At 47.5% G+C, this 144,179-nt stretch overlaps 1 protein-coding gene across 1 annotated transcript; it reads right to left on the bottom strand.

The window, feature by feature from the left end:
- Window positions 1-31,913: 31,913 nt before the first annotated feature.
- On the bottom strand, window positions 31,914-102,728 carry LOC135054968 (oocyte zinc finger protein XlCOF7.1-like). The gene is made up of 7 exons (XM_063958477.1): window positions 102,354-102,728; window positions 63,656-63,795; window positions 52,029-52,220; window positions 50,930-51,053; window positions 50,743-50,837; window positions 40,883-40,976; window positions 31,914-40,237 (listed from the first exon to the last, which is right to left on the bottom strand). The coding sequence occupies exons 2-7, from the start codon at window positions 63,731-63,733 to the stop codon at window positions 39,492-39,494; spliced, it is 1,329 nt and encodes a 442-aa protein (XP_063814547.1). The 5' UTR covers window positions 63,734-63,795; window positions 102,354-102,728; the 3' UTR covers window positions 31,914-39,491.
- Between the last annotated feature and the right edge of the window lie 41,451 nt (window positions 102,729-144,179).

Here is a 144,179-nt window from a genome sequence, read left to right as displayed (position 1 = left end):
GGCTTTAAAATTTTGCCGAGCAGCTACGTGGTCAGGGGGGAACACGTTTGTAAAATTCTACAAATTTGATACCCTGGCTGAGGAGGACCTGGAGTTCTCTCATTCGGTGCTGCAGAGTCACCCGCACTCTCCCGCCCGTTTGGGAGCTTTGGTATAATCCCCATGGTCCTGACGGAGTCCCCAGCATCCACTAGGACGTTAGAGAAAATAAGATTTTACTTACCGATAAATCTATTTCTCGTAGTCCGTAGTGGATGCTGGGCGCCCATCCCAAGTGCGGATTGTCTGCATTACTTGTACATAGTTATTGTTACAAAAATCGGGTTATTATTGTTGTGAGCCATCTTTTTTAGAGGCTACTTCATTGTTATCATACTGTTAACTGGGTTCAGATCACAAGTTGTACGGTGTGATTGGTGTGGCTGGTTTGGGTCTTACCCGGGATTCAAGATCCTTCCTTATTGTGTACGCTCGTCCGGGCACAGTACCTAACTGAGGCTTGGAGGAGGGTCATAGGGGGAGGAGCCAGTACACACCATGTGATCCTAAAAGCTTGCTTTTGTGCCCTGTCTCCTGCGGAGCCGCTATTCCCCATGGTCCTGACGGAGTCCCCAGCATCCACTACGGACTACGAGAAATAGATTTATCGGTAAGTAAAATCTTATTTTCCGGGCCCTCGTCAATTCCACAGAGTAGTCCTGGAAAATAAAAAGCCTATGGCCCTCCCATTGCAGGTCCTTGATACGTCGTGATGCCGACCAGAAAGCAGTCTTATGTAGGAAGTTCAGGCATCGGAATAGCGTTACCGTCGGGCGAGGCTTATTCGGGGTGGGGACCGGGCCCACACGATGCACTCTCGCAATCACCAGATCCCGACAGTCGTGTTCAATTCCTAGGAGGGTGGGAAGCGTGGTCCGGACAAAGTGGGCAAGTGCTGGGCCTTTTACAGATTCAGGTAGGCCCTCAAGCCTTATATTATTTCTCCTCGATCTGTTTTCGATAGCATCGAGCTTGTTCCATATGTGGTAGTTGTCAGAAGTCAGAGATTTCACAGCCTGCTGTAATTCATCCACATTATGCATGGCAGCTCCCAATTGATTTTCAGTGCGGGACACTCGATTTTGCAGCTGCTGCAGTTGCTGTGTAATATCAGCCACAGCCTGAGTAAGGAGGGGGGTCATGGTGGACCGAATGGCGTCCACCACGTCGGCATAAGATACCGGCGCATCAGCAGCGCGGTCCGGCAGAGGCACCATCACAGCTGCCACCTTCTTTGGTGCTGGGGAGACAGGGTCAGGGCCGACCTCAGGAGTCATTGTCCCGGCCGCGCAGCGTTTTTCTTGGCGCTGCAGCTGCGCACCGGACGCGGCTACTGGGGTCACAAAGCGGTCTATCAGGGCTGCGGGTGCGAGGGGGGTGCCGAGCAGGGCAAATAGAGGCCGTCAGAGGCCTTTAGAAGGTGTTTGTTGGCGGATCGTGGTGGAGCTCCAGGGACTGCTGCCTCACGCCATTAACCCGGAACCGGAAGTCCCTTTTACGTTGTTAATATACAAGGAGGAGCGCTGAGCTTTAAGTGCTTGGGCTAGGAGGCGGCCAGGTTTATTACCCCACTGCTAGTATTTGGAGTTGCATTTACGGACTGAAAGCTGAATACTATCACGTGTTTCAAGTAGTTCTAGATAGTCAGCCTCTGAAAGGGATGTTTTATGCGAGGACTCGAGGTGGTGGAGTCGTTCTAACAGTTTGGTGATTAGTGCTGACCACTGTTTCTTCATAAATGTCCCCAACTGTATGAGCTTTCCCCTTATGATGCATTTATGTGCTTCCCACAGGTTAATCTTGGAAACATCGTCGGTATCCTTTATGGAGAAGAATTCAGTCAGAGCCTTTTCTATTTCACCTTTGCAATATTGGTCTTGGAGTAATGACTCGTTAAGGCGCCAGGTCCATTGGCCTGGGGTAGCCTGGGGGGTTGAAAGGGTCATATATACCGGGGCATGATCAGACCAGGTTATTGAGCCTATGGAGGAATCTATTAGTAAAGGGAGATGTCTATATAGTCGAGACGAGAGTAAGCATTATGTGGGGGCGAGTAGAAGGAGTAGTCACGGTCAGAGGGAAGGAGAACCCTCCAGGAATCAGCCAGCTGAAGGTCATGAAATAGTCGTCTAACTTGTCGGTATTGACGTTGGGAGGTTCGGGGGGCTCCAGAAGATGAATCCAGTGATGGATCCATTATCCAGTTCAGATCTCCCCCCAGAATCACAACCCCCGAAAGGTATGGTTCCATTTGGGCAATGGCAGAGCGGAAAAATGGGATCTGGTCCTTGTTTGGGGCATAAAGTGCAACAAATGTGTATGGGCACATACATACTTTACAGCTTACTATCAAAAGGCGACCCGGGATCGGCCTATGAACTGATACATCTGACAGTTGGAGAGTCCTAGAGAATATTATCGCCACACCCTTTGATTTAGTGTCTGGGTTGTTATTATAAAAGGCCTGAGGATAACGGTGGTTAGTCAAGGGGGGGTTCTTGGCAGAGATTTTAAAGTGCGACTCCTGGACTAGCGCAACGTCTACTCTATCAGCCCAGAGGGATCGCAAAAGGGATGCTCTTTTCTCCGGCACATTAAGGCCTTTCGCGTTGATCGATGTTACTTTGATTCTACCAGGGGGTGCCATGAGAAATATAGATCGTGATTGAAGGCTGTGGGTCCAGAACGGTCAATGAGAGAAAAGAAGGAGGAATAGGAGAGAGTGAAAAAGAGACAGAGTATGGAAAGAAAACAACAATAACATTCAAGAAACCCGCAGTGAGGTTACCGATCCATCTAAGGACTGGGAACCTAAGAGGCATTACAGCCAGAGGCAGATGTGGGGCGGGTAAGGGAGCCACCGCCGGGGGCAACTTAACAATGAGAAAAAGGAGAGCAATAATCATTAAACATGCATGATTTGAGCTACTTGTAAACTGTAAACTATAAACCTCGTTAACATGAAAAGATCTTCAGGTGATTAGATGTAGGAAATCTCGTGAACAGAAAGCTGGGGTTAACACAGCGAGATGTCGGATGATGGTTCATCAGTGGCGAGAAATAGTGTCACGCCATAACCCAAAGAATCATGTCCCGCTGCGTCAAATCGATCAGGTAACACGTGCGTCCTTGTCGGGGGGAGGTCCGCCGGAGCCCCTTCTCCCTGCCCTCCGCACCTCCTTCCAGGGTGTTCCGGTACGCAAGGGTTGGAAAGATGGTAACTCTGGGGTGGGGAAATCCCAGTTGCGTATATCAAGTTTCGGTATGCCCAGTCCTGTGCAGAATTCCGGGAAGTCCGAGTATGAGTTGAGGGTGTGGGTTTTCCCCGATAAGGAGACTTGGAGATTAAAGGGAAAGCCCCAGCGGTATTTCAATTGGCGCTTACGGAGTTCATCCGTTAGGGGCTTGAGGGCCTTCCGCTGTTGGAGTGTGTGCTATGACAAGTCTTGGTAAATCTGGATCGTTGAACCGTTGAAGTCAACTCCGTCAAATTGGCGGACTTTACATTATTTCTCCCAAAAGGATGATATCATGCGTAATCTGCAGATTACGTCTCGTGGTCTATCTGCAGAGAGACCTCTTGGTTTCAAGGCTCGGTGGGCCCTATCGAAAGTGATGGCATCGTTGGGGTCGTTGCCCAAGATCTCGTTGAAGATTCTCGTGAGGGCATCGATCAGGCCTGTCTGTGGGGCATCCTCTGGCAGACCCCGTACACGGATATTATTTCTCCTCCCTCTGTTGTCCAAATCTGTTAACCGTGATTGGAGGGAGCGGATCTCCGCAGACTGAGCATCTAAGATGGTTGTCAACGACTGTAGGTGTTATGATTCCCGTACTCCAGACCAGAAGAGATCTTATGGCAGAGGTCTGAGTACTGGGAAGATATGCTGGTTGTGGGAGCAGGAGAGCCTAGTAACCCCTGGCGCCCTAACTCCGTTGTCTCGCCCGTGTTATCAGAAATCCCTTGCGAGACTATGGTTGCTTGAGCCCATGGCAGCCGCGTTCGAAGGGCGGATTATGTCTGCCCAACCCCGATGCCCCCGCAGGTCTTAATGGGAGACAAAGGGAAATCCGAGACAGGGTGATAACAAGGGGCCCTCTGACTAAGCAACCAGGCCAGGGGTTACAAGCTAACTAACTTTAACCAAAGGTATGTGCGGACTAGCCGCCAGGGAAAAGGACAACCAAAGAACCACTGATCCGTTACTCCTATCCAGCACCGCTGGATACCAGAGTGGATCTGTGGGAGCGGAATCCTCCGCAAAAGCTCCAGAACACAAATTAACTAAATAATAAACAGTAAGCGGACAAGCCGCAACACACGGCTGAGCCGCGACTCACGAACACCACAGGATGTTAAAGGTGCTCGGTCAGACTCCAGGAATAGATGGCAAACTTCCGAGTACAGGATCTCTGAGGACAGGAACAACCGGATTGAGCAGGACTGGAAACTCTCTGTAGCAGACACAGGCAAACAGGAAGCTATCACCGGCGTCTGTAAGAAGTCCTGAGGGTGCCTTTATTCAGGAACCCTCCAATCAAGATCCAGACAGGGTAATCAATGGAAATGCCGTGCAGCTTGCATGCTGCACGGCCAGCACAAAATCAGGTAATTTAGGACAGACCCAGCAACGGGGAACGCGGCTGAACGTGGCGTCCCCGTTGCTAAGGTCAGAGCGGCTCTGTGCGCCCGGCGTCTAGCGTTGCCAGGGAGCCGGCGGCTGAACGCGCACGGCGTCCCTGGTTGCTAGGCGCCGGGCCGCACCGACGAGCGGACCCCGGCGCCTAACAGTAGGAGTGTGTCGGAGGAGTCCTGGTGATCTTCCAGACTCGTCACCCGGTCAGAGATGTGAGAGATATCTTGTCTCATAGCTGCCAGCTCCCGTCTCACTGTATCTTGTAGATCTTGCTTAGTGGGTAGGTTTTTCATATAGGCTAGGATATCTTGTAGATCCCTGCTTCCTGGGGGGCAGGTGCGTGATGCCTCCGCACCTGGAGGGGATGGGTGAGGGATCTGTGGCGTAGTGGCGGGATCTGCAGCAGAAGGGCTGTCAGCTGTGGCGGGTGGGGTGGGTTGTAGAAAGGATCTCATAGCGGACTGTGACATGTTTCCCCGCGGAGTTGATGTGTCGGTCTTTTTAGAAGGTCTCTTGTTCCTGGTCATCACTCAATCAGCAGCGGGAGGTTTAGATTCCTTGAAATCAAATCAATGAGGTGGAATTTGGTTGCATAGCTCGCATATGAATGCCTTCAGCGGAGTGGCTCCCTGTGGGTTGGCATCAACAGTGCATTACGGTATCAGTAGCAACGACAGCCAGGTGCAGCACATGTCTGGCTGCACTTTATACTTAGAGAGGTAAGGAGACATTCATTCAGTTTCCCTGAGATGGGATTAAATGTATTTCTTTGATGGATTATCCTGAGGCGGCCACCAGGGTGAGTTTTCAGTGTGAGTGATGTCTCAGGATCTGTGGCAGGATCCTTGCCAGAGCCTGCCGGGTGTAGCGGATAATTGAGTCCCCGGCTTCAGGAAAGGGGTTAGGCCGCAACCCGCAGGGAGGATTTAAGGCCCCCTCCGGCTCCGCAATCCCGACCCCTGTGGCCCAGATGATATCCCTGTGTCGATAGGGTGTGAGTGGGCTTTGGGATGGAGGTATTGACCTCCGTGCAGGTGTTAATAGGCCCGTCGATTCAGTCACCCCTTGTAACACAGGGGTCTCCCGGGCAGTGTGTCTGGGGGCAAGGAAGAGCTCCGGAGTCTGCCGGGCGAGGGGAGCGTGTGGTGTGTGCTCCGAGCAGCAAGGTACACAGCGCTGCGTTGCGGAGCTGTGGGAGGGAGGTGGCCGGTTCGCGGGTGGTACGTGGAGGGAGACAGGCCGATCTGCCGCTGTTTAAGCTCCGGTTATGGAGCGGACTCACCCCTGGAAGCGGGTCCGGCCTCTCAGTCCCCGGCCGGGGTACGAGGGATCAGGGTGAGGCAGCCTAGTTCACCAGTCGCTGGCTCGTAGCGGGAGTCCACCTCCGGAGGGAGTGATCCGGGTCTCTTCCGACTCCAGGTCCCGGCTTCCGTCTGGGGAGAAGGCCGCAATCTGCAGGAGCGCTGAAGAGCGCTCCCCGACTCCGCGGGTCCCTCCAGGTTCCAGTAGTTGGGTAGAGGAGGTTACCGGGGTACTCTCTGGCTGTTTGGGGAGTAGGATGAGGGGTAAAAGGGCTCTAATTGTGCCGTCACTGAAGGAGCTGAGGTGAGACACAACCACCTTCCTTGCTTGCCAAGCTACGCCCCTCCCCTTTATTTTTTTGAGCAGTGTGTATATATATATAACAGCCTGGTCCTAGACCAGAGGTATATTGCAGAATACTCGTACAATGGAGGTCATTCCGAGTTGTTCGCTCGCAAGGCGATTTTAGCAGAGTTGCTCACGCTAAGCCGCCGCCTACTGGGAGTGAATCTTAGCATCTTAAAATTGCGAACGAAGTATTCGCAATATTGCGATTACACACCTCGTAGCAGTTTCTGAGTAGCTTCAGACTTACTCGGCATCTGCGATCAGTTCAGTGCTTGTCGTTCCTGGTTTGACGTCACAAACACTCCCAGCGTTCGCCCAGACACTCCTCCGTTTCTCCGGCCACTCCTGCGTTTTTTCCGGAAACGGTAGCGTTTTTTCCCACACGCCCATAAAACGGCCTGTTTCCGCCCAGTAACACCCATTTCCTGTCAATCACATTACGATCGCCAGGACGATGAAAAAGCCGTGAGTAAAATTACTATGTGCATAGCAAATTTACTTGGCGCAGTCGCAGTGCGGACATTGCGCATGCGCATTAAGCGGAAAATCGCTGCGATGCGAAGATTTTTACCGAGCGAACAACTCGGAATGAGGGCCAATATATTCTGTAAATAGGTACACTCTTTCTTAATGAATGCTGTCTGTAGCAAGATAAGTAGAATACTCAAGTGTCTGTAAAGTCTCAGCGCTGTGTACAGGCGGCTTTACATGGGAGACCTTGCCCTGCAATCCCAGAGACTAGCAGCAGCTATGCTCAGAATATGGCGCCTAGCGTCTCTGTCAGGAACGGAGGTAACTCCAGGGTGGGAAAACTGCGAGATGGTGCCCTGGGCTGGGGGAGGGTTTACAGGTCAAGCGCAGACTCCCCTATGCTGGACCTCGCTGCAGGTACTATGGAACCTTACCAGTAGGGGCGCTAGTACACCGGACCTGTACTCCTATACCCTGGCGGATATAGTAGGGTCCCTGCTCTGTGACAGTGTCCACGCCAGCGTCGCTGTCCGTCTTCCTAGACTGCGACTTTTCTTCGTAGCAGCAATGCGAACTAGGAGAGCGTCTGCAACCATGTGCCTAAGCCGGAGCGTCTCCGCCACAAGTACCCGGGATCTGAGCGGCCACTTGGGAGGTGACGGAGACGCAGCACTGACTGTCACCCTGACATAACAGTGCTCCGGTCCTTACAGTCTTCTAAGCTTTTTCAGGGCTGCCCAGTGCATTACATGCGGTACATTTGGAGAGGGATTTCCTGTAACTAGTGTTTCAGGAAAATTGGTGGACTCCGAAAAACAGATAGCCTTCTACACATAAAGAATTTTAACCCCTAACCAAAGTCATTTAGGATCAAACCCTGAATTTGGTATTCACATGGGTCATCTAAAAAGTGAACAGAAAAATGTACTCATACAGTTGAAAATATCTGGTTTGTTTTGGGGAAAAAAATATTATTAATACATACCTCCCAACATGACCCTCTCCAGGAGGGACACAATGCTCTGCTTCTGGACTTTTTTCTTAATTTGTGATTGCCAGCACCTGTTTTGAACAGGTAAATGAATTAAGAAAGGCGTTTCAGCACAGGTGATGGTAATCATAAATTAAGAGGGAAGTCCAGGAGCAGAGCATTCTGTCCCTCCTGGAGAGGTTCATGTTGGGAGGTATGTTAATATGTATAAATGTATTTAAGTTCAGTGCAAAGATTTGTCCAATTTACTTTTTGTACTAAGTACCACACAGGGGACAAGGGGCCATCACTCACAAGTGGAAGACAGTTTCACCATTAGCCTAGGAAAAGTTTCTTTACTGTAAGGGTAGAAATTAGCTGTGGAATTCATTGCCAATGAAATGGTGATGACATATTCACCATTTTAAAAATTGATCAGATACTAAAAAAAAGAAAAGAATAAAGAAAACACTTATGTGTAGCTATCATTATTAGATTACATTATGGCATTGATTGTACTACCTAAGGGGATAAATTGGAAAATATGACACTGGGGGGGATTGGTATGTGGATTAAAGTATTAGAATTTATAACACTGCTTTGTAGGTGGGATTGGTGCCCATCTCCACTTGATGTTTCCGAATGTCTTTAAACTCGGCTGGCATTTTAATCATCTGCCAGCCACGTTGCTTCATATTTGGTTGCAATGTTCCCATTTATCTGAGTTCCAGGAAGCTGTCCAGCGACTACTGGAAACTATCACCGGGATTCTGCTACCTTCGGCACCTGGGTTTTGACTCCTTAACCTTATGGACATTGGCCCTCATTCCGAGTTGATCGCTCACTAGCTACTTTTAGCAGCCGTGCAAATGCATAGTCACCGCCCACGGGGGAGTGTATTTTAGCATAGAAAGAGTGCGAACGCCTGTGCAGCCGAGCGGCAGCAAACACATTTTGTGCAAAACAAGACCAGCCCTGTAGTTGTTACTTATACTGTGCGATGATTGCTGCGACGATTGACACGGTAATGACGTCAGATACCCGTCCAGCAAACGCCCGGCCACGCCTGCGTTTTTCCAAACACTCCCAGAAAATGGTCAGTTGACACCCATAAACGCCCTCTTCCTGTCAATCTCCTTGCAATCGGCTGTGCGAATGGAATTTTCGCTAGATCCAGTGCACAGCAGCGATGCTTTGTGCCTGTACGATGTGCGTGCGCATTGCGGCGCATACGCATGCGCAGTTTTGACCTCTTTTTAACCCGATCGCTGTGCTGCAAAAATCGGCAGCGAGCGATCAACTCGGAATGACCCCCATTACCCTTTCCCAATTTAAGAAGTCCCTCCTTCGACACCTCATGGATGCAGCAAGGCCTGTCCATACCTTGTTTATGAAGATCTTCCTCTGCCCCTTCTGTCTCTCAGTGGTTCCGAAGGATCGATTTCTATTATGCTATGGATGATCTTACATCCTCCCTTTTGGTGAGTAACTCAGAATTTCCTGCTATTTGAATAATTTGGATGAAATTTAAAGAGACACTGGACTATAGGGATTGCCTCCAGCGCTCCTCCACTACTAAAACCTCTCCTGGTCCTTCTGTACCTTGACTGTCTTCTTCTAGTTCATTTTCTTTTTGCTCCAAAAGGCAATTTTCTACTAGGTGCAAGATTTTACCCTTGGATTTCACTTAGTTTTTTTTATTTATTTTCCCTACTTCTTCTCCCTACTTAAACCCTGAACCCTTGACCTGCCTTTTTATCTTGCTTATGTTAAGGTTGTCTTAAGCCAGTGATTCCTAACCGCGGTGGTCAAGTATCCCCAACAGTTCATATTTTCCAGTTCTCCTCACAGGATTGCAAGTGAAATAATTAGCTCCACCTGTGGGTCTTTTAAAATGTGTCAGTGAGTAATGAATATACCTGTTCAACTGCTTGGTGACCTGGAAAACATGAACTGTTGGGGGTACTTGAGGACCGAGGTTGGGAATCACTGTCTTAGGCAATTATGTTACCTTTATGCTAATGACTATGCCTTAACCATGGATAGTCTGTTGATGCCGAATAACCAGTAATTTAATTATCATTTATACAATTTTGCTCTGGAAATTAATGTACCTTTACATTGTTTGTTCTAATATAAATAGATTGGCAGATATATTACCAACAAAACCAAAGGTCATCTAATCTCCAACCATGAGTATACAACCAACACTGTCAGGAATAAGTTGACCTACAGAACTATTGTGGATCCTGCCATAAATGCAAAATCCTCGAACACAGCACCAAGAAAATCTAATTCTTTGTAGCCAAATGAACTCAACAAAAATATTATAGTAAAGAATTCCTTACATGCAACAGCACTGGCATCATAAAAATACATACGGTGGACCATCAGAGCCCAGACAGCAGAACATGTGAGAAGCATTGAAAACAATCACACAGTTTATCCAACAAATACAGGACACACAACTATAACACTAAGGGACTTACCACCTTTGGAATCCAAAGGGTCAAAATGACTATAGGGGAGGGGGCTACATCATACACATAAAGAGGAACTATAATAGAGGTTTATCTGAAATACAATGTACTGCGTGGCCTGAATATCAGTAATGCAATTTAAAAAAAATCACCTGTTCATTTGACCACACGCATTGGGTATGTGTGACCGGCGGTCTCTTAATACCGACGGGACCTGTGGGATTTTCAGATGCCGGGATCCCAGACGTTGGTATTGTGGAGACTGCCGGTTACATAACTGTATCCCGACCACACTTCACACTGCAATGCAAATAAATAAATGGATTTTAATTACCTACCGGTAAATCCTTTTCTCATAGTCTGTAGAGGATACTGGGGTTCCATTTACCATGGGGTAAAGACGGGTCCACTAGGAGCCATGGTCACTTTAAGAATTTGATAGTGTGGGCTGGTTCCTCCCTCTATGCCCCTCCTACCAGACTCAGTCTAGGAAACTGTGCCCGAGGAGACAGTCATACTGACAGAAGGATAAAGATAGTGGTGATATTCCGAACCAGCACACACAAACAGAGGAAAGCTATGCTAACCCAACTTTAGACAGGAACAGCAACAGCTGAACCAACAATACTTAACCAAGTAACAGTGCAGGAAGAACGAAGCACCGGGAGGGCGCCCAGTATCCTCTACGGACTACAAGAAAAGGATTTACCGGTAGGTAATTAAAATCTTATTTTCTCCTACGTCCTAGAGAATACTGGGGTTCGATCTAGTACCATGGGGATGTACCAAAGCTCCCAAACCAGGTGGGAGAGTGCTCAGGTTCCTGCAGACCTGATTGACCAAACTTAAGGTCCTCAAAGGCCAAAGTATCGAACTTGTAGAACTTAGCAAACGTGTTCAAACCAGACCATGTAGACGCTCGGCAGAGCTGTAAAGCAGAGACACCCTGGGCAGCTGCCCAGGAAGAACCCACCGACCTAGTAGAGTGGGCCTGTACAGATTTTGGAACCGGCAAACCTGCCGTGGAATAAGCATGCCGGATAGTGACCCTGATCAAGCGTGCAATTGTCTGCTTTGAAGCAGGACACCCAATTTTATTGGGATCATATAGAAAGAACAGCGAGTCGGATTTCATGTGGCGAGCTGTCCTCTTTACGTATACCTTCAAAGCTCTCACAACATCCAAAGACTTTGAAGTAGCGGAAGTGTCTGTGATAACCGGAACTACAATAGGTTGGTTGATGTGAAACGCAGACACCATTTTCGGAAGAAATTGCTGACGAGTTCTGAGTTCAGCTCTGTCCTCATGGAAAATTAAATAGGGGCTCTTGTGAGACAAAGCCCCCAGTTTTGACACACGTCTTGCTGAGGACAAGGCCAACAGTGTGACGGTCTTCCATGTAAGATATTTTACGTCCACCTCCTGTAATGGTTCAAACCAGTCCGATTGGAGGAACTGCAGCACCAAAATAAGATCCCAAGGTGCCGTGGGAAGCACAAAGGGAGGTTGGATGCGCAGAACCCCTTTCAAAAACGTCTGGAGCTCAGGGAGAGAAGCCAATTGTTTGTGAAAGAAAATGGACAAGCCCGAAATGTGGACTTTTATGGAGCCGAGACGTAGGCCCACATCCACATCTGTATACAGAAAAAGCAGGAAACATCCCAGGTGAAATTCCATTGCAGAATAAGTTCTGCTCTCACACCAAGAGACGTGTTTCTTCCAAATACGGTGGTAATGTTTAGACGTTAACCCCTTCCTGGCTTGGATCATAGTCAGGATAACTTTGTTATGGATCCCTCTTCTGGCTAGAATCAGCCGTTCAACTTCCATGCCGTCAAACGTAGCCATGGTAAGTCCTGATAGACAAACGGGCCCTATTGTAGAAGAGCCTCGCGAAGAGGTAGAGGCCACGGATCTTCGAGGAGCATCTCCAGAAGGTCCGCGTACCAGGCTCTTCTTGGCCAGCCCGGAGCAATGAGGATTGCTTGAACCTTTTCTCTTTTTATTCTTTTGAGAACTCTTGTTATCAGAGGAAGTGGAGAAACACGTAAACCATCTAATAGACCAGGCATTCCCAACCACGGTCCTCAAGGCACACTAACAGTGCAGGTTTTAGTGATATCCAGGCTTCAGCACAAATGGTTAAACCAAAATAACTAAGGTACTAATTAAGTCACATGTGTTCAAGCCTGGCTATCACTAAAACCTGCACTGTTGGTGTGCCTTGAGGACCGCGGTTGGGAATGCTTGTGATAGACCCATGGAGTCGTAAGGGCGTCTACCGCCACTGCCTGTGGGTCTCTCGACCTGGAACAATACCGCTTAAACTTCTTTGTTGAGACGAGAGGCCATCATGTCGATCTGTGGATATCCCCATCGACTTGTCAAGCACCTGAACACTTCCGGGTGAAGGCCTCACTCCCCCGGGTGCAGGTCGTGTCTGCTGAGGAAGTCTGCTTCCCAGTTGTCTACTCGCGGAATGAAGACCGCTGACAACGCACAGTGTTTTTTTTCTGCCCAGAGGAGAATTCTTGAAACCTCTGACATTGCTGCTCTGCTTTTCGTTCCGCCCTGTCGGTTTATGTACGTCACTGCAGTTACATTATCCGACTGGACTTGAATGGCCCGATCCTGAAGAAGATAAGAGTCCTGCAAAAGGGCGTTGTGTATGGCCCTGAGTTCCAGAATGTTGATTGAAGGGTGACTTCCTGACTTGAACATCTTCTTGAAACTGCACCCCCTGGGTGACTGCTCCCTAACCTCGGAGGCTTGTGTCCGTTTCTTAACGGAATCCAGTCCTGAATTTCGAACCTCCGAACCTCGACAAGGTGTGAGGTCTGTAGCCACCACAGAAGGGAGATCCTGGCTTTTGGTGACAGACGAATCCTCTGGTGCATGTGAAGATGCGATCCAGACCATCTGTCCAACAGATTGAGCTGGAAGGGTCTTGCGTGAAACCTTCCATATTGAAGCGCCTCAAAAGAGGCCACCATTTTCCCCAGAAGCAGAATGCATAGATTCACCGATATCTGGATTGGCTTCAGGACATCCCGAACCATCAACTGGATTACCAATGCCTTTTCCAACGGAAGGAACACTTTCTGCGACTCCGTGGCCAGTGTCATTCCCAGGAATGGGAGCCTCCGTGTTGGCTCTAGGTGAGATTTCGGAAGGTTCAGAATCCACCCGTGATCCTGGAGAAGTTTGGTTGAGAGAGCAATGCTGTCCAGCAACCTCTCCCTGGATGGCGTCTTTATCAGAAGATCGTTCAGGTACGGAATTATGTTCACTCCCTGCTTGCGGAGTATAAACATCATCTCTGCCATCACATCGGTGGTGTGGAGAGACCAAATGGCAGGGCCTGGAACTGGTAGTGACAGTCCAGTAGTGCAAACTGTAGATAAGTCTGGTGAGGCGGCCAGATCAGAATGTGAAGGTACACATCCTTAATATCCAGAGACACAAGAAATTCCCCTTCCTTCAGACCTGAGATCACCGCTCTCGGAGACTCCTTCTTGAACTTGAACCCTCTTAAGAACGGGTTCAAGGATTTGAGGTTCAGAATTGGACGTACAGAACCATCCGGTTTTGGTACTACAAACAGGTTGGAATAGTACTCCTTGTTGTGTAGATGAGGAGGAACTGGAACAATGACTTAAGTCTGTACCAGTTTTTGGATGGCCTGCTGTATTATTATTATCATCATCATCCTTTATTTATATGGCGCCACAAGGGTTCCGCAGCGCCCAATTACAGAGTACATATGCACATAATCAAAACAGGAAAACAGTGACTTACAGTTGAAGACAATATAGGACAAGTACAGGGTAACTAAGCATAACTACACTAGTAAACGACAGAGATAAGTTCCAAGGTGGCCACAAAACTGCGGGATTTGGGCAGTGGAGGATTATTAAAGTAAGAAAAGGATAAGCACACGAGGGAAGAGGGCCCTACTCGTGAGAACTTACATTCTAAGTTATACTTGCCTCTTATGAAGCTGGTAAGCCTGATTTGATGAATCTGTGAGATGGGAGCTCTTGGAACTCCAGTCTGTAGCCCTGGGAAAATAGGATTTTAATACCTACTGGTAAATCCTTTTCTCTTAGTCCGTAGAGGATGCTGGGTCTCCAAAAGGACCATGGGGTATAGACGGGATCTACAGGAGACATGGGCACACTATAAGACTTTGAATGGGTGTGAACTGGCTCCTCCCTCTATGCCCATCCTCCAGACCTCAGTTATAGAACTGTGCCCAGGGAGACGGAAATTTCGAGGAATTTATTGTTTAAACACGGTGAGTGTCATACCAGCTCACACCTCAAACATGTCGCAGAACGTGGCATTCAATAGAACACCAGCAGACGGCATGAAAAAATATACAGCAATATGCTGACCGAAATTGTAACACAACCTGTGTGTAAACACGACCAATAATAGCAAACCGCATGCCATTGCATGAATAACGTCAGCAACAGACTGACTGAAAGGAAACCCAACATATGTAACCATAACCAATAACTGCAGATACAGTACGCACTGAGACGGGCGCCCAGCATCCTCTACGGACTAAGAGAAAATAATTTACCGGTAGGTATTAAAATCCTATTTTCTCATACGTCCTAGAGGATGCTGGGGACTCCAAAAGGACCATGGGGTCTATACCAAAGCTCTAGAACGGGCGGGAGAGTGCGGATGACTCTGAAGCACCGATTGCCCAAACAAGGGGGCGTCAACAGCCAGTGTATCAAACTTGTAGAATATTTGCAAAATTGTTTGAACCCGACGAAGCAGCTGCTCTGCAACGCTATAAACTGAGACCCCTCGGGTAGCCGCCCAGGATGAGAATGGTAGAATGGGCCTTCACCGATATCGGCAAACCGTCCATAAAACAAGCAAGCTTAATTGTAATTCAAATCCAGCGTGCAATAGTCTGCTTGGAAGCAGGAACCCCAATCTTGTTGGGAGCATATAGGATAACAGATCCTCCATTTTTCTGATCTGAGCCAATCTGGCAACACAAATCTTCAAAATTCCGACCACATCGAGATACTCCGATGCCACCCAGGCATCAGTAGCCACCGGCACCACAACAGGTTGGTTCAAGTGAAAGCAATGAAACCACTTTTGGCCGAACTGTTGCCGAGTTCTCAACTCCGCTCTATCTTCATGGAAGATTAAACAGGGCTCTTTTGAGACCAAACCGCCAACTCAGACACCCGCCTTGCAGATGCCAAGGTCAACCGCATGACCACTTTCCAATTGAGGAATTTCAACTTAACCATACTGAAAAGTTCAACCAAAGAAATTGCAGGAACTGCAACACCACGTAAAGATCCCATGGTGTCACAGAGGCACAAAGGGAGGATGGAAGTGTTAGACTCCTTTTACGAAAATATTAAACTCTGGAAAGGAGGGCAAATGTTTCTTGGAAGACAACCGATAAGGTTGAAATCTGAACCTTAATCAAGCCCAACCAAAGATCGCCTCCACACGATCTTGCAAGACAAGAAGGAAGAAAACGATCCAACTGGAATTGTTCCATATTAACCTTCTTGGATGCACACCAAGACATAAATTATTATAATTTTTTTTTTTAAATATGGTGGTAATGTCTTGACATTACTTCTTTTCTGACTGAAAAAGAATAGCGAAGACCTCACTGGAAATACCCTTCTGGGCTGGAATCCGACGTCAATGAAAACCTCGGTAAGACTTGGAACACACACGGCCCCTGCCAGAACAGATCCTCTCACAGAGGAAGAGTACAGTGATCTCCTATGAGTAATTTGCTGAAGATCCAGATACCAGCCCTCCTTGAACAGTCTGGAACAAGGAGGATCATCTGAACTCTTGTTCCTCTTATAATCTTTTAACATTTTTGGAAAGAGTGGAAGTGGAGGGAACACAGATTGACTGAAACACTCACGGTGTCACTAGATTGTCCACCGCTAATGCTTGAGGGGACCCCCGACCCGTAACAAAATTTCTTGTCGAGGCGAGATGCCATCTTGTTTATTTTCGGAATTCTCCAGACTTATCACTTCTGTGAAAAACCGCTTGATGAAGACTCAACCCTCCTGAACGGAGAACGTGTCCGCCGAGGACGTTTGCTTCCCAGTTGTCCACTCTTGGAACGAACATTGCTGATAGAGTGCGTAAATATTTTTTTTTTTTTTTTTGTCGCCCAGCGGAAAATCTTTCTGGCTTCTGCCATTTCTTCTCCGGATCTTGTCTATAGAAAACAGTTATAAACGGCCCTTAACTCTAGACCGTTAACGGGACGACAAGTATCCTAACATGACACTTGTCCCCAGTGAGAATTGCGCCGCTACCACAGGTGCAACATACTGGTCCTGAAACCATGATTATCCCAGGTGGAAACCGGACCACTTGTCCAACAGGTCCCGCTAAACACTCAGGCCTGGAACCTGCCCACTGAATGGCCTCGTAGGCCCCAACCATCTTTTTTCAGCAACTGACTGTATCGACGGATTGACACCGTTGCAGGTCTGCCAGACTCTGAATTCTCAGAGCTTCGCCTTTTCTTTTTTTTGGAAGCAAATAATCTCTTCTCAATACTGCCTCTAATAATATTGCCCAAGCCGATCACCGCGTCGTTGGGACCAACAGGGATTCTGGCAAGTGCTGTTGTTGAAGAACTGTCAAGGAGAAAAACAAAGTTTTACACCATTTGGCACCTTGATCTCTCCATAATTCGGAGAGCGATACAGTACAGAATAAATGTGACTCCTTACTAACGAAGGAAACCCATCATACCGTCATCACCCTGGTGAAATGGTAACAACAATCCTGAATCGCAAACCTCAGGTAAGCCTAAAGCGGAAGAAACCGTAATTAGACCTCCTTACTCCACTTTAAGAGTGGAGAACCCTGCCATGAGAGATTCCCTCATGAAGTTTAAGTAGGAAAAATCGGGATTTATCTGACCGAGTCGTCCGGCCTCGGGAGCACGAAAAAGTCTGAACAGCTTCTTCTATTCTGACCGGAACAACAGGACAATGATCTGATCCAAACACAACTCTTGTATAGCGTCACATACTACCTCCCTGTCATGAGGAGGATCGGTAAGGTTGATTCGAAAAAATCAGTGAGGGGGAACGTCTGGAACACCCGTATGTCCCCCTAGGGACTCTATCTTTAACTCACTGGTCCATGTCCTTCCAGGACTGACTGAAGAGTTTTAAACGAGGTCCCACCTGTGTGGGCCCCCGCAAGATAGACCCAACGTCCCATGATGGACGTGGCAGAAATAATAAGATTTTACTCACCGGTAAATCTATTTCTCGTAGTCCGTAGTGGATGCTGGGAACTCCGTAAGGACCATGGGGAATAGACGGCTCCGCAGGAGACTGGGCACATTTAAAGAAAGATTTAGGACTATCTGGTGTGCACTGGCTCCTCCCCCTATGACCCTCCTCCAAGCCTCAGTTAGGACACTGTGCCCGGAAGAGCTGACACAATAAGGAAGGATTTTGAATCCCGGGTAAGACTCATACCAGCCACACCAATCACACCATATAACTCGTGATAGGAACCCCGGTTAACAGTATGATAACAAATGGAGCCTCTGAACAGATGGCTCGCCATAACAACCCGATTTTTGTAACAATAACTTTGTACAAGTATTGCAGACAATCCGCACTAGGGATGGGCGCCCAGCATCCACTACGGACTACGAGAAATAGATTTACCGGTGAGTAAAATCTTATTTTCTCTGACGTCCTAGTGGATGCTGGGAACTCCGTAAGGACCATGGGGATTATACCAAAGCTCCCAAACGGGCGGGAGAGTGCGGATGACTCTGCAGCACCGAATGAGAGAACTCAAGGTCCTCCACAACCAGGGTATCAATTTTGTAGAATTTTGCAAACGTGTTTGCCCCTGACCAAGTAGCAGCTCGGCCAAGTTGTAAAGCCGAAACCCCTCGGGCAGCCGCCCAAGATGAGCCCCCTTCCTTGTGGAATGGGCTTTTACAGATTTAGACTGCGGTAGTCCACCGCAGAATGCGCAAGCTGAATAGTGCTACAAATCCAGCGCGCTATAGTCTGCTTAGAAGCAGGAGCACCCAGCTTGTTGGGTGCATCCAGGATAAACAGCGAGTCAGTTTTCCTGACTCCAGCCGTCCTGGAAATATAAATTTTCAGGGCCCTGACTACGTCCAGTAACTTGGAATCCTCCAAGTCCCTAGTAGCCGCAGGCACCACAATAGGTTGGTTCAAGTGAAAGACTGATACCACCGTCGGGAGAAAGTGAGGACGAGTCCTCAACTCTGCCCTATCTATATGGAAAGTCAGGTAAGGGTTTTTTCATGACAAAGCCGCCAATTCTGACACATGCCTTGCCGAAGCCAGAGCCAACACATGACCACTTTTCATGTGAGATATTTCAAATCCACGGTTTTAAGTGGCTCAAACCAATGTGATTCCAGGAACTCCAAAACCACATCGAGATCCCAAGGTGCCACTGGGGCACAAAAAGGGGCTGAATATGCAGCACTCCCTTACAACGTCTGAACTTCAGGCTGACATCCTTCCTGGCTTTGATCAGGATAAGAATGACTTCCTCCGGAATGCCTTTTTCACTCAGAATCCGGCGTTCAACCGCCATGCCGTCAACGCAGCCGCGGTAAGTCTTTTAACAGACAGGGCCCCTGCTGCAGCAGATCCTGTCTGAGTGGCAGAGGCCATGGGTCCTCTCAGATCATCTCTTGAAGTTCCTGGTACCAAGCCCTTCTTGGCCAATCCGGAACAATTAGTATAGTGCTTACTCCTCTTTTTCTTATTATCCTCAGTACCTTGGGTATGAGAGGGAGAGGAGGGAACACATAAACCGACTGGTACACCCGTGGTGTCACTAGAGCGTCCACAGCGATCGCCTGAGGTTCTCTTGACCTGGCGCAATATCTTTTTTATTGAGGCGGGACGCCATCATGTCCACCTGTGGTCTTTCCCAACGGTTTACCAGCATTTGGAAGACTTCTGGATGAAGTCCCTATTCTCCCGGGTGGAGTCTGCTGCGGAAGTCTGCTTCCCAGTTGTCCACTCCCGGAATGAACACTGCTGCCAGTGCTACCCCATGATTTTCCGCCCAACGGGGAATCCTTGTGGCTTCTGCCATTGCCCTCCTGCTTCTTGTGCCGCCCTGCCTGTTTACATGGGCGAGCACCGTGATGTTGTCTGATTGGATCAGTACGGCTGGTTTTGAAGCAGGGGCCTTGTTTGGGTTAGGGCCTTGTAAATGGCTCTTAGCTCCAGAAAATTTATGTGAAGTGAAATCTCCTGTTTTGACCACAGTCCTCGGAAATTCACTCCGTGTGTGACTGCACCCCAGCCCCGAAGGCTGGCATCCGTGGTCACCAGGACCCAGTCCTGTATTCCGAATCTGCGGCTCTCTAGTAGATGAGCCCTCTGCAGCCACCACCGCAGCGACACCCTGGTTCTTGCCGACCGGGTTATCCGCTGCTGTATCTGGAGATGGGACCCGGACCATTTGTCCAACAGGTCCCACTGGAAATTCCTTGCGTGGAACTTTCCTAATGGAATTGCTTCGTACGAAGCTACCATTTTTCCCAGGACTCGTGTGCATTGATGTACCGACACCTGTCCCGGTCTTAGGAGGTTTCTGATTAGAGATGACAACTCCTCGGCTTTTTCCATTGGAAGAAACACTTTTTTCTGGTCTGTTTCCAGAATCATTCCCAGGAACAGAAGACGTGTCGTCGGGACCAGCTGTGACTTTGGAATTGAGAATCCAGCCCTGCTGTTGCAGCACTTCCCGAGAAAGTGCTACCCCCTTACCAACTGTTCCTTGGAGCTCGCCTTTATCAGGAGATCGTCCAAGTACGGGATAATTAAACTCCCTTCTTGCGAAGGAGTATCATCATTTTGGTCATTACCCTGGTAAAGACCATCGGTGCCGTGGATAATCCAAACGGCAGCGTCTGGAACTGATAGTGACAGTCCTGTACCACAACCTTGAGGTACTCCTGGTGAGGAGGGCAAATGGGGACATGCAGGTAAGTATCCTTGATGTCCAGAGAGACCCTGTAATCCCCCTCGTCCAGGTTCGCAATAATCGCCCTGAGCGATTCCATCTTGAACTCAAATCTTTTGTTATATGTGTTCAAGGATTTCAAATTTAAGATGGGTCTCACCGAACCGTCCGGTTTCGGTACCACAAACATGGTGGAAAAGTAACCCTTTTCCTGTTGAAGAAGGGGTACCTTGATAATCACTTGCTGTGAATACCGTTTTTGGATAGCCACCAACACTGCCTCCCTGGCAGAGGGAGTTGCCGGTAAGGCAGATTTTAGGAAAGGGCGGGGGGGAGACGTCTCGAATTTCAGCCTGTACCCCTGAGACACTTTTTGAAGAACCCAGGGATCCACCTGTGAGAGAGCCCACTGTGCGCTGAATCTCTGAGAGGGGCCCCCACCGTACCCGGGTCCGCCTGAGCAGCCCCAGCGTCATGCTGTGGACTTACCGGACGCAGGGGAGGACGTCTGCTCTTGGGAACTAGCTGTGTGCTGCAGCTTTTTCCCTCTACCTTTTCCTCTTGGCAGAAAAGATGAGCCTCTAGTCCTCTACTTTTCTGGGGCCGAAGGGACTGTACCTGATACTACAGTGCTTACTTTTGCTGTGGGGTAGCTTGTGGCAAAAGTTTCGACTTCCCAGCCGTAGCTGTGGAAACAAGGTCTGAAAGACCATCCCCAAACAGTTCCACCCCCTTATAGGGCAAACTGCCATGTGCCGTTTTGAATCGGCATCGCCCCACCATTGCCGAGTCCATAACCCCCGTCTGGCGGCAATGGTTTTACATATCGCTTATTAGTGATGCCAGTCGGCAAATATCCCTCTGTGCATCACGCATGTATAAGACAGCGTCTTTTATATGCTCTATTTTCAGTAAAATATTGTCCCTATCTATAGTATAAATATTATCCGACAGGGAATCTGACCACGCAGCTGCCGCACTGTACATCCATGCCGAGGTAATAGCAGGTCTCAATATAATGTCCGTGTGTGTGTATATAGCTTTAAGGGTAGTTTTCTGCTTTCTATCAGCAGGTACTTCAGGGCGGCCGTATCCGGAGACGGTAGTGCCACCTTTTTTAATAAGCGTGTAACCGCTTTATCTACCCTAGGGGGTATTTTCCAACGTGACCTATCCTCTGGCGGAAAAGGGTACGCTGCTTAGAAATTATCAATTTCTTATCGGGGGAAGTCCGCGCTTCCTCACACACCTCATAACAATTCCTCAGATGCAGGAAAACTACTGGTAGTTTTCTGTCACCAAACATAATACCCTTTTTTGTGGTACCTGGGGTATTATCAGAAATGTGTAATACATTTTTCATTGCCTCAATTATGTAACGGGTGGCCCTATTGGAAGGTACACTAGTCTCATCGTCGTCGACACTGGAGTCGGTATCCGTGTCAACATCTGTGTCTGCCATCTGAGGTAGCGGGCGTTTTAGAGCCCCTGATGACATTTGAGACGCTTGGACAGGCACAAGCTGAGCAGCCGGCTGTCCTATGTCGTCAAACCTTTTATGTAAGGAGTAGACACTGTCACGTAATTCCTTCCATAAGTCCATCCACACCGGTGTCGACCCCGCAAGGGGGTGACATCCCATTCACAGGCATTTGCTCCGCCTCCACATCATTATCCTCATCATACATGTCGACACCGCAGTACCGACACACAGCACACACACAGGGAATGCTCTGACAGAGGACAGGACCCCACAAAGCCCTTTGGGGAGACAGAGGGAGAGTATGCCAGCACACACCAGAGCGCTATATACCACAGGGATATCACTATACAGAGTGTTTTTCCCTTATAGCTGCATAATATATTTATACTGCGCCTAATTTGTGCCCCCCCCTCTCTTTTTAACCCTTTTCTGTAGTGCAGGACTGCAGGGGAGAGCCAGGGAGCGATCCCTCCAGCGGGGCTGTGAGGGAAAATGGCGCCAGTGTGCTGAGGGAGATGGCTCCGCCCCTTTTTCGGCGGGCTTTCTCCCGCTATTGTAAAAGTTCTGGCAGGGGTTAATAAACACCTATATAGCCCCTGGGGCTACATATGGTGTCAGTTCGCCAGCCAAGGTGTTAATATTGCTGCTCAGGGCGCCCCACCCCCCCCAGCGCCCTGCACCCATCAGTGACCGCAGTGTGTGGTGTGCATGAGGAGCAATGGCGCACAGCTGCAGTGCTGTGCGCTACCTTGGAGAAGACAGAAGTCTTCAGCCGACGATTTTTTCCGGACCACCTTCTTGCTTCTGGCTCTGTAAGGGGGACGGCGGCGCGGCTCCGGGAACGGACGACGAGGTCGGGTCCTGTGTTCGATCCCTCTGGAGCTAATGGTGTCCAGTAGCCTAAGAAGCCCAAGCTACCACCACTTAGGTAGGTTCGCTTCTTCTCCCCTTAGTCCCTCGGTGCAGTGAGCCTGTTGCCAGCAGGTCTCACTGAAAATAAAAAACCTAACATATACTTTCTTCCTAGGAGCTCAGGAGAGCCCCTAGTGTGCATCCAGCTCAGCCGGGCACAGAAATCTAACTGAGGCTTGGAGGAGGGTCATAGGGGGAGGAGCCAGTGCACACCAGATAGTCCTAAATCTTTCTTTAGATGTGCCCAGTCTCCTGCGGAGCCGTCTATTCCCCATGGTCCTTACGGAGTTCCCAGCATCCACTAGGACGTCAGAGAAAATGGATAATTTCTGCACCTGTGAACCTGAAAAGGCAGCTGATCTCTTACCTTTTTTACCTTCCTTTACCTGCAAAGAAAGGGGAATCCTTATCCATTTGGTCGAACTGACTGCATCCTGCAACAATGCGTCACCAGCCGTTGTGAGGGAACATAGGGCAAGAAAGATAAACTTACCCGTGGCACCTGCCGAGAGTATATTAACAAGGACATCACCAACCAGGCTTCCTTTCATGGAGAAGACACCCCACTTCTTTTCAGATTCAGCATTTTCATCTCTTTGGTGAATCCACAACGCCCTCCTAGCCGAGACCGCCGTGGAAGTGGCCCGTGCACCCAAGAGTCCCATCCCTTGTAGTCGCACGGTAGTATGTTGCCATGTTCTAGACATGACCCAACTCAAGGAGTAACACATCTCTCCTCAGGGTAATTATATCGGATTACCAAGTAACCGACCATTCCTGAATACAAGCACTCCCCCCTGCGCATGCAATGCAAGTATAATCAAAACATATAATTAAAATATCAATTATCTTCCTGTAAACGATCCTTTGTGACAGGGCCCCGTGCAGAACAGGGGTTGACTCTCACTTTGTTCTAAATAAATAAATAAATAAAATAATCCATGGCGGGAAAAGAATAAACACTCGGAATCCTCATGATGATTTGAAACCATCTTGTCATGGCCGACCTAGAGCTATCGAACAAAGCGACCAGCACATGAGAAGGAAAAGTTTACTTCAGCATTCAATATAATGTTTTTGTATAAATATACACATTTAAATACACATATACACACGTATAGCCATATTATATATATATATATATATATATATGTATGTGTGTCAGGAACAGCAGGGTCCCTAGTGATATTAATGCGTTCTTAATGTGTATGAACATGTACTGAATGCCAATGTTGCGGATCTAATCAGGAAACATTATGGTCGACATAAGACATAGTAGTCGTGTCGACAACAGGAGTAGTAACTGGGAAAAATACATCTTTTGCGACCCCGAGGGGTCTGAGGGAAAAATATACAGAATTTTTATATTACGCCCCCACTTACCATGTCTGTGCTCGAGCTACAGAACATTGCAACCGTACCATACATATATACAGTGTATATCGAACTAGATTTCACCACATGGGATATCTGTAAAATTATAACATGTGTTACATATATATTGCGGCAGGATAAAATATACGAGGAGGAGGAATGGAGGAAATGAAAAAACTGAATAAGGGACAATGGGGTTTTCTTTGATGGATCAAAGCTGACCTATTTGTTATGTACTGCCATTGACATTATTTTTAACACATAATCACATTATTACAAAACTTAAATGGTCATGACATATCATCTAGATGGTATATAGAACATAATGTTGCTCATTTAAAGTAATAAAATAAGAATTTACTTACCGATAATTCTATTTCTCGTAGTCCGTAGTGGATGCTGGGAACTCCGTAAGGACCATGGGGGAATAGCGGCTCCGCAGGAGACTGGGCACAAAAGTAAAGCTTTAGGACTACCTGGTGTGCACTGGCTCCTCCCCCTATGACCCTCTTCCAAGCCTCAGTTAGGATACTGTGCCCGGACGAGCGTACACAATAAGGAAGGATTTTGAATCCCGGGTAAGACTCATACCAGCCACACCAATCACACCGTACAACCTGTGATCTGAACCCAGTTAACAGCATGATAACAGAGGAGCCTCTGAAAAGATGGCTCACAACAATAATAACCCGATTTTTGTAACAATAACTATGTACAAGTATTGCAGACAATCCGCACTTGGGATGGGCGCCCAGCATCCACTACGGACTACGAGAAATAGAATTATCGGTAAGTAAATTCTTATTTTCTCTGACGTCCTAGTGGATGCTGGGAACTCCGTAAGGACCATGGGGATTATACCAAAGCTCCCAAACGGGCGGGAGAGTGCGGATGACTCTGCAGCACCGAATGAGAGAACTCCAGGTCCTCCTCAGCCAGGGTATCAAATTTGTAGAATTTAGCAAACGTGTTTGCCCCTGACCAAGTAGCTGCTCGGCAAAGTTGTAAAGCCGAGACCCCTCGGGCAGCCGCCCAAGATGAGCCCACCTTCCTTGTGGAATGGGCTTTTACAGATTTTGGCTGTGGCAGGCCTGCCACAGAATGTGCAAGCTGAATTGTACTACAAATCCAACGAGCAATAGTCTGCTTAGAAGCAGGAGCACCCAGCTTGTTGGGTGCATACAGGATAAACAGCGAGTCAGATTTTCTGACTCCAGCCGTCCTGGAAACATATATTTTCAGGGCCCTGACTACGTCCAGCAACTTGGAGTCCTCCAAGTCCCTAGTAGCCGCAGGTACCACAATAGGCTGGTTCAAGTGAAACGCTGAAACCACCTTAGGGAGAAATTGAGGACGAGTCCTCAATTCTGCCCTGTCCGTATGAAAAATTAGGTAAGGGCTTTTATAGGATAAAGCCGCCAATTCTGAGACACGCCTGGCTGAAGCCGGGGCCAACAGCATTACCACTTTCCATGTGAGATATTTTAAGTCCACAGTGGTGAGTGGTTCAAACCAATGTGATTTTAGGAACCCCAAAACTACATTGAGATCCCAAGGTGCCACTGGAGGCACAAAAGGAGGCTGTATATGCAGTACCCCCTTGACAAACGTCTGAACTTCAGGAACAGAAGCCAGTTTCTGGAAGAAAATCGACAGGGACGAAATTTGAACCTTAATGGACCCTAATTTTAGGCCCATAGACAGTCCTGTTTGCAGGAAATGCAGGAAACGACCCAGTTGAAATTCCTCTGTAGGGGCCTTCCTGGCCTCGCACCACGCAACATATTTACGCCAAATACGGTGATAATGCTGTACGGTTACATCCTTCCTGGCTTTGATCAGGGTAGGGATGACTTCATCCGGAATGCCTTTTTCCTTCAGGATCCGGCGTTCAACCGCCATGCCGTCAAACGCAGCCGCGGTAAGTCTTGGAACAGACAGGGTCCCTGCTGGAGCAGGTCCTTTCTTAGAGGTAGAGGCCACGGGTCCTCTGTGAGCATCTCTTGAAGTTCCGGGTACCAAGTCCTTCTTGGCCAATCCGGAGCCACGAGTATAGTCCTTACTCCTCTCCTTCTTATGATTCTCAGTACCTTGGGTATGAGAGGCAGAGGAGGGAACACATACACTGACTGGTACACCCACGGTGTTACCAGAGCGTCCACAGCTATTGCCTGAGGGTCCCTTGACCTGGCGCAATACCTGTCTAGTTTTTTGTTGAGGCGGGACGCCATCATGTCCACCTTTGGTTTTTCCCAACGGTTCACAATCATGTGGAAGACTTCTGGGTGAAGTCCCCACTCTCCCGGGTGGAGGTCGTGTCTGCTGAGGAAGTCTGCTTCCCAGTTGTCCACTCCCGGAATGAACACTGCTGACAGTGCTATCACATGATTTTCCGCCCAGCGAAGAATCCTTGCAACTTCTGCCATTGCCCTCCTGCTTCTTGTGCCGCCCTGTCTGTTTACGTGGGCGACTGCCGTGATGTTGTCTGACTGGATCAGCACCGGCTGACCTTGAAGCAGAGGTCTTGCTAGGCTTAGAGCATTGTAGATGGCCCTTAGCTCCAGGATATTTATGTGAAGTGATGTCTCCAGGCTTGACCACAAGCCCTGGAAATTTCTTCCCTGTGTGACTGCTCCCCAGCCTCTCAGGCTGGCATCCGTGGTCACCAGGACCCAGTCCTGAATGCCGAATCTGCGGCCCTCTAGAAGATGAGCACTCTGCAACCACCACAGGAGAGACACCCTTGTCCTTGGTGACAAGATTATCCGCTGATGCATCTGAAGATGCGACCCGGACCATTTGTCTAGCAGATCCCACTGGAAGGTTCTTGCGTGGAATCTGCCGAATGGGATTGCTTCGTAAGAAGCCACCATCTTTCCCAGGACCCTTGTGCATTGATGCACTGAGACTTGGCCTGGTTTTAGGAGATTTCTGACTAGTTCGGATAACTCCCTGGCTTTCTCCTCCGGGAGAAACACCTTTTTCTGGACTGTGTCCAGGATCATCCCTAGGAATAGAAGTCGTGTCGTCGGGATCAGCTGCGATTTTGGAATATTGAGAATCCAACCGTGCTGGCGCAGCACTATCTGAGATAGTGCTACCCCGACTTCCAACTGTTCCCTGGATCTTGCCCTTATCAGGAGATCGTCCAAGTAAGGGATAACTAAAACTCCCTTCCTTCGAAGGAGTATCATCATTTCGGCCATTACCTTGGTAAAGACCCGGGGTGCCGTGGACAATCCAAACGGCAGCGTCTGAAACTGATAGTGACAGTTCTGTACCACAAACCTGAGGTACCCTTGGTGAGAAGGGTAAATTGGGACATGTAGGTAAGCATCTTTGATGTCCAGAGACACCATATAGTCCCCTTCTTCCAGGTTTGCAATCACTGCTCTGAGTGACTCCATCTTGAATTTGAACCTTTGTATGTAAGTGTTCAAGGATTTTAGGTTTAAAATTGGTCTCACCGAGCCGTCCGGCTTCGGTACCACAAATAGTGTGGAATAGTACCCCTTTCCCTGTTGTAGGAGGGGTACCTTGATTATCACCTGCTGGGAATACAGCTTGTGAATGGCTTCCAATACTGCCTCCCTGTCTGAGGGAGACGTCGGTAAAGCAGACTTTAGAAAACGGCGAGGGGGAGACGTCTCGAATTCCAATTTGTACCCCTGAGATATCACCTGAAGGATCCAGGAGTCCACTTGCGAGTGGGCCCACTGCGCACTGAACTTCTTGAGACGGGCCCCCACCGTGCCTGAGTCCGCTTGTAAAGCCCCAGCGTCATGCTGAGGACTTTGCGGAGGCGGGAGAGGGCTTTTGTTCCTGGGAACTGGCTGTTTGTTGCAGCCTTTTTCCTCTCCCTCTGCCACGGGGCAGAAATGAGGCGCCTTTTGCCCGCTTGCCCTTATGGGGCCGAAAGGACTGCGCCTGATAATACGGCGTCTTCTTAGGTTGAGAAGCTACCTGGTGTAAAAATGTGGATTTTCCAGCAGTTGCCGTGGCTACCAGGTCTGATAGACCTACCCCAAATAACTCCTCCCCCTTATAAGGCAATACTTCCATGTGCCTTTTAGAATCCGCATCACCTGACCACTGCCGCGTCCATAAACCTCTTCTTGCAGAAATGGACAGCGCGCTAACTCTTGATGCCAGTCGGCAAATATCCCTCTGTGCATCACGCATATATAGAAATGCATCCTTCAAATGCTCTATAGTCCGTAATATACTGTCCCTATCTAGGGTATCAATATTTTCAGTCAGGGAATCCGACCACGCCAGGCCCGCACTGCACATCCAGGCTGAGGCGATTGCTGGTCGCAGTATAACACCCGTGTGAGTGTATATACATTTTAGGATATTCTCCAGCTTTCTATCGGCAGGTTCCTTTAGGGCGGCCGTATCAGGAGAGGGTAGTGCTACCTGTTTAGACAAGCGTGTGAGCGCTTTATCCACCCTAGGGGGTGTTTCCCAACGTGCCCTATCCTCTGGCGGGAAAGGGTACGATGCCAATAACCTTTTAGGAATTATCAGTTTTTTATCGGGAGAAACCCACGCCTCATCACACACTTCATTTAATTCCTCGGATACAGGAAAAACTACAGGCAGTTTTTTCTCACCAAACATAATACCCTTTTTAGTGGTACTTGTATTATCAGAGATATGCAATACATTTTTCATTGCCTCAATCATGTAACGTGTGGCCCTAGTGGAAGTCACGTTTGTCTCCTCATCATCGACACTGGAGTCAGTATCCGTGTCTGTGTCTGCCATTTGAGGTAACGGGCGTTTTAAAGCCCCTGATGGCGTTTGAGACCCCTGGACAGGCACAAGCTGAGTAGCCGGCTGTCTCATGTCGTCAACTGTCTGTCGTAAAGAGCTGACACTGTCACGCAATTCCTTCCATAAGCTCATCCACTCAGGTGTCGACTCCCTAGGGGGTGACAACTGTATAATAGGCAATTGCTCCGCCTCCATCTCATTTTCCTCCTCAAACATGTCGACACAATCGTACCGACACACCGCACCCACAGGGAATGCTCTGATAGAGGACAGGACCCCACTAGCCCTTTGGGGAGACAGAGGGAGAGTATGCCAGCACACACCAGAGCGCTATATATAGACAGGAATACCACTATAAAATGTGCTTTTCCCTTTATAGCTGCTGTTAGTATCAAAACTGCGCCAAATTAGTGCCCCCCTCTCTTTTTTACCCTTTTCTGTAGTGCAGGACTGCAGGGGAGAGTCAGGGAGACGTCCTTCCAGCGGAGCTGTGATGGAAAATGGCGCCCGTGTGCTGAGGAGATAGGCTCCGCCCCCTTCTCGGCGGCCTTTTCTCCCGCTTTTTGGTGAGTTCTGGCAGGGGTTAAAATACATCCATATAGCCCTGGGGGTTATATGTGGTGTATTTATGCCAGCCAAGGTGTTTACATTGCTGCTCAGGGCGCCCCCCCCTAGCGCCCTGCACCCTCAGTGACCGAAGTGTGAAGTGTGCCTGAGTAACAATGGCGCACAGCTGCAGTGCTGTGTGCTACCTTGTTGAAGACTGATGTCTTCTGCCGCCGATTTTTCCGGACCTCTTCTTGCTTCTGGCTCTGTAAGGGGGCCGGCGGCGCGGCTCTGGGACCGAGCTCCGAGGCTGGGCCTGTGTTCGGTCCCTCTGGAGCTAATGGTGTCCAGTAGCCTAAGAAGCCCAATCCACTCTGCACGCAGGTGAGTTCGCTTCTTCTCCCCTTAGTCCCTCGATGCAGTGAGCCTGTTGCCAGCAGGTCTCACTGAAAATAAAAAACCTAAAACTAAACTTTCACTAAGAAGCTCAGGAGAGCCCCTAGTGTGCACCCTTCTCGGCCGGGCACAAAAATCTAACTGAGGCTTGGAGGAGGGTCATAGGGGGAGGAGCCAGTGCACACCAGGTAGTCCTAAAGCTTTACTTTTGTGCCCAGTCTCCTGCGGAGCCGCTATTCCCCCATGGTCCTTACGGAGTTCCCAGTATCCACTAGGACGTCAGAGAAATATGGATATTAGTATGATGTAGCTATACATACCAATTAGACAGATAATTAGATGTAACCCATTCAATGTATTATCCACTGAAACGGACTTGGTTTGACGATTTTAAAATGCAATTGTATTCGAACCTACGATGGAAAACATCTTTGGCTTGTTAACCAAATAGTAATCTCATTTGCCTTATTTAAAAAGTTAGGGGTCTGTATGCAACAATAACAGTAATAGTTATATCTGGTCCGCGAGCGTTGGAACGCACGTGGCGACGGATGCAGGAAGCCCTACAGCAGTGAAGCGCATGACGCGCCGGAAGGCGGAAACGCGTCATGACAACATTCGGTTGCCTAGACACGCGGCGCTATGGAGCGGCGCTGCCCGGCGGGGTTTCCTAGGAGATGCTGTAACAACAGGAACCCCAATGTGACGGTGAAACGCACGCTAACCATGTGAATATGGAACGCAATTTCTCAATTAATCCCCACACCTCCCCAAACGCTTAGTGATCCTTTAGTCTAGTCCTGCAAAAACGAGTGCCTAATTGTGCTGAATTGAGCTCAAGACACATATACATCATTTATAGATAATATAAGGTTAAAAGATTAGGTAATATCTAAAATTGAGTCAATTCAATTACAGGAAGTGATGTCACCCACAGTGGGGTTTAAAAACCCAGTGTTCTCAGTCTTAATTTCATACAGCAGCTAGGAGCATTGCAGAAGGTGGAGAGGTAAGCATAGTTATCTTATGGTCTTTTATGTTCTCTTGGTGTGTGATTATGGATATTGTTAACAATATAACTTGATTACTGATGGTAAAAATGTTTGGGGAATAATGCCAACTCCCAAAGAATTTTGCTTATAGGAATTATGTATATATACAAAAAAAATAATCTAAGTCACAACACTCTCTCATATAGCAAACAGCTTTTAAGCATCAATATAATAAATCCAGCCTGAAAATGGTCTATGATGCTTAGATTGTTAATGTCCATCAGGAGTGTCAGTTTTCTATATCCTGTGATAGTATTATTTATGATAAAAGGGTTTGGTGCACTATTCCAGCCACATAGATTTATATTAATAAATTCTGGCAAACCCTCAGTTAATTTTGGCTACGGATACTTTCTTAAAATAGATAGTTCTTTATATCAGATTATAATTCTGATACAGCCAATGCTGACCAGAATTATCTACGTATCTGTATTACAGTTTCTCTATATATTTTTACATTCTACTCCATCATAGGTACGATTACAGTTATCTGCCTTATGTTGAATCCACGCTTGGATGTGATTTAATGAATAGCTGCCTTACGAGCTAGTTTCCATATAATTGGTATGTATGAAAAATAAAATATGGGCCAAATTTTTTCTAGTATGTACTGTACCCATATAGCATTAGGAATTTGTTTTCCATCGTAGGTTCGAATACAATTGCATTTTAAAATCGTCAAACCAAGTCCGTTTCAGTGGATAATACATTGAATGGGTTACATCTAATAATCTGTCTAATTGGTATGTATAGCTACATCATACTAATATCCATATTTATTACTTTAAATGAGCAACATTATGTTCTATATACCATCTAGATGATATGTCATGACCATTTAAGTTTTGTAATAATGTGATTATGTGTTAAAAATAATGTCAATGGCAGTACATAACAAATAGGTCAGCTTTGACCCATCAAAGAAAACCCCATTGTCCCTTATTCAGTTTTTTCATTTCCTCCATTCCTCCTCGTATATTTTATCCTGCCGCAATATATATGTAACACATGTTATAATTTTACAGATATCCCATGAGGTGAAATCTAGTTCGATACCACTTTTTAAGTGTTTTAATTATCTTTTGAAGACACGCTAAAGTTGCTTGTCCATATTGTGATCCTTTGGTATGTATATATCATAATTACTATTGACATGAGCTCATTGTGGATAAATGAAACGATATATTTATGAAATGTTTTCTACATTGTTTAGATTATAATAAACCCCTGATGAAGTCTGTAAGACGAAACGCGTTGGGTTGAGACAGCGATTTTGTCATTCCTTCAAGGAGGAATAATCATCATGTCGATTTGTGACTGAAATTAATTGTTATCAACACAAATATTTGTACAAAACATTGTTTATTGTCACTTTGGATACATTGTGATACAGCTTATTTTACTGTATTTTATAAAATAAATAAGTCTAATTCTTATGACTGTTTTATTGTATAAGTAAAAACGTTAGATATACCAAAGAATATCACTAGCTCCCTGGGAAATCTTTTCTTTGCTGTTCATAACCATTATACCCTGTCTAACAGGGGGTATTTTCCTTAACGTGTAGCTTTCTATATCATTAGCGCGAGAAAGGTCTTATATTTCTTCCAATACACATATATATATATATATATATATATATATATATATATATATATAGAGAGAGAGAGAGAGAGAGCTTTATTTTTGCACTAAACAACTGTGCCCTCCCCCCCCCATTCATTTTACAGTGAGCTGTGCAACAATGTTTTGGCGGGGCCAGCATCTCTGAGGAGAGAATGGCGCTGGATAGAGTGGTGAGGGCTAAGCCACGCCCCCTTATCGGCGTGCTTCAGTCCCGCTAGTTATTTACATTATTATACTGGCGGGGGTCTGTATACAGTGCCTATGCACTGTATACCACTTTGCCAGGCTGTAAACATGAGGTATATTGATGCCCAGGGCGCCCCCTCTGCGCCCTTGTAGTGCCACTCGTGTGTGGGAGCAATGGCGCGCAGCGCGACCGCTGCACGGTACCTCAGACTCTGAAGTCTTCTGCCGTCACTGAAGTCTTCTTTTCTTCCTTTACTCACCCGGCTTCTTCCTTCTGGCTCTGTGAGGGGGTTGACGGCTCGGCTCCGGGAGCAAGCAGCTAGGTGCACCAAGTGATCGAACCCTCTGGAGCTAATGGTGTCCAGTAGCCTAAGAAGCAGAGCCCTTGAACTCAGAAGTAGTAGGTCTGCTTCTCTCCCCTCAGTCCCACGAAGCAAAGAGCCTGTAGCCAGCAGGTCTCCCTGAAAATAATAAACCTAACATAAAGTATTTTCAGAGAAACTCAGGAGAGCTCCCCTAGTGTGTGTCCAGTCTCTCTGGGCGCAGAATCTAACTGAGGTCTGGAGAAGGGGCATAGAGTGAGGAGCCTGTTCACACCCATTCAAAGTCTTCTAGTGTGCCCATGTCTCCTGCGGATCCAGTCAATACCCCGTGGTCCTTTTGGAGTCCCCAGCATCCTCTAGGACGTATGAGAAATAAGATCTATTACCCAGGGATCCCGGGTGTGACTGAAGAATTGTAGTCAGGCTCCCACCTGACTGACCTCCAGGCCTCGCGGTCCACCTCGCGGTCCGTCATGCTGAAGGCTTTGAGGTAGCAGAGCCTGAGCTCTGTTCCTGAACACCTGCAGTTACTGGTTTGCGCGGTTTATCTCTTGCGCCTCTGGAAGCCATAGAAGCACCTTTGGATTTTCCCTTAAACTTGGCTGTCCGAAAGGACTGTAAATGTGAAGCTGAATAAGCTTTCCTGGCTGAGGGAGCTGCGGAAGGAAGGTACGTAGACTTTCCCGCAGTAGCTTTGGAGATAAATTTGTCTAGTTCATCTCCAAACAAGGCCTCTCCTGTGAATGTTAGGCCTTCCACGCCTTTCCTGGAGTCCGCATCAACAGTCCCCTGCGTGCGGACACTGCCATAGCGGTGGTGCGTGCATTAAGCAAACAAATCTATTTTATGGCTTTCACCATAAAGTTCGCAGAGTCCTGTATATGCTGCAGGAGTAAAACAACATCCCTCCTAGACAAGGAATCTAACTCCTCAATTAGGTTACCTGACCATTTAGCAATGGCTTTTGTGATCCATGCACATGCAATAATGGGTCATTGGGCCACCCCAGGAGCTGTGTAAAATGACTGAGTGTAGTCTCAATTTTACGATCAGCTGTATCCTTTAGGAAAGCTGCACCAGGGGCAGGCAATACAATTTTACGTGACAGCCTACAGACTGATGTGTCCACTATCGGTGGATTTTCCCACTTTTTCCTATCGTCCAGAGGAAAAGGAAAATATAAGAGCAACCTTTTAGGGATTTGAAATTTCTTATCAGGATTAACCCATGGTTCTTCAAACAGGGTATTCAATTCCTTTGACACAGGAAGTGTGACTGAGGACTTCTTTTTTACATTAAAATAAGATTCCTCACACTCTTCTGACACCTTATCAGGAATTTGCAGAACATTTCTGATAGTCTCTATATGAGCTTCTATACCGTGACAGAGTAGCATCCTCCCCCTCCTCCATGTCTGACCCGTCCTTGACAGAGTCAGACTGCAGGATATGGGCCAAAGATCATTTTTGCAGACTAATGGGAGGGGATTGAGACGACAGTTTGGGGACTGAGTCTCTATTCATCAACTCATCCACAGTCTGTCTTAAGTATTGTGTCTCTCTCATTGCGAGATAGCTTTGTAGAAATATTTGAGATCATTTCCTTAATGGAATTAACCCATTCCGGTTCAGCCCCACTATTCTGGGAAGGTGCACTGCCCTGAGTACCCAGTAGTGAGCCCCCTGGTGAAGAGAAACACTCTGCTGTACAAGAAACACACTCTTTGCCTGACATAATGTAAATGTGACCGCAAACACACACACACACACACACACACACACACACACACACACACACACACACACACAGGAAAAGGTTAAACACAATTAACCCACAAAGAGCCCCCACCGTGCCCTTATCGCTAATGCCAAGCTTAGCCGGGTCGCAGACCAAGTACCCTGATAGGGTACTTAATACACTAATAGTAGCTCTCCCCCCTGCTAGGAACCCCTGGTACCTCTGAGGTAATCTGGAGTCACACTGGGGGAGCTGCGCATCCGTCAGTCAGCATCTGTATCCACTGCAGAGGGAAAATGGCGCTGGTGAGCTGCTGGATCCTCTCATAGTGAAACCCCGCCCCTTCAATGGCGCACGGTCTTCCCTCTTTTCTTATACTGGCTGAGGAATCTGTTGCTTAAAATGGAGAGAAAACCATTTTAAGGCTGCTTTTGCCAGTGTGGGTACTGTGTACAGTGTACTGAGGTGCGGCTGTGTACTGTGTCTGGAGACGCAATTCACCCCGGTTAGAAGTTGTGCGTCTCCATACCCTCATGGCGCCGTAATGGCCGTCGACCCGCTAGTTAGGACACCGGCTTAGTACTCACCACTCTTCTTTCTTCTGGCTCTGTTAGGAGTGGCGGCGTGCTGCGGGAATGTACCCTCGCCATGGTGGGGCTTGCAAATAGTTCCCTCAGGAGCTCAGTGTCCTGTCAGCAGGGAACGGGACCATTAACCCTTCAAGAAGTTGGGCCGTCCTCCCCCCTAAGTCCCACGAAGCAGGCAGGCTGGTGCCAACCAACTCTGCCTGAAAATAACAAACATATAAAATAAATGCAGAAAACTCTTCAGGAGCTTCCATAAGCGTGACCGGCTCCTCCGGGCACATTTTCTAAACGGAGTCTGGTAGGAGGGGCATAGAGGGAGGAGCCAGCCCACACTATCAAATTCTTAAAGTGCCCATGGCTCCTAGTGGACCAGTCTATACCCCATGGTACTAAATGGAACTCCAGTATCCACTAGGACGTAAGAGAAATAGAGTTAATAGCAAGGTTAGCCACATTCAATACATTTAAGTGAGCACAACATCACCTTTGATACAGCATATGGTTTAATTACATTGTCTATACACTGTAGTTTTCATAGCTCTACATTCCATCTCTTTTTTCTGGTTTTCCATATTTACAAAAATGTATATCTTTCCATTTGTACTCCAATAATTGTTTGATTTATACAGTTTCACAATTAAAAATGTACTATACTTTAGAACTTATTTACATTGGCTTGTTTTTTTGGACTCTACATCCATCTGATACATTACAGGTTGAGTATCCCATATCCAAATTTTCCAAAATACGGAATTTTTTGAGCGAGACTGAGATAGCGAAACCTTTGTTTTCTGATGGCTCAATGTACACAAACTTTGTTTAATACTAGAGATGAGCGGGTTCGGTTCTCCGAGATCCGAACCCCCCCGAACTTCACCTATTTTACACGGTTCCGAGGCAGCCTCAGATCTTCCCGCCTTGCTCGGTTAACCCGAACGCGCCCGAACGTCATCATCCCGCTGTTGGATTCTCGTGAGATTCGTATTCTGTATAAAGAGCCACGCGTCGCCATTTTCACTCGTGCATTGGAGATTGAACGGAGAGGACATGGCTGCGTTCTCTCCCTGAAAACCTACGTATCTGTGCTCAGTGTGCTGCAAATATTTGTGCTCAGTGTGCTGAAAATATCTACGTTCTCTGCCTGAAAATGCTCCATATCTGTGCTCAGTGTGCTGCATTGTGGAGACCACCAGTATATAATTATAGTAGTACAGTACAGTAGGCCATTGCTGTATCTTGCAGCTCTGTGTCAAGTATACTATCCATATCTGTGCTGCATTATTGTGAGCAGTATATAGGACAGTGCAGCATTTTGGTGACGCACTCTTGGGTCGCTTAGCTTAGTCATCCAGCGACCTCTGTGCAAATTTTAGGACTAAAAATAGTACTGTGAGGTGTGAGGTGTTCAGAATAGACTGGAAATGAGTGGAAATTCTGGTTATGGAGGTTAATAATACTATAGGATCAAAATTACCCCCAAATTCTACGATTTAAACTGTTTGTGAGGGTTTTTTTTTTTAAAAACACCCGAATCCAAAACACACCCGAATCAGACAATAAATTTTCAGGGAGGTTTTGCCAAAATGCGTCCGTATCCAAAACACGGCCGCGGAACCGAATCCAAAACACAAAAAAAATTCCGGTGCACATCTCTATTTAATACACAAAGTTATTAAAAATATTGTATTAAATTACCTTCAGGTTGTGTGTATGAAACCTAAATGAATTGTGTCACTATACACACACACACACACACACACACACACACACACACACACACTTTGTTTAATGCACAAAGTTATTAAAAATATTGGCTAAAATTACCTTCAGGCTGTGTGTATAAGGTGTATATGAAATATAAATGCATTCTGTGCTTAAACTTAGGTCGCATCACCATGATAATTCATTATGGTATGCAATTATTCCAAAATACGGAAAAATCCGATACCCAAAATACTTCTGGTCACAAGCATTTTGGACAAGGGATACTCAACCTGTAGTACTAAATACTGGCAATTCTCAAGGAAATTATGCATTCACAGGTGACATCTTCCATTTTTACATGGTTTCAGCTTCACGTATTCTCCACAGTTACAAAAGAGGCGTCCCCAAGAGACATTAATGCACAAGAGATCCACCCTATTTAAGAAGGATATCATCAGACATCAATCAACATTACCAGAGGAAAGCCCACAGGGCTGATAGGCGCTGGACTACAGGTTGTCTAGCGCCACTGCGCGTCTGGGATGTCTCAACGGGACGTTCAGCTGGCGGCACGCCAATACAGACCGCCCAGTATCCACAGCCGTGATCTTCCTACAAGGGAAGCCATGGGATGGCCCCTCCCCAAGGAGCTCTCTTACATCTATCATCTATCTTTGTATCAGTCCTCAGTTTCTTCTGTTCCATCGACCAACAGTGGGTAAACCAACTGACATATGGGCCACCACACGTGATGACTGTGGTTACCAATATTTAGTGACTTTTCAAGCCCTGGCTGAAATTTTCTCTCAACTTAGCTGCACCATATTCATTGGTACCAAAGTTAGTAACAGGAAGCCTACATGTGACTTAGCATCTTCAGTAAGCATACTATTTAAGGTTGCTCATCATTTCTGGCCAATCATGAAGTGGAAGGTAAGTAAGTCTCATAGGCGGCATTATGTGCCAGGTGGGGGGTTTAGTATGTGGCTGCGTGTAAACCAGAAAGGGTGTGTAGGGGGAGAAGTGGTGAGTGGTTGCATGCAAACCGGGAAGGGAGGGGGGTTTGAAATTACAGACCAAAGCAGGTAAGCAGCAGTCCATCATGCACTTTTCCCATCTCCCACCAGGCATCTCACTGTTTGGTGGTAAAGGGGGAGGCTACTGTGCTTGCCTCTGGTGGTTGAATGAATCAGGGTTGAGGTGGAGGGGATGGCCGGCATCCTCCTTCCGGAAGGGACGGCTCCAACAGGGTGAGCCAAGGTCGAGGTGGATGCCAGTGTCCTCCTTCTGGCAGGGGCAGCGACAGTGAGCTGCACTGTGACACAGTCAATTTGCGGCACTGCGCTGACATTTACGTCAGTGGTGTGCTACTTTTGCTCACATCACTGGAAGCCCGAGAAATACTCCATGGCATGGAAAGAACACTGCTATTATATACAGAAAGGGTCAACTCTAAAGCATTACACCTGACTTGATAAGAGCATTGTGACTCTAATTAGGAGTTGTTTGTCCCACTACATACAGATTCCTTATAATTTATATATTCCTACACACCATTTATACATTTGTTTCAACATTATAAATTAATCTTACCATCTAACACATTATAATCACATATATCTGTACAATTCTTCCTGTGAGCTGTACTACCACCCACCCAGTCTCCTGTTCACCATTAGCCCAGAAAATGGTTTGTTACTGTAATGGTGGGCATTAGATACGGAATTCCTCATGGAATGGATTGTTCCACGAGGGGATAAATTGACCAATATAACACCGGGTGTATGGTGTATTTCTGTAGATTAAGATTACCATAAATTTTCAACTCCAATCCTCAAGTACCCACAACAGGTCGTGTTTTCAGGATTTCTTCAATCATGTGGGTGAGATTTAACGTATTGTGATAGGTCAGTAATTATCCTGCTTGTTCTAAAGACAATCCCAAAAACATGACCTGTTGGGCGTACTGGAGGACTGGAGTTGAAGCCATATGCAATAGACCTGTGTTATTTACAACAGTATGAACACTTGAATGACATGTAAACATTCCCCACTTTCAAAACAACAGAAACAGCTTCTTGATAGAGTGGGTTTTCTTATGAATAAAAAGTGTTGACTTCTGGGTAAAACACTTCCCGCACTCAGGGCATGGATATAATCTCTCCCCCGTGTGAATTGTGATGTTCAACAAGAATAGATTTCTTTATGAAACATTTGCCACACCCTGAACTTGAAAATGGTTTCTCGCCTATGAGAACAAAGGGATTTAGTCTGTAAAACATTTCCTGCACTCAGAACACTGAAACGGCTTCCCACATGTGACTTCTCTCATGTTTACCAGGATGTTATTTCTGTGTAAAACATTTTCCACATTGGAACACGGAATGAGCCGCTCACCGATGTGATATCGCTGGTGTTGTGCAAGAAAGGATTTTTTTCTAAACCTTTTCCCAAATTCAGGACAGGAAAATGGTTTCTCAGTCTTGCGGATTCTCTGTGCAAAACATTCTGTCCAATCCCATCACAGAAAAGCTTTATCCACAGAGTGGACTCTATGGTGTTTAAGGAGGACGGACTTCTTTGTAAAAGATTTCCCACAATCGGAACAAGAAAATGGCTTCTCGCCAGTGTGGCTTCTGTTATGCTCAAGCAGAGTTGATTTCTGGGTAAAACATTTCCCACACTGAGGACACAGAAACGGCTTCTCCCCGGTGTGAGTTCTCTGGTGCTCCACAAGAACAGATTTCTTTGCGAAACATTTCCCACATACAGTACACGGAAATGGTTTCTCCCCTGTGTGAATTCTCTGGTGCTCCACAAGAATTGACTTTTTTGTGAAACATTTCCCACATACAGAACACTGATACGGCTTCTCTCCGGTGTGAGTTCTCCGATGTTCCACAAGAATTGATTTTTTTGCAAAACGTTTCCCACATTCCAAACATAAAAATGGCCTTTCATCTGGGTGCTTTTTCCGATGGACGATAGGTTGTGCATTATGGTTAAAACATTCATCATCCTCTAAACGTGCAAAAACCCCACCGCCTCTGAAAGCTTTATTATGAGTAGCAATATCGGAGATACCGGGAAAACATTCGCCATGCATAGAGTTATTAGTTAATATCAGCGAATTGTCAGTTGCTGGATATATATTTAAGGTAACCGGAATGTCTCCTGGAGAATTGCTAGTGATGTAGTCATCTTCCAATTCACAATATGGAGAAAAAAGGAGCTGTCCGTCCAGCCTAGTGCCAATGTTCTGACTATCTGTGAACAATATAATAAATATATTTTTACTGGTTTATAAATCCTTTCCAGCAAAGCTAATAGGCCACACTGACTCATTCAACTTCCACCGCCAAGAGGTAGGCACTATAAGAATAACAATTAAGAGTCAGCACAAAAAGAGTCTTTAGAACAAACAGTACAAACAATTCAGAAGGGAAGGTCCATGTCCTCTAATACATTTATGGGAATAAAAAGAATGTATTTGTAAATCTAGGGGATACATGGTCTGAATCACTTTACTTAGTGCGGCAAAGGATGACTGTATATAGACCAACACCGAATCCACACTCCACAGGAAGGTCAGACCACCGGGCTTGTAACACACACAGTGACATGATGTGAGGGGCAGAGCCGGAGTCTGATAGTGGCTTATGGCTGCTGATGTATGAGATACACCAGAGAGTGTGGGGAGGTGGTGACTGGTCAGATCTCTGGGCTGGTAGCACACAGTGACACGATGTGATGGGAAGAGCGGGAGTCTGATAGTGGCTGATAGCTCCAATATCCCACACTGGGCAGATACATAAGTTTGTACTGACAAAGGAGGGTGTATGGTAAGAGACTGCTGTATTGACTGAACAAGGAAGATATGTGACTGTTCTGTATATAGTGCGTATTACTCACCTGTGCTGATAACCTCCTTACACTGCTGATCATCCATTACATACATCTCTTCTTCCTCTGTATCTTCTACTTTAATAACAGTCAGGTCTTTTATCTAAATAATACAAAAATAAAATTCCCAACATAATGAATAGTGGAGGAAGTAGTTGTAAATATACCCCTCATATCTCCTACCCCTTTTGTGGCAACTCCAGGAGAGAAAAGAGAGGACAGTGTTGCAGGACCAATCTCCACGCAGTTACTGATGCAGGGGAGATGGGGGTTGTGTAATAAGCAGCACAAGAGAGTGTTATGCACACCAGTGCCTGCAGGAAAGTACTGGTGTCAGAACTGTTATGCACTCCAGTGCCTGCAGGAATGTACTGGTGTTTGAACTGTTATGCAAAACAAATGGACTCACAGACAGACTGGGGAATATGACATAACGTACACAGAAGGTGATAGGGTAACAAAATACTCACAAAGTGAACAGAGAAGCCCAGAGGCTAAGGAACTGGGTATCTCCCTTGTATTAGAAATGCTCAGATGGGAAAAGCAAGATGTTGTGTTTTAATACGTAGAGAACCCGAAATGCTGTTGCTAAGGGCAACAGCAAAACCCTAAAGGGTTACCAACGGGTGTGGCAGTAAACTCCTTGGTCAGAGATGGAATGATAGACACAAGGAGAGTCTCCACAATCCTAATTCTCACTTGCAGTGCACAGGTTCAGCTTACTGCCACTAAACTGACCCCTGACACCTAGCACAGTGAGACAGGATTAGACAGGCAAGTCTTAGAATACAGCCGCAAACTTGCTAAGTTCACAGAGTAGTAACAGAACCCCAGCAAGCTAAACGACTGACTCCAGTCTTACTGCTAGGTCTGGATTGGCAGAGTGTAATACCAAATCCCCAGGCCTATTTGCAGTAAGCAACAAACAAATACAAAGCTACACAGTACTGGTTAACTTTCAGGAACTGACTAACCAACAAAGATTCAGCAGCATCTGCTTACCCTGAAAAGAGGCCTTATAAAGCAGGTGCTGTCCACGCCCCACTCAGACCTCACAGACTGTGAGCACAAAAACCAGCACCGGATCCCCTGCCGTGCACAGAGCCTATAACCACTGCACAGCAAAAGACCCGAACCGGAGTATCAGCTGCGCTCAGGTTACTCCGCTAGCACTTGTCTCCCGGTTGCCATGACGACGTGGCAGCACAGGGCAGGAGACCCTAACAGTACCCCCCCTCTGACGAGGGGGTCAAAGAACCCCTACCACCGGGTTTATCGGGGAACTGCGAGAAGAAAGAGCGTATCAGTCTGGGGGCATGAAGATCACAACTGCGCACCCACGACCGCTCCTCCGGGCCATACCCCTTCCAGTGCACCAAAAATGACAGCCGACCCCGAACCTCCTTGGAGTCAAGAATCCTTTCAACAACAAACTCCCTCTGGCCACGTATCAGAAGAGGGGAAGGTCTTCCTCTGGAAGAAGGATTACTAATCGCCCGTTTTAAAAGGGAACAATGAAATGTTTTATTGATACCCAAAGAACGGGGCAGATCTAACTGAAATGCCACCGGATTGATAACCCTGGTGATCTTATAAGGGCCGATGAACCGGGGGCCTAACTTATGAGATGGCTGTCTCAACTTCAAATTCTTGGTAGACAACCAGACGAAGTCTCCTAATTTGAAGCTGCAGGGTCGCAACGAACCGTCCTTTTTACCCACGAAGAAGAACCCCGACCCAACTGGAGACTGTGAAGGTCTGATAAATCCCTTAGCCAAGTTCTCCTGAATGTACTCTGTCATAGCCTGAGTCTCAGGACGTGACAGAGAGTACAACCTGCTCTTGGGAAGCTTAGCATTTGGCAACAAATCAATGGCACAGTCATAGGGGCGATGGGGAGGTAGTACCTCTGCAACTTTTTTGGAGAACACGTCCGCAAAATCTGCATAACACCCTGGCAATCTTAGCTGCGAGAGCCTGACTGGAAGGCTCAAGCAACTCCTGAAACAATCAGTACCCCAACTAAGAATCTCCCCAGAGACCCAGTCAAATTGAGGATTGTGGGCCCTTAACCAGGGTAACCCCAACACCAATGGGGCAAAAGTACAGACAGTCACATAAAAGGGGCCCGTCGGCCCCACTGTCCACAAAGGCCTCAGTCTTGACAGTTTGACCGAGGATCTTCAAGGTCACCGGAATGATAAAAGTCTTCTTGGGAAATTCTGACTTCTGGCCTGACAGGATATTTCCCATCACCCTCAGGCCCTGAAGTTTTCCGGCTTTTCTGGGCAGGATACTACCACATGACCTTTATTCCCACAGTACAAACACAACCCCTGCTGTCTCCTCCGCGTCTTCTCACGCGAGGAGAGGCGAGTAGCCCCAATCTGCATAGGCTCCTCGGAAAATTCCTCAGAGTCTGAGGTTCCCTTGGGAAGGAAGGAAATCTCAGTCTCTCTTTCAAGCCTACGCTCTCTCAGCCGTCTATCCACCCGGATGGATAACTGCATGAGCTGATCCAAGCTATCAGGCAAGGGATATTGTACCAGTTGGTCCTTTATCTGGTTAGAAAGACCTCTTCGGTACTGGTGTCTCAGGGCTGGATCATTCCACTGGGTATCATGGGCCAACCTCCGAAACTCCGTACAGTAAACCTCAACTGGCCTTCGCCCTTGCTTAAGGATCGAAATCTGAGCCTCGGCTGAGGCCGTCTTGTCAGGGTCATCATACAACATGCCCAGTGCCGTAAAAAAAGCATCAACACTTTTAAGCGACGGACAGTCAGGCTGCAACCCATATGCCCAGACCTGTGGGTCTCCTTGTAGCAAGGAAAATAAGAATTTACTTACCGATAATTCTATTTCTCGGAGTCCGTAGTGGATGCTGGGGTTCCTGAAAGGACCATGGGGGATAGCGGCTCCGCAGGAGACAGGGCACAAAAAGTAAAGCTTTAGGATCAGGTGGTGTGCACTGGCTCCTCCCCCTATGACCCTCCTCCAAGCCTCAGTTAGGTACTGTGCCCGGACGAGCGTACACAATAAGGAAGGATTTATGAATCCCGGGTAAGACTCATACCAGCCACACCAATCACACTGTACAACCTGTGATCTGAACCCAGTTAACAGTATGATAACAGCGGAGCCTCTGAAAAGATGGCTCACAACAATAATAACCCGATTTTTGTAACTATGTACAAGTAATGCAGATAATCCGCACTTGGGATGGGCGCCCAGCATCCACTACGGACTCCGAGAAATAGAATTATCGGTAAGTAAATTCTTATTTTCTCTATCGTCCTAGTGGATGCTGGGGTTCCTGAAAGGACCATGGGGATTATACCAAAGCTCCCAAACGGGCGGGAGAGTGCGGATGACTCTGCAGCACCGAATGAGAGAACTCCAGGTCCTCCTTAGCCAGGGTATCAAATTTGTAGGATTTTACAAACGTGTTTGCCCCTGATTAAATAGCCGCTCGGCAAAGTTGTAAAGCCGAGACCCCTCGGGCAGCCGCCCAAGATGAGCCCACCTTCCTTGTGGAATGGGCATTTACATATTTTGGCTGTGGCAGGCCTGCCACAGAATGTGCAAGCTGAATTGTATTTTTTTTACACATCCAACTAGCAAAAGTCTGCTTAAAAGCAAGAGCACCCAGTTTGTTGGGTGCATACAGGATAACAGCAAGTCAGTTCTCCTGACTTCAGCCGTCCTGGAACCTATATTTTCAGGGCCCTGACCACATCTAGCAACTTGGAGTCCTCCAAGTCCCTAGTAGGCGCAAGACACCACAATAAGCTGGTTCAGGTTAAACACTGACACCACCTTAGGGAGAGAACTGGGGACGAGTCCGCAGCTCTGCCCTGTCCGAATGGACAAACAGATATGGGCTTTTTTGAGAAAAAAAAACCCACCAATTTGACACTCGCCTGGTCCAGGCCAGGTCCAAGAGCATGTTCACTTTTCATGTGAAATGCTTCAAATCCACAGATTTGACTGGTTTTAAACCAATGTGTTTTGAGGAATCCCAGAACTACGTTGAGATCCCACAGTGCCACTGGAGGCACAAAAGGGGGTTGTATATGCAATACTCCCTTGACAAACTTCTGGACTTCAGGAACTGAAGCCAATTCTTTCTGGAAGAAAAATCGACAGGGCCGAAATTTGAACCTTAATGGACCCCAATTTGAGGCCCATAGACACTCCTGTTTGCAAGAAATGCAGGAATCGACCGAGTTGAGATTTCTTCGTGGAGCCTTCCTGGCCTCACACCACGCAACATATTTTCGCCACATGTGGTGATAATGTTGTGCGGTCACCTCCTTTCTGGCTTTGACCAGGGTAGGAATGACCTCTTCCTGAATGCCTTTTCCCTTAGGATCCGGCGTTCCACCGCCATGCCGTCAAACGCAGCGGCGGTAAGTCTTGGAACAGACAAGGTACTTGCTGAAACAAGTCCCTTCTTAGCGGCAGAGGCCATAAGTCCTCTGTGAGCATCTCTTGAAGTTCCGGGTACCAAGTCCTTCTTGGCCAATCCGGAGCCATGAGTATAGTTCTTACTCCTCTACGTCTTATAATTCTCAGTACCTTAGGTATGAAAAACAGAGGATGGAACACATACACCGACTGGTACACCCACGGTGTTACCAGAAAAGTCCACAGCTATTGCCTGAGGGTCTCTTAACCTGGCGCAATACCTGTCCCGTTTTTTGTTCAGACGGGACGCCATCATGTCCACCTTTGGTAATTCCCAACGGTTTACAATTATGTGGAAAACTTCCCCATGAAGTTCCCACTCTGCCGGGTGGAGGACGTGCCTACTGAGGAAGTCTGCTTCCCAGTTTCCATTCCCGGAATGAAAAACTGCTGACAGTGCTATCACATGATTTTCCGCCCAGCGAAAAGTCCTTGCAGTTTTTGCCACTGCCCTCCTGCTTCTTGTGCCGCCCTGTCTATTTACGTGGGCGACTGCCGTGATGTTCTATCCCACTGGATCAATACCGGCTGACCTTGAAGCAGAGGTCTTGCTAAGCTTAGAGCATTATAAATTTACCCTTAGCTATATTTATGTGGAGAAAAATCTCCAGACTTGATCACACTCCCTGGAAATTTTTTCCTTGTGTGACTGCTCCCCAGCCTTTCGGGCTGGCCTCCGTGGTCACCAACATCCAAAACTGAATGCCGAATCTGCGGCCCTCTAGAAGATGAGCACTCTGTAACCACCACAGGAGAGACACCCTTGTCCTTGGATATAGGGTTATCCGCTGATGCATCTGAAGATGCGATCCGGACCATTTGTCCAGCAGATCCCACTGAAAAGTTCTTGCATGAAATCTGCCGACTGGAATTGCTTCGAAGGAAGTCACCATTTTTTTTTTTTTTTTTACCATGGCCCTTGTGCAATGATGCACTGATTTTAGGAGGTTCCTGACTAGCTCGGATAACTCCCTGGCTTTCTCTTCCGGGAGAAACACCTTTTTCTGGACTGTGTCCAGAATCATCCCTAAGCACAGGAGACTTGTTGTCGGGATCAGCTGCGATTTTGGAATCTTTAGAATCCACCCCTGCTGTTGTAACAGTATCCGAGATAGTGCTACTCCGACCTCCAACTGTTCCCTGGACTTTGCCCTTATCAGGAGATCGTCCAAGTAAGGGATAATTAAGACGCCTTTTCTTCGAAGAAGAACCATCATTTCGGCCATTACCTTGGTAAAGACCCGGGGTGCCGTAGACAATCCAAACGGCAGCGTCTGAAACTGATAGTGACAGTTTTATACCACGAACCTGAGGTACCCTTAGTGATAAGGGCAAATTTGGGACATGGAGGTAAGCATCCCTGATGTCTCGGGACACCAGATAGTCCCCTTCTTCCCGGTTCGTTATCACTGCTCTGAGTGACTCCATCTTGATTTGAACCTTTGTAAGTGTTCAAATTTTTTTAGATTTAGAATAGGTCTCACCTAGCCTTCTGGCTTCAGTACCACAATATAGTGTGGAATGATACCCCTTTTCTTGTTGTAGGAGGGATAATTTTAATTATCACCTGCTGGGAATACAGCTCGTGAATTTTTTCCCATACTGCCTCCTTGTCGGAGGGAGACCTTGGTAAAGCAGCCTTCAGGAGCCTGCGCAGGGGAAACGTCTCGACATTCCAAACTGTACCCCTGGAATACTACTTGTAGGATCCAGGGGTCCTATACGGTCTCAGCGTCATGCTGAGAGCTTGTCAGAAACGGTGGAACGCTTCTGTTCCTGGGAATGGGCTGCCTGCTGCAGTCTTCTTCCCTTTCCTCTATCCCTGGGCAGATATGACTCTTATAGGGACGAAAGGACTGAAGCTGAAAAGACGGTGTCTTTTTCTGCAGAGATGTGACTTAGGGTAAAAACGGTGGATTTTCCAGCAGTTGCCGTGGCCACCAGGTCCGATGGACCGACCCCAAATAACTCCTCTTCCTTTATACGGCAATACACCTTTGTGCCGTTTGGAATCTGCATCACCTGACCACTGTCGTGTCCATAAACATCTTCTAGCAGATATGGACATCGCACTTACTCTTGATGCCAGAGTGCAAATATCCCTCTGTGCATCTCGCATATATAGAAATACATCCTTTAAATGCTCTATAGTCAATAAAATACTGTCCCTGTCAAGGGTATCAATATTTTTAGTCAGGGAATCCGACCAAGCCACCCCAGCTCTGCACATCCAGGCTGAGGCGATCGCTGGTCGCAGTATAACACCAGTATGTGTGTATATACTTTTTATGATATTTTTCCAGCCTCCTGTCAGCTGGCTCCTTGAGGACGGCCCTATCTATAGACGGTACCGCCACTTGTTCTGATAAGCGTGTGAGCGCCTTATCCACCCTAAGGGGTGTTTCCCAACGCGCCCTAACTTCTGGCAGGAAAGGGTATACCGCCCATATTTTCTATCGGGGGGAACCCACGCATCATCACACACTTCATTTAATTTTTCTGATTCAGGAAAAACTACGGTAGTTTTTTCACATCCCACATAATACCCTCTTTTGTGGTACTTGTAGTATCAGAAATATGTAACACCTCCTTCATTGCCCTTAACGTGTGGCCCTAATAAGGAATACGTTTGTTTATTCACCGTCGACACTGGATTCAGTGTCCCTGTCTGTGTCTGTGTCGACCGACTAAAGTAAACGGGCGTTTTAAAACCCCTGACGGTGTTTTTGAGACGTCTGGACCGGTACTAATTGTTTGTCGGCCGTCTCATGTCGTCAACCGACCTTGGCTCGTGTTGACATTATCACGTAATTCCCTAAATAAGCCATCCATTCTGGTGTCGACTCCCTAGAGAGTGACATCACCATTACAGGCAATTGCTCCGCCTCCTCACCAACATCGTCCTCATACATGTCGACACACACGTACCGACACACAGCACACACACAGGGAATGCTCTGATAGAGGACAGGACCCACTAGCCCTTTGGAGAGACAGAGGGAGAGTTTGCCAGCACACACCAAAACGCTATAATTATATAGGGACAACCTTATATAAGTGTTTTCCCTTATAGCATCTTTTTTATAGATTTCTAACGCCAAATTAGTGCCCCCCCTCTCTGTTTTAACCCTGTTTCTGTAGTGCAGTGCAGGGGAGAGCCTGGGAGCCTTCCCTCCAGCCTTTCTGTGAGGGAAAATGGCGCTGTGTGCTGAGGCGATAGGCCCCGCCCCTTTTTCGGCGGCCTCGTCTCCCGCTCTTAACGGATTCTGGCAGGGGTTAAATATCTCCATATAGCCCCCGGAGGCTATATGTGAGGTATTTTTAGCCAAAAAAGGTTTTCATTTGCCTCCCAGGGCGCCCCCCTCCCAGCGCCCTGCACCCTCAGTGACTGCCGTGTGAAGTGTGCTGAGAGGAAAATGGCGCACAGCTGCAGTGCTGTGCGCTACCTTAAGAAGACTGAGGAGTCTTCTGCCGCCGATTCTGGACCTCTTCTCGTTTCAGCATCTGCAAGGGGGCCGGCGGCGAGGCTCCGGTGACCATCCAGGCTGTACCTGTGATCGTCCCTCTGGAGCTAATGTCCAGTAGCCAAGAAGCCAATCCATCCTGCACGCAGGTGAGTTCACTTCTTCTCCCCTAAGTCCCTCGTTGCAGTGATCCTGTTGCCAGCAGGACTCACTGTAAAATAAAAAACCTAAGCTAAACTTTTCTAAGCAGCTCTTTAGGAGAGCCACCTAGATTGCACCCTTCTCGGCCGGGCACAAAAATCTAACTGAGGCTTGGAGGAGGGTCATAGGGGGAGGAGCCAGTGCACACCACCTGATCCTAAAGCTTTACTTTTTGTGCCCTGTCTCCTGCGGAGCCGCTATCCCCCATGGTCCTTTCAGGAACCTCAGCATCCACTAGGACGATAGAGAAATCACTATGCTCACCCGCTGAATCTCCGACCCAGAAGACTGAGGCCTAAGCCGGAAGTATAGCTTGCAGCTCTCCTTGAAACAAAAGAACTGCGAGCGATCTCCAGAAAAACGAAATGGGGAGATTTACTTTCGACTCCTTAACCCCTGCAGGTGCTGCTGCTGCGGGAGCTCCGCCAGCAGCCTGGGAGGTGTGCATTTTAATGGACAAATCATTAAATTGTCGAGTCAGGACCTGCACCTGATCGACCACCTGTTGCAACGTATTTTGAGGGGTATGCTCCATATTCCCACAAAATTTCAACAGGAGTATTAGGCTGCTGAATATGTTATGCACACCAGTGCCTGCAGGAAAGTACTGGTGTCAGAACTGTTATGCACTCCAGTGCCTGCAGGAATGTACTGGTGTTTGAACTGTTATGCAAAACAAATGGACTCACAGACAGACTGGGGAATATGACATAACGTACACAGAAGGTGATAGGGTAACAAAATACTCACAAAGTGAACAGAGAAGCCCAGAGGCTAAGGAACTGGGTATCTCCCTTGTATTAGAAATGCTCAGATGGGAAAATCAAGATGTTGTGTTTTAATACGTAGAGAACCCGAAATGCTGTTGCTAAGGGCAACAGCAAAACCCTAAAGGGTTACCAACGGGTGTGGCAGTAAACTCCTTGGTCAGAGATGGAATGATAGACACAAGGAGAGTCTCCACAATCCTAATTCTCACTTGCAGTGCACAGGTTCAGCTTACTGCCACTAAACTGACCCCTGACACCTAGCACAGTGAGACAGGATTAGACAGGCAAGTCTTAGAATACAGCCGCAAACTTGCTAAGTTCACAGAGTAGTAACAGAACCCCAGCAAGCTAAACGACTGACTCCAGTCTTACTGCTAGGTCTGGATTGGCAGAGTGTAATACCAAATCCCCAGGCCTATTTGCAGTAAGCAACAAACAAATACAAAGCTACACAGTACTGGTTAACTTTCAGGAACTGACTAACCAACAAAGATTCAGCAGCATCTGCTTACCCTGAAAAGAGGCCTTATAAAGCAGGTGCTGTCCACGCCCCACTCAGACCTCTCAGACTGTGAGCACAAAAACCAGCACCGGATCCCCTGCCGTGCACAGAGCCTATAACCACTGCACAGCAAAAGACCCGAACCGGAGTATCAGCTGCGCTCAGGTTACTCCGCTAGCACTTGTCTCCCGGTTGCCATGACGACGTGGCAGCACAGGGCAGGAGACCCTAACAGAGAGATTGAGTCTCCTACTTAATTCCTGCTGGCAGAGCTCTATCCACTCCAGATGGCAGCAATGGTAGTGAGAGACTGCCATCTGATAACAATGCGAGTCTTATAGGGTATGTATAAGGGAAGGTATTTATAAGTAGCAGGTGTATTACAAACATTTACACACCCTTTAAATAGAAGGAATTCAGTAGATACGAGTCAGAAACCTTATTTGGTAGCACCTCAATCTACCTGATAATCAAGTGGGATATTGTAATTATCCTCTGAATTCCAAGTGTATAGAATGTGGGGACATCTCTCTGGGGTATTCCTGCTACTGGACCCATCTATAAGAGACAAGCAGTGAGTAAATATATTATTTAGATGTTATCATTAGAGGATATCCTTATGGTGATCCTCCACAGCAGAATTACCTTACCTAGTGATGTGAGGGGTCGGTGATTCTCTATCATCACGTCCTTGTACAGATCCTTATGTCCTTCTATATACTCCCACTCCTCCATGGAGAAATAGACCGTGATATCCTCACACCTTATAGGTATCTGACCAGGTTCGGGGAAAAAAAAAAAAAAAAAGTAAAAAAAAAAGAAAAAGAAAGCTAAAAAAAAATATTTAAATATTTTTTTTATTTGGTTTAAACAAGTTTTTTTTTTTTTTGCATTACTGTTTTAAAGAAAGAAAAAATTGAATCATGCATTAGAAACCTTGATCAACCCTGGTTTAATGCTTTCTAACATTAATAATGTTATTAGGCTTTGATTTGATTTATTTTACATCTTTCAATAAAACCAATTTTTACAGCTTACTATTCCTATTAAATCTGAATAAATGTAGATAGACTAAACATATCAATACATACATAGTACACTCAGATAAATAAAATTAAAAAAAAAGAACAACAAGTTAATGTTAAGCATTAGTCTTACTTATTATAATTGAATAAATATGAATAGTAATATAAAATGGAAAATGCAAAAACGCTTTAGAGAAACACACGCACACAGACACACACACACAGTTAAGCATTAGCTCTGGGCCATGCCACTGGCAATAAACATTTTGAATACAAAACACTATTTTTTTAGTATAATAGACTTTTTCTTAGAAGTCATAACACCGTGCTAGTAGTCACAGCATAATAGAAAAAAACCCTGTGGTTTTTTTTTTGTTTGTTTTTTAAACCATTTGGTCTAAACCAGTGGTTCTCAAACTCGGTCCTCAGGACCCCACACAGTGCATATTTTGCAGGTAACCCAGCAAGTGCACAGGTTTATTAATTACTCACTGAAACATTTTAAAAGGTCCACAGGTGGAGCTAATTATTTCACTTGTGATTCTGTGAGGAGACCTGCAAAACATGCACTGTGTGGGGTCCTGAGAACAGAGTTTGAGAACCTGTGGTCTAAACCATGGTGGTTTAAACCAGCCAACCCTGAACCTGACACACACAATGATACATCCGTCACCCAAATACATCCCTTGGTGTTACTGTATAATGTCCCATTCCCAGCAGTCACCTCCCCAGTCAGCAGTTGAATGATCTTGTTGGCGAGTTCCAGGACTTTCTGGTCATTGTGTCTCTCATGTATCAGTGAGTAATGTGATGGTTCCATGATGGTGCTCTGTGTACTGTTCAGTCCTCCTGACATACGGGGACGATTCCCGGGTGTCTCCCAGTCTCCAGATGTCTTCTTCACCATTGTGTAATCCTGAATGTTGAAAAATAAGAATTTACTTACTGATAATTCTATTTCTCGTAGTCCGTAGTGGATGCTGGGGACTCCGTCAGGACCATGGGGATTAGCGGCTCCGCAGGAGACAGGGCACAAAAGTAAAAGCTTTAGGATCAGGTGGTGTGCACTGGCTCCTCCCCCTATGACCCTCCTCCAAGCCTCAGTTAGGATACTGTGCCCGGACGAGCGTACACAATAAGGAAGGATTTTGAATCCCGGGTAAGACTCATACCAGCCACACCAATCACACTGTACAACCTGTGATCTGAACCCAGTTAACAGCATGATAACAGCGGAGCCTCTGAAAAGATGGCTCACAACAATAATAACCCGATTTTTGTAACAATAACTATGTACAAGTATTGCAGACAATCCGCACTTGGGATGGGCGCCCAGCATCCACTACGGACTACGAGAAATAGAATTATCGGTAAGTAAATTCTTATTTTCTCTGACGTCCTAAGTGGATGCTGGGGACTCCGTCAGGACCATGGGGATTATACCAAAGCTCCCAAACGGGCGGGAGAGTGCGGATGACTCTGCAGCACCGAATGAGAGAACTCCAGGTCCTCCTCAGTCAGGGTGTGCCCCTGACCAAGTATCAGCTCGGCAAAGTTGTAAAGCCGAGACCCCTCGGGCAGCCGCCCAAGATGAGCCCACCTTCCTTGTGGAATGGGCATTTACATATTTTGGCTGTGGCAGGCCTGCCACAGAATGTGCAAGCTGAATTGTACTACACATCCAACTAGCAATCGTCTGCTTAGAAGCAAGAGCACCCAGTTTGTTGGGTGCATACAGGATAACAGTAAGTCAGTTTTCCTGACTCCAGCCGTCCTGGAAACTATATTTTCAGGGCCCTGACAACATCTAGCAACTTGGAGTCCTCCAAGTCCCTAGTAGCCGCAGGTACCACAATAAGCTGGTTCGGGTGAAACACTGACACCACCTTAGGGAGAAACTGGGGATGAGTCCGCAGCTCTGCCCTGTCCGAATGGACAATCAGATATGGGCTTTTTTGAGACAAACGCCGCCAATTCTGACACTCGCCTGGCCGAGGCCAGGGCCAACAGCATGGTCACTTTCCCTGTGAGATATTTCAAATCCACAGATTTGAGCGGTTTAAACCAATGTGATTTTAGGAATCCCAGAACTACGTTGAGATCCCACAGTGCCACTGGAGGCACAAAAGGGGGTTGTATATGCAGTACTCCCTTGACAAACTTCTGGACTTCAGGAACTGAAGCCAATTCTTTCTGGAAGAAAATCGACAGGGCCGAAATTTGAACCCTAATGGACCCCAATTTGAGGCCCATAGACACTCCTGTTTGCAGGAAATGCAGGAAACGACCGAGTTGAAATTTCTTCATGGGGCCTTCCTGGCCTCACGCCACGCAACATATTTTCGCCACATGTGGTGATAATGTTGTGCGGTCACCTCCTTCCTGGCTTTGACCAGGGTAGGAATGACCTCTTCCGGAATGCCTTTTTCCCTTAGGATCCGGCGTTCAACCGCCATGCCGTCAAACGCAGCCGCGGTAAGTCTTGGAACAGACATGGTACTTGCTGAAGTAAGTCCCTTCTTAGCGGCAGAGGCCATGAGTCCTCTGTGAGCATCTCTTGAAGTTCCGGGTACCAAGTCCTTCTTGGCCAATCCGGAGCCACGAGTATAGTTCTTACTCCTCTACGTCTTATAATTCTCAATACCTTGGGTATGAGAAGCAGAGGAGGGAAGACATACACCGACTGGTACACCCACGGTGTTACCAGAACGTCCACAGCTATTGCCTGAGGGTCTTTTGACCTGGCGCAATACTTGTCCAGTTTTTTGTTCAGGCGGGACGCCATCATGTCCACCTTTGGTCTTTTCCAACGGTTCACAATCATGTGGAAGACTTCCCGATGAAGTCCCCACTCTCCCGGGTGGAGGTTGTGCCTGCTGAGGAAGTCTGCTTCCCAGTTGTCCACTCCCGGAATGAACACTGCTGACAGTGCTATCACATGATTTTCCGCCCAGCGAAAAATCCTTGCAGTTTCTGCCATTGCCCTCCTGCTTCTTGTGCCGCCCTGTCTGTTTACGTGGGCGACTGCCGTGATGTTGTCCCACTGGATCAATACCGGCTGACCTTGAAGCAGAGGTCTTGCTAAGCTTAGAGCATTGTAAATTGCCCTTAGCTCCAGTATATTTATGTGGAGAAAAATCTCCAGACTTGATCACACTCCCTGGAAATTTTTTCCCTGTGTGACTGCTCCCCAGCCTCTCAGGCTGGCCTCCGTGGTCACCAGCATCCAATCCTGAATGCCGAATCTGCGGCCCTCTAGAAGATGAGCACTCTGTAACCACCACAGGAGAGACACCCTTGTCCTTGGAGATAGGGTTATCCGCTGATGCATCTGAAAATGCGATCCGGACCATTTGTCCAGCAGATCCCACTGAAAAGTTCTTGCGTGGAATCTGCCGAATGGAATCGCTTCGTAATAAGCCACCATTTTCCCCAGTACTCTTGTGCAATGATGCACTGACACTTTTCCTGGTTTTAGGAGGTTCCTGACTAGCTCGGATAACTCCCTGGCTTTCTCCTCCGGGAGAAACACCTTTTTCTGGACTGTGTCCAGAACCATCCCTAGGAACAGCAGACGTGTCGTCGGAAACGGCTGCGATTTTGGATATTTAGAATCCACCCGTGCTGTCGTAGAACTACTTGAGATAGTGCTACTCCGACTTCCAACTGTTCTCTGGACCTTGCCCTTATCAGGAGATCGTCCAAGTAAGGGATAATTAAGACGCCTTTTCTTTGAAGAAGAATCATCATTTCGGCCATTACTTTGGTAAAGACCCGGGGTGCCGTGGACAATCCAAACGGCAGCGTCTGAAACTGATAGTGACAGTTCCGTACCACGAACCTGAGGTACCCTTGGTGAGAAGGGCAATTTGGGACATGGAGGTAAGCATCCTTGATGTCCAGGGACACCATATAGTCCCCTTCTTCCTGGTTCGCTATCACTGCTCTGAGTGACTCCATCTTGATTTGAACCTTTGTATGTAAGTGTTCAAAGATTTCCCATTTAGAATAGGTCTCACCGAGCCGTCTGGCTTCAGTACCACAATATAGTGTGGAATAATAGCCCTTTCCTTGTTGTAGGAGGGGTACTTTGATTATCACCTGCTGGGAATACAGCTTGTGAATTGTTTCCAATACTGCCTCCCTGTCGGAGGAAGACGTTGGTAAAGCAGACATCAGGAGCCTGCGAGGGGGAGACGTCTCGAATTTCCAGTCTGTACCCCTGGGATACTACTTGTAGGATCCAGGGGTCCACTTGCGAGTGAGCCCACTACGCGCTGAAACTCTTGAGACGACCCCCCACCGCACTTGAGTCCGCTTGTACGGCCCCAGCGTCATGCTGAGGACTTGGCAGAAGCTGTGGAGGGCTTCTGTTCCTGGGAATGGGCTGCCTGCTGCAGTCTTCTTCCCTTTCCTCTATCCCTGGGCAGATATGACTGGCCTTTTGCCCGCTTGCCCTTATGGGGACGAAAGGACTGAGGCTGAAAAGACGGTGTCTTTTTCTGCTGAGATGTGATTTGGGGTAAAAAAGGTGGATTTTCCAGCTGTTGCCGAGGCCACCAGGTCCGATGGACCGACCCCAAATAACTCCTCCCCTTTATACGGCAATACTTCCATGTGCCGTTTGGAATCTGCATCACCTGACCACTGTCGTGTCCATAAACATCTTCTGGCAGATATGGACATCGCACTTACTCTTGATGCCAGAGTGCAAATATCCCTCTGTGCATCTCGCATATATAGAAATGCATCCTTTAAATGCTCTATAGTCCATAAAATACTGTCCCTGTCAAGGGTATCAATATTTTCAGTCAGGGAATCCGACCAAGCCACCCCAGCGCTGCACATCCAGGCTGAGGCGATCGCTGGTCGCAGTATAACACCAGTATGTGTGTATATACCTTTTTAGGATATTTTCCAGCCTCTCAGCTGGCTCCTTGAGGGCGGCCCTATCTGGAGACGGTACCGCCACTTGTTTTGATAAGCGTGTGAGCGCCTTATCCACCCTAAAGGGTGTTTCCCAACGCGCCCTAACTTCTGGCGGGAAAGGGTATACCGCCAATAATTTTCTATCGGGGGAAACCCACGCATCATCACACACTTCATTTAATTTATCTGATTCAGGAAAAACTACAGGTAGTTTTTTCACACCCCACATAATACCCTTCTTGTGGTACTTGTAGTATCAGAAATATGTAACACCTCCTTCATTGCCCTTAACATGTAACGTGTGGCCCTAAAGGAAAATACGTTTGTTTCTTCACCGTCGACACTGGAGTCAGTGTCCGTGTCTGTGTCGACCGACTGAGGTAAATGAGCGTTTTACAGCCCCTGACGGTGTTTGAGACGCCTGGACAGGTACTAATTTGTTTGCCGGCCGTCTCATGTCGTCAACCGACCTTGCAGCGTGTTGACATTATCACGTAATTCCTTAAATAAGCCATCCATTCCGGTGTCGACTCCCTAGAGAGTGACATCACCATTTCAGGCAATTGCTCCGCCTCCTCACCAACATCGTCCTCATACATGTCGACACACACGTACCGACACACAGCACACACACAGGGAATGCTCTGATAGAGGACAGGACCCCACTAGCCCTTTGGGGAGACAGAGGGAGAGTTTGCCAGCACACACCAAAAACGCTATAATTATACAGGGACAACCTTTATATAAGTGTTTTTCCCTTATAGCATTTTAATATATATATACATATCGCCAAATAAGTGCCCCCCCTCTCTGTTTTAACCCTTTTTCTGTAGTGCAGTGCAGGGGAGAGCCTTCCCACCAGCATTTCTGTGAGGGAAAATGGCGCTGTGTGCTGAGGAGAATAGGCCCCGCCCCCTTTTCGGCGGGCTTCTTCTCCCGTTTTTCTGAGACCTGGCAGGGGTTAAATACATCCATATAGCCCCCAGGGGCTATATGTGATGTATTTTTAGCCAGAATAAGGTACTATCATTGCTGCCCAGGGCGCCCCCCCCCCCCAGCGCCCTGCACCCTCAGTGACCGCTGCTATGAAGTGTGCTGACAACAATGGCGCACAGCTGCAGTGCTGTGCGCTACCTTATGAAGACTGAAGAGTCTTCTGCCGCCGTTTCTGGACCTTCACTTTTCGGCATCTGCAAGGGGGGTCGGCGGCGCGGCTCCGGGACGAACCCCAGGGTGAGACCTGTGTTCCGACTCCCTCTGGAGCTAATGGTGTCCAGTAGCCTAAGAAGCCAATCCATCCTGCACGCAGGTGAGTTCACTTCTCTCCCCTAAGTCCCTCGTAGCAGTGAGCCTGTTGCCAGCAGGACTCACTGAAAATAAAAAACCTAACAAACTTTTACTCTAAGCAGCTCTTTAGGAGAGCCACCTAGATTGCACCCTTCTCGGCCGGGCACAAAAATCTAACTGAGGCTTGGAGGAGGGTCATAGGGGGAGGAGCCAGTGCACACCACCTGATCCTAAAGCTTTAACTTTTGTGCCCTGTCTCCTGCGGAGCCGCTAATCCCCATGGTCCTGACGGAGTCCCCAGCATCCACTTAGGACGTCAGAGAAAATAAGATTTTACTTACCGATAAATCTATTTCTCGTAGTCCGTAGTGGATGCTGGGACTCCGTCAGGACCATGGGGAATAGCGGCTCCGCAGGAGACAGGGCACAAAATTTAAAAGTTTGACCACTAGGTGGTGTGTACTGGCTCCTCCCCCTATGACCCTCCTCCAAGCCTCAGTTAGGATACTGTGCCCGGACGAGCGTACACAATAAGGAAGGATTTTGAATCCCGGGTAAGACTCATACCAGCCACACCAATCACACCGTACAACTTGTGATCTGAACCCAGTTAACAGTATGACAAAACGTAGGAGCCTCTGAACAGACGGCTCACAACAATAACAACCCGATTTTTTTGTAACAATAACTATGTACAAGTATTGCAGACAATCCGCACTTGGGATGGGCGCCCAGCATCCACTACGGACTACGAGAAATAGATTTATCGGTAAGTAAAATCTTATTTTCTCTGACGTCCTAGTGGATGCTGGGACTCCGTCAGGACCATGGGGATTATACCAAAGCTCCCAAACGGGCGGGAGAGTGCGGATGACTCTGCAGCACCGAATGAGAGAACTCCAGGTCCTCCTTAGCCAGGGTATCAAATTTGTAGAATTTTACAAACGTGTTCTCCCCTGACCACGTAGCTGCTCGGCAGAGTTGTAATGCCGAGACCCCTCGGGCAGCCGCCCAAGATGAGCCCACCTTCCTTGTGGAATGGGCCTTGACAGATTTAGGCTGTGGCAGGCCTGCCACAGAATGTGCAAGTTGAATTGTGCTACAAATCCAACGAGCAATCGTCTGCTTAGAAGCAGGAGCACCCAGCTTGTTGGGTGCATACAGTATAAACAGCGAGTCAGATTTTCTGACTCCAGCCGTCCTTGAAATATATATTTTCAATGCTCTGACAACGTCCAGCAACTTGGAATCCTCCAAATCGCTAGTAGCCGCAGGCACCACAATAGGCTGGTTCAGGTGAAACGCTGAAACCACCTTAGGCAGAAAGTGAGGACGCGTCCGCAGTTCTGCCCTGTCCGAATGGAAAATCAGATATGGGCTTTTATACGATAAAGCCGCCAATTCTGACACTCTCCTGGCTGAAGCCAGGGCCAGTAGCATGGTTACTTTCCATGTAAGATATTTCAAATCCACCGATTTGAGTGGCTCAAACCAATGGGATTTGAGAAAATCCAAAACTACATTAAGATCCCACGGTGCCACTGGGGGCACAACCGGGGGCTGTATATGTAGTACTCCTTTTACAAAAGTCTGGACTTCAGGAACTGAAGCCAATTCTTTCTGGAAGAAAATCGACAGGGCCGAAATTTGATCCTTAATGGACCCTAATTTGAGGCCCATAGACAATCCTGTTTGCAGGAAATGTAGGAATCGACCCAGTTGAAATTCCTCCGTCGGGGCCTTCCTGGCCTCACACCACGCAACATATTTTCTCCAAATGCGGTGATAATGTTGTGCAGTCACCTCCTTCCTGGCTTTTACCAGGGTAGGGATGACCTCTTCCGGAATGCCTTTTTCCCTTAGGATTCGGCGTTCAACCGCCATGCCGTCAAACGCAGCCGCGGTAAGTCTTGGAATAGACACGGTCCCTGCTGAAGCAGGTCCCGTCTTAGAGGTAGAGGCCACGGATCTTCCGTGAGCATCTCCTGAAGTTCCGGGTACCAAGTTCTTCTTGGCCAATCCGGAGCCACGAGTATCGTTCTTACTCCCCTTTGCCGTATAATTCTCAGTACTTTTGGTATGAGAGGCAGAGGAGGAAACACATACACTGACTGGTACACCCATGGTGTTACCAGAGCGTCTACAGCTATTGCCTGAGGGTCTCTTGACCTGGCGCAATACCTGTCCAGTTTTTTGTTGAGGCGGGACGCCATCATGTCCACCATTGGTCTTTCCCAATGGACCACAATCATGTGGAAGACTTCTGGATGAAGTCCCCACTCTCCCGGGTGCAGATCGTGTCTGCTGAGGAAGTCTGCTTCCCAGTTGTCCACTCCCGGGATGAACACAGCTGACAGTGCTAACACATGATTTTCTGCCCAGCGGAGAATCCTTGCAGCTTCTGCCATTGCCCTCCTGCTTCTTGTGCCGCCCTGTCTGTTTACGTGGGCGACTGCCGTGATGTTGTCCGACTGAATCAACACCGGCTGACCCTGAAGCAGAGGTTTTGCCAGACTTAGAGCATTGTAGATTGCTCTTAGCTCCAGTATATTTATGTGAAGAGACGTCTCCAGGCTTGACCACACGCCCTGGAAGTTTCTTCCCTGTGTGACCGCTCCCCAGCCTCTCAGGCTGGCATCCGTGGTCACTAGGACCCAGTTCTGTATGCCGAATCTGCGGCCCTCTAACAGATGAGCACTCTGCAACCACCATAGCAGAGACACTCTTGTCCTTGTGGACAATTTTATCCGCTGATGCATCTGCAGATGCGATCCGGACCATTTGTCCAGCAGATCCCACTGAAAAGTTCGTGCATGGAATCTGCCGAATGGAATCGCTTCGTAAGAAGCTACCATTTTTCCCAGGACTCTTGTGCATTGATGCACAGATACTTTTCCTGGTTTTAGGAGGTTCCTGACTAGATCGGATAACTCCCTGGCTTTCTCCTCCGGAAGAAATACCTTTTTCTGAACAGTGTCCAGAATCATCCCTAGGAACAACAGACGTGTCGTCGGGATCAGTTGGGATTTTGGAAAATTCAGAATCCACCCGTGTTGTTGGAGCACTACTTGGGTTAGTGCTACTCCGACCTCCAGCTGTTCTCTGGATCTTGCCCTTATCAGGAGATCGTCCAAGTAAGGGATAATTAAGACGCCTTCTCTTCGAAGAAGGATCATCATTTCGGCCATTACCTTGGTAAAGACCCGGGGTGCCGTGGACAATCCAAACGGCAGCGTCTGAAACTGATAATGACAGTTTTGGACCACTAACCTGAGGTACCCTTGGTGTAGGAGGGGTACCTTGACTATCACCTGCTGAGAATACAGCTTGTGAATGGCCTCCAATACCGTCGCCCTGTCGGAGGGAGACGTTGGCAAAGCAGACTTTAGGAAACGGCGAGGAGGGGACTTCTCGAATTCCAACCTGTAACCCTGAGATACTACCTGCAGGATCCAGGGGTCCACCTGCGAGTGAGCCCACTGTGCGCTGAAATGTTTGAGGCGACCCCCCACCGCCCCTGAGTCTGCTTGTAAGGTCCCAGCGTCATTCTGACGCCTTTGTAGAAGCCGGGGAGGGCTTCTGCTCCTGGGAAGGAGCTGCTTGTTGCAGTCTCTTACCCTTTCCTTTGACTCTGGGCAAATAGGAATGTCCTTTTGCTCGTTTGTTCTTATAGGAACGAAAGGACTGCGGCTGAAAAGCCTGCGGCTTTTTCTGCTGGGAGGTGACCTGGGGTAAAAAGGTGGATTTTCCGGCCGTTGCCGTGGCCACCAGATCCGATAGACCGACCCCAAATAATTCCTCCCCCTTATACGGCAATACTTCCATATGTCGTTTGGAATCCGCATCACCTGACCACTGGCGCGTCCATAAACTTCTTCTGGCAGATATGGACATCGCACTTACTCTTGATGCCAGAGTGCAAATATCTCTCTGTGCATCTCGCATATAAAGAAATGCATCCTTTAACTGCTCTATAGTCAGTAATATCAGCTGGATCCTTGAGGGCGGCCGTATCAGGAGACGGTAACGCCACTTGCTTTGATAAGCGTGTGAGCGCCTTATCCACCCTAGGAGGTGTTTCCCAGCGCGCCCTAACCTCTGGCGGGAAAGGGTATAATGCCAATAACTTCTTTGAAATTAGCAGTTTTCTATCTGGGGTAACCCACGCTTCATCACACACTTCATTCAGTTCCTCTGATTCAGGAAAAACTATCGGTAGTTTTTTCACACCCCACATAATACCCCTTTTTGTGGTACTTGCAGTATCAGAGATATGCAAAGCCTCCTTCATTGCCGTGATCATATAACGTGTGGCCCTACTGGAAAATACGTTTGTTTCTTCACCGTCGACACTGGATTCAGTGTCAGTGTCTGGGTCTGTGTCGACCGACTGAGGTAAAGGGCGTTTTACAGCCCCTGACGGTGTCTGAGACGCCTGGACAGGTACTAACTGGTTTGCCGGCTGTCTCATGTCGTCAACCGACTTTTGTAGCGTGCTGACACTATCCCGTAATTCCATAAACAAAGCCATCCATTCTGGTGTCGACTCCCTAGGGGGTGACATCACCATTACAGGCAATTGCTCCGCCTCCACGCCAACATCGTCCTCATACATGTCGACACACACGTACCGACACACAGCAGACACACAGGGAATGCTCTGATAGAAGACAGGACCCCACTAGCCCTTTGGGGAGACAGAGGGAGAGTTTGCCAGCACACACCCAAGCGCTATAAATATATATAGGGACAACCTTAATAAGTGTGTTCCCTTTATAGCAGCTCAAATATTATAAATATCGCCAATAAGTGCCCCCCCTCTCTGTTTTTACCCTGTTTCTGTAGTGCAGTGCAGGGGAGAGTCCTGGGAGCCTTCCTCGCAGCGGAGCTGGGCAGGAAAATGGCGCTGTGTGCTGAGGAGAATAGGCCCCGCCCCCTTTTCGGCGGGCTTCTTCTCCCGGTTTTTTTGGAACCTGGCAGGGGTTAAATACATCCATATAGCCCCAGGGACTATATGTGATATATTTTAGCCAGAATAGGTATATTACATTGCTGCCCAGGGCGCCCCCCCCAGCGCCCTGCACCCTCAGTGACCGCTGGTGTGAAGTGTGCGGAGAGCAATGGCGCACAGCTGCAGTGCTGTGCGCTACCTCATGAAGACTGAGACGTCTTCTGCCGCCGGTTTCTGGACCTCTTCTCTATTCGGCATCTGCAAGGGGGTCGGCGGCGCGGCTCCGGTGACCCATCCAGGCTGTACCTGTGATCGTCCCTCTGGAGCTAGTGTCCAGTAGCCTAAGAAGCAAATCCATTCTGCACGCAGGTGAGTTCACTTCTTCTCCCCTAAGTCCCTCGTTGCAGTGAGCCTGTTGCCAGCAGGACTCACTGAAAATAAAAAACCTAACAAACTTTTTCTAAGCAGCTCTTTAGGAGAGCCACCTAGATTGCACCCTGCTCGGACGGGCACAAAAACCTAACTGAGGCTTGGAGGAGGGTCATAGGGGGAGGAGCCAGTACACACCACCTAGTGGTCAAACTTTTAAATTTTGTGCCCTGTCTCCTGCGGAGCCGCTATTCCCCATGGTCCTGACGGAGTCCCAGCATCCACTAGGACGTCAGAGAAAATGTATTAAATATAAATTAGTGCAATTCTCAACACAAAGGGGCGGGATGTAATGGAGTCCGAGATTGCCAGACTTGCGGGATGCCGGCTAAACTCTGACGTTTTCGTAAAGAGGCAATCACTTACAAGGCATGATTTTGCACTGTAAATAAGTGCCCCTTTAATAAAACGTCCGAGATCGACCGGCATCCCACATGTCCAGTGATCTTGGACTCCATTACATCCCGCCCAATGGTTGAGAAATTCCCAGAATCACTCCACTCCCCAATTTGATGTCTGTTTTGCCAAGTGATGTTAAAATACTTAAAACTATCTACTATCTCATTACAGGTTATTGAGAACATTTGTGACACTCCCATAACCCCTTATCTCCCCAGTCAGGTCCCTGTGTTAGTAACAGAGATAACAGCGGTCTCATTGGGACATTCCCAGGCCCTTTAACTTCCCCATTCAGGTTCCTGTGTTACTAATAGAGATAAGAGTGATACCACTGTGACACTCCCAGACTTTCTCACCTCTCCAGTCAGCAGGTAGAGGATCTCCAGGGTGATGTTTAGTATCTTCTCGGTCAAGTAACTCCTGTCTTCGTCCATTGAAGACTTTTATAGTACAGGCTCTGGTTCTAGTGTGAGCTGATGACCCAGACGTGTTCTCTCTAAATAAATAAATAAACCTTTAATGAAGTAAACCATAAAATCCTGGCACCAGAGTTTATTATGTGTGACATCTTGACAAAGGTTAATAAGATGTATGTATGCTCAAAGAGCTGTAATGGTTGTGCTAGACTGTGGCTGGCATGAGCCAATTCTTTGAATTAATAATAATAAAATAGCATGGAAACAGAAAAGGCATAGGAATGAACAGGAGAAAAGGTAACAAGGCAAAAGTATGGTAACACACTGAAGCTAGCATAGGGCAACCACCTGTCTTGAATTACACCATACAGTCCAGAAATAAGGCCTTCTGCCTAGGGCAGTGGTTTCCAAACTTTTTTTTAATCACGGCGCCCTAGAATATCAGAATTTTTTTCACGGCACCCCTAGGCCAAAAATTTCTTATTGAGAAATTCAGAAAGAAATAATAAGAATTTACTTACCGATAATTCTATTTCTCGTAGTCCGTAGTGGATGCTGGGAACTCCGTAAGGACCATGGGGAATAGCGGCTCCGCAGGAGACTGGGCACATCTAAAGAAAGCTTTAGGACTATCTGGTGTGCACTGGCTCCTCCCCCTATGACCCTCCTCCAAGCCTCAGTTAGGATACTGTGCCCGGACGAGCGTACACAATAAGGAAGGATTTTGAATCCCGGGTAAGACTCATACCAGCCACACCAATCACACCGTACAACTTGTGATATGAAACCCAGTTAACAGAGGAGCCTCTGAATAGATGGCTCACAACAAGAACCCGATTAGTTAACAATAACTATGTACAAGTATTGCAGACAATCCGCACTTGGGATGGGCGCCCAGCATCCACTACGGACTACGAGAAATAGAATTATCGGTAACTAAATTCTTATTTTCTCTGACGTCCTAGTGGATGCTGGGAACTCCGTAAGGACCATGGGGATTATACCAAAGCTCCCAAACGGGCGGGAGAGTGCGGATGACTCTGCAGCACCGAATGAGAGAACTCCAGGTCCTCCTCAGCCAGGGTATCAAATTCGAAGAATTTTGCAAACGTGTTTGCCCCTGACCAAATAGCTGCTCGCCAAAGTTGTAAAGCCGAGACCCCTCGGGCAGCCGCCCAAGATGAGCCCACCGTCCTTGTGGAATGGGCTTTTATTGATTTAGGCTGCGGTAATCCTACCGCAGAATGCGCCAGCTGAATAGTGCTACAAATCCAGCGCGCAATAGACTGCTTAGAAGCAGGAGCACCCAGCTTGTTGGGTGCCATCAGGATAAACAGCGAGTCAGTTTTCCTGACTCCAGCCGTCCTGGAAAAATAAAATTTTTAGGGCCCTGACTACGTCCAGCAACTTGGAATCCTCCAAGTCCCCAGTAGCCGCAGGCACCACAATAGGTTGGTTCAAGTGAAAACCTGAGACCACCTTCGGGAGAAACTGAGGACGAGTCCTCAACTCTGCCCTATCCATACAGAAAATCAGATAAGGCCTTTTACATGACAAAAACCGCCAATACTGACACACGCCTGGCCAAGGCCAAGGCCAACAGCATGACCACTTTCCACGCGAGATACTTTAGCTCCATGGTTTTAAGTGGCTCAACCAATGCGACTTTAGGAAATCCAACACCACGTTGAGATCCAAAAAGTGCCACAGGAGGCACAAAAGGAGGCTGAATATGTAGTACTCCTTTAACCAAAGTCTGAACTTCAGGCAGTAAAGCCAGTTCTTTCTGGAAGAAAATCGACAGAGCCGAAATCTGGACCTTGATGGACCCCAATTTGAGGCCCAAACGTCACCCCTGCTTGCAGGAAGTGCAGGAATCGACATAGTTGAAATTCCTCCGTCGGGGCCTTCATGGCCTCCCACCAAGCAACAAATTTTCGCCAAACGCGGCGATAATGTCTTGCGGTGACATCCTTCCTGGCTATGATCAGGGTAGGGATGACTTCCTTCGGAATACCCTTTTCCTTTAGGATCCGGTGTTCTACCGCCATGCCGTCAAACGCAGCCGCGGTAAGTCTTGGAACAGACAGGGTCCCTGCTGCAGCAGGTCTTGTCTGAGCGGCAGAGGCCAAGGGTCCTCTGCCAGCATCTCTTGAAGTTCTGGGTACCAAGCTCTTCATGGCCAATCCGGAACCCCGAGTATGGTTTTCACTCCTCGCCTACTTATTATTCTCAGTACCTTGGGTATGAGAGGTAGAGGAGGAGACACATAAACCGACTGGTACACCCACGGTGTCACTAGAGCGTCCCCCGCGATCGCCTGAGGGTCCCTTGACCTGGCGCAATATCTTTTCAACTTCTTGTTGAGGCGGGACGCCATCATGTCCACCCGTGGTTATTCCCAACGGTTTACCCGCATTTGGAAAACTTCTGGATGAAGTCCCCATTCTCCTGGGTGTAGGTCGCCCATCGGAGAATCCTTGTGGCTTCTGCCATCGCCATCCTGCTTCTTGTGCCGCCCCGTCTGTTTACATGGGCGACCGCCGTGATGTCGTCTGATTGGATCAGTACCGGCTGGTTCTGAAGCAGGGGCCTTGCTTGGCTTAGGGCATTGTAAATGGCCCTTAGCTGCAGAATATTTATGTGAAGCGAAATCTCCTTGGAAATTTCTTCCCTGTGTGACTGCACCCTAGCCCCGAAGGCTGGCATCCGTGGTCACCAGGACCCAGTCCTGTATTCCGAATCTGCGGCCCACTAGTAGATGAGCCCTCTGCAGCCACCACAGCAGCGACACCCTGTTTCTTGCTGACAGGGTTATCCGCTGTTGTATCTGTACATGGGACCCGGACCATTAGTCCCACAGGTCCCACTGGAACGTCCTTGCGTGGAGTCTTCCGAATGGAATTATGCTTCGTACGAAGCTACCATTTTTCCCAGGACTCGTGTGCATTGATGTACCGACACCTGTCCTGGTTTTAGGATGTCTCTGACTAGAGATGACAACTCCTCGGCTTTTTCCACTGGAAGAAACACTCTTTTCTGGTCTGTGTTCAGAAACATTCCCAGGAACAGAAGACGTGTCGTCGGGACCAGCTGAGACTTTGGAATATTGAGAATCCAGTCGTGCTGTTGTAGCACTTCCCGAGAGAGTGCTACCCCCACTACCAACTGTTCTTTGGACCTCGCCTTTATCAGGAGATCGTCCAAGTACGGGATAATAAAAACTTCCTTCTTGCGAAGGAGTATCATCACTTCGGCCATTACCTAGGTAAAGACCTTCGGTGCCGTGGACAACTCCAACGGCCGCGTCTGGAACTTATAGTGACAGTCCTGTACCACATATCTGAGGTACTCCTGGTGAGGGGGGTAAATGGGGACATGCAGGTACGCATCCTTGATGTCCAGGGAGACCCTGTAATCCCCCTCGTCCAGGCTCGTAATAACCGCCCTGAGCGATTCCATCTTGAACTTGAATCTTCTGATATAAAAGTTCAAGTATTTTAATTTCAAGATGGGTCTCACCGAACCGTTGCGGTACCACAACCACTGTGGAATTGTAACCCCTTCCTTGCTGAAGGAGGGGCACCTTGACAATCACTTGTTGTGATTATAGTGTTGAATATCCACCAACACCGTCTCCCTGGCAGAGGGAGGTGCCGGTAAGGCCGATTTTAGGAAACGGCGGGGGGAAGAACGTCTCGAACTCCAGCCTGTACCCCTGAGATACTACTTGAAGGACCCAGGGATCCATGTGAGAGAGCCCACTGTCCGCTGAAATATCTGAGACGGGCCCCCACCGTACCCGGGTCCGCCTGAGCAGCCCCAGCACCATGCTGTGGACCTACCGGACGCAGGGAGGACTTCTGCTCTTGGGAACTAGCTGTGTGTTGCAGCTTTTTCCTCTACCTTTGCCTCTCGGCAGAAGGGATGAGCCTCTAGCCCTCTTGCTTTCTGGGGCCGAAAGGACTGTACTTGATGATACGGTGCTTTCTTTTGTTGTGGGGTAGCCTGTGGCAACAAAATTAATTTCCCAGCAGTAGCTGTGGAAACGAGGTCTGAAAAACTATCCCCAAACAGTTTTACCCCCTTATAGGGCAACTTCCATGTGCCGATTCGAGTCGGCATCGCCTGACCATTGCCAAGTCCATAACCCCCGTCTGGCGGCAATGGACCTAGCGCTTATTTTTGATGCCAGCCGGCAAATATCCCTCTGTGCATCACGCATGTATAAGACCACGTCTTTTATATGCTCTATTTTCAGCAAAATATTGTCCCTATCCATAGTTATTTTCCGACAGGGAATCTGACCATGCAGCGGGAGCACTGCACATCCATGCCGAAGCAACGGCTGGTCGCAATATAATGCCCTAGTGTGTGACCATATTTTATAGGGTAACCTCCTGCTTTCTATCAGCAGGTTCCTTCAGGGCGGCCGTACCCGGAGACGGTAGTGCCACCTTTTCTGATAAGCGTGTAAGCGCTGTATCTACCCTATGGGGTGTTTCCCCGCGTGACCTATCCTCTAGCGGGAAAGGGTACGCTGCCAATAACCGTTGTAGAAATTATCAATTTCTTACCGGGGGAAGACCACTCTTCCTCACACACCTCATTTAATTTCTCAGATGCAGGAAAAAATAAGATTTTACTTACCGATAAATCTATTTCTCGTAGTCCGTAGTGGATGCTGGGGACTCCGTCAGGACCATGGGGAATAGCGGCTCCGCAGGAGACAGGGCACAAAAGTAAAAGCTTTAGGATCAGGTGGTGTGCACTGGCTCCTCCCCCTATGACCCTCCTCCAAGCCTCAGTTAGGATACTGTGCCCGGACGAGCGTACACAATAAGGAAGGATTTTGAATCCCGGGTAAGACTCATACCAGCCACACCAATCACACTGTACAACCTGTGATCTGAACCCAGTTAACAGCATGATAACAGCGGAGCCTCTGAAAAGATGGCTCACAACAATAATAACCCGATTTTTTGTACCAATAACTATGTACAAGTATTGCAGACAATCCGCACTTGGGATGGGCGCCCAGCATCCACTACGGACTACGAGAAATAGATTTATCGGTAAGTAAAATCTTATTTTCTCTAACGTCCTAGTGGATGCTGGGGACTCCGTCAGGACCATGGGGATTATACCAAAGCTCCCAAACGGGCGGGAGAGTGCGGATGACTCTGCAGCACCGAATGAGAGAACTCCAGGTCCTCTTTAGCCAGGGTATCAAATTTGTAGAATTTTACAAACGTGTTCTCCCCCCGACCACGTAGCTGCTCGGCAGAGTTGTAATGCCGAGACCCCTCGGGCAGCCACCCAGGATGAGCCCACCTTCCTTGTGGAATGGGCATTTACATATTTTGGCTGTGGCAGGCCTGCCACAGAATGTGCAAGCTGAATTGTACTACACATCCAACTAGCAATCGTCTGCTTAGAAGCAAGAGCACCCAGTTTTTTGGGTGCCTACAGGATAACAGCAAGTCAGTTTTCCTGACTCCAGCCGTCCTGGAAACTGATATTTTCAGGGCCCTGACAACATCCAGCAACTTGGAGTCCTCCAAGTCCCTAGTAGCCGCAGGTACCACAATAAGCTGGTTCAGGTGAAACGCTGACCCCACCTTAGGGAGAAACTGGGGACGAGTCCGCAGCTCTGCCCTGTCCGAATGGACAATCAGATATGGGCTTTTGTGAGACAAAGCCGCCAATGCTGACACTCGCCTGGCCGAGGCCAGGGCCAACATCATGGTCACTTTCCATGTGAGATATTTCAAATCCACAGATTTGAGCGGTTTAAACCAATGTGATTTGAGGAATCCCAGCACTACGTTGAGATCCCACAGTGCCACTGGAGGCACAAAAGGGGGTTGTATATGCAGTACTCCCTTGACAAACTTCTGGACTTCAGGAACTGAAGCCAATTCTTTCTGGAAGAAAATCGACAGGGCCGAAATTTGAACCTTAATGGACCCCAATCTGAGGCCCATAGACACTCCTGTTTGCAGGAAATGCAGGAATCGACCAAGTTGAAATTTCTTCGTGGAGCTTTCCTGGCCTCACACCACGCAACATATTTTCGCCACATGTGGTGATAATGTTGTGCGGTCACGTCCTTCCTGGCTTTGACCAGGGTAGGAATGACCTCTTCCGGAATGCCTTTTTCCCTTAGGATCCGGCGTTCAACCGCCATGCCGTCAAACGCAGCCGCGGTAAGTCTTGGAACAGACATGGTACGTGCTGAAGCAAGTCCCTTCTTAGCGGCAGAGGTCATGAGTCCTCTGTGAGTATCTCTTGAAGTTCCGGGTACTAAGTCCTTCTTGGCCAATCCGGAGCCACGAGTATAGTTCTTACTCCTCTACGTCTTATAATTCTCAATACCTTGGGTATGAGAAGCAGAGGAGGAAACACATACACCGACTGGTACGCCCACGGTGTTACCAGAACGTCCACAGCTATTGCCTGAAAGTCTCTTGACCTGGCGCAATACCTGTCCAGTTTTTTTTTTTTTCAGGCGGGACGCCATCATGTACACCTTTGGTCTTTCCCAACGGTTCACAATCATGTGGAAAACTTCCCGATGAAGTCCCCACTCTCCCGGGTGGAGGTCGTGCCTGCTGAGGAAGTCTGCTTCCCAGTTGTCCACTCCCGGAATGAACACTGCTGACAGTGCTATCACATGATTTTCCGCCCAGCGAAAAATCCTTGCAGTTTTTGCCATTGCCCTCCTGCTTCTTGTGCCGCCCTGTCTGTTTACGTGGGCGACTGCCGTGATGTTGTCCCACTGGATCAATACCGGCTGACCTTGAAGCAGAGGTCTTGCTAAGCTTAGAGCATTATAAATTGCCCTTAGCTCCAGTATATTTATGTGGAGAAAAGTCTCCAGACTTGATCACACTCCCTGGAAATTTTTTCCCTGTGTGACTGCTCCCCAGCCTCTCAGGCTGGCCTCCGTGGTCACCAGCATCCAATCCTGAATGCCGAATCTGCGGCCCTCTAGAAGATGAGCACTCTGTAACCACCACAGGAGAGACACCCTTGTCCTTGGAGATAGGGTTATCCGCTGATGCATCTGAAGATGCGATCCGGACCTTTTGTCCAGCAGATCCCACTGAAAAGTTCTTGCGTGGACACTGCCGAATGGAATCGCTTCGTAATAAGCCACCATTTTTCCCAGGACTCTTGTGCAATGATGCACTGACACTTTTCCTGGTTTTAGGAGGTTCCTGACTAGCTCGGATAACTCCCTGGCTTTCTCCTCCGGGAGAAACACCTTTTTCTGGACTGTGTCCAGAATCATCCCTAGGAACAGCAGACGTGTCGTCGGAAACAACTGCGGTTTTGGAATATTTAGAATCCACCCGTGCTGTCGTAGAACTACTTGAGATAGTGCTACTCCGACCTCCAACTGTTCTCTGGACCTTGCTCTTATCAGGAGGTCGTCCATTTTCTTCGAAGAAGAATCATCATTTCGGGCATTACCTTGGTAAAGACCCGGAGTGCCGTGGACAATCCAAACGGCAGCGTCTGAAACTGATAGTGACAGTTCTGTACCACGAACCTGAGATACCCTTGGTGAGAAGGGCAAATTGGGACATGGAGGTAAGCATCCCTGATGTCCCGGGACACCATATAGTCCCCTTCTACCTGGTTCGCTATCACTGCTCTGAGTGACTCCATCTTGATTTGAACCTTTTTAAGTGTTCAAATATTTCAGATTTAGAATAGGTCTCACGAGCCTTCTGGTTTCAGTACCACAATATAGTGTGGAATAATACCCCTTTCCTTGTTGTAGGAGGGGTACTTTGATTATCACCTGCTGGGAATACAGCTTGTGAATTGTTTCCAATACTGCCTCCCTGTCGGAGGGAGACGTTGGTAAAGCAGACTTCAGGAACCTGCGAGGGGAAACGTCTCGACTTTCCAATCTGTACCCCTGGGATACTACTTGTAGGATCCAGGGGTCCTGTACGGCTCCAGCGTCATGCTGAGAACTTGGCAGAAGCGGTGGAAGGCTTCTGTTCCTGGGAATGGGCTGCCTGCTGCAGTCTTCTTCCCTTTCCTCTATCCCTGGGCAGATAAGCTTATGGGGACGAAAGGACTGAGGCTGAAAAGACGGTGTCTTTTTCTGCATAGATGTGACTTAGGGTAAAAACGGTGGATTTCCCAGCAGTTGCCGTGGCCACCAGGTCCGATGGACCGACCCCAAATAACTCCTCCCCTTTATACGGCAATACATCTTTGTGCCGTTTGGAATCTGCATCACCTGACCACTGTCGTGTCCATAAACATCTTTTGGCAGATATGGACATCGCACTTACTCTTGATGCCAGAGTGCAAATATCCCTCTGTGCATCTCGCATATATAGAAAATGCATTCTTTAAATGCTCTATAGTAAATAAAATACTGTCCCTGTCAAGGGTATCAATATTTTCAGTCAGGGAATCCGACCAAGCCACCCCCGCGCTGCACATCCAGGCTGAGGCGATCGCTGGTCGCAGTATAACACCAGTACGTGTGTATATACTTTTTAGGATATTTTCCAGCCTCCTATCAGCTGGCTCCTTGAGGGCGGCCGTATCTGGAGACGGTACCGCCACTTGTTTTGATAAGCGTGTGAGCGCCTTATCCACCCTAAGGGGTGTTTCCCAACGCGCCCTAACTTCTGGCGGGAAAGGGTATACCGCCAATAATTTTCTATCGGGGGAACCCCGCGCCTCATCACACACTTCATTTAATTTATCTGATTCAGGAAAAACTATAGGTAGTTTTTCCACACCCCACATAATACCCTTTTTTGTGGTACTTGTAGTATCAGAAATATGTAACACCTCCTTCATTGCCCTTAACAAGTAACGTGTGGCCCTAAAGGAAAATACGTTTGTTTCTTCACCGTCGACACTGGAGTCAGTGTCCGTGTCTGTGTCGACCGACTGAGGTAAAAATAAGAATTTACTTACCGATAATTCTATTTCTCGGAGTCCGTAGTGGATGCTGGGGTTCCTGAAAGGACCATGGGGAATAGCGGCTCCGCAGGAGACAGGGCACAAAAAGTAAAGCTTTTCCAGATCAGGTGGTGTGCACTGGCTCCTCCCCCTATGACCCTCCTCCAGACTCCAGTTAGGTACTGTGCCCGGACGAGCGTACACAATAAGGGAGGATTTTGAATCCCGGGTAAGACTCATACCAGCCACACCAATCACACCGTACAACTTGTGATCTAAACCCAGTTAACAGTATGATAACAGAGGAGCCTCTGAAAGATGGCTCCCTAAACAATAACCCGAATTAGTTAACAATAACTATGTACAAGTATTGCAGATAATCCGCACTTGGGATGGGCGCCCAGCATCCACTACGGACTCCGAGAAATAGAATTATCGGTAAGTAAATTCTTATTTTCTCTATCGTCCTAGTGGATGCTGGGGTTCCTGAAAGGACCATGGGGATTATACCAAAGCTCCCAAACGGGCGGGAGAGTGCGGATGACTCTGCAGCACCGAATGAGAGAACTCCAGGTCCTCTTTTGCCAGGGTATCAAATTTGTAGAATTTTACAAACGTGTTCTCCCCTGACCACGTAACTGCTCGGCAGAGTTGTAATGCCGAGACCCCTCGGGCAGCCGCCCAAGATGAGCCCACCTTCCTTGTGGAATGGGCCTTAACAGATTTAGGCTGTGGCAGGCCTGCCACAGAATGTGCAAGTTGAATTGTGTTACAAATCCAACGAGCAATCGACTGCTTAGAAGCAGGCGCACCCAACTTGTTGGGTGCATACAGTATAAACAGCGAGTCAGATTTTCTGACTCCAGCCGTCCTTGAAATGTATATTTTTAAAGCTCTGACAACGTCCAACAACTTGGAGTCCTCCAAGTCGCTTGTAGCCGCAGGCACTACAATAGGCTGGTTCAGGTGAAACGCTGATACCACCTTAGGGAGAAAATGCGGACGCGTCCGCAGCTCTGCCCTATCCGAATGGAAAATTAAATAAGGGCTTTTATAAGATAAAGCCGCCAGTTCAGATACTCTCCTGGCGGAAGCCAGGGCCAGTAACATAGTCACTTTCCATGTGAGATATTTCAAATCCACATTTTTTAGTGGTTCAAACCAATGGGATTTGAGGAAATCTAAAACTACATTTAGATCCCACGGTGCCACCAGAGGCACCACAGGAGGCTGTATATGCAGTACTCCTTTGACAAAAGTCTGGACCTCAGGGACTGAGGCCAATTCTTTTTGGAAGAATATTGACAGGGCCGAAATTTGAACCTTAATAGATCCCAATTTGAGACCCATAGACAATCCTGATTGCAGGAAATGTAGGAAACGACCCAGTTGAAATTCCTCCGTCGGAGCACTCCGATCCTCGCACCACGCAACATATTTCCGCCAAATGCGGTGATAATGCTTCGCGGTGACTTCCTTTCTTGCCTTAATCAAGGTAGGAATGACTTCTTCTGGAATGCCTTTTCCTTTTAGGATCTGGCGTTCAACCGCCATGCCGTCAAACGCAGCCGCGGTAAGTCTTGAAAGAGGCAGGGACCCTGTTGAAGCAGGTCCCTTCTCAGAGGTAGAGGCCACGGATCGTCCGTGACCATCTCTTGAAGTTCCGGGTACCAAGACCTTCTTGGCCAATCCGGAGCCACTAGTATCGTTCTTACTCCACTTTGCCGTATGATTCTCAATACCTTTGGTATGAGAGGCAGAGGAGGAAACACATACACCGACTGGTACACCCAAGGTGTTACCAGCGCGTCCACAGCTATTGCCTGCGGATCTCTTGACCTGGCGCAATACCTGTCCAGTTTTTTGTTGAGGCGAGACGCCATCATGTCCACCATTGGTCTTTCCCAACGGTTTATTAGCATGTGGAAAACTTCTGGATGAAGTCCCCACTCTCCCGGGTGAAGATCGTGTCTGCTGAGGAAGTCTGCTTCCCAGTTGTCCACGCCCGGGATGAACACTGCTGACAGTGCTATCACGTGATTCTCCGCCCAGCGAAGGATCCTGGCAGCTTCTGCCATTGCACTCCTGCTTCTTGTGCCGCCCTGTCTGTTTACATGGGCGACTGCCGTGATGTTGTCCGACTGGATCAACACCGGTCTTCCTTGAAGCAGAGGTTCCGCCTGGCTTAGAGCATTGTAGATTGCTCTTAGTTCCAGAATGTTTATGTGAAGAGACTTTTCCAGGCTCGACCACACTCCCTGGAAGTTTCTTCCTTGTGTGACTGCTCCCCAGCCTCTCAGGCTGGCGTCCGTGGTCACCAGGATCCAATCCTGTATGCCGAATCTGCGGCCCTCCAATAGATGAGCCCTCTGCAACCACCACAGAAGAGATACCCTTGTCCTTGGAGACAGGGTTATCCGCAGGTGCATCTGAAGATGCGACCCTGACCATTTGTCCAACAGATCCCTTTGGAAAATTCTTGCATGGAATCTGCCGAATGGAATTGCTTCGTAAGAAGCCACCATTTTTCCCAGGACTCTTGTGCATTGATGCACAGACACCTTTCCTGGTTTTAGGAGGTTCCTGACCAGGTCGGATAACTCCTTGGCTTTTTCCTCGGGAAGAAAAACCTTTTTCTGAACCGTGTCCAGAATCATCCCTAGGAACAGCAGACGAGTTGTCGGCATTAATTGGGATTTTGGAATATTCAGAATCCATCCGTGCTGCTTTAGCACCTCTTGAGATAGTGCTAATCCCATCTCTAGCTGTTCTCTGGACCTTGCCCTTATTAGGAGATCGTCCAAGTATGGGATAATTAATACGCCTTTTCTTCGAAGAAGAATCATCATCTCGGCCATTACCTTTGTAAAGACCCGAGGTGCCGTGGACAAACCAAACGGCAGCGTCTGAAACTGATAGTGACAGTTTTGTACAACGAACCTGAGGTACCCCTGGTGTGAGGGGTAAATTGGAACGTGGAGATACGCATCCTTGATGTCCAAGGATACCATAAAGTCCCCTTCTTCCAGGTTCGCTATCACTGCTCTGAGTGACTCCATCTTGAACTTGAACTTCTTTATGTACAGGTTCAAGGACTTCAGATTTAGAATAGGCCTTACCGAGCCATCCGGCTTCGGTACCACAAATAGAGTGGAATAATACCCCTTCCCTTGTTGTAGAAGAGGTACCTTGACTATCACCTGCTGAGAGTACAGCTTGTGAATGGCTTCCAAAACCGTCTCCCTTTCGGAGGGGGACGTTGGTAAAGCAGACTTCAGGAAACGGCGAGGTGGATCTGTCTCTAATTCCAACCTGTACCCCTGAGATATTATCTGCAGGATCCAGGGATCTACCTGCGAGTGAGCCCACTGCGCGCTGTAATTTTTGAGACGACCGCCCACCGTCCCCGAGTCCGCTTGAGAAGCCCCAGCGTCATGCTGAGGCTTTTGTAGAAGCCGGGGAGGGCTTCTGTTCCTGGGAAGGAGCTGCCTGTTGCTGTCTCTTCCCTCGACCTCTGCCTCGTGGCAGATATGAATAGCCCTTTGCTCTCTTATTTTTAAAGGAACGAAAGGGCTGCGGTTGAAAAGTCGGTGCCTTTTTCTGTTGGGGAGTGACTTGAGGTAGAAAGGTGGATTTCCCGGCTGTAGCCGTGGCCACCAAATCTGATAGACCGACTCCAAATAACTCCTCCCCTTTATACGGCAAAACTTCCATATGCCGTTTTGAATCCGCATCGCCTGTCCACTGTCGCGTCCATAAAGCTCTTCTGGCCGAAATGGACATAGCACTTACCCGTGATGCCAGTGTGCAGATATCCCTCTGTGCATCACGCATATAAAGAAATGCATCCTTTATTTGTTCTAACGACAGTAAAATATTGTCCCTGTCCAGGGTATCAATATTTTCAATCAGGGACTCTGACCAAACTACCCCAGCACTGCACATCCAGGCAGTCGCTATAGCTGGTCGTAGTATAACACCTGCATGTGTGTATATACTTTTTTGGATATTTTCCATCCTCCTATCTGATGGATCTTTAAGTGCGGCCGTCTCAGGAGAGGGTAACGCCACTTGTTTAGATAAGCGTGTTAGCGCCTTGTCCACCCTAGGAGGTGTTTCCCAGCGCTCCCTAACCTCTGGCGGGAAAGGGTATAATGCCAATAATTTCTTTGAAATTATCAGCTTTTTATCAGGGGCAACCCACGCTTCATCACACACGTCATTTAATTCTTCTGATTCAGGAAAAACTATAGGTAGTTTTTTCACACCCCACATAATACCCTGTTTAGTGGTACCTGTAGTATCAGCTAAATGTAACGCCTCCTTCATTGCCAAAATCATATAACGTGTGGCCCTACTGGAAAATACGGTTGATTCGTCACCGTCACCACTGGAATCAGTGCCTGTGTCTGGGTCTGTGTCGACCGACTGAGGCAAAGGGCGTTTCACAGCCCCTGATGGTGTTTGAGGCGCCTGGACAGGCACTAATTGATTGTCCGGCCGCCTCATGTCGTCAAACGACTGCTTAAGCGAGTTGACGCTATCCCGTAATTCCACAAATAAAGGCATCCATTCTGGTGTCGACCCCCTAGGAGGTGACATCCCCATATTTGGCAATTGCTCCGCCTCCACACCAATATCGTCCTCATACATGTCGACACACACGTACCGACACACAGCAGACACACAGGGAATGCTCTACACGAAGACAGGACCCACTAGCCCTTTGGGGAGACAGAGGGAGAGTCTGCCAGCACACACCAAAAAAGCGCTATATATGACAGGGATAGCCTTATAATAAGTGCTCCCTTATAGCTGCTTTATATATATCAAAATATTGCCATTAAATTTGCCCCCCCTCTCTGTTTTACCCTGTTTCTGTAGTGCAGTGCAGGGGAGAGACCTGGGAGCCGTCCTGACCAGCGGAGCTGTGAGAGGAAATGGCGCCGTGTGCTGAGGAGATAGGCCCCGCCCCTTTTCCGGCGGGCTCGTCTCCCGCTATTTTGTGAATCCAGGCAGGGGTTAAATATCTCCATATAGCCTCTGGGGGCTATATGTGAGGTATTTTTAGCCTTTTAATAGGTTTTCATTTGCCTCCCAGGGCGCCCCCCCCCAGCGCCCTGCACCCTCAGTGACTGCGTGTGAAGTGTGCTGAGAGGAAAATGGCGCACAGCTGCAGTGCTGTGCGCTACCTTTAGAAGACTGCAGGAGTCTTCAGCCGCCGATTCTGGACCTCTTCTTACTTCAGCATCTGCAAGGGGGCCGGCGGCGCGGCTCCGGTGACCATCCAGGCTGTACCTGTGATCGTCCCTCTGGAGCTGATGTCCAGTAGCCAAGAAGCCAATCCATCCTGCACGCAGGTGAGTTCACTTCTTCTCCCCTCTGTCCCTCGTTGCAGTGATCCTGTTGCCAGCAGGAATCACTGTAAAATAAAAAACCTAAGCTAAACTTTCTCTAAGCAGCTCTTTATGAGAGCCACCTAGAATTGCACCCTTCTCGGCCGGGCACAAAAATCTAACTGGAGTCTGGAGGAGGGTCATAGGGGGAGGAGCCAGTGCACACCACCTGATCTGGAAAAGCTTTACTTTTTGTGCCCTGTCTCCTGCGGAGCCGCTATTCCCCATGGTCCTTTCAGGAACCCCAGCATCCACTAGGACGATAGAGAAATGGGCATTATAACGTCCCTGACGGTGTTTTAGACGCCTGGACAGATACTAATATGTTTGCCGGCCGTCTCATGTCGTCAACCGACTTGCAGCGTGTTGACATTATCACGTAATTCCTTAAATAAGCCATCTATTCCGGTGTCGACTCCCTAGAGAGTGACATCACCATTACAGGCAATTTGCTCCGCCTCCCAACATCGTCCTCATACATGTCGACACACACGTACCGACACACAGCACACACACAGGGAATGCTCTGATAGAGGACAGGACCCACTAGCCCTTTGGGGAGACAGAGGGAGAGTTTGCCAGCACACACCAAAAACGCTATAATTATACAGGGACAACCTTTATATAAGTGCTTTTCCCTTATAGCATTTTAATATATGTAGTCATATCGCCAAATCAGTGCCCCCCCTCTCTGTTTTAACCCTGTTTCTGTAGTGCAGTGCAGGGGAGAGCCTGGGAGCCTTCCCACCAGCATTTCTGTGAGGGAAAATGGCGCTGTGTGCTGAGGAGAATAGGCCCCGCCCCCTTTTCGGCGGGCTTCTTCTCCCGTTTTTCTGAGACCTGGCAGGGGTTAAATACATCCATATAGCCCCCAGGGGCTATATGTGATGTATTTTTAGCCAGAATAAGGTACTATCATTGCTGCCCAGGGCGCCCCCCCCCAGCGCCCTGCACCCTCAGTGACCGCTGCTATGAAGTGTGCTGACAACAATGGCGCACAGCTGCAGTGCTGTGCGCTACCTTATGAAGACTGAAGAGTCTTCTGCCGCCATTTCTGGACCTTCACTTTTCGGCATCTGCAAGGGGGGTCGGCGGCGCGGCTCCGGGACGAACCCCAGGGTGAGACCTGTGTTCCGACTCCCTCTGGAGCTAATGGTGTCCAGTAGCCTAAGAAGCCAATCCATCCTGCACGCAGGTGAGTTCACTTCTCTCCCCTAAGTCCCTCGTAGCAGTGAGCCTGTTGCCAGCAGGACTCACTGAAAATAAAAAACCTAACAAACTTTTACTCTAAGCAGCTCTTTAGGAGAGCCACCTAGATTGCACCCTTCTCGGCCGGGCACAAAAATCTAACTGAGGCTTGGAGGAGGGTCATAGGGGGAGGAGCCAGTGCACACCACCTGATCCTAAAGCTTTTACTTTTGTGCCCTGTCTCCTGCGGAGCCGCTATTCCCCATGGTCCTGACGGAGTCCCCAGCATCCACTAGGACGTTAGAGAAACTACTAATAGTTTTCTCTCACCAAACACAATACCCTTTTATGTGGTACCTGGGGTATAATCATAAATGTGTAATACATTTTTCATTGTCTCAATCCTGTAACGGGTGGACCTATTTGGAGGGTACACCAGTCTCATCGATGTCGACACTGGAGTCAGTATCCGTGTCGACATCTGTGTCTGTTATCTGAGGTAGCGGGCGATTTTAGAGCCCCCCATGACATTTGAGACGCTGGAACAGGCACAAGCTGAGTAGCCGGCTGTTCCGTGTCGTCGACCTTTTATGTAAGGAGTTGACACTTTCACGTAATCCTTCCATAAGTTCAACCACACCGGTGTCGACCCCGCAGGGGGTGACAACATATTTACAGGCATTCGCTCCGCCTCCACCTCATTATCCTCCACATACCTGTCGACACAGCCGTACCGACACACAGCACACACACAGGGAATGCTCTGATAGAGGACAGGACCCCACAAAGCCCTTTGGGGAGACAGAGGGAGAGTATGCCAGCACACACCAGGGCGCTATATATCACAGGGATAGCACCTATAAAAAAGTGTTTTCCCTTATAGCTGCATATATATTGTATACTGCGCCTAAATTGTGCCCCCCCTCTCTTTTTAACCCTTTCTGTAGTGTATTAACTGCAGGGGAGAGCCAGGGAGCTTCCCTCCAACGGAGCTGTGAGGGAAAAATGGCGCCAGTGTGCCGAGGAGATAGGCTCCGCCCCTTTTTCGCGGACTTTTCATGGAATCTGGCAGGGGTTAATATACATCCATATAGCCCTGGGGGTTATATGTGATGTATTTTTGCCAGCCAAGGTGTTTATATTGCTGCTTAGGGCGCCCCCCCACAGCGCCCTGCACCCTCAGTGACCGGAGTGTGTGGTGTGCATGAGGAGCAATGGCGCACAGCTGCAGTGCTGTGCGCTACCTTAGTGAAGACTGATGTCTTCTGCCGCCGATTTTCCGGACCTCTTCTTGCTTCTGGCTCTGTAAGGGGGCCGGCGGCGCGGCTCTGGGACCGGACTCCGAGGCTGGGCCTGTGTTCGGTCCCTCTGGAGCTAATGGTGTCCAGTAGCCTAAGAAGCCCAAGCTGGCTGCAAGCAGGCAGGTTCGCTTCTTCTCCCCTTAGTCCCTCGATGCAGTGAGCCTGTTGCCAGCAGGTCTCACTGAAAATAAAAAACCTAAAACTAACTTTTTCTAAGAAGCTCAGGAGAGCCTCCTAGATTGCACCCTGCTCGGTCGGGCACAAAAATCTAACTGAGGCTTGGAGGAGGGTCATAGGGGGAGGAGCCAGTGCACACCAGATAGTCCTAAAGCTTTCTTTAGATGTGCCCAGTCTCCTGCGGAGCCGCTATTCCCCATGGTCCTTACGGAGTTCCCAGCATCCACTAGGACGTCAGAGAAATTACATTAAGTAGATTGCGTTTATATGTCATCCTTAGGTTAGTTGTGTGGTGAGGGACAAGATTTGCTTCTGTTTGGCCACATATTTTATGATTGACAGCCACCAGCACTGGTTTTGCCTATTATACTGACCATGAATAATTTGAATTGGTCCTAGACCACCAACCCAGGGCACCCCTTCAAGTGTCCCGAGGCACCCCAAGGAGCCACGGCACACAGTTTGGGAACCTCTGGCCTAGGGTGTTTTTTTATTAAAACCTTGTGAGCGACCAGGGCCGGTTCAAGGGCGCTCTGCGCCCCGGGCAGGAAATGGGGCGTGGCCTAATACAGGGGGCGTGGTCAATTACGCCCCCTGTACATTAAAAGCGCCGCTTGAATGCTGAGCGGTGCGCGATGACGTCATCGCGCACCGCACAGCAAAAGGTCCTCTCCACGAAGGGATACTAGACGCTATGAGTCTAGTTCCCTTCGTAGACAGGACCTTTGCTGTGCGGTGCGCGATGACGTCATCGCGCACCGCTCAGCAAAGTTACTCTCCAGGAAGGGAAACTAGACGCATAGCGTCTAGTTCCCTTCAGGAGGCGGACGGGGACGGCAGCGGAGGCGGACAGGGACACAGCGGGCAGCAGTGGCGGATCTTGCCACGGTGCGGCGCCCTCCGGATGGCGCCAGCGCCCTCCGGAAGGCGGCGCCCCGGGCAAAAGTCCTGCTTGCCCGTGGCAAGATCCGCCACTGTGAGCGACATACACTGTCATATGTTCGTCTGTTGGTTCTTTCAGCTCACAAGCCCATCCTCTTCTGATGCTACATCCTGGCTTCTGTAGTTTGGCACATAGGTTACAGGGATCATCTGAGTGACCTTTAAGTTCAGACCCTCCAACATGACCTGCCCCACTAGGTACAAAATGTTCTGTTTCTGGACTTCCCTCTTAATTTATGATTTCCATCACCTGTGTTGAACTAGTTAAATGATAAGAAAACTGTTTCTTCACAGGTGATGGCAATAATAAATGAAGAGGGAAGTCCAGAAACAGAGCATTTTTTACCTAGTGGGGCGGGTCATGTTGGAGGGTATGTAAGTTCAAGGACACTGAGAGTCTTAATGATAGATGGTCTGGACCTGCGCTAGTACAAAGCCTGTAAGGAGCTTGTGAATGAGTCTGATAGCATACAAAAGGGCATGTGAAGCAAATTTACTAAAGTTTTTCAAAGAGAAAAGTTATGGTGTTGCCCATAACAACCAATCACATTTTGTGTATCATTTCTTTATTGCATGTTAGAAAATGATAGAAGTAATCTTATTGGTTCCATTGATCTGAAAAGGAATTGGCAGTAACCCTAGCTATGTATAGGGCATAATGTCAGACCCTCCAACATGACCCGCCCCACTAGGTACAAAATGCTCTGTTCCTGGACTTCCCTCTTAATTTATGATTTCCATCACCTGTGTTGAACTAGTTAAATGATAAGAAAGCTGTTTCTTCACAGGTGATTGCAATAATAAATTAAGAGGGAAGTCCAGAAACAGAGCATTTTGTACCTAGTGGGGCGGGTCATGTTGGAGGGTATGTAATGTTGGGGACGTAATGTAAGGGGAATGGGGACTCGCAGGGAGGTACTGGGTGCATGCAGTGTGCAATGTGGGTGAGAATGACACGGATACAGCCAGTTCCCATAGTATGTAAACATGAACAGATTCTGTTGCATAGGAATTGAGCGTCTATTACACAATGCAAATAAGCAGCCTGAACCCATAATATTTAATGCTTTGTATGAATACAGTCCTTATTTGGAGGTAAGATAGATAGAAAGAAAGAAAGATCTACGAGGCTGAAGTTAGCTTCTTATTCGGCCAGCTTCTTATTCACTTCTTATTCAAGCTCCAGCTTCTTATTCACTTCTTATTCGAACTCCAGCTTCTTATTCAGATCATTCAGTTTCGCAAGGGTTAATGAGTCTTCTGTCACAAATTTGACACCTGAAATCAACAGAGTAGGGTCCCTTGCATGTGACCCACTTGTATTTTGCCTGGCCCAACACTGTTTTGGGCATGAAATACACTGGCAAAGTGGGCACACACACCATATTTTGCCATTTTGAATAAGTAGCTGTAGTTTTGCAAGGGTTAACTAGTCTTGGGCCACAAATTTGACACCTGAAATCAACAGAGAGTGGTCACTTGCATGTGACCCACTTGCATTTTGCCTGGCCCAACGCTGTTTTGGGCATGAAATACACTGGCAAAGTGGGCACACACACCATATTTTACCATTTAGAATAAGTAGCTGTAGTTTTGCAAGGGTTAACCAGTCTTGGGCCACAAATCTGACACCTGAAATCAACAGAGGGTGGTCACTTACATGTGACGCAGTTGTATTTTGCTTGGCCCAATGCTGTTTTGGGCATGAAATATACTGGCAAAGTGGGCACACACACCATATTTTGCCATTTTGAATAAGTAGCTGTAGTTTAGCAAGGGTTAACTAGTCTTGGGCCACAAATTTGACCCCCAAAAACAACAGAGGGTGGTCACTTACATATGACGCAGTTGTATTTTGCTTGGCCCAACGCTGTTTTGGGCATGAAATACACTGGCAAAATGGGCACACACACCATATTTTGCCATTTTGAATAAGTAGCTGTAGTTTAGCAAGGGTTAACTAGTCTTGGGCCACAAATTTGACCCCCAAAAACAACAGAGGGTGGTCACTTACATATGACGCAGTTGTATTTTGCCTGGCCCAACGCTGTTTTGGGCATGAAATACACTGGCAAAGTGGGCACACACACCATATTTTACCATTTTGAATAAGTAGCTGTAGTTTTGCAAGGGTTAACCAGTCTTGGGCCACAAATCTGACACCTGAAATCAACAGAGGGTGGTCACTTACATATGACGCAGTTGTATTTTGCTTGGCCCAACGCTGTTTTGGGCATGAAATACAGTACACTGGCAAAGTGGGCACACACACCATATCTTACCATTTTGAATAAGTAGCTGTAGTTTTGCAAGGGTTAACCAGTCTTGGGCCACACATTTGACCCGCAAAAACAACAGAGGGTGGTCACTTGCATGTGACCCACTTGTATTTTTCCTGGCTCAACGCTGTTTTGGGCATGAAATACACTGGCAAAGTGGGCACACACACCATGATTTGCTATTTTGAATAAGTAGCTGTAGTTTTGCAAGGGTTAACCAGTCTTGGGCCACAAATTTGACAACTGAAATCAACAGAGGGTGGTCACTTACATATGACCCACTTGTATTTTGCTTGGCCCAACGCTGTTTTGGGCATGAAATACACTGGCAAAGTGGGCACAGACACCATTTTATAAATTGCCATTTTGAATAAGTAGCTGTAGTTTTGCAAGGGTTAACTAGTCTTGGGCCACAAATTTGACCCCTGAAATCAACAGAGGGTGGTCACTTACATATGACCCACTTGTATTTTGCTTGGCCCAACGCTGTTTTGGGCATACAATACACTGGCAAAGTGGGCACACACACCATATTTTGCCATTTTGAATAAGCAGCTGTAGTTTTGCAAGGGTTAACTAGTCTTGGGCCACAAATTTGACCCCTGAAATCAGCAGAGGGTGGTCACTTACATATGACCCACTTGTATTTTGCTTGGCCCAACGCTGTTTTGGGCATGAAATACACTGGCAAAGTGGGCACACACACCATATTTTACCATTTTGAATAAGTAGCTGTAGTTTTGCAAGGATTAACCAGTCTTGGGCCACAAATCTGACACCTGAAATCAACAGAGGGTGGTCACTTACATGTGACGCAGTTGTATTTTGCTTGGCCCAACGCTGTTTTGGGCATGAAATATACTGGCAAAGTGGGCACACACACCATATTTTGCCATTTTGAATAAGTAGCTGTAGTTTAGCAAGGGTTAACTAGTCTTGGGCCACAAATTTGACCCCCAAAAACAACAGAGGGTGGTCACTTATATATGACGCAGTTGTATTTTGCCTGGCCCAACGCTGTTTTGAGCATGAAATATACTGGCAAAGTGGGCACACACCATATTTTGCCATTTTGAATAAGTAGCTGTAGTTTAGCAAGGGTTAACTAGTCTTGGGCCACAAATTTGACCCCCAAAAACAACAGAGGGTGGTCACTTACATATGACGCAGTTGTATTTTGCTTGGCCCAACGCTGTTTTGGGCATGAAATACACTGGCAAAGTGGGCACACACACCATATTTTACCATTTTGAATAAGTAGCTGTAGTTTTTCAAGGGTTAACCAGTCTTGGGCCACAAATCTGACACCTGAAATCAACAGAGGGTGGTCACTTACATATGACGCAGTTGTATTTTGCTTGGCCCAACGCTGTTTTGGGCATGAAATACACTGGCAAAGTGGGCACACACACCATATTTTGCCATTTTGAATAAGTAGCTGTAGTTTAGCAAGGGTTAACTAGTCTTGGGCCACAAATTTGACCCCCAAAAACAACAGAGGGTGGTCACTTACATATGACGCAGTTGTATTTTGCCTGGCCCAACGCTGTTTTGGGCATGAAATACACTGGCAAAGTGGGCACACACACCATATTTTACCAGTTTGAATAAGTAGCTGTAGTTTTGCAAGGGTTAACCAGTCTTGGGCCACAAATCTGACACCTGAAATCAACAGAGGGTGGTCACTTACATATGACGCAGTTGTATTTTGCTTGGCCCAACGCTGTTTTGGGCATGAAATACAGTACACTGGCAAAGTGGGCACACACACCATATTTTACCATTTTGAATAAGTAGCTGTAGTTTTGCAAGGGTTAACCAGTCTTGGGCCACACATTTGCCCCGCAAAAACAACAGAGGGTGGTCACTTGCATGTGATCCACTTGTATTTTTCCTGGCTCAACGCTGTTTTGGGCATGAAATACACTGGCAAAGTGGGCACACACACCATGATTTGCTATTTTGAATAAGTAGCTGTAGTTTTGCAAGGGTTAACCAGTCTTGGGCCACAAATTTGACAACTGAAATCAACAGAGGGTGGTCACTTACATATGACCCACTTGTATTTTGCTTGGCCCAACGCTGTTTTGGGCATGAAATACACTGGCAAAGTGGGCACACACCATATTTTGCTATTTTGAATAAGTAGCTGTAGTTTTGCAAGGGTTAAATAGTTTTGGGCCACAAATTTTACCCCTGAAATCAACAGAGGGTGGTGACTTACATATCACCCACTTGTATTTTGCTTGACCCAATGCTGTTTTGGGCATGAAATACACTGGCAAAGTGGGCATAAACACCATTTTATAAATTGCTATTTTGAATAAGTAGCTGTGGTTTTGCAAGGGTTAACTAGTCTTGGGCCACAAATTTGACACATGAAATCAGCAGAGGGTGGTCACTTACATATCACCCACTTGTATTTTGTTTGGCCCAACGCTGTTTTGGGCATGAAATACACTGGCAAAGTGGGCACACACAGCATATTTTGCCATTTTGAATAAGTAGCTGTAGTTTTGCAAGGGTTAACTAGTCTTGGGCCACAAATTTGACCCCTGAAATCAGCAGAGGGTGGTCACTTACATATCACCCACTTGTATTTTGTTTGGCCCAACGCTGTTTTGGGCATGAAATACACTGGCAAAATGGGCACACACACCATATTTTGCCATTTTGAATAAGTAGCTGTAGTTTTGCAAGGGTTAACTAGTCTTGGGCCACAAATTTTACCCCTGAAATCAACAGAGGGTGGTCACTTACATATCACCCACTTGTATTTTGTTTGGCCCAACGCTGTTTTGGGCATGAAATACACTGGCAAAGTGGGCACACACACCATATTTTGCCATTTTGAATAAGTAGCTGTAGTTTTGCAAGGGTTAACTAGTCTTGGGCCACAAATTTGACACCTGAAATCAATAGAGGGTGGTCACTTACATATCACTCATTTGTATTTTGTTTGGCCCAACGCTGTTTTGGGCATGAAATACACTGGCAAAGTGGGCACACACCATATTTTGCTATTTTGAATAAGTAGCTGTAGTTTTGCAAGGGTTAAATAGTTTTGGGCCACAAATTTTACCCCTGAAATCAACAGAGGGTGGTCACTTACATATCACCCACTTGTATTTTGCTTGACCCAATGCTGTTTTGGGCATGAAATACACTGGCAAAGTGGGCATAAACACCATTTTATAAATTGCTATTTTGAATAAGTAGCTGTGGTTTTGCAAGGGTTAACTAGTCTTGGGCCACAAATTTGACACATGAAATCAGCAGAGGGTGGTCACTTACATATCACCCACTTGTATTTTGTTTGGCCCAACGCTGTTTTGGGCATGAAATACACTGGCAAAGTGGGCACACACAGCATATTTTGCCATTTTGAATAAGTAGCTGTAGTTTTGCAAGGGTTAACTAGTCTTGGGCCACAAATTTGACCCCTGAAATCAGCAGAGGGTGGTCACTTACATATCACCCACTTGTATTTTGTTTGGCCCAACGCTGTTTTGGGCATGAAATACACTGGCAAAATGGGCACACACACCATATTTTGCCATTTTGAATAAGTAGCTGTAGTTTTGCAAGGGTTAACTAGTCTTGGGCCACAAATTTTACCCCTGAAATCAACAGAGGGTGGTCACTTACATATCACCCACTTGTATTTTGCTTGGCCCAATGCTGTTTTGGGCATGAAATACACTGGCAAAGTGGGCATAAACACCATTTTATAAATTGCTATTTTGAATAAGTAGCTGTAGTTTTGCAAGGGTTAACTAGTCTTGGGCCACAAATTTTACCCCTGAAATCAACAGAGAGTGGTCACTTGCATGTGACCCACTTGTATTTTGCCTGGCCCAATGCTGTTTTGGGCATGAAATACACTGGCAAAGTGGGCACACACACCATATTTTGCCATTTTGAATAAGTAGCTGTAGTTTTGCAAGGGTTAACTAGTCTTGGGCCACAAATTTGACCCCTGAAATCAGCAGAGGGTGGTCACTTACATATCACCCACTTGTATTTTGTTTGGCCCAACGCTGTTTTGGGCATGAAATACACTGGCAAAGTGGGCATAAACACCATTTTATAAATTGCTATTTTGAATAAGTAGCTGTGGTTTTGCAAGGGTTAACTAGTCTTGGGCCACAAATTTGACACATGAAATCAGCAGAGGGTGGTCACTTACATATCACCCACTTGTATTTTGTTTGGCCCAACGCTGTTTTGGGCATGAAATACACTGGCAAAGTGGGCACACACAGCATATTTTGCCATTTTGAATAAGTAGCTGTAGTTTTGCAAGGGTTAACTAGTCTTGGGCCACAAATTTGACCCCTGAAATCAGCAGAGGGTGGTCACTTACATATCACCCACTTGTATTTTGTTTGGCCCAACGCTGTTTTGGGCATGAAATACACTGGCAAAATGGGCACACACACCATATTTTGCCATTTTGAATAAGTAGCTGTAGTTTTGCAAGGGTTAACTAGTCTTGGGCCACAAATTTTACCCCTGAAATCAACAGAGGGTGGTCACTTACATATCACCCACTTGTATTTTGTTTGGCCCAACGCTGTTTTGGGCATGAAATACACTGGCAAAGTGGGCACACACACCATATTTTACCATTTTGAATAAGTAGCTGTAGTTTTGCAAGGATTAACCAGTCTTGGGCCACAAATCTGACACCTGAAATCAACAGAGGGTGGTCACTTACATGTGACGCAGTTGTATTTTGCTTGGCCCAACGCTGTTTTGGGCATGAAATATACTGGCAAAGTGGGCACACACACCATATTTTGCCATTTTGAATAAGTAGCTGTAGTTTAGCAAGGGTTAACTAGTCTTGGGCCACAAATTTGACCCCCAAAAACAACAGAGGGTGGTCACTTATATATGACGCAGTTGTATTTTGCCTGGCCCAACGCTGTTTTGAGCATGAAATATACTGGCAAAGTGGGCACACACCATATTTTGCCATTTTGAATAAGTAGCTGTAGTTTAGCAAGGGTTAACTAGTCTTGGGCCACAAATTTGACCCCCAAAAACAACAGAGGGTGGTCACTTACATATGACGCAGTTGTATTTTGCTTGGCCCAACGCTGTTTTGGGCATGAAATACACTGGCAAAGTGGGCACACACACCATATTTTACCATTTTGAATAAGTAGCTGTAGTTTTTCAAGGGTTAACCAGTCTTGGGCCACAAATCTGACACCTGAAATCAACAGAGGGTGGTCACTTACATATGACGCAGTTGTATTTTGCTTGGCCCAACGCTGTTTTGGGCATGAAATACACTGGCAAAGTGGGCACACACACCATATTTTGCCATTTTGAATAAGTAGCTGTAGTTTAGCAAGGGTTAACTAGTCTTGGGCCACAAATTTGACCCCCAAAAACAACAGAGGGTGGTCACTTACATATGACGCAGTTGTATTTTGCCTGGCCCAACGCTGTTTTGGGCATGAAATACACTGGCAAAGTGGGCACACACACCATATTTTACCAGTTTGAATAAGTAGCTGTAGTTTTGCAAGGGTTAACCAGTCTTGGGCCACAAATCTGACACCTGAAATCAACAGAGGGTGGTCACTTACATATGACGCAGTTGTATTTTGCTTGGCCCAACGCTGTTTTGGGCATGAAATACACTGGCAAAGTGGGCACACACAGCATATTTTGCCATTTTGAATAAGTAGCTGTAGTTTTGCAAGGGTTAACTAGTCTTGGGCCACAAATTTGACACATGAAATCAGCAGAGGGTGGTCACTTACATATCACCCACTTGTATTTTGTTTGGCCCAACGCTGTTTTGGGCATGAAATACACTGGCAAAATGGGCACACACACCATATTTTGCCATTTTGAATAAGTAGCTGTAGTTTTGCAAGGGTTAACTAGTCTTGGGCCACAAATTTTACCCCTGAAATCAACAGAGGGTGGTCACTTACATATCACCCACTTGTATTTTGCTTGACCCAATGCTGTTTTGGGCATGAAATACACTGGCAAAATGGGCACACACACCATATTTTGCCATTTTGAATAAGTAGCTGTAGTTTTGCAAGGGTTAACTAGTCTTGGGCCACAAATTTTACCCCTGAAATCAACAGAGGGTGGTCACTTACATATCACCCACTTGTATTTTGCTTGGCCCAATGCTGTTTTGGGCATGAAATACACTGGCAAAGTGGGCATAAACACCATTTTATAAATTGCTATTTTGAATAAGTAGCTGTGGTTTTGCAAGGGTTAACTAGTCTTGGGCCACAAATTTTACCCCTGAAATCAACAGAGAGTGGTCACTTGCATGTGACCCACTTGTATTTTGCCTGGCCCAATGCTGTTTTGGGCATGAAATACACTGGCAAAGTGGGCACACACACCATATTTTGCCATTTTGAATAAGTAGCTGTAGTTTTGCAAGGGTTAACTAGTCTTGGGCCACAAATTTGACCCCTGAAATCAGCAGAGGGTGGTCACTTACATATCACCCACTTGTATTTTGTTTGGCCCAACGCTGTTTTGGGCATGAAATACACTGGCAAAGTGGGCATAAACACCATTTTATAAATTGCTATTTTGAATAAGTAGCTGTGGTTTTGCAAGGGTTAACTAGTCTTGGGCCACAAATTTGACACATGAAATCAGCAGAGGGTGGTCACTTACATATCACCCACTTGTATTTTGTTTGGCCCAACGCTGTTTTGGGCATGAAATACACTGGCAAAGTGGGCACACACAGCATATTTTGCCATTTTGAATAAGTAGCTGTAGTTTTGCAAGGGTTAACTAGTCTTGGGCCACAAATTTGACACATGAAATCAGCAGAGGGTGGTCACTTACATATCACCCACTTGTATTTTGTTTGGCCCAACGCTGTTTTGGGCATGAAATACACTGGCAAAGTGGGCACACACACCATATTTTGCCATTTTGAATAAGTAGCTGTAGTTTTGCAAGGGTTAACTAGTCTTGGGACACAAATTTGACACCTGAAATCAACAGAGAGTGGTCACTTGCATGTGACCCACTTGTATTTTGCCTGGCCCAACGCTGTTTTGGGCATGAAATACACTGGCAAAGTGGGCACACACACCATATTTTGCCATTTTGAATAAGTAGCTGTAGTTTTGCAAGGGTTAACTAGTCTTGGGCCACAAATTTGACCCCTGAAATCAGCAGAGGGTGGTCACTTACATATCACCCACTTGTATTTTGTTTGGCCCAACGCTGTTTTGGGCATGAAATACACTGGCAAAGTGGGCATAAACACCATTTTATAAATTGCTATTTTGAATAAGTAGCTGTGGTTTTGCAAGGGTTAACTAGTCTTGGGCCACAAATTTGACACATGAAATCAGCAGAGGGTGGTCACTTACATATCACCCACTTGTATTTTGTTTGGCCCAACGCTGTTTTGGGCATGAAATACACTGGCAAAGTGGGCACACACAGCATATTTTGCCATTTTGAATAAGTAGCTGTAGTTTTGCAAGGGTTAACTAGTCTTGGGCCACAAATTTGACACATGAAATCAGCAGAGGGTGGTCACTTACATATCACCCACTTGTATTTTGTTTGGCCCAACGCTGTTTTGGGCATGAAATACACTGGCAAAGTGGGCACACACACCATATTTTGCCATTTTGAATAAGTAGCTGTAGTTTTGCAAGGGTTAACTAGTCTTGGGACACAAATTTGACACCTGAAATCAACAGAGAGTGGTCACTTGCATGTGACCCACTTGTATTTTGCCTGGCCCAACGCTGTTTTGGGCATGAAATACACTGGCAAAGTGGGCACACACACCATATTTTGCCATTTTGAATAAGTAGCTGTAGTTTTGCAAGGGTTAACTAGTCTTGGGCCACAAATTTGACCCCTGAAATCAGCAGAGGGTGGTCACTTACATATCACCCACTTGTATTTTGTTTGGCCCAACGCTGTTTTGGGCATGAAATACACTGGCAAAGTGGGCATAAACACCATTTTATAAATTGCTATTTTGAATAAGTAGCTGTGGTTTTGCAAGGGTTAACTAGTCTTGGGCCACAAATTTGACACATGAAATCAGCAGAGGGTGGTCACTTACATATCACCCACTTGTATTTTGTTTGGCCCAACGCTGTTTTGGGCATGAAATACACTGGCAAAGTGGGCACACACACCATATTTTGCCATTTTGAATAAGTAGCTGTAGTTTTGCAAGGGTTAACTAGTCTTGGGACACAAATTTGACACCTGAAATCAACAGAGAGTGGTCACTTGCATGTGACCCACTTGTATTTTGCCTGGCCCAACGCTGTTTTGGGCATGAAATACACTGGCAAAGTGGGCACACACACCATATTTTGCCATTTTGAATAAGTAGCTGTAGTTTTGCAAGGGTTAACTAGTCTTGGGCCACAAATTTGACACATGAAATCAGCAGAGGGTGGTCACTTACATATCACCCACTTGTATTTTGTTTGGCCCAACGCTGTTTTGGGCATGAAATACACTGGCAAAGTGGGCACACACACCATATTTTGCCATTTTGAATAAGTAGCTGTAGTTTTGCAAGGGTTAACTAGTCTTGGGACACAAATTTGACACCTGAAATCAACAGAGTGTGGTCACTTGCATATCACCCACTTGTATTTTGCCTGGCCCAACGCTGTTTTGGGCATGAAATACACTGGCAAAGTGGGCATAAACACCATTTTATAAATTGCTATTTTGAATAAGTAGCTGTAGTTTTGCAAGGGTTAACTAGTCTTGGGCCACAAATTTGACACCTGGAATCAGGAGCCTATCAATACAGGCTCTGCGCATAAAGCTTTTCTTAAATTCTGCAATGTAGTCTCTGCGGGCCTAGGGGGTAATTCAGACTGCAACACTGCAGCAGCAGCGATCGCAGTCTGAATTACTTTGTGGAGTGCGCCCTGCGCGTGCGCAATCCGGGAGCCCAGTGAGATTCTATCAGCATCTCAGGGCTTCGATCGCCTCTGCCTGATTGACAGGCAGAGGCGGTCATGTGGTGGGAAGGGGCATGCCACCGGCTTTAGAACCACGGTCCGGACAACGGAGGCCTGTCTGGACCGTTGGGGGGTGGCCCGAGGCATCTGCGTGGTGTTACACACAGACTCTGCGACCCGGGATGTGGCGAGTAGCGGACTGCCAGCGTGCAGGAGCTTCGTTTGCAGGGAGTTACTCATCAGGTACAAAATCATCGACACCGTGCAATGGTTTTGTACCTGTGCGAGGGGGATGGGGGGGGGCTAGGGCCAGTCATGCAGGGCGGACCAGCCCTGTGCTGGGCATCCACCCGCATGTCAGAGTACATGATTGTAGATGTGCTACATTTAGCACATCTGTGATTAGATCTTGTCTGGGGACTGTTTCCTCAGACATTCAGTGAATGATGCTGCCCTGTGGCAAATTCGCGCATGCACCTACGCAGTGGCGGAACAAGACCATAGTGGGCCGAGGTGCAACAAAATGCGTTGCCCCAGCCCGCCCAAGATCCAAAACGTGTGTCAAAAAATAGGGCATGGTCTCATTGAAAAGGGGTGTGGGCACACAATAGTACCACCAATTCAAATTATGCCACACAGTAGTGCAACCTCATTACATTACACTGATTTACATTACATTACACTGAACAGTAGTACTCCTTATATACATTACGCTACACAGTACTGCTCCTGAAACACGTTATGCCACACAGTATTGCTTCTTATACGCATTACGCCACATAGTAGAGCTCCTTCTACACGTTACGCCACACAGTAGTGCTCCTGAAACACGTTATGCCACACAGTACTGCTTCTTATACGCATTACGCCACATAGTAGAGCTCCTTCTACACGTTACGCCACACAGTAGTTCTTATACACATTACAACACACAGTAGTGCCTCTTATACATGTTACGCCACACAGTAGTATCTTAATATACGTTATACCACACAGTAGTATCTTAATATACGTTATACCACACAGTAGTGCTCCTGATACACGTTACTCCACCCAGTACTGTTCCTTATACATGTTACGCAACACAGTAGAGCTCCTTATACACGTTACAACACACTGTAATGGTCCTTATACACTTAACGCCACACAATAGTGCTCCTTATACACGTTACGCCACACAGTGGTGCTTCTTATAGACGTTACACCACACAGTAATACCCCTTATACAGGTTAAGCCACACAGTAGAGCTCCTTATACACATTACGCCACACAGTAGAGCTTCTTTTACACATAACGCCAATATAGTAGGCACTACGGTAAAGTTTTAGGGTTAGGCTGCTGGGGGGGAGGGGGGAGGCACTGGGGTGGTGGCTAGGGTTAGGCTGTGGGGAGGGGTAAAGGTTAAGGTTAGCTACTAGGGAAAGGTTTAGGGATTAGGGATAATGGGGAAAATACTCACCAGAACACTGCTGAGACATCGCCAATGCAATGTGATCCAGAAAAAGGCACTGCTGTCACCGGTATAAAGTACGAAACTGCTATATCACAAGGGACTGTTTGTTGACAGTTCTTTATGTCGACATAATGAATATCAATATGATAACTGTCGGCCAATTGTATCCAACTCCCACAAAAACTCAGAAGACTTCTCACTGTATAAAAATGGGACAATTCCTTTGTACAAGGATACACAAGGCCCATGGAGACAGATGTCCACACTATGCATCATGCAGCCAGCAGCAGCACATGCACCCTGGGTGACAACACATGACCCTGTGCCTGGCTGCCTTAGTGGGGTCACTCTATGCTGTGCTGTATGTTATATGTCACTGCACAGTCACCATTACTATTTGCAGAGAGACCACCACCTCCCAATCTCCGCCCCCTCAATGTAGGCTCCGCCTCTTCGAGGTCCGCGATTCTGAGTTTGCAGGATGAAATGTACAATTAGAAAAATGTATAATAAAATAAAAATAAATAAACACACAGCTGCCTTACCGCCTTTACAAGGAATGCTGCTGCACTAACTCTACAGTTTAGCCGCATGGTCACGTGATGCTCCGGCTCCGGTAGCAAAAAGAAACAGCTGGGCTGCCCGTGAATGAGAGGGGAAGATGGCCCCTTCTCCTTCTCCAGACTCCTCCACTGCATCCTCCTCCCCCTCTGGCCAGACTGCAGCTCAGCCTCATTCTGTTAAGGGGAAGCGGCGGCTTGCAGCGCGCCGGCAGGTGGCATGTAATGAGTCAGTCTCACTCATTGTAGTGCCTCCGGCTGTGGGCCCCTTCATCGTGGAGGGGCCCTGCCGGTTGCACCGCTGCAAGTTCCACCCCTGAACCTACGATAATAGCCCACCAGACCAACGAATATCCTGAGTTGCGACATACATTTTAGCTTAGGCCATGTGAAGACTGCTTCCACCTTGCCAGGTTGAGGTTTAACTTACCCTTGGCATACAATATACCCCAGATACTTTGCCTCCACAGATATGATGGCACACTTCTCCAGGTTAGCTGTGAACCCTTGTGCCTGTAGAGACTGTAACACTGCATCCACCTTTGGAAGGTGCGACTGGAACAAACCCACTGTGGTAGAGAAGGCTGTTGTTGCTTTGGCAGCTTCCATCAGAGGAATTTGCCAGTACCCCTTCAGTAAATCTAGCGTAGTTAGATACAGGCTTATTGCTAAGTTCATAAACCCGGGGCATAGGATAGGAATCAAACCGAGGAACTTTATTTAACTTTCTGAAGTCATTACAGAATCTCAAAGCTCCAAAAAGCTTGGGCTCTAAAAAAAAATGGGATTATTCCATTCACTGTTTGACTACTCTGTGACCCCCAAGCGCCGCATCACTTCCAGTTCCCGTTTTACTGCTGCCTGTTGGGCCTCAGATATACAATATTGCCTTTGTTTTATCACCCCCCTGGGTGGAGTAACATTGTCATGCTGTATGATTTGAGTTTTCCCCAGGAGGGCAGAGAACACAACCTGGTACTGTGCTACTAAGTTTACCACTTCTTGTTTCTGGCTAGGACTCAGTTACTTCAGTAGGCACCTGACATTCTGGGGTTTTCATGGCCACTAAAGAGGGATGACTGGCACTTTCCAAGGCTTCAACAAATTCACATGGTAGACTTTTACCTCTTTCCTTCTACCTTCCTGCCGTACCTAGACACAAGTATCAGTACCTTGTTGCCCCTATTGAGAGTCCGGTTGACAGCAGTAACGCCATGACTGCGTTTTTGATCCTGTTGAGCTCTTGCCATATGCTTGGTCAGAAGTGGCGCAATTTGCCTTAGACAGCCATATAATTGGGACACAAACTGAACGATGTTAGGCTCTTGGGACGGGATCAGTACTAAATCCCGCAGGATGGGATCCCGGCGGTCGAAATACTGACGCCGGAATTTCGACCACACAATCCCGACAGGGGTGGCGAGCAGAACGCAGCCCATTGTGGGCTCGCTTTGCTCGCCACGCTGCAGGCACGGTGCTTTGCTATGCTCAGCACACTTTTATATTCTCCCTCTATGGGTGTCGTGGACACCCACGGAGGCAGAATATGTCGGGATTGTGCCGGTCGGGGTTCCGGCGTCAGTATTTCAACCGCCGGGATTCCGTCCGGCGGGATCTTAACCGCATCCCCTTGGGACAATTGCTGCTCCCACCCATCTTTTAATAGATCTAGTATCCCTCTGCGTTGTCTACCATAGAGGAGTTTGAAGGGTCTAAACCCCATACAGTCTCTATATAAAGTCTCTATATAAATAAAGGATAATAATAATAATAATAATAATAATAATAAAAAAAGAGGCTTGGGGTACCTCTCAAACTGCCAACATTAGCTAAGGTAAGAGTAGGTCCTAATCTCGCTTCTCCTGTGACACTGCCCTTTTCATCATCTGCATAAGGGTTCTGTTAAAGCATTCAACCAAGCCGTCTGTCTGCGGGTGGTAAACCGAAATGGTAATTCTATCCACCTTTAACAGGCGACACAGGTATTTCATTAATTTAGACACAAAAGGGGTACCTTAGTCGGTCAGGACCTCTATTGGTATTCCTAGACGGGTATACAGCATCAAGAACTCCTGGACAATAGTGCTAGATTTCATGTTACATAGTGGTATGGCCTCCGGGTACCCGGTGGAGTAGTCCACCGTCACCAATATATACTGATGCCCATGATCCGATTTTTCTACTGGCCCTATCAGATCTATAAAAATTGGCTGAATAGGCATGGAAATTATAGTCAGGAAAACCAAGGTCGCCCTAAATTCTGTCTGGGGTGCATTCTTTTAGTACACTGGGCATTCCTGACAATATTCTTTTACTGCAGCATGAATGCCTGGCCAGGAGAAACATAGCTGGAGAGTTTTCCTCTCCCCTAAATGGCCACCCCATAAATGCATGTGAGCCGCCCTCAGTACCAGCTGCTCGTGTTTTCGGGGAATCAGCAACTGGTCTACCCTTTTACCTTGCAAATAAGTTACAAGGTAAAAAAAAAATGTTTTTCACATAAAGTAAGGTACACCTCCAGGTGGTAAAGCAGAGTTTACCTTACCATTTACCACTACCACATTTTAAAAAGTATTAGACAAGTTGCCATCGTTATGTTGATCTCGCCTAAAGTCCTGCAAAGACACTCTTTCGCAAATGGGGGACTAATGTGTCTCAATCTCACTGGCAAGAGAGGGGTTTACAGTCATACAACCATGGCTTTCAGTAGATCTTGGCCCCTGCGACAGCTTAACCTTTGTCTGTCTGCCAATGTCATGCCAGGTAACAAACTCCTGCAACAGTGGGAAGTCCTGGCCCAGGATTAGTGGATAAAGAGGTTTGGAAGCTACTGTGACTACCATTTTTACTGGTCTTACTTTAATCACCACCGGCAGGTGCACTCATGGGCATTCTTCTATGTCACCAAGTATACATAGCATCTTTACCAGAAGCACAACCTGGCCAGACCCGGGAAGAACCAGGTTAGCAGAGATGATAGATAATTCATTGCCAGTATCAACCAAGGCCCAGATATCCCAGCCTTCAATCTGTACCATCAGATGAAATGGTAGTTTCAGCTGGGGAAATAATTCCAGGCGCCATACTGAATACAGGTTGTACTGTTTTCCCTGAGCTGCAATCCACTAGCTCACCCTGCTTTAGGAAGTACCGCTGTGCATGACTGGGCTCTCTGCACTCAAAACATATGACTGGAGACGGGCTGTTTGGTTTAACAATGGGGATCTGGGTATTGGGCTTATGTACTGGCTGTAACCCTTGCTTGGCTTTATTAAAATTTCCCAGGGTCAGGTACCTCTCAATCACCACTGCTAGCTCCTCAATTGTCTGGGGTCAGCCTGCAAAGGCCCAGTGTTTTACACCACGGTCTGATACCCGTATAGCCTGGTCTAGAGCCATCACTTCCACTACCCACTGAGAAGAGTTTTTATCTGTAACCAGGTTTTACTCAGTTTGGCCAATTATGCCAGTTTGACCACTGGAGGCTCAGATGGGTTCAGCTGCAACTCATAATATTCTTGGGCTTTGCTGGGACCCGTCACCCCAATCCTGCTGAGTATAGCTTCCTTCAAGCAAGGATAAGAGCTGACTTCAGACAACTTTAACGCAACATAGACTCTCTATGACTCCCCTGTGCGATAAGGAGCTAATCTAACCCTTGATTTCTGGTATCAAATATGTCGCCCAAGACTAGTTAACCCTTGCAAAACTACAGCTACATATTCAAAATGGTAAATCATAATATGGTGGTTGTGCCTACTTTCCCAGCGTAATTCATTCACAAATCAATGTTGGGCCAAGCAGAATACAAGTGGGTGATATGTAAGTGACCACATTCTGTTGATTGCAGGTCTCACAATTGTGTCCCAAGACTAGTTAACTCTTGCAAAACTATAGCTACTTATTCAAAATGGTAAAATATGGTGTGTGGGCACACTTTGCCAGTGTATTTCATGCCCAAAACAGCGTTGGGCCAAGCAAAATACAAGTGGGTCATATGTAAGTGACTACGCTTTGTTGATTTCAGGTGTCAAATTTGTGGCCCAAGACTAATTAACCCTTGCAAAACTACAGCTACTTATTCAAAATGGCAATTTATAAAATGGTGTTTGTGCCCACTTTGCCAGTGTACTTCATGCCCAAAACCGCATTGGGCCAAGCAAAATACAAGTGGGTCATATGTAACTGACCACCCTCTGTTGATTTCAGGTGTCAAATTTGTGGCCCAAGACTGGTTAACCCTTGTAAAACTACAGCTACTTATTCAAAATGGAAAATATGGTGTGTGTGCCCACTATGCCAGTGTATTTCATGCCCAAAACAGCGTTGGGCCAGGCAAAATACAAGTGGGTCACATGCAAGTGACCACTCTCTGTTGATTTCAGGGGTCAAATTTGTGGCCCAAGACTAATTAACCCTTGCAAAACTACAGCTACTTATTCAAAATGGCAATTTATAAAATGGTGTTTGTGCCCACTTTGCCAGTGTATTTCATGCCCAAAACCGCATTGGGCCAAGCAAAATACAAGTGGGTCATATGTAACTGACCACCCTCTGTTGATTTCAGGTGTCAAATTTGTGGCCCAAGACTGGTTAACCCTTGCAAAACTACAGCTACTTATTCAAAATGGAAAATATGGTGTGTGTGCCCACTATGCCAGTGTATTTCATGCCCAAAACAGCGTTGGGCCAGGCAAAATACAAGTGGGTCACATACAAGTGACCACTCTCTGTTGATTTCAGGGGTCAAATTTGTGTCCCAAGACTGGTTAACCCTTGCAAAACTACAGCTACTTATTCAAAATGGAAAATAGGGTGTGTGTGCACGCTTTGCCAGTGTATTTCATGCCCAAAACAGCGTTGGGCCAAGGAAAATACAAGTGGGTCATATGTAACTGACCACCCTTTGTTGATTTCAGGTGTCAAATTTGTGGCCCAAGACTGGTTAACCCTTGCAAAACTACAGCTACTTATTCAAAATGGAAAATATGGTGTGTGTGCCCGCTTTGCCAGTGTATTTCATGCCCAAAACAGTGTTGGGCCAAACAAAATACAAGTGGGTCATATGTAACTGACCATCCTCTGTTGATTTCAGGTGTCAAATTTGTGGCCCAAGACTGGTTAACCCTTGCAAAACTACAGCTACTTATTCAAAATGGAAAATATGGTGTGTGTGCCCACTATGCCAGTGTATTTCATGCCCAAAACAGCGTTGGGCCAAGCAAAATACAAGTGGGTCATATGTAAGTGACTACGCTTTGTTGATTTCAGGTGTCAAATTTGTGGCCCAAGACTAATTAACCCTTGCAAAACTACAGCTACTTATTCAAAATGGCAATTTATAAAATGGTGTCTGTGCCCACTTTGCCAGTGTATTTCATGCCAAAAACAGTGTTGGGCCAAGCAAAATACAAGTGGGTCATATGTAAGTGACCACCCTCTGTTGATTTCAGGTGTCAAATTTGTGGCCCAAGACTGGTTAACCCTTGCAAAACTACAGCTACTTATTCAAAATAGCAAATCATGGTGTGTGTGCCCACTTTGCCAGTGTATTTCATGCCCAAAACAGCGTTGGGCCAAGCAAAATACAAGTGGGTCATATGTAACTGACCACCCTTTGTTGATTTCAGGTGTCAAATTTGTGGCCCAAGACTAGTTAACCCTTGCAAAACTACAGCTACTTATTGAAAATGGCAAAATATGGTGTGTGTGCCCACTTTGCCAGTGTATTTCATGCCCAAAACAGCGTTGGGCCAAGGAAAATACAAGTGGGTCATATGTAACTGACCACCCTTTGTTGATTTCAGGTGTCAAATTTGTGGCCCAAGACTGGTTAACCCTTGCAAAACTACAGCTACTTATTCAAAATGGAAAATATGGTGTGTGTGCCCGCTTTGCCAGTGTATTTCATGCCCAAAACAGTGTTGGGCCAAACAAAATACAAGTGGGTCATATGTAACTGACCATCCTCTGTTGATTTCAGGTGTCAAATTTGTGGCCCAAGACTGGTTAACCCTTGCAAAACTACAGCTACTTATTCAAAATGGAAAATATGGTGTGTGTGCCCACTATGCCAGTGTATTTCATGCCCAAAACAGCGTTGGGCCAAGCAAAATACAAGTGGGTCATATGTAAGTGACTACGCTTTGTTGATTTCAGGTGTCAAATTTGTGGCCCAAGACTAATTAACCCTTGCAAAACTACAGCTACTTATTCAAAATGGCAATTTATAAAATGGTGTTTGTGCCCACTTTGCCAGTGTATTTCATGCCCAAAACCGCATTGGGCCAAGCAAAATACAAGTGGGTCATATGTAACTGACCACCCTCTGTTGATTTCAGGTGTCAAATTTGTGGCCCAAGACTGGTTAACCCTTGCAAAACTACAGCTACTTATTCAAAATGGTAAAATATGGTGTGTGCCCACTTTGCCAGTATATTTCATGCTCAAAACAGCGTTGGGCCAGGCAAAATACAACTGCGTCATATGTAAGTGACCACCCTCTGTTGTTTATGGGGGTCAAATTTGTGGCCCAAGACTAGTTAACCCTTGCTAAACTACAGCTACTTATTCAAAATGGCAAAATATGGTGTGTGTGCCCACTTTGCCAGTGTATTTCATGCCCAAAACAGCGTTGGGCCAAGCAAAATACAACTGCGTCACATGTAAGTGACCACCCTCTGTTGATTTCAGCTGTCAGATTTGTGGCCCAAGACTGGTTAACCCTTGCAAAACTACAGCTACTTATTCAAAATGGTAAAATATGGTGTGTGTGCCCACTTTGCCAGTGTATTTCATGCCCAAAACAGCGTTGGGCCAGGCAAAATACAAGTGGGTCACATGCAAGTGACCACTCTCTGTTGATTTCAGGTGTCAAATTTGTGGCCCAAGACTAGTTAACCCTTGCAAAACTACAGCTACTTATTCAAAATGGCAAAATATGGTGTGTGTGCCCACTTTGCCAGTGTATTTCATGCCCAAAACAGTGTTGGGCCAGGCAAAATACAAGTGGGTCACATGCAAGGGACCCTACTCTGTTGATTTCAGGTGTCAAATTTGTGACAGAAGACTTATTAACCCTTGCGAAACTGAATGATCTGAATAAGAAGCTGGAGTTCGAATAAGAAGTGAATAAGAAGCTGGAGCTTGAATAAGAAGTGAATAAGAAGCTGGCCGAATAAGAAGCTAACTTCAGCCTCGTGAAAGATCTGTATATGATGCAATAGCAATAGGAACTGTAACCTTTGTTGTGTCTATTTAAAAGGAATACACTTTAAATAGACACAATAAAAGTTACATTTTCTGTTGTTAGTGCACCATATACACAGACCTCTTTATTTGTTTTGACTTGTATAGTGACTTCACGCAGCCTCCCCTCAGCACCCTGAATATTCATTTCTGATGATTCGTTAATCATGAGATCAGCACTCACCTGCGGAGCCCCGCCCCTCCCTGGCCAGAAGCAGGTCCCTGTCTGTCTCACCCTCACTCACTGTCTGGATCCTGGCACTGTGTGACGGTTAATAAATGAATAAAGCTACGAAACTCTGCCCAGGTCAGCTTCAATGCAATGAGCTACTGGGTGACGTCTTCAGCACTAGAGCACCAAGACACTGATTGCTCCTTGGGGTTTGGGAAAATGATTCCAAGAACGTGGCGGCAATTTTGTTGTAGTTCAAGTCATACAAAGACTATAGAGGCGCTTCCCGCCCGTCTGTCTCATCCACTGTGTGTTCTCCAGGTATACATAACTGTATCACTGTGTCACCCAGAGCTGTGCACGAAAGTAATGAAATAACGTCTCACAGCACCTGGAGGGTACAAGGGAGCGGCCATCTTCCGTGGGTCTGCGTGTACTCGCACTGTCTCTCCATCTGACTGAACACAAAACGTAAGTCGGGTGGAAAGCACAACACGAAATACGAGTGGAACGCACGAAACAGTAAGTCACGTGTGACACGAGGACCGGGCGTGCTTTGTTGTCTTTTTTTTTTATGCAATGAATGGAAACGGTCACTCGGAGAACGATGCAATTAAGAGACATTACTGCTGTCATACTAACATACCTCCCAACATGACCCTCTCCAGGAGAGACAGAATACTCTGTTTCTGGACTTTTCTCTTAATTTATGATTCCCGCACCTGTTTTGAACGGGTGGTATTCATGTGACCGGCGGTCGGGTGACCGACAGTCGCATGACCTCCTCCCCCATCCCGATCGCTCACTATCCCGATGGTTGACATGCCGACCAACAGGGACTATTTCCACTCGTGGGTGTCCACGACACCCATAGAGTGGGAATAGAACCCATGGCGACTGCAGGCCGCCACCGAGCCCGCAGCGTGGCGAGCGCAGCAAGCCCGCAAGGGGCTTGCTGCACTTGCCCCTCCCCGCCGGGATCCCGGCGTCGGTATGCTGCCGGGATCCCGGCGTTGGTAAGCTGGAGACCGCCGGTCAGCCGTACTACACCTGTTTTGAACAGGGTAATGGATAAGAAAGGTATTTCGCTACAGGTGATGGCAATCCTAAATTAAGATGAAAGTCCAGGAGCAGAGCATTCTGTCCTTCCTGGAGAGGGTCATGTTGGGAGGTATGTACTAATATCTGTGAGTGACACTCAGTGGCGGAACTAGCTTTGCCCCCCGAGCAAGGGTTGGCGCCACCACTAGGCAGCTGCCTATGGGCGCAGACCACTGGAGGGCGGCAGCTCACGCTGCCGATGAATGCTTCCCTTCTTGTCATGTTGAGCATTACCTGGAGAGGAGCAGAAGACAGTTACTCGAACAACTGTAACCATAGCTGGCAGCACGCTGCTTACTGTAAGTGCATATGTAAGTGCATAGAGTATTGAAGCCGCTGTCGTAACAGTTGGGCGGCCGCAACATCCCTGCTGCACTGTCAATGTGAATGTAACCCATCGGCAGCGGCTTCAATACTCGATGCACTTAGAGTAAGCCGCCCCCCCCCACCACAGACGTCCGCAATCTGCGTTTCCCTCATCTCATGAGGAAAAAGAGCGGGAATCTCCAGACAAGAGACGGCAGCTTCCCACAAGAGAATTATCAGGCTGTATCCTTTCCCCACTAGGGCCAGGATGTGTTGAGAATCTTCCCCTAGGGTGTCCTGTTTGCACAGAAGTACTAGCTATTCTCAGGGATCCTGCAGATAGTGTGCACATTCTAGTATACTACCCAGACCGGCGATTGTGTCGACATGGGTTTATAGCGCTGTGGCAGCGTGGACAGGTACCTTATCAGCAGAGATTGAGACCCTAGTATGCATATAAATATATTAAGATGCTGTCTTAAGTGATAGATATATAATTATAAAGCATGCCCAAGGGGACATGAGTATACTGGGTCCTAGAGTCAAAGCTATGTCGATTTCTGCTTGACGTGTCCTGTAGAATATACATTGGACAGATAATGCCGACTTAAGAGGCATATGGAAGGCTGAGGATTGTGTGGAGAAAGGTTTTCGAGCCTGGTCTCCACAGCTATAGCTGGTAATTCTGCTAGTTTGCCCTATATTCATGCACAGCCTAGGAAAGCACAACATTATTAAATGCAGCTTTTCGAATAAAGAAACAAGAAAGTCTGAGGTGCGTCCTTTCTTGTCAGAGCTGGGGGCAGAGGAAAGAAGCTGCACAACACAGCTAGTCCCCAGGAACAGAAGTCCTCCCCGGCCTCTACAAAAATCCACCGCATGTCGCTGGGGCTCCACGGGCGGAGCTAGGCCCGGTGGGGACACGCCTTCGTAAGTTCAGCCACAAGTGGGTTCACTCCCTGTTAGATCCCTGGGCAATAGAAATTGTGTCGCAGGGATACAGGCTGGACTGTGAGAAGATGCCCCCTCACCGACGGCCCGGCGGGCTTCCCCCCAAGAGAGGGAGCCAGTGTTAACTGCAATTCGCAAATTGTATCTTCAACAGGTGGTGGTCAAGGGTCCCCTCCTTCAACAAGAGGGTGTTATTATTCGACCATGTTGTAATCCCGAAACCAGACGGTTCGGTCAGACCCATATTGAATTAAAATCGCTGAACATATACCTGAAAAGGTTCAAGTTCAAGATGGAATCGCTAAGAGCGGTCATTGCAAGCCTGAAAAGGATGAGACTTTATCGTGAATCGGGACAAAAGGGATGCATACCTTCATGTCCCCATTTATCCACCTCATCAGGCGTACCTCAGAATTGCGGTACGGGATTGTCATTACCAATTTCAGACGTTGCCGTTTGGTCTCTCCACGGCCCCGAGAATATTCACCAAGGTAATGGCGAATATGATGGTGCTCGTGCGGAAGCAAGGTGTCACTATGATCACGTACTTGAATGATCTTCTCAGAAAAGCGAGATCAAGAGAGCAGTTGCTGGACAGCGTATCACTTTCTCTGGAAGTGTAACGGCAACACGACTGGATTCTATATATTCCGAAGTCGCAGTTGGTTCCTACAGCTCATCTGCCTCGCCTAGGCATGATCCTAGACACAGACCAGAAAAGGGTTTATCTCCCGATAGAGAGAGCTCAGGAGCTCATGACACTGGTCAGGAATCTATTGAAAACCAAAACAGGTGTCAGTGCATCACTGCACTCGAGTCCTGGGAAGGATGGTGGCATCATACGAGGCCATCCCCTTCGGCTGGTTCCATGCAAGGACAATGGAACTTACTGGACAAGTGGTCCGGATCACATCTTCAGATGCATCGGTTAATCACCCTATACCCCAGGGCCAGGGTGTCTCTCCTGTGGTGGCTGCGGAGTGCTCACCTTCTCGAGGGCCGCAGATTCGGCATTCAGGACTGGGTCCTGGTGACCACGGATGCAAGCCTCCGAGGGTGGGGGGCTGTTACACAGGGAAGAAATTTCCAAGGTTTGTGGTCAAGTCAACAGACTTGCCTTCACATCAATATCCTGGAACTAAGGGCCATATACAACGCCCTAAGTCAAGCGGAGTTCCTGCTTCGCGACCAACCGGTTCTGATCCAGTCAGACCGCAGGTGCTCATGTAAACCCGCCAGGGCGGCACAAGGAGCAGGGTGGCGAGGGTAGATGCCACCAGAATTCTTTGCTGGGCGGAGAATCAAATAAGCGCACTGTCAGCAGTGTTCATTCCGGGAGTGGACAACTGGGAAGCAGACTTCCTCAGCAGGCACGACCTCCACCCGGGAAAGTGGTGACTTCATCAGGAAGTCTTCACGCAGTTTTTTCAAATTGATGGGAACTGCCTCAGGTGGACTAGATGGCGTCCCACCTCAATAAAAAGATAAAAAAGGTTTTACGCCGGGTCAAGGAACCCTCAGGCGATAGCTGTGGTCGCACTAGTAACACCGTGGGTGTTCCGATCGGTCTATGTATTCCCTCCTCTTCCTCTCAGACCCAAGGGCTGAAAATTGTAATAAAAGGAGGAGTGTGAACAATATTCTTTGCTCCGGATGGGCCAAGAAGGACTCGGTACCCGGAACTGCAAGAAATGCTCTCAGAGGACCCATGGCCTCTGCCTCTCAGACAGGACATGTTGCAACAGGGGCCCTGTCTATTCCAAGACTTACCGCGGCTGCGTTTGACGGCATGGCGGTTGAACGCCGGATCCTAGCGGAAAAGGGCATTCCGGATGCTAGGAAAGACGTGACAGCAAGACTTTTTCACTGTATATGGCGAAAATAGGTTGCTTGGTGTGTGGCCGGGAAGGCCCTACAGAGGAATTCCAGCGGGGTCGATTCCTGCACTTCCTACAGTCAGAAGTGACTATGGGCCTAAAATTAGGATCCATAAAGGTCAAGATTTCGTCCCTATCCTTTTTCTCTCAAAAAGAACTGGCTTCACTGCCTGAAGTTCAGACGTTGTTACAGGGCTGCTGCATATTCAGCCTCCTTTTGTGCACCAGTGGCGCCTTGGGATCTTAACGTTGTGTTGGATTCCTAAAATCCCACTGGTTTGAGCAACTTAAGACCGTGGAGCTAAAATATCTCACGTGGAAAGTGGTCATGCTTTTGGCCTTAGCTTGGGCTAGGCGTGTGTCAGAATTGGCGGCTTTGTCATGTAAAAGCCCCTATCTGATCTTCCATATGGAAAGGGCAGAATTGAGGACTCGTCCCCAATTTCTCCCTAAGGTGGTATCATCGTTTCATTTGAACCAACCTATTGTGGTGCCTGCGGCTACTAGGGACTTGGAGGACTTCAAGTTGCTGGACGTGGTCCGGGCCCTGAAAATTTATGTTTCCAGGACGGCTAGAGTCAGAAAAACTGACTCGCTATTTATCCTGCATGCACCCAACAAGCTGGGTGCTCCTGCTTCAAAGCAGACTATTGCTCGCTGGATCTGTAGCACGATTCAGCTGGCACATTCTGCGGCTGGACTGCTGCGTCCTAAATCAGTGAAAGCCCATTCCACAAGGAAGGTGAGTTTTTCTTGGGCGGCTGCCCGAGGGGTCTCGGCATTACAGCTTTGCCGAGCTGCTACTTGGTCGGGTTCAAACACATTTGCAAAATTCTACAAGTTTGATACCCTGGCTGAGGAGGACCTTGAGTTTGCTCATTCGGTGCTGCAGAGTCATCCGCACTCTCCCGCCCGTTTGAGAGCTTTGGTATAATCCCCATGGTCCTTACGGAGTACCCAGCATCCACTAGGACGTCAGAGAAAATAAGAATTTACTCACCGGTAATTCTATTTCTTGTAGTCCGTAGTGGATGCTGGGAGCCCGTCCCAAGTGCGGACTCTCTGCAATACATGTATATAGTTATTGCTTAACTAAAGTGTTATTGTTATGAGCCATCTGTTGAATGAGGCTCTGTTGTTCTTCATACTGTTAACTGGGTATAGTTATCACAAGTTGTACGGTGTGATTGGTGTGGCTGGTATGAGTCTTACCCTGGATTCCAAATCCTTTCCTAGTAATGTCAGCTCTTCTGGGCACAGTTTCCCTAACTGAGGTCTGGAGGAGGGGCATAGAGGGAGGAGCCAGTGCACACCAGATATAGTACCTAATCTTTCTTTTAAGAGTGCCCAGTCTCCTGCGGAGCCCGTCTATTCCCCATGGTCCTTACAGAGTACCCAGCATCCACTACGGACTACAAGAAATAGAATTACCGGTGAGTAAATTCTTATTTTTTAACACCAGCACCGGGCTCCACTAGCTGGAGAGATAATGCCACAGCCGGGGGACACTTTTATACCGGTCCCTGAGGGCGTGGCATTAAATCCACAACTAGTCACCCCTGGCCGGGGTACCCTGGAGGAGTGGGGACCCCTTAAATCAAGGGGTCCCCCCCCCCTCCAGCCACCCAAGGGCCAGGGGTGAAGCCCGTGGCTGCCCCCCCCACCCACCCATGGGCTGCGGATGGGGGGCTGATAGCCTTGTGTAAAATAAAATATTGTTTTTTGCTGAAGAACTACAAGTCCCAGCAAGCCTCCCCCGCAAGCTGGTACTTGGAGAACCAAAAGTACCAGAATCGGGGGGGCAGCTGGTACCTGTAGTTCTTCTGCAAAAAAAATACCCAAATAAAAACAGGACACGCACACCGTGAAAGTAAAACTTTATTACATACATGCTGACACACACATACTTACCTATGTTCACACGCCGACCTCTGTCCACTTCTCCAAGTAGAATCCGGGGTACCTGAAAATAAAATTATACTCACCTAAATCCAGTGTGTCCTGTTCTTTTTTTGTAATACACGTACTTGGCAAAAAAACAAACCGCATACCCGATCCACTCACTGAAAGGGGTCCCATGTTTACACATGGGACCCCTTTCCCCGAATGCTGAGACCCCCCGGGACTCCTGTCACAGAGGGTCCCTTCAGCCAATCAGGGAGCGCCACGTCGTGGCACTCTCCTGATTGGCTATGCGCGTCTGAGCTGTCAGACAGCGCATCGCACAGCCGCTCCATTATCTTCAATGATGGGAACTTTGCGGTCAGCGCATAGCCAATTTGCGGACGTGGCGTGGCGCTCCCTGATTGGCTGAAGGGACCCTCTGTGACAGGAGTCACGGGGGGTCTCAGCATTCGGGGAAAGGGGTCCCATGTGTAAACATGGGACCCCTTTCAGTGCGTGGATCGGGTATGCGGTTTGTTTTTTCTCTGACGTCCTAGTGGATGCTGGGAACTCCGTAAGGACCATGGGGAATAGCGGCTCCGCAGGAGACTGGGCACAAAAAGAAAAGCTTTAGGACTACCTGGTGTGCACTGGCTCCTCCCCCTATGACCCTCCTCCAAGCCTCAGTTAGATTTTTGTGCCCGACCGAGCTGGGTGCGATCTAGGAGGCTCTCCTGAGCTTCTTAGGAAAAGTTAGTTTTAGGTTTTTTATTTTCAGTGAGACCTGCTGGCAACAGGCTCACTGCATCGAGGGACTAAGGGGAGAAGAAGCGAACCTGCTTGCTTGCAGCCAGCTTGGGCTTCTTAGGCTACTGGACACCATTAGCTCCAGAGGGACCGAACACAGGCCCAGCCTCGGAGTCCGGTCCCAGAGCCGCGCCGCCGGCCCCCTTACAGAGCCAGAAGCAAGAAGAGGTCCGGAAAATCGGCGGCAGAAGACATCAGTCTTCACCAAGGTAGCGCACAGCACTGCAGCTGTGCGCCATTGCTCCTCATGCACCACACGCTCCGGTCACTGATGGGTGCAGGGCGCTGGGGGGGGGCGCCCTGAGCAGCAATATAAACACCTTGGCTGGCTAAATTACATCACATATAACCCCCAGGGCTATATGGATGTATATTAACCCCTGCCAGATTCAGAAAAAAAGCGGGAGAAAAGTCAGCCGAGAAGGGGGCGGAGCCTATCTCCTCAGCACACTGGCGCCATTTTCCCTCACAGCTCCGCTGGAAGGACGTCTCCCTGACTCTCCCCTGCAGTCCTGCACTACAGAAAAGGGTAAAACAAGAGGGGGGGGGGCACTAATTAGGCGCAGTATAATATACACAGCAGCTATAAAGGGAAAAACACTCTGTTTGGTGTTATCCCAACATATATATAGCGCTCTGGTGTGTGCTGGCATACTCTCCCTCTGTCTCCCCAAAGAGCTAGTGGGGTCCTGTCCTCTATCAGAGCATTCCCTGTGTGTGTGCTGTGTGTCGGTACGACTGTGTCGACATGTATGAAGAGGAAAATGATGTGGAGGCGGAGCAATTGCCTGTACTGGTGATGTCACCCCCTAGGGAGTCGACACCTGAGTGGATGAGCTTATGGAAGGATTTACGTGAAAGTGTCCGCTTTTTACAAAAGACGGTTGATGACATGAGACAGCCGGCTACTCAGCTGGTGCCTGTCCAGGCGTCTCAAAGACCATCAGGGGCTCTAAAACGCCCGCTACCTCAGATGGTAGATACAGACGCCGACACGGATACTGACTCCAGTGTCGACGATGAAGAGACGAATGTGACTTCCAGTAGGGCCACACGTTACATGATTGAGGCAATGAAAAATGTTTTACACATTTCTGATAGTACAAGTACCACTAAAAAGGGTATTATGTTTGGTGAGAAAAAACTACCTGTAGTTTCTCTGACGTCCTAGTGGATGCTGGGAACTCCGTAAGGACCATGGGGAATAGCGGCTCCGCAGGAGACTGGGCACATCTAAAGAAAGCTTTAGGACTATCTGGTGTGCACTGGCTCCTCCCCCTATGACCCTCCTCCAAGCCTCAGTTAGATTTTTGTGCCCGACCGAGCAGGGTGCAATCTAGGAGGCTCTCCTGAGCTTCTTAGAAAGAGTTAGTTTTAGGTTTTTTATTTTCAGTGAGACCTGCTGGCAACAGGCTCACTGCATCGAGGGACTAAGGGGAGAAGAAGCGAACCTGCCTGCTTGCAGCCAGCTTGGGCTTCTTAGGCTACTGGACACCATTAGCTCCAGAGGGACCGAACACAGGCCCAGCCTCGGAGTCTGGTCCCAGAGCCGCGCCGCCGGCCCCCTTACAGAGCCAGAAGCAAGAAGAGGTCCGGAAAATCGGCGGCAGAAGACATCAGTCTTCACCAAGGTAGCGCACAGCACTGCAGCTGTGCGCCATTGCTCCTCATGCACACCACACACTCTGGTCACTGAGGGTGCAGGGCGCTGGGGGGGGGGCGCCCTGAGCAGCAATATAAACACCTTGGCTGGCAAAAATACATCACATATAACCCCCAGGGCTATATGGATGTATATTAAACCCTGCCAGATTCCATAAAAATGCGGGAGAAAAGTCTGCGGAAAAAGGGGCGGAGCCTATCTCCTCAGCACACTGGCGCCATTTTTCCCTCACAGCTCCGTTGGAGGGAAGCTCCCTGGCTCTCCCTTGCAGTTAATACACTACAGAAAGGGTTAAAAAGAGAGTGGGGGGGGGGGCACAATTTAGGCGCAGTATACAATATATATGCAGCTATAAGGGAAAACACTTTTTATAGGTGCTATCCCTGTGATATATAGCGCCCTGGTGTGTGCTGGCATACTCTCCCTCTGTCTCCCCAAAGGGCTTTGTGGGGTCCTGTCCTCTATCAGAGCATTCCCTGTGTGTGTGCTGTGTGTCGGCACGGCTGTGTCGACAGGTATGTGGAGGATAATGAGGTGGAGGCGGAGCGAATGCCTGTAAATATGTTGTCACCCCCTGCGGGGTCGACACCGGTGTGGTTGAACTTATGGAAGGATTACGTGAAAGTGTCAACTCCTTACATAAAAGGTCGATGACACGGAACAGCCGGCTACTCAGCTTGTGCCTGTTCCAGCGTCTCAAATGTCATGGGGGGCTCTAAAATCGCCCGCTACCTCAGATAACAGACACAGATGTCGACACGGATACTGACTCCAGTGTCGACATCGATGAGACTGGTGTACCCTCCAAATAGGTCCACCCGTTACAGGATTGAGACAATGAAAAATGTATTACACATTTATGATTATACCCCAGGTACCACATAAAAGGGTATTGTGTTTGATGAGAGAAAACTATTAGTAGTTTTTCCTGCATCTGAGAAATTAAATGAGGTGTGTGAGGAAGAGTGGTCTTCCCCCGGTAAGAAATTGATAATTTCTACAACGGTTATTGGCAGCGTACCCTTTCCCGCCAGAGGATAGGTCACGCGGGGAAACACCCCATAGGGTAGATACAGCGCTTACACGCTTATCAGAAAAGGTGGCACTACCGTCTCCGGGTACGGCCGCCCTGAAGGAACCTGCTGATAGAAAGCAGGAGGTTACCCTATAAGATATGGTCACACACTAGGGCATTATATTGCGACCAGCCGTTGCTTCGGCATGGATGTGCAGTGCTCCCGCTGCGTGGTCAGATTCCCTGTCGGAAAATAACTATGGATAGGGACAATATTTTGCTGAAAATAGAGCATATAAAAGACGTGGTCTTATACATGCGTGATGCACAGAGGGATATTTGCCGGCTGGCATCAAAAATAAGCGCTAGGTCCATTGCCGCCAGATGGGGGTTATGGACTTGGCAATGGTCAGGCGATGCCGACTCGAATCGGCACATGGAAGTTGCCCTATAAGGGGGTAAAACTGTTTGGGGATAGTTTTTCAGACCTCGTTTCCACAGCTACTGCTGGGAAATTAATTTTGTTGCCACAGGCTACCCACAACAAAAGAAAGCACCGTATCATCAAGTACAGTCCTTTCGGCCCCAGAAAAGCAATAGGGCTAGAGGCTCATCCTTTCTGCCGAGAGGCAAAGGTAGAGGAAAAAGCTGCAACACACAGCTAGTTCCCAAGAGCAGAAGTCCTCCCTGCGTCCGGTAGGTCCACAGCATGGTGCTGGGGCTGCTCAGGCGGACCCGGGTACGGTGGGGGCCCGTCTCAGATATTTCAGCAGACAGTGGGCTCTCTCACATGGATCCCTGGGTCCTTCAAGTAGTATCTCAGGGGTACAGGCTGGAGTTCGAGACGTTCTTCCCCCCGCCGTTTCCTAAAATCGGCCTTACCGGCACCTCCCTCTGCCAGGGAGACGGTGTTGGTGGATATTCAACACTATAATCACAACAAGTGATTGTCAAGGTGCCCCTCCTTCAGCAAGGAAGGGGTTACTATTCCACAGTGGTTGTGGTACCGCAACGGTTCGGTGAGACCCATCTTGAAATTAAAATACTTGAACTTTTATATCAGAAGATTCAAGTTCAAGATGGAATCGCTCAGGGCGGTTATTACGAGCCTGGACGAGGGGGATTACAGGGTCTCCCTGGACATCAAGGATGCGTACCTGCATGTCCCCATTTACCCCCCTCACCAGGAGTATCTCAGATATGTGGTACAGGACTGTCACTATCAGTTCCAGACGCGGCCGTTGGAGTTGTCCACGGCACCGAAGGTCTTTACCTAGGTAATGGCCGAAGTGATGATACTCCTTCGCAAGAAGGAAGTTTTTATTATCCCGTACTTGGACGATCTCCTGATAAAGGCGAGGTCCAAAGAACAGTTGGTAGTGGGGGTAGCACTCTCTCGGGAAGTGCTACAACAGCACGACTGGATTCTCAATATTCCAAAGTCACAGCTGGTCCCGACGACACGTCTTCTGTTCCTGGGAATGTTTCTGAACGCAGACCAGAAAAGAGTGTTTCTTCCAGTGGAAAAAGCAGAGGAGTTGTCATCTCTAGTCAGGTGTCGGTACATCAATGCACACGAGTCCTGGAGAAAATGGTAGCTTCGTACGAAGCATAATTCCATTTGGAAGACTCCACGCAAGGACGTTCCAGTGGGACCTGTGGGACTAATGGTCCGGGTCCCATGTACAGATACAACAGCGGATAACCCTGTCAGCAAGAAACAGGGTGTCGCTGCTGTGGTGGCTGCAGAGGGCTCATCTACTAGTGGGCCGCAGATTCGGAATACAGGACTGGGTCCTGGTGACCACGGATGCCAGCCTTCGGGGCTGGGGTGCAGTCACACAGGGAAGAAATTTCCAAGGAGATTTCGCTTCACATAAATATTCTGCAGCTAAGGGCCATTTACAATGCCCTAAGCTAATCAAGCAAGGCCCCTGCTTCAGAACCAGCCGGTACTGATCCAATCAGACGACATCACGGCGGTCGCCCATGTAAACAGACAGGGCGGCACAAGAAGCAGGATGGCGATGGCAGAAGCCACAAGGATTCTCCGATGGGCGACCTACACCCAGGAGAATGGGGACTTCATCCAGAAGTTTTCCAAATGCGGGTAAACCGTTGGGAATGACCACGGGTGGACATGATGGCGTCCCGCCTCAACAAGAAGTTGAAAAGATATTGCGCCAGGTCAAGGGACCCTCAGGCGATCGCTGGGGACGCTCTAGTGACACCGTGGGTGTACCAGTCGGTTTATGTGTCTCCTCCACTACCTCTCATACCCAAGGTACTGAGAATAATAAGAAGGCGAGGAGTGAAAACCATACTCGTGGTTCCGGATTGGCCATGAAGAGCTTGGTACCCGGAACTTCAAGAGATGCTGGCAGAGGACCCTTGGCCTCTGCCGCTCAGACAAGACCTGCTGCAGCAGGGACCCTGTCTGTTCCAAGACTTACCGCGGCTGCGTTTGACGGCATGGAGGTAGAACACCGGATCCTAAAGGAAAAGGGTATTCCGAAGGAAGTCATCCCTACCCTGATCATAGCCAGGAAGGATGTCACCGCAAGACATTATCGCCGCGTTTGGCGAAAATTTGTTGCTTGGTGGGAGGCCATGAAGGCCCCGACGGAGGAATTTCAACTATGTCGATTCCTGCACTTCCTGCAAGCAGGGGTGACGTTTGGGCCTCAAATTGGGGTCCATCAAGGTCCAGATTTCGGCCCTGTCGATTTTCTTTCAGAGAGAACTGGCTTCAGTGCCTGAAGTCCAGACGTTTGTTAAGGGAGTACTACATATACAGCCTCCTTTTGTGCCTCCAGTGGCACCCTGGGATCTGAATGTTGTTTTGGATTTCCTAAAATCACATTGGTTTGAACCACTCAACACTGTGGAATTAAAATATCTCACATGGAAAGTGGTCATGTTGTTGGCCCTGGCTTCAGCCAGGCGTGTGTCCGAATTGGCGGCTTTATCCTGTAAAAGCCCTTACCTGATTTTTCATACGGACAGGGCAGAATTGAGGACTCGTCCTCAATTTCTCCCAAAGGTGGTTTCAGCGTTTCATCTGAACCAGCCTATTGTGGTACCTGCGGCTACTAAGGACTTGGAGGACTCCAAGTTGCTGGACGTTGTCAGGGCCCTGAAAATTATATGTTTCCAGGACGGCTGGAGTCAGAAAATCTGACTCGCTATTTATCCTGTACGCACCCAACAAGCTGGGTGCTCCTGCTTCTAAGCAGACTATTGCTCGCTGGATTTGTAGTGCAATTCAGCTTGCGCATTCTGTGGTAGGCCTGCCACAGCCAAAATCTGTAAAAGCCCACTCCACAAGGAAGGTGGGCTCATCTTGGGCGGCTGCCCGAGGGGTCTCGGCTTTACAACTCTGCCGAGCTGCTACTTGGTCAGGGTCAAATACTTTTGTAAAATTTTACAAATTTGACACTCTGGCTGAGGAGGACCTGGAGTTTTCTCACTCGGTGCTGCAGAGTCATCCGCACTCTCCCGCCCGTTTGGGAGCTTTGGTATAATCCCCATGGTCCTTACGGAGTTCCCAGCATCCACTAGGACGTCAGAGAAAATAAGAATTTACTTACCGATAATTCTATTTCTCGTAGTCCGTAGTGGATGCTGGGCGCCCATCCCAAGTGCGGATTATCTGCAATACTTGTACATAGTTATTGTTAACAAATCGGGTTATTGTTGTTGTGAGCCATCTATCCAGAGGCTCCTCTGTTATCATGCTGTTAACTGGGTTCATATCACAGGTTGTACGGTGTGATTGGTGTGGCTGGTATGAGTCTTACCCGGGATTCAGAATCCTTCCTTATTGTGTACGCTCGTCCGGGCACAGTATCCTAACTGAGGCTTGGAGGAGGGTCATAGGGGGAGGAGCCAGTGCACACCAGGTAGTCCTAAAGCTTTTCTTTTTGTGCCCTGTCTCCTGCGGAGCCGCTATTCCCCATGGTCCTTACGGAGTTCCCAGCATCCACTACGGACTACGAGAAATAGAATTATCGGTAAGTAAATTCTTATTTTTGCCAAGTACGTGGATTACAAAAAATAGAACAGGACACACTGGATTTAGGTGAGTATAATTTTATTTTCAGGTACCCCGGATTCTACTTGGAGAAGTGGACAGAGGTCGGCGTGTGAACATAGGTAAGTATGTGGTGTGTCGGCATGTATGTAATAAAGTTTTACTTTCACGGTGTGCGTGTCCTGTTTTTATTTGGGTATTTTTTTGCAGAAGAACTACCGGTACCAGCCCCCCCCCCCCCCCCCCCGCATGCTGGTACTTGTGGTTCTCCAAGTACCAGCTTGCGGGGGAGGCTTGCTGGGACTTGTAGTTCTTCTGCAAAAAAACAATATTTCTCTTACGCCCTAGAGGATGCTGGGGACTCCGTAAGGATCATGGGGTATAGACGGGCTCCGCAGGAGATAGGGCACCTAAAAAGAACTTTGACTATGGGTGTGCACTGGCTCCTCCCTCTATGCCCCTCCTCCAGACCTCAGTTAGATCTTGTGCCCAGAGGAGAATGGGTGCACTGCAGAGGGCTCTCCAGAGTTTTCTTTGGAAAAATAATTTTGTTAGGTTTTTTATTTTCAGGGAGTCCTGTTGGCAACAGGCTCCCTGCATCGTGGGATCGAGGAGAGAGAAGCAGAGCTGGCTTGTCAAGTTGGGCACTGCTTCTAAGGCTACTGGACACCATTAGCTCCAGAGGAAGTCGGAACACAGGTATCACCTGGGGTTCGTCCCGGAGCCGCGCCGCCGTCCTCCTCACAGATGCCGAAGATAGAAGCTGGATAGAGAAGGGAGAAGACATCTTAGGCGGCAGAAGACATCAGATCTTCATGAGGTACCGCTGCGCGCCATTGCTCCCAGTCACACACACACAGAGCAGCACTGAAGGGTGCAGGGCGCAGGGGCGCCCTGGGCAGCAATAAACCTCACATTTTGGCACAAATACAGGTGGATTAGACTGTGGAGGCAGTAAATCTATGATCCCCCGCCATTTTATTGAAAAATCACTAGGACCGAAGCCCGCCGTCGGGTGGGCGGGGCTTGATCCTCAGCAATAACCAGCGCCATTTTCTCCACAGAAGCTGCATGAGGAAAACACTGGCGCTCTGGTCTCTCCCCTGCTAAACACACAGGCTGGAAAAAAGAGGAGGGGGGCACATTAGCGACGCAGTGAGTGGGAATTGGCATAATATATATAAAAAAGCTCTATCTGGACATATTTTTTCCAGTGTTTTTAAACGCTGGTGTGTGCTGGCATACTCTTTCTCTGTCTCTCCTTAGGACCTGGTTGGGGTTTTGTCCCCTTATAGGTTAATCCCTGTGTGTGTGGGGTGTCGGTACGTGTGTGTCGACATGTCTGAGGCGGAAGGCTTCTCCAAGGAGGAGGTGGAGCAAATGAGTGGTGTGTCCCCGTCGGTTGTGCCGACTCCAGATTGGATGGACATGTGGCATATGTTGAATGCAAGTGTGGCATCTTTACATAAAAGGCTTGATAAGGCTGGTTTAGGGGGGACATCAGGGGGTCAATCCTCAGATTGGACCGACTCACAGGGCCCGTCGGGGTCTCAAAAGCGTCCCTTAACACTAGACACTACTACCGACACGGATTCTGATTCCAGTGTCGACTATGACGAAGTAAAATTGCACCCTAGGGTGACTAAAACCATTCAGTGTATGATTGTGGCAATAAGGGATGTGTTGCATATTGTGGATGAACCCTCGGTCCCCGACACAAGGGTACACATGTTTAAGGAAAAGAAACAGATTATTAACTTTCCCACATCTCATGAATTAAATTAATTCTTTGGAAAAGCTTGGGAGACTCCGGATAAGAGACCGCAGATCCCCAAAAGAATTGATATGGCATACCCTTTCCCTAAGCAAGACAGGGAGATTTGGGAATCACCCCCCACTGTGGACAAGGCCCTGACGCGCTTGTCCAAGAAAGTGGCGCTACCGTCTCCTGACACAGCGGCCCTTAAGGACCCTGCAGATCGCAGGCAAGAAACTATCTTAAAGTGTATTTATTCTCATACGGGTGCTGTGTTAAGACCGACAATCGCGTCGGCATGGGTGTGTAGCGCAATTGCAGCTTGGACAGATGAGCTGACAGATCAATTTGATAATATGGATAAGGATACTATATTCCTAACTCTAGCCCATATTAAAGACGCAGTCTTATTTATGAGGGATGCTCAAAGGGACATTGGATTGCTAGCTTCTAGGGCCAATGCCATGTCTGTCTCAGCGAGAAGATTCTTATGGACTCGCCAATGGACGGGTGATGCGGATTCCAAGAAACATATGGAAGTACTACCCTATAAGGGGGATGTATTGTTTGGGGATGGGCTGACGGACCTGGTTTCCACAGCTACAGCAGGTAAATCAAATTTTTTACCATATATTCCCCAACAGCAAAAGAAAGTAACACCCTATCAATTGCAGTCCTTTCGGTCGCACAAGTCCAAAAGAGGTCGGGGATCCTCTTTCCTCGTCAGAGGTAAGGGCAGAGGCAAGAGAGCACCTGCTTCGGCAGGTGCCCAGGAACAAAAGTCCTCCCCGGCTGCTCCAAAACCCACAGCATGACGCTGGGGCTCCCCTGAGGGAGTCCGCACCGGTGGGGGCACGTCTTCGACTTTTCAGTCAGGCCTGGGTCAGTTCGGACCTAAATCCCTGGGTGTTGGAAATAGTTTCCCAGGGTTCCAAATTGGAATTCGAGGAGGTGCCCCCGCGCCGATTTTTCAAATCGGCCCTACCAGCTTCCACATCGGAAAGGGATGTAGTGTTAGCTGCAATTCAAACGCTGTGTATACAGCAAGTGATAATCAAGGTTCCCCTGCACCAGCAGGGAAGAGGTTACTACTCAACCCTATTTGTGGTCCCGAAACCGGACGGTTCGGTCAGACATATTTTGAATCTGAAATCCCTAAACCTGTACATAAAAAGATTCAAATTCAAAATGGAATCTCTCAGAGCGATAATAGCCAACATGGAGGAGGGGGAGTTTATGGTGTCTCTGGACATAAAGGATGCGTACCTTCATGTCTCCATATATGCCCCCCATCAGGAATACCTGAGATTCGCTGTACAGGATTGTCATTACCAATTTCAGACGTTGCCGTTTGGACTCTCCACGGCCCCGAGGATTTTCACCAAGATAATGGCGGAAATGATGGTGGTCTTCCGCAAGCATGGAGTCACAATTATCCCATACTTGGACGATCTCCTGATAAAAGCGAGATCAAGGGAGAAATTGCTGAGCAGTGTGGCGCTCTCTCTGAGAGTGCTCCAGCAACACGGAAAGACTTGAAAGACTCGGCATGTTTACATTGGAAAAGCGGAGACTAAGAGGGGATATGATCAACATCTACAAATATATAAGGGGACAATACACAGAGCTTGCGCGGGACCTGTTTTTGGTTAGATCAACACAGAGGACTCGTGGACACTCGCTCAGGTTAGAGGAAAGGAGATTCCGCACAATACGGCGTAAAGGCTTTTTCACGGTAAGAACAATACGTGTTTGGAATTCCCTGCCCGAGGGAGTTGTAATGGCGGAATCTGTCAACACCTTTAAGAATGGGTTAGATAAATTCCTATTGGATAAGGATATCCAGGGGTATGGTGCATAGCATAGTCATGCATTATAGTTACTATAAATAGGGATAAAATGCAATGGCTGACAGCAGCATCAGTCAGAAATTTTAGTCAAATCATCATGCATAGGACACCACAAATAGGTTGAACTCGATGGACAATTGTCTTTTTTCAACCTCAGATACTATGTTACTATGATACTATGTTACTATGATTCTAAATCTACCGAAGTCACAGTTGATTCCGACAACTCGACTACCGTTCCTAGGTATGATACTGGATACGGAACAAATGAAGGTCTTCCTCCCAATAGAGAAAGCCCAAGACATCCAGAACATGGTCGGAGACCTGCTAAAACCGAAAAGGGTGTCAAGTTCACCAATGCACTCAAGTTCTGGGGAAAATGGTGGCGGCCTACGAGGCCATTCCCTTCGGAAGGTTCCATGCAAGGACTTTTCAATGGGACCTTCTGGACAAGTGGTCCGGGTCCCATCTGCCCTTACATCGGAAAATAACTCTGTCCCCAGGGACCAGAGTGTCCCTCCTGTAGTGGTTGCAAAGTGCTCACCTCCTGGAGGGTTGCAGGTTCGGAATTCAGGATTGGATCCTGGTTACCACAGACGCGAGCCTCCGAGAATGGGGAGCGGTCACACAGGGAAAGAATTTTCAGGGTCTTTGGTCAGACCAGGAGTCCTATCTACACATCAATGTGTTGGAACTCAGGGCCATTTACAACGGCCTTCGACAAGCGGAGAGTTTTCTTCGAAACCTACCGGTTCTGATTCAATCAGACATTGTCACAGCAGTGGCTCATGTGAACCGCCAAGGCGGGACAAGAAGCAGAGTCGCGATGACGGAAGCCACAAGGATCCTTCGCTGGGCGGAAAATCATGTAAGCGCTCTGTCGGCTGTCTTCATTCCGGGAGTGGACAACTGGGAAGCAGACTTCCTCAGCAGACATGATCTCCATCCAGGAGAGTGGGGACTTCATCAAGAAGTCTTTGCAGACGTAACACGTCTTTGGGGAACTCCTCAAATAGACATGATGGCGTCACGCCTCAACAAAAAACTTCGGAGGTATTGCGCCAGGTCTCGGGACCCTCAGGCAGTAGCAGTAGACGCACCGTGGGTGTTCGAATCGGTCTATGTGTTTCCTCCTCTTCCTCTCATCACGAAAGTGTTGAGGATCATAAGACGAAGAAGAGTACAGACGACTCGTTGTACCAGACTGGCCTCGAAGGGCCTGATACTCTGATCTACAAGAGATGCTCACAGAAGATCCCTGGCCTCTTCCTCTGAGGGAAGACCTGTTGCAGCAGGGGTCCTGTGTATTTCAAGACTTACTGCGGTTACGTTTGACGGCATGGCGGTTGAACGCCGAATCCTAGTGAAAAAGGGGATTCTGGAAGAGGTCATCCCTACTTTAATAAAGGCTAGGAAGGAGGTGACGGTAAAACGTTATCACCGTATCTGGCGAAAGTATGTGTCTTGGTGTGAGACCAAGAACGCACCTACGGAAGATTTTCATCTGGGTCGTCTTCTCCACTTCCTACAGACAGGAGTGGATATGGGGCTGAAATTAGGCTCTGTTAAGGTACAGATTTCGTCCCTCTCGATTTTCTTTCAGAAGGAATTGGCTTCTCTTCCAGAAGTCCAGACGTTTGTAAAGGGAGTGCTGCACATCCAGCCCCCTTTTGTGCCTCCAGTGGCACCATGGGATCTAAAATCACACTGGTTTGAACCGCTTAACAAGGTTGAGTTGAAATTTCTTACTTGGAAGGTGGTCATGTTGTTGGCCTTAGCATCAGCAAGGCGAGTGTCAGAATTGGCGGCTTTGTCACACAAGAGCCCCTACTTGATCTTTCATGTGGATCGAGCTGAATTGAGGACACGTCCGCAATTTTTGCCTAAAGTGGTTTCTTCGTTCCATATGAATCAACCTATTGTGGTGCCTGTAGCTACAGGTGACCTGGAGGATTCCAGATCCCTGGACGTAGTCAGGGCCTTAAAAATTTATGTAGCCAGGACGGCTAGAATTAGGAAAACAGAGGCTCTGTTTGTCCTGTATGCGGCCAATAAGATTGGCGCTCCTGCTTCGAAGCAGACTATTGCTCGCTGGATCTGTAATACGATTCAGCAGGCTCACTCTACGGCTGGATTGCCGGTACCAAATTCAGTTAAGGCCCATTCCACTAGGAAGGTGGGCTCTTCTTGGGCGGCTGCCCGAGGCGTCTCGGCATTACAACTTTGCCGAGCGGCGACTTGGTCGGGATCAAACACTTTTGCTAAATTCTACAAGTTTGATACCCTGGCTGATGAGGACCTAGCGTTTGCTCAGTCGGTGCTGCAGAGTCATACGCACTCTCCCGCCCGATTGGATGCTTTGGTATAAACCCCATGGTCCTTACAGAGTCCCCAGCATCCTCTAGGACGTAAGAGAAAATAAGATTTTAAACCTGCCGGTAAATCTATTTCTCCTAGTCCGTAGAGGATGCTGGGGACTCTGCAAGACTTGTATATAGTTGTTGCTTACATAAGGGTTATGTTACAGTTGACATCGGTCTTGGACCGTTACTGTCGTTTGTTCATACTGTTAACTGGTTATGTATGTTCCAGGTTACATGGTATGATTGGTGTGGGCTGGTATGAATCTTGCCCTTTGATTTCTAAATCCTGCCTTGTATTGTCCATCTCCTCTGGGCACAGTTCTCTAACTGAGGTCTGGAGGAGGGGCATAGAGGGAGGAGCCAGTGCACACCCATAGTCAAAGTTCTTTTTAGGTGCCCTATCTCCTGCGGAGCCCGTCTATACCCCATGGTCCTTACGGAGTCCCCAGCATCCTCTACGGACTAGGAGAAATAGATTTACGGGTAGGTTTAAAATCTTATTTTTATTTTACACAAGGCTATAAGCCCCCCATCCGCAGGCCATGGATGGGGGGGGGACAGCCTCGGGCTTCACCCCTGGCCCTTGGGTGGCTGGAGGGGGGAACACCTTGATTTAAGGGGTCCCCACTCCTCCGGCCAGGGGTGACTAGTTGGGGATTTAATGCCACGGCCGCAGGGACCGGTATAAAAGTGTCCCCCGGCTGTGGCATTATCTCTCCAGCTAGTGGAGCCCGGTGCTGGTGTTAAAAATACGGGGGACCCCTACGCTTTTTGTCCCCCGTATTTTTTGCACCAGGACTGGACGCAGAGCCCAGTGCTGTTTCTAAAAATACGGGGGATCCCCTGTCAATTCCCCTCCCCCCCCCCCGTATTTTTACAACCAGGACCGGCTCATAGAGCCCGAGGCTGGTTCTGCTTAGGAGGGGGGGGGACCCCACGCAATTTTTTTAGGGTTTTTTAACCATTTTTGTGCCGTCCGAAAAGTCGAATTCAGGACGCACTTATCCGTCAATTGGTCCGTTTTTCGACAGCGGGACTGTCGAATCCGTTTTTAATTGAATATGTCGAATTCCGGCACCCGCCGGCCGGGATTCGACGGTCGAATTTAAAAACGGGCGAAAAAAAGACACAATTCGTCCGGAATTGCATATACCCCATAAAATTAATTGTTTAAAGCCATATCCATTAAAAAAGCCACTTTCACATAAAATAATTGAAAAAAACAGATTCACTTCAGCTAGCTCCCCCATGTGTCACTCCTTCTAGAATGCTCCTATGTCACTCCAGCCAGATTCCCATGAGTCACTTCTGCCAGCACCCCTCTGTGTCACTCCAGTCAGCTTTCCCGTGTGTCACTCCAGCCAGCTCTCCCATGTGTCATTACTGCCAGGACCCTGCTGTGTTACTCCAGCCAGCTCTCTCATGTGTCACTCCAGCCAGCTCTCCCATGTGTCGGTCATTACTGCCAGGACTCTGCTGTGTCGCTCCAGCCAGCTCTCCCATGTGTCACTCTTGCTACTACTCTCCTATGTCACTCCAGCCAGCTCTCCCATGTGTCATTACTGCCTGGACCCTGCTGTGTCACTCCAGCCGGCTTTCCCATGTGTCACTCTTGCTACCACCCTCCTATGTCACTCCAGCCAGCTCTCCCATGTGTCACTACTTCCAGCACCCTCCCACGTCACTCCTGCCAGAACCCTCCTGTGTCACTCCAGCCAGCTCTCTCGTGTCACTCTAGCCCATCCACCAACTCGTGCCATTGCAGCCCCTAACGTGTCCTCTGTTTGCTGATGGGTGTCTCACCTCTAGTATCTGGCTCCTTCAGTTTTCAGTCCCTGTAGTGCTGCTGCGTGTCTGGCTGGAGTGCAGCGGTTTCTGTATCTATTGTGGTCACATGATTTTGATTGTTGGGAGCCACATTTGAATAAAGAAAGAGCCACATGCGGCTCAAGAGCCACTGGTTGGCCACCACTGGTATATGTGCTGTAAGTGGGTAATATTTACACAATTCACAATAAGGCGCAGTGTGTGGACTGGCAAATCCCTCTGTGTCTCTCTGACAGACTTTAATGTGGGTCTGTCCCCAATAGCTCCCCTGTGTGATAGGGTGTGTGTGTGTGTGTGTGTGTGTGTGTGTGTGTGTGTGTGTGTGTGTGTGTGTGTGTGTGTGTATGTATGTGTACAAGTGTGTAACATGTCAGACATTGGGGATGGCTCTTCCTAGGAAGAACCCATTTTAGATACACAAGAGGGTAATGTGGTGGCCCTTCCCTCTCAGAAGGAGCCGGAGTGGGTGAGAATGTTGCAAAAGAATATGTCAATGCTTGCAAAGTAATTCTGTGAGTCTGAACAACAACTAAATATTGGAGGCAGTCTGTGGAGGATGCACTGTTTACTGACCCCTCCATATCATCCACTCGGGTCCCATCCAGTTCCCAGAAAAGGTCTCTGGCCCAGATAATGCAAGGGGACACAGACACAGATTCCGACTGATGTCGACACTGGGGATTTGAGAAGGGTAGACCCCAAATTAGCCAAAAGCATACAATGTATGATAGTTGCTATAACGGAAGTGTTGGAGTTTCCTGAAACAACACTGGTCCCTGAGGAAAAGGATTATTTTAAATTAAATAAAAAGCAGGTTGTGACTTTTCCTCCTTCAAAGGATTTGAATGCGTTCTTTGAAGAATCCTGGGCTAACCCAGAGAAGAAATTTACCCTTCCCAGAAGGATACTTGTAGCGTACCCTTCCCTGAGGAAGACAGGCACAAATGGTAGACTCCCCCAATGATAGACACCTCAGTTTCTCGGCTGTCTAAGAAAATAGTTTTGCCTGCCCTTGGTTCAGCCGCCTTAAAAGATCCAGCTGACCGTAAATTAGAAACAACCCTGAAATTCATATATACGGCTAACGGAACGGTGCTCAGGCCCACCATTGCTTGTGCGTGGGTGGGTAACGCTGTGAAAAAATGGTCTGACAACTTGCTTGTTAACATAGACACAGTTGACAAGGATGAAATAGTCCTAACTCTCGGCCATATCAAAGATGCTGCATGTTACTTAGTTGAAGCTATGAAGGATATTGGGTTGCTGAGTTCAAGATCCTCCGCTATGGCGATTTGAGCCCGCAGGGCGCTGTGGATCCGCCAATGGAATGCTGATGCGGAATCAAAAAAGAACATTGAGGCGCTTCCTGTCAAAGTCGAAAAATATTGTAATGCATGCCCCACATACTAACCCCATGTACATGCCCGCTGCGCTTGCACTTATTCCGCCGTGCGTGCACATATCCGCAATTTGCTTAGGATCGCTCCTGCGATCATGCGCGTGGTATGGGTATTTACGGCGGAGTTTGTGAGCGCATAGTGGGTTATCAGAACATTACATATTTAACCCAAATAGTGCACATTGTACACATAGCCCCCTGCACCACATCAGAAAGAAATAGCTGTTTAAAATGGTAACAGAACAAAGGGATTCACCTTTGCAGGATAGGAGGGGACAGAACAAGGTTACAAGGTGGTGTTTGGTATCCAGCTGTAGGGTATTTTAAGGGAAACATTCTGTTGGTGGTTTGAGGAAGATCGCATGTTCTTGTGGATAGTTAGATGCAGAAGCAGAATATAGGTTTAAACTGTATTTACTGTATATTATGTATGCAGGGGGAATCCAGAGGAGACCACCCACAAGAGCAGTTGAGTAAGACATAGCCCACCTTTTCAAATCCACCTATGACCTCTTCTGTAATGTAAAGACACATCCCTGTGTCCAATGGACAATGAGATTACAGTGACCATTGTATTGTGTATGCATGTTGTGTATAAAAAGCCCATTGTTGCCTGGCCGGTCAGAAGACTCTGAACGCTTTCTATCTGACTAGCGGAGGACCGGCCGGGTTGCGCTTGCGAACATTCTCACGTATGTACAGTCTCTGTAGCCATTATTCTGTTTAGATTTATCTTGTCAGCCTGTAGTGTATGATTTGTACTGTTTACCTTTTGGAATTAATCCACTGTGGCCTTAGAACCCTGTGGTTGCAACTACAAATCAGTGTTGTGTCTTCACTTTCCTGCAAGGGTTTTAGAGTGTATTTATCTGTATAAAGTGTATAAGTATTGATAAGGTGTACGCACTGCGGTTACTTTATACCGTCAGTGCTACTTAAGGTTTAAGGTATAACATCGTTGCAGTACTTTGCCGCTAAGGGTTTAAAGTGTAATCATATCATTACATTGTATCATTAACAAGGTTTAAAGGTTATCAATTGTGTGTGCGCACGCTGAGTGTACTCTGTACACTCAGCGCGGCGTGTGTAAGCCAAGTACGTACCACGTGCGGGACTCTGTACGCAAATAGCGTACAAAGTGCGTAGCACGTGTATTCAGTCTAGCGGCCATAGTGGCTCCACGGTAATAGTGTATCTAGAGGTATAGCTTTTCGGTCTAAGATAATATCGACATTATCAATTGGGAGCTCGTCCAGTTGTTCCTCATACCCACAGCCTAGCAGCGTACAGCAGACTTTATCTATCAGCAAAGGGCGGGAAGGTATCCCACACAAACCTTCTCCTGGTTGGTGGATACACTAGTGCTGATAAGATAAGCGTCTGCTCTGCAAGGTTTGTTGGGATGCTGGTGGAATCCGAAAGGTCGCGGACTCGGAAAGAATAGCGTATCACTGGAGTGTCTGTTCCGGGAAGACTGAGAGGCAGCACTGTTGAGACGGCACCTGAGCACGGAGAACAACAAGACTAGAGGCGATTGTCATACCAGTTTTCTTTTTCTTTTAATTATTTTCTCCATCTCCCATTACCCTCTTTTCCCCCCTTCCTTGCTCCTTTTTCTCTCCCCTTTACAAGATGGACTTACCCCAAGAGACTGCATTCCGGTTTTTCCTGTTGACCCTGTTGTTGACCAGAGCAGTCTATGTTGGTGAGAGTACCAGAGAGGTCGAGAAAGGATCTGGAATGGGTTCTGATGGCAAGGACGGATTTGTAGAATTCCAAGAGCAACACATCCACCGAGCAAAGGCGAGTATCAGAAAACGATCTGGTAGTCAAGAAACTAGGAGGCACTGTGAAGGGTTATTGGCTGAGGAAAATTGTATTTGTAGAAACTGTGAAAACATAGTTGAGGACGGGTGCATCCAGAGATGTCAGTCCAGCCTTAATATCAACATGGACCGTCATCCATTGAGTGATTATCACTCATTAGTGGGTAAGGTTTTAAACCAAACAGAATGCTGGGTGTGCTCACAAGTACCTCAAGGTCAGAGCAAGTCAGGACTAGTACCGTATCCATTAACAATAGATGAGGTACTTGAATTAAGGGGTGGGAGACCGGTGGACAAGAAATTTAATATTTCTAAGCCCCCTAGTTTGAAGCTTCACCAATATCATGTGGATAGGTCCTTAGTGTGTTTCAACATTTCCAATTCCCGAGAGCCGGGAAATTGGGAAGTGACATGGAATAACCAAACCATGGCATTTTCACACAGAGCTGACAGAATGCCTGTAGACCCTGAACTTATACGGCAAATAGCCGACGGTGGAAGGTATTTTCGGTATAGGTATACTCTAGGAAGTAAGGCCATGCGGGTTGGAGAAGTATCACCAGGGTACTGTGCGCATATCATACAGCCTGATACGTGTACTGAACAGATGAGAGAGATAGGGATAGGATTTTTCACTTGGAAAGTTTGCAATATGATAATGTCGTATTCTGTTCCATATGTTCTCCCCGATGATGCCTATTTCATATGCGGGAGGAAGGCTTATAAGTGGCTTGCCCCAAACTCAGAGGGATTGTGTTACATTGGAAGAGTGTTGCCAGAAGTAATGACCATAACCCGTTCACCGCAATGCTCAAGCTTCTTACACTCATACTCACTATGAACACATCGATAAGAGACACCTTATAGATAGGACAGAGCACTCAGCCTCTGATTTGATCCACGAATCCACCGGGATTCAATTCCTACTCGCGTTAGATATCACCCGTACCGCCAGAGGAATGATAAATTATAGGTATATTCATGCGCTAGCGAACCTGATAGATAATATCACCGAGATGTATGATGACACCTTCAGGTATACAGGGAGAGAGTTGCAAGCTTACAAAACGGAGCTGATCCAGCACAGGATGGTTCTAAATTATATCACAGCGGTGACAGGCGGGTACTGGGTCACCTTGGCAACTCAGTATGGTGTGAAGTGTTGCACGTACATCACAAACAGCACTGATGACCCAACCGAGGTCATAGATCAAAAGATGGACGATATCTTGCAATTGAAGTGGGAGTTCCGAAGGAGACACAACCTTACCCTTACTGCTGTGAGTAATGAACTGACCGGCTGGGTCTCATGGTTGAACCCACGAAATTGGTTCTCAGGTTTAGGAGAATGGGCTCAAAATGTTATCGTGAGTGTAGGAAAGTTTCTCCTTTGCATCCTGGGAGTTGTCATAATGATTGGTTTGATATTTAGATGTGTTCGAATTTTAATGCGGTGCAAGCGCGGTACCAAAGTGATGAGTTTGAGGAGCGGGGGCATTGTTACAACAACTGATTTAATTTATGACCCATCAATAGAGACAATGTTGTGATAAGACGTGATTCCAAGGTCCGTTTCTTTCACCCGTTTCTCCTTTGTTTTCCCTCAAGCTAAAATACATCCATTCGGAAAAGACTTTGATGAACAATACATCCATTCGGAAAAGACTTTTGATGAACAATACATCCATCCAGAAAAGACTTCGATTAACACTTTCAGCAAAGATACACCCATCCGGACAAGACTTCAACCAACACCCAAGAACGATTGCACAAATGTTATGTGAATGTATTTGTGATACGTGTCTTATCTTCATCTCTACAACCTTCAGGTAGTGTCACACATAGTCGATAAGTAATACCCATATATTAGCATTCACATGTGTTCCCCCTCCATGTATCATCAACTAAATGTGCACCCCATTTGTTGGAACAAGAAGCCGAAAAGAGCTCGGTAGTGTTTGTTGGCCCACTTACAGACCCTTAATACGGGATAAGAAGGATTTAATGTATACTTCGCAATACCTTGAAGCTTATCTAGAACATGTACGGCACGATGATACATGCCCCTCAGACGGATTTCATACATACATGCTTTTACTATCCCACTAGGTCATCCATTTCCAGCCTACACCTCTCCTCCAACCATCCAATCATCTGTAGATATTGTATGGTATATTTTTCTGTTTAATGTTTAGATAGTGGCAGTTATTGTTGACTGCCAAAGGGTGGACTGTCAAAGTCGAAAAATATTGTAATGCATGCCCCACGTACTAACCCCATGTACATGCCCGCTGCGCGTGCACTTATTCCGCCGTGCATGCACATATCCGCAATTTGCGTAGGATCGCTCCTGCGATCATGCGCGTGGTATGGGTATTTACGGCGGAGTTTGTGAGCGCATAGAGGGTTATCAGAACATTACATATTTAACCCAAATAGTGCACATTGTACACATAGCCCCCTGCACCACATCAGAAAGAAATAGCTGTTTAAAATGGTAACAGAACAAAGGGATTCACCGTTGCAGGATAGGAGGGGACAGAACAAGGTTACAAGGTGGTGTTTGGTATCCAGCTGTAGGGTATTTTAAGGGAAACATTCTGGTGTTGGTTTGAGGAAGATCGCATGTTCCTGTGGATAGTTAGATGCAGAAGCAGAATATAGGTTTAAACTGTATTTACTGTATATTATGTATGCGGGGGGAATCCAGAGGAGACCACCCACAAGAGCAGTTGAGTAAGACATAGCCCACCTTTTCAAATCCACCTATGACCTCTTCTGTAATGTAAAGACACATCCCTGTGTCCAATGGACAATGAGATTACAGTGACCATTGTATTGTGTATGCATGTTGTGTATAAAAAGCCCATTGTTGCCTGGCCGGTCAGAAGACTCTGAACGCTTTCTATCTGACTAGCGGAGGACCGGCCGGGTTGCGCTTGCGAACATTCTCACGTATGTACATTCTCTGTAGCCATTATTCTGTTTAGATTTATCTTGTCAGCCTGTAGTGTATGATTTGTACTGTTTACCTTTTGGAATTAATCCACTGTGGCCTTAGAACCCTGTGGTTGCAACTACAAATCAGTGTTGTGTCTTCACTTTCCTGCAAGGGTTTTAGAGTGTATTTATCTGTATAAAGTGTATAAGTATTGATAAGGTGTACGCACTGCGGTTACTTTATACCGTCAGCGCTACTTAAGGTTTAAGGTATAACATCGTTGCAGTACTTTGCTGCTAAGGGTTTAAAGTGTAATCATATCATTACATTGTATCATTAAAAAGGTTTAAAGGTTATCAATTGTGTGTGCGCACGCTGAGTGTACTCTGTACACTCAGCGCGGCATGTGTACGCCAAGTACGTACCACGTGCGGAACTCTGTACGCAAATAGCATACAAAGTGTGTAGCACGTGTATTCAGTCTAGCGGCCATAGCGGCTCCACGGTAATAGTGTATCTAGAGGTATAGCTTTTCGGTCTAAGATAATATCGACATTATCATTCCTTACAATGGAGAAGCCCTCTTTGGAGACAAGCTGGATGCAATGATTTCAACTACATCAGGCAAGTCAGCATTTCTGCCTTCCGCAGCTGCTCCATCTAGGAAAGGATTTCATTCTCATACGATGCAATCCTTTTGGCCCATCAAGTCCAAAAAGGCAAAGGGTACCCCCTTCTTCGCAGGAAGATAGTATCCCAAGGGTACAAATTGGAATTTCAGGACCTTCCCCCATGCCGATTTTTCAAATCAGCCTTACCAGCTTCTGTTCAGGACAGAGCAAAAGTGCTGAACGCAATACAGAAATTATGTCAAGAGAATAGAATTTCCTTAGTTCCTGTGTCCCAACAGGAAAAAAGGTTTTATTCAAGCCTGTTTGTAGTGCCGAAACTGGATGGCTCGGTCAGACCGATTTTAAACCTAAATACTCTGAACCTCTATTTGAAAAGGTTCAAATTCAAGATGGAATCCCTGAGAGTGGTGATCTCCAGCTTGGAGGAAAAGGAATTTCTGGTATTGATGGACATCAAAGATGCTTATTTACATGTTCCCATCTACCCGCCGCATCAGGCATACCTGATACCATATCTTCAGGAGTTATTACTGGAAGATCCTCTTCCTCTTCGCGAGGACCTGCTATAGCAGGGGCAGTTTGTTTATCAAAACTTACCGTGGCTGCGTTTGACGGCATGGCTGTTGAGCGCCAGATCCTAGCCCGTAAGGGTATTCCTACTGAAGTCATTCCCACACTTATTCTGGCCAGGAAAGCGGTAACGTCCAAACATTACCCTCGTATTTGGAGAAAATATGCATCTTGGTGTGAATCCAAGAAGTCTCCTGTGGTGGAGTTTAAATTAGGACGTCTTCTCCTATTTCTACAGGCGGGTGTGGATGCTGGCTTGAGATTAGGGTCTATCAAGGCCCAAATTTCGGCCTTGTCCATTTTCTTTCAGAAACATTTTGCTTCCCTTCCTGAGGTCCAGACGTTTGTGAAGGGCGTTCTGCGCATCCAACCTCCCTTTGTGCCATGGGATCTTAATGTGGTGTTGCAATTCCTTAAATTGGACTGGTTTGAGCCTCTACAAGAGGTAGAGTTGAAGTTTCTCACTTGGAAAGTGGTCATGCTGTTGGCCTTGGCCTCAGGCAGACGAGTGTCTGAATTAGGGGCTCTGTCACACAAGAGTCCTTATTTGATTTTTCATGAAGATAGAGCTGAGCTGCGGACGGGTCAGCATTTTCTTCCAAAGGTTGTGTCTTATTTCCATATCAACCAAGTTGTGGTGGTGTCAGTGGCTTCTGACACCTCAGCCATTTCAAAAGTCCTTGGATGTCGTCAGAGCGTTGAGGACTTATGTTGCAATATCGGCTCGGATAAGGAAAACAGAATCTTTGTTTGTCCTCTATGACCACAACAAGGTTGGGGGTCCTGCTTCTAAGCAGACTATTGCGCGCTGGATCAGAGGTACCATTCAGCACGCTTATTCCAGGGCAGGATTGCCGTGACCGAGTTCGGTAAAGGCCCACTCTACAAGGAAAGTGAGTTCTTCCTGGGCGGCTGCCCGGGGTGTCTCAGCGTTGCAGATTTGCAGAGCAGCTACTTGATCAGGAGCAAACACGTTTGCTAAGTTTTACAGGTTTGACACCTTGGCTACTGATGACCTTCAGTTTGGTCAGTCAGTTCTACAGGAACATTAGCACTTTCCCGCCCGTACTGGGAGCTTTGGTACATCCCCATGGTACTAAAATGGACCCCAGCATCCTCTAGGACGTAAGAGAAAATAGGATTTTAATTACCTACCGGTAAATCCTTTCTCGTAGTCCGTAGAGGATGCTGGGCGCCCGCCCAGTGCTCATTTTTCCTGCAGAATTACGTTTGTCTTTTTACACAGGTTCTCATGTGTTAAGATGTTCACAGCTGTTGCTGTTGCGTTATACATGCATGTTAGCATGGGTTATGTTGAAAGCCATGTTAGGCAGCATGTTTTGTATGGTGTGAGCTGTTGTGAATAATCGCCACTAGTTTAATGTAAATTCTTCTCAAAGTTGTCTGTCTCCTCGGACACAGTTCCTATACTGAGGTTTGGAGGAGGGGCATAGAGGGAGGAGCCAGTTCACACTGATGAAAAGTCTTAAAGTGCCGAAGGTTCCTGCGGAACCGTCTATACCCCATGGTACTAAAATAGACCCCAGCATCCTCTACGGACTACGAGAAAAGGATTTACCGGTAGGTCAGTAGTTCCCAAACTTTTTACAAGCACGGCGCCCTAGAGCATCGGCACGGCACCCCTAGGCCAAAGGTTTCTTATTGAGAAATAAGAAAGAAATATTAAATTAAGTAAATTGTGCTTATATGTCACCCTTAGGGTGGCCACAAACTCTGTACATGCACCCCAATTATCTTAAACCTGTGTCAGCTGCCCTTTAGTAAATGATTAGCCAGTGTCAGGTGACTAGTGTACCTTTAAAAGCCATGCAGTTCATGGCAGGTATACCTTACACCAAGTGGGCATTTTTGCAGTTATATTATGAGATACAGTTGCCAGGTTTTAATTTAGATGATTTGGTGATAGTGTAGGACCTGCATGAAGGTGGGGTACCGTGGAGCGGTATGCAGGCTTCCGTGCATTGGCCAATTCACTAACTAAACCCCCATCGTTTATTCATTTATCCATAGATGTTGTGAGGATAATTGAGCTTATTTTGGTGAGTGCTGTACTTTTTGTTTCTATATATATATATATATATATATATATATATATATATATATATATATATATATATATTATAATTTTCTTATATAAACTTATTAAGACATTCTACTGTATGTTGGCAGAAAATAAAGGACGCTGCTGCACGGAGGAGCTTGGGTGGTTTTGAGAAGTTATATAGTGTAGAAACACCTTTTGTAGTCTCAGCCATTCTAGTTTGCATGTCTCTACTGCACTGGGGGGCAGATGTATTAACCTGGAGAAGGCATAAGGAAGTGATAAACCAGTGATATGTGCAAGGTGATAAATGAACTAACCAATCAGCTCCAATATGTAATTAACAGTTAAGATCTGATTGGCTGGTGCCTTTATCACCTCGCACATATCACTGGTTTATCACTTCCTTATGCCTTCTCCAGGTTAATACATCTACCCCTGGGTGAGACGGTGCTTTAGGTATAATGCCCCATGATGCCACTTTCCGTTATCGGTTGTTTTACCAGACACGCACCAGGTCAGTCCTTATAAGTCTCTAGTGTGCTTGAGAATATAGACGCTGCAGCACATTATATAAGCCCACTGGGCTGGAGGATGGTGCCGATCACAGGAGTCAGTGAGAGTATGATAACAAGGGTAGTGTGTTGCTGTGTATGGTGTACTGGCAGGCAGGAGTCCACTTCTATACTTTCCATTTGCTCCAAAAACTTTACATCCAAATCAGTTTTAGGACTGATGTTAATGATTAATATCCTCTTCTGCCCTCCAGAATTCCATCATTTTTGCTCCCTCCCTCATTCTGTGGTGTTTTTGTTTTTTATTACCGAGGTATGAATGAAGCAGTGATAAATCACCTTTCCCTAGTGGGCACAGACTGGTATGCAGGGTCATCAGTGCTAGTGTACTGTTTACAATTTTAAGTAAGCACACTGTCTTGCTCATTAGGTCTGTATGATAACATTTGCAATATGCCCCTAATATCTGTGGTGGTAGGCATGTAATTTCCCCTTATACAACACCATCTTCTGTTTGTGGCATGTCCCATGATCTTTTTCTCGATGGGAAAGCTACCCGTAACCTGTTTTTCATCTAATTTACTCTGTTTGTAGATCAAGCTTTTTGGTCACATGAAGGTTCACCCGTGAAGAGAGTCCTGTACAGGTCATCATTCAGCTGCTGGGAATGGGACATTATACAGTAACACCAGGGGTTGTGTCCGGGTGATGGGTGTATCATTGTGTGTATCCGCTTCCCATACGGTGTCATGATGTTACTGTCTATCTCTCCATGGAGGAGTGGGAGTGTTTAGAACAGGGATGGGGAACCTTCGGCCCTCCAGCTGTTGATGAACTACACATCCCATCATGCCCTGCAACAGTTTTAGCATGGCCAAATAGCAAATCTGTAGCAAGGCACGCTGGTATGTGTAGTTCAACAGCAGCTGGAGGGCCAAAGGTTCCCCACTCCTGGTTTAGAAGGACACAGGGGCCTGTATGAGGACGAGATTATGGAGAATTACTGGGTAAGAAGTAAGTTGATCACAGTCCTGTCTGTGTATAGGAGATGTCACCACTATGGGGGTAATTCCAAGTTGATCGCAGCAGGACATTTTTTAGCAGTTGGGCAAAACCATGTGCACTGCAGGGGGGGGGCAGAGATAACATTTGCAGAGAGAGTTAGATTTGGATGGGTTATTTTGTTTCTGTGCAGGGTAAATACTGGCTGCTTTATTTTTACACTGCAATTTAGATTGCAGATTGAACACACCACACCCAAATCTAACTCTCTCTGCACATGTTATATCTGCCTCCCCTGCACTGCACATGGTTTTGCCCAACTGCTAAAAAATTCTTGCTGCGATCAACTTGGAATTACCCCCTATGTGTATAAATACAATGTTATTTGTGTAGATAAATGATATGGGAGCCACTCTGACAAACTAAAGACTCTACTGAGCTGTATAGCCATAATCTATGTGCTGTTATTATTGTACATAGATAACAATGGTGAGTCCCTGTCTCTGACTTCCAGTAACACCACTAATACCGCTTTTATACCAATTATAGCAGGTCGCAGCCAGGATCCTGACCTGGGTGCTACCCGGCTGCGACTCGCTTCAGGCCCATTTCACACTGCACGCTCCAACCCGGCATATAGCTGGGTTGGTGACATCACTGGTGATGCAGCAGGGGCGGCGCTTGGAGATCATATGATCTCCAATCACTGCCTGTACATTCATGGTCAACGGGAGCCGTGTTGATACGACCTGGCTTCCCATTTACACAGCACAGCTTGCCGGGTTGAACCCGTGTTCAACCCTGCAAACTTCTCGAGTTGGAATATCGGGTCACTCGACCTGGATTATTCCAACTCGGCCCTTTTACACCAACTATCAACACGGGTTATGCACGCTCATGTGCAATAATCCGTGGTATATGCTGGCGGTGTAAAAGGGGTATAAGTGCTTACCTGTCCTGGTGGCAAAACCTTTCTCGAGTTGTCCACACACAGTAAGATCTCATTGATTTCTTTGTTCAACTAAACTGTCCAACCATTGTAATGTGTTCTAGTACATCATAATATGGGTTTGGTCCAATTTGCCAGCTTTTGGGATGGCGGCTGTCAGAATACCAACTGCAGCATCCCAATGTTCAGATTCTCAACAGTGGCAGGTAAGTATACTTATCTACCACCACCACTGGTGCCCTAACCCACCCTCCCCGCAGCCTAACCCTACCTGGGGGTGCCTAAACCTAGACCCCGGGGCATAGCCTAACCCTAACCCTCCCCCTGCAGCCTGAACCTACCCACCCAACTTACCTCTCCTACGCACCAGTGTCTGCTAGTTCGGCACCCCTGTTGTCGGGATTCAGGCGCCGGGATGGTGAACCTATGCAGGATGCTGGTGTCGGCATTCTGAATAGTGTCGGTATTCTTGCATCATTATTCTGACAGCCAGGATCCTGACTGGATCCCCCAATACTATCCACTAGTGATTGGAAAACAAGTTGGTCTGCATGCAGATTTAATTGGTTAGTAATGGCCCATTCAGGGGTGTGACTAGAATTAAACTAAAACGGGCGATAGCAGAGGAGGTAGGTAGTTTAAATACACGTGTCACATTACATTTAGGTAATAACCTAAACTCACTGAAATGAAGATATGATTTTTTTTTCCTTAACTGTTACTATATTCTTAGCCCTTACTAATTGATTAATAAATCAATCAATCAGTTAACAATCAATTAAAAAATACATCCACTGCAGTTAGCAGGTTTAAGCCATAAACATGAATCCAGGAGAAATGTATGGCTGGTTGTAAGGTAGATGTAGTAGATTCTTTCCATCTAAAATCATTACCCATTCTGCTTTGGATAAATTCAGTCAGATGGAGCGATGTTCGATAGAGCCGTAACTAGACTTTTTGGTGCACCCCCCCTCTTTTCCATTTTTCCTTTAGGGACATACTGTAAGGTGCATGGCTCGGGGGTGGTTCTTTGGGTCAGTAACTAGGACGACAATCATTAGGTCGACAGTGATTAGGTCGATACCTGGAATAGGTCAACGCGGTCATTATTTCGGCATGCTTTTTAAAAAAAATTTGGGGGTGTAGTTTCCTTCATAAAGTGACCGGGAACCCCCATCAGTGCACCATGTCCGCTCGCCATGCTTCAGGTGAGGTGCCTCGCTCTGCTACCGCTGCGCTCGGCACAGGTTACTATTCCCAATTGTATTCCATGTGGATCGTAAAGTATGGAAAAGGTTTTTTTTTTTAAATGTGAAAACCGCATGTCGACCTTTTCATGTGTTGACCTTTGCTATGTCGACCTAATGCATGTTGACCAATAGTGGTCGACTTAATGAGTATCGACCTAAGTGATGACGACCTTAAGACCGGATACCGCATGACTCATGGGGAAGGGGCATATGATGCCCCTTCCCACATTTTTTCTCAAAGTACAAGGTAAGCTTCAAATAGTTAGAATTCTCTAGCTTTCTATGCAAGGGCAGATAGCTCAATGAATAGATTATCTGACTGCAATGCCACAGCCAATGAGTTTGAATCCCGGGTATGTCTGCATCTTGAAATGGTTTGAATCCCGGGTATGTCTGCATCTTGAAATGTTATAAAAGACAGTGTGACTAAATAACAAAGAGCTATCAGATTAAGTTTATGAATGTTGTACAGGTGTTAGCAACCAAAGTGGTGGAGGTAGGAGACAGCGGCAATCAGGAATTGCTGGGCTTCAAAAATTGGGGAAGCAGCAAGTGAAAGTAAATAAAACAGATAATTGACAAGTGCCGCTAACAGTACCTCCTACCCTGCAGCTCTATGTGCGGTGGCACACTCCATGCACACTCCATACACACCTAGTTATGCACGTAATGAAATGTTATATTTTGGGCAGTACGGATGGTGTAATGGTCAGCATTACTGCCTCACAACGCTGAGGTCATGGGTACGATTCCCACCATGGCCCTAACTGTGCGGAGTTTGTATATTCTCCCTGTACTTGCGTGGGTTTCTTCCAACAATCCAAAAAAATATATACTGGTAGGTTATTTGACTCCCAACAAAAATGAACCCTAGTGTGAATGTGTGTGTACATGTGATAGGGAATATAGATTGTAAGCTCCACTGGGGCAGGGACTGATGTGAATGAGCAAATATTCTCTGGAAAGCGCTGCGGAATATGTGTGCGCTATAAAAATAACTGGTAATAATAATAATATTTCTCTTACGTCCTAAAGGATGCTGGGGACTCCGTAAGGACCATGGGGATAGACGGGCTCCGCAGGAGACATGGGCACTTTAAGAAAGAACTTTAGGTATGTGTGCACTGGCTCCTCCCTCTATGCCCCTCCTCCAGACCTCAGTTTACTACTGTGCCCAGAGGAGACTGGGTGCATTACAGGGAGCTCTCCTGAGTTTCCTGAAAGAAAGTATATTTGTTAGGTTTTTTGTTTTCAGGGAGCCTGCTGGCAACAGATTCCCTGCATCGAGGGACTGAGGGGAGAGAAACAGACCTGCTTTAAATGTTAGGCTCCGTTTCTTAGGCTACTGGACACCATTAGCTCCAGAGGGATTGGTACGCAGGTCTCACCCTCGCCGTCCGTCCCAGAGCCGCGCCGCCGTCCTCCTCGCAGAGCCGGAAGATAGAAGCCGGGTGAGTATGAGAAGAAAGAAGACTTCAGAGGCGGCAGAAGACTTCAGATCTTCACTGAGGTAACGCACAGCAGTAAAGCTGTGCGCCATTGCTCCCACACAGCACACACAAACGGCAGTCACTGTAAGGGTGCAGGGCGCAGGGGGGGGCGCCCTGGGCAGCAATAAAACCTCTTTTTCTGGCAAATGTGTATATATACACAGCTGGGCACTGTATATATGAAGAGCCCCAGCCAGGTTTTTCAATATTTGAGCGGGACAGAAGCCCACCGCCGAGGGGGCGGGGCTTCTTCCTCAGCACTCACCAGCGCCATTTTCTCCACAGCACAGCGCTGAGAGGAAGCTCCCCGGACTCTCCCCTGCTTATCCACGGTGAAAAAGGGTTTTAAAGAAGGGGGGGAGGCACATAATTGGCGCGATATACAGATTACAGCACTATCTGGGTAAACATAGCGTGTGTTTTTTTCCTGGGTCATTAGAGCTTGGTGTGTGCTGGCATATTCTCTCTCTGTCTCTCCAAATGGCCTTGTGGGGGAACCATCTTCAGATAAGAGGATTCCCTGTGTGTGTGGTGTGTTGGTACGCGTGTGTCGACATGTCTGAGGTAGAAGGCTCTCCTAGGGAGGAGGTGGAGCAAATGAATGTGGTGTCTCCGTCGACAACGCCGACACCTGACTGGATGGATATGTGGAATGTTTTAAATGCTAATGTGAATTTATTGCATAAAAGATTAGACAAAGCGGAGGCTAGGGAATAGCCAGGGAGTCAACCCATGTCTGTCCCTATGTCGCAGGGACCTTCGGGGTCTCAAAAGCGCCCACTATCCCAAATAGTAGACACTGATACCGACACGGATTCCGACTCCAGTGTCGACTACGATGATGCAAAGTTACAGCCAAAATTGGCTAAATGCATTTGATATATGATTATTGCAATAAAAGATGTTTCTCTAACGTCCTAGTGGATGCTGGGGACTCCGTAAGGACCACGGGCTCCGCAGGAGACTGGGCACTCTAAGAAAGAATTAGTACTACTGGTGTGCACTGGCTCCTCCCTCTATACCCCTCCTCCAGACCTCAGTTAGAATCTGTGCCCGGAAGGAGCTGGGTGCATTTTAGTGAGCTCTCCTGAGCTTGCTATTAAGAAAGTATTTTAGTTAGACTCTCTGCTACGTGGGACTGAGGGGAGAGAAGCAAACCTACTAACTGCGGCTAGGTTGCGCTTCTTAGGCTACTGGACACCATTAGCTCCAGAGGGTTCGAACACAGGAACTTAACCTTGGTCGTCCGTTCCCGGAGCCGCGCCGATGTCCCCCTCGCAGAGCCAGAAGACAAGCCGGCGAATGAAGCAAGACGTCAAAATCGGCAGCAGAAGACTCCTGTCTTCACATGAGGTAGTGCACAGCACTGCAGCTGTGCGCCATTGCGCCCACACTTACCCACACACTCTGGTCACTGTAGGGTGCAGGGCGCAGGGGGCGCTCTGGGCAGCAATTGAGTACCTCCTGGCAAAAGCAGCATATATACAGCTGGGCACTGTATATATGCATGAGCCCCCGCCATTTTTTACACCAAATCTCGGGACAGAAGCCCGCCACTGAGGGGGCGGGGCTTCTTCCTCAGCACTCACCAGCGCCATTTTCTCTCCACAGCTCCGCTGAGAGGAAGCTCCCCAGGCTCTCCCCTGCAGACTCACGGTAGAAAGTGGGTAAAAAGAGAGGGGGGGCACATAAATTTAGCGCAATAATCATATATACAGCAGCTACTGGGTAAACACTAAGTTACTGTGTGATTCCTGGGTCATATAGCGCTGGGGTGTGTGCTGGCATACTCTCTCTCTGTCTCTCCAAAAGGCCTTGTGGGGGTCCTGTCCTCATATAGAGCATGTCAGGATTCTATAACTTGTCTGTCCCCGGCGGGGGCGCTAGTGGGTCAGTGTTGGTGTGACGTAATACACGAGACCGAAGAATATTCCTGCGCATAGGCGCTGATATTTATTATGTCACAGGGATCACAAAGCAATTGAATAACAGGTGCAGTGGAATGCAATTGCAGTGGAATGCGAAACCAGAAATAACAGGAAATAAATATTCAAAAGTCACTGGTAACTATGATTGAAACAAACAGAACTCCGGTAATTGTAAAAAGCACACAGTCTCAGTATAACTCAGGATGAAATAACTTTGGAAAAACAGAACTCTGATAACTGTACAGTCTCTATGAAGCACAAGTCCAGATAGCCTAACGGCTTAAGCAGGAGACAGTCTCTAAGCAAATAGATGTTAACTGCTGAGATGCACAGATGGTAACTGATAATGAGTGCACAGGTAGATAATGATAAAACACCTGAGGAGAGTCTCTTACTGCTGGTGGATTGTGGCTGGAGTTTGTAGTTCCACAGGAACACTGGAACAGGGAGATGACTTGGAGATGCCAGAAATAGGAGACTGCTGAAAACAAAGGATTGCAGACTGGAACCTGGAACGGAACTGGAGGGACCTGTAGTTCCACAGGTCCAATACACAGGGGTATCTCTGCAGACAGATGACTGCAAGCAGGAGCCGCCTGTTCACAGAATGTGACATGTTGTCCAAGGCGATGAGACTGAGCCAGGAACTGGAGTTTATACCCCTTGGTCTGTGATGATTGGATGTTGCATCTGTGAGAACACACCCCGCTGGATTGGGTGTTCAGATCAGCTGTGGGTTAGCTGAAGCACTGTGTACTCCAGGCTGCAGTAGACTGAAAACTGGAACAGAACTGAACTGCTGGAACCTGTAGTTCCACAGTAGTGATGCGACGGAGAATGCAGATTCCTGACAGAGCATTCCCTGTGTGTGTGGTGTGTCGGTACGCTTGTTTCGACATGTTTGACGAGGAGGGCTATGTGGAGGCAGAGCAGGTACAGATGAATGAGGTGTCCACGCCGACACCTGATTGGATGGATATGTGGAAGGTGTTAAATTCAATAAATTTTTATTGGTTTTTACAATGCTTTAACATTTAAACATTGCCTACGGCATCCATAACAAACAAAGATCAACTAGACTTAAACACTTATACAAATAGAAAGTAATAAAATCAACAACATGCTTACGGTATTACATAGAGAGCATAGTGTGACTTGTTGTTATGTATCCCATTCAGAGTCATAAAAGCAACAGAGCAGTGATGACCCGGATTTTCTATATATTATACACACATCATATTATCCTTTGTCACGGCAGTATCGTGCCTTTGGATCCGGCTGGCCATGGGGCACCCACCCCAGAGATCCCACACAGAAAACACCTATATCGGTTAGTTAAATAAATCTAGGGTTCAGCATTATTCATCCGTGAAGCGAAATAGCTAGAGCTCATCCACTTTCCCCATATAGCAATAAACTTTTTTTCCGCATTCCTGGCCAGATATACAAATTTTTCATGCATGACAGAGGCATTAACCAGAGCAATCCAGGATTTTGGTGCTGGGGCTTCATTAGCCATCCATAGTCTGGCTATGCAAACCTTGGCCAGAGCACAGAGGTTTACAACATAGCGTCGACTGGGCGGATCTAGAGCTTGCTCATCTATAGTTGCTAATATACAAGAGATAGGGGTAAGTACGGTAGAGGGGATGCCCGTAGCAACTATGGCACGTATAACCTCCTCCCAAAAGATTGACACCAAGGGACATAGCCATATCATGTGCCAAAAGTCTGCCCCCAGACTGCCACATTTGGGACATTTTGAACTATGGGATCCCCCTATATGTGACAATCTCAGAGGTGACATGTATACCCTGTGTAGCACGAACAACTGAATTTGTTGATATCTGACAGACGATGTTGAAAGCCGGCACGATCCCAGAGCACCCTCCCACATATCATCCGATACTAGACCTAGATCAGATTCCCACTTGGTCTTGAGGGCGCTAAGGGGGTCTGTATGATGCATTTGAAGTAAACGGCCATATATTTTGGAGACTAAATGACTGGATCCCACCGTCTGCAACAACAATTTGACCGGGGAATCAGTGAGCGCCGGCGGGCCATCGGGGAATTGGGCAGACATAGCATGTCGTAATTGAAGGAAGCGAAAAAAATACGCTGATGGGACGTTGAATTCCTGTTGAATCTGCTGAAAGGATTTAAAAAACCCGCCAGTGTATAAGTGTCCCAGTGAAGTTATTCCCCATGGTTCCCACACCTCCCTGACTTGAAGCTGACACAGCTCCGGCAATCCGTATTTATTGTCCAGCGGAGTGTCAGGGTCAATGCCCTGTCCTTGCAATATCCGGTGTGCCTGCCTCCAAATAGTGATATATTGTTTAATAAGTGGTAATGCCGACCCTTTGATGCCTCCACATAGAAGTAGTCTCAGTGGGGAGCCACCGGGATACTCCCGCAACACCGTCTGCGAATGCAGACTTGAAGTGTCAGAATCATTAACCCATTCCCATAGATGTGCTAATTGTGCTGCAAAGTAATAAAAACTAAAGTTGGGAAGAGCCAGCCCCCCTGACGTTTTGGGCCTGGTCAGAGTAGTAAGTTTCAACCGTGCCCGTTTACTAGCCCAGACCAAAGAGGACATCAAACCATCTATCTGTTTGAAAGTTTTCTGGGGGATGTATATTGGGGATTGTTGTAGTATGTACAGGAGTTTGGGCTGAAAAACCATTTTCACCAAGTTAACCCTCCCTGTAACTGTCAGGGGCAATTTCCCCCAGACCTTCACTTTATTGCGGAGATAAGATATTTGCGGTGTAATATTAAGGGAAGTAAATTTATGAGGGTCATTGGATACCCAAATGCCCAGATATTTAAAGGAATTCACCCACCTTAGTGGAAGAGCAACCAATGGGGAGGCCGGGACCTCGCCCTGATACGGGATAATGGAGGATTTCTCCCAATTTATCAGGAGCCCGGAGTAACATTCGAACTTATTAATAATATCTAAAATCTTAGGCATAGACTCAGCATATCGATCTACAAATAGTAGGATGTCATCGGCGTATAAAGCTATTTTCTCCTCCCTGGTGCCCACTGTATATCCAACAATCTCAGGGTTCGCTCGCAAAAGACAAGCAAGGGGTTCAATGGCCATAGCAAACAGGGTAGGGGACAATGGGCATCCCTGACGGGTACCTCTAGACAATGGAAAGGAGTGTGATACAAAGCCATTAACCGCCACTCTAGCCAGGGGAGAGGAATACATCAAACGGACGAATTTGATAAAACTGGGGCCTATACCAAACTTGCGCATGACACTCCACAAATATTCCCACTCCACGGAATCAAAGGCCTTAGCGGCGTCCAATGATACTACTATGGATGAGGTTGCCTCACGGGAGACTTGGAGATGGGTAAATAATCGTCTGAGATTAATGGATGTTGATTTATTGGGCATAAATCCCGTCTGATCTGGGTGTATGAGCTGCGTAATGACCTGATTTAATCTACATGCCAGGATTTTGGCCAGAATTTTAATGTCGGTCGGAAGAAGGGAGATAGGTCTGTAAGAATCAACTTTCCTATGGTCCTTATCGGGCTTCGGAAGGACAATAATCAATGCCTCCGCCATAGATAATGGGAGTGATTCCTGTGTAAATATCTGATTATATAACTCAAGTAATTGGGGGACAAAAAAATCTAAATGACGTTTATATAACTCAGACGGTATGCCGTCGAGCCCCGAAGCCTTCCCACCGGGAGCAGCGTTGATCGCAGCTACAATCTCCTCCGGTGTAATAGGTGCCTCGAGGAAGTCATATGCCTCACAAGTCAGCAAGGGGAGCTGTATAGTCTGTAAATATTCTTCTAATTGCAT

The sequence above is a fragment of the Pseudophryne corroboree genome, chromosome 3 (genome assembly GCF_028390025.1).
Source record: "Pseudophryne corroboree isolate aPseCor3 chromosome 3, aPseCor3.hap2, whole genome shotgun sequence".
NCBI lineage: Eukaryota > Metazoa > Chordata > Amphibia > Anura > Myobatrachidae > Pseudophryne > Pseudophryne corroboree.
Note: the sequence above shows the minus strand (reverse complement) of the source record. Positions and strands in the feature narration are given on the sequence as shown.

Coding starts and splice junctions, on each gene's coding strand:
- LOC135054968 (XM_063958477.1), bottom strand. CDS start 63,733: ATGGACGAAGACAGGAGTTACTTGACCGAGAAGATACTAAACATCACC. Junction 40,977..50,742: donor ATATCCCACTTGATTATCAG/GTAGATTGAGGT, acceptor TGTATTATTTAG/ATAAAAGACCTGACTGTTAT. Junction 40,238..40,882: donor TAAGGAGGTTATCAGCACAG/GTGAGTAATACG, acceptor TATTGTTCACAG/ATAGTCAGAACATTGGCACT.